Source organism: Schistocerca americana, chromosome 5 (genome assembly GCF_021461395.2).
Source record: "Schistocerca americana isolate TAMUIC-IGC-003095 chromosome 5, iqSchAmer2.1, whole genome shotgun sequence".
NCBI lineage: Eukaryota > Metazoa > Arthropoda > Insecta > Orthoptera > Acrididae > Schistocerca > Schistocerca americana.
In genome coordinates this window covers 157,536,053-157,680,231 of record NC_060123.1, presented here as the reverse complement: position 1 = coordinate 157,680,231, position 144,179 = coordinate 157,536,053, and positions in this window count along the sequence as shown.

Here is a 144,179-nt window from a genome sequence, read left to right as displayed (position 1 = left end):
ATCCACTGCGCGGTTGTAGTACAGCGGTACGTTGACGATACTGTACGCCTCGTTTTGTTGCGCTTCATGGACAGCCACCTGGGCTTGTATTTCAGCAAGATTATGCCCTTCCGCACACGGCGATAATTTCTACTGCTTGTCCTCGTGCTTGCTAAGCCCAATCTTTGCCAGCAAGGTTGCCAGATCCCTCCCCAATTGAGAACGCTTGGAGCATTATGGGCAGGACCCTCCAACCAACTTGGGATTTTGACGATCTAACGAGCCACATGGGCAGAATTTGGCACGGTGTCCCTCAGGAGGATATACAACAATTCTGTCAGTTAATGCCACGCCAAATGATTGCTCGAAAAGGGACAGACGTGGACCAAAGCGTGAAACTCTTTCCCTCGAATGAATCATACAATTTTTCTGAAACTGTAATCATTTATTTGTCTGCGCATATACATCACATCTACCAGTTTTCATCCGGTTCGGATAATTTCTTTGCAACATTACTCTTAAACATTTGGCTTTATACAGTGAAGACTCCCCTGAGAATTTTGAAATTATCTCTTTTCGTATGGTATGCGCTTCAAAAGCCGTCCGCCATCATGATAGCTTTATTGTTGTCCTTTACGACATTAGTTATAGGTATGTCTGTGAGTCACATTAGTTGCACTTACAAGTGCACCAAGCAACTGCCACTGAAAGCTCTTCACCTCTTACGAACTGTGCAACTGAATGATAGTAAACAGCTACGATTACCGAAGTAATGTACTCGTGCTATTAATAACCAGTGACAACCAAGTATCTTACGACACCGAATGTCTTCGGCTTTTTGGAGTTCACTAACACCCTGTAGAGAAAAATCTGGGCATCTGATCGCATACGTAGCCCTTCCTCATAGGCCTACCCCCAGTAAATATTTCATCGATGATCAAGCATGCAACGCGACTGTAAAGTTGCGTGGCACCGCTTTGTTGAAAGAGCAATTTCTACCTGACAAGGGAGAAGCCTCAGACAGGAACAACCGATTCGGCTTATATTTGGCAGGTAGCTTGTGTACAGCCTAAAATGAAAGACTAATGTATTTTGGCTCACCAACACCCTTTTTTAAGGAAATTACCCATGAAGTTCACGACGCGCAATCGACTCAGAACTGACGGGACCGAGAGATAATTGAGAACTGAACATTTTTCATCAACCTGTGTCGGATCTGCAAACGCATATTTTTCTAGATATGAAAGAAAGAAACTTTTTTGACCGCCGCTTATGTATCTGTGAGGTAACAGTTGTGAAATGAAATCACTGCTGTTGTATCGACCAACACGAGTGGCTGCGTAGCGGAGAAACTGTGTTCGATTCCCAGCTCCATTCTTGCAAGCTGTTTTTGTATTTTTTTCCTTTCTAAACTGGTAGGCTTAGGAGGGTTAATAAGGTAAGTAAAAAGGGAATAATAACAAGAAAGGCACATTCATTTCTCACATGGCGTGGATCAACAAAGAATTAGAAAGTTAATCCTGGTCGACTTTCTCTCTTTCAATCACTCTGTTACATGTCCTCAAGTTTCTTCGAACAACTAGATGGTATCTGTCATATAAAGATTCGAAGCAAATATACTCACGCCACCAAGAAGATATAACGAATGCGATCTTCGCGCAACTACATCGTTCAAAAAATGGTTCAAATGGCTCTAAGCACTATGGGACATAACATCTGAGGTCATCAGTCCCCTAGAACTTAGAACTACTTAAACCTAACTAAGCAGAGTGTGGTGTCACCGCCAGACACCACACTTGCTAGGTGGTAGCCTTTAAATCGGCCGCGGTCCGTTAGCATACGTCGGACCCGCGTGTCGCCACTATCAGTGATTGCAGACCGAGCGCCGCCACACGGCACGTCTAGAGAGACTTCCTAGCACTCGCCCCAGTTGGACAGCCGACTTTGCTAGCGATAGTTCACTGACAAATTACGCTCTCATTTGCCGAGACGATAGTTAGCATAGCCTTCATCTACGTCATTTGCTACGACCTAGCAAAGCGCCATTACCAGTTACTATTGATGCTGTAAAACATGTACCGTCAAGAGCGATGTTCACCATTTACGGATTAAAGTTAAGTATTCCAGCAGCTACGTACGTTTTTTGTTAGTCTCATTTCCTTGACCTGTTACAGACCTCACGCCAGCCTGCGTGAGCTAAAACGCGTGCCTTTCGGCTTCCTCCCATAGTGGGTTGGCTGTCCCAACACTAAGGACATCACACACATCCATGCCCGAGGCAGGATTCGAACCTGCGATCGTAGCAGTCGCGCGATTCCGGACTGAAGCGCCTAGAACCGAACTACATCGTTCCTTCCGAAAATTAGGAGGGAAAAAAAACTCGGCTTACATTTTAAAATATTTGTTTTTAGAGGATTAATTTTGATGAATACCGCGCATATGGAGACAATGCCTGAAAAATCGGCGCTGAAAGTTAATCACGAATATGTTGTGAATCATTACTGCATCTACTAGGTTATAAAATTCCCGCTGAATTTCGAGCAACATACTGTAATTTTGGAGCCTTGAAATGAAGTTTATAATTTAGCGATAAAAATAAGAATCACATGGCTGGCACAGAGATGTGCTGTTCGGTGGTATTATTTCTACCAAGCAAGTCGCTTTACCCTCGTCAGCTATAAACATGCTATATATATGACGGTGTTAGTTTTTCAACCCCAGGAATCAAACGATAAGAGGTGTTATCAGCAACGTATTGTTTTAAAATATTCTCTTGATATATATTGTAAATCAAATTCCTATACTTCCTCGATTTGAAGCAAGTAAAGTAAACATTTTTCAACGAGTCGGTTAAACGTTTGACCTCTTCTGTATTCGAATAACTAAATTAATCACTATTTTCTTTACAGAGCGGAAAACCTTTAGGCAAAAATTTTCCTGACGCTGTGATGGGACACTGCCTCGTATACGAACGCATTATTTTATGTAACTACCAACTGCGACAAGTGTTAGTTTTACTCCCTTATGCGGTAACGTCCGCCGAATGCTTGTCTTCGCAGCAGCAATCTCGGAAATGTTTTAGGACACTAAGGCTTAAATTTTAATTCTTTACTATTCCATGTCGTTTCAGAAATTTATTTGCCTACTCTGTTATTATTCCTTATTGATTTACTTATCTTAATAACTCTCCCATTCCTATTAGTTTTGATGTGGAAAAAAATTCAGATGAAAAAAAGGTTGCAGAATGCAACTGGCAATCGAATACAGGTTCTCTCCTTTCGAGCCAGATGATCGTTGAGCCAGCGGCGTTTTCGGTTAACAGTGCCTACCTTACATGAACCTAAGTAGAATCAGAAAAAGTTTCTTTCCTCGATTTCTAAGAAAATATACGTTTTCTGGCCGCACATGTTGATGAAGAACGCTCAGTTTTCAATTATCTATTGATCCCGTCAATTGTGAGCGATTCAGCGTCATAAACTTTAGAGACAGTATTCTCAAATACCAGCGGGAAAGGCTGTATACAAGTGACTTGCCAAATATGAGCCGAATCGGTTGATCGTGTCTGAGACTTTCCACTGTAATGTTCCTAAAAATCGGGAAAGAAATGAATCGAAGCGTTTGGATGTGGTTTTACAGAAGGATGCTAAATATTAAATGGACTGATAAGATATGAGGCGGTTCTCTGCAGAATCGGCACGAAATGAATATGTAGGAAAGCCCTGAGCACTATGGGACTCCGCATCTGAGGTCATCAGTCCCCTAGAACTTAGAACTACTTAAACCTAACTAACCAAAGGACATCACACGCATCCATGCCCGAGGCAGGATTCGAACCTGCGACCGTAGCAGTCGCGCGGTTCCGGGCTGAAGCGCCTAGAACCGCTCGGCCAGGAAACACCAATAAGAATAAGAAACAGACTGACACGGCATGTGTTAAGTTACAAGGGAATAATGTCCGTAGTACTAGTGGGAGTAAAATTGAAGGGAAAAGTCAGATCTCTGAATATATGCAACACACAACTGACGTTGTTGCGTAGAGCCAGTATGAGAGGAAGATGTACGGCTTGCAGGTCCTATTTTCTTCGGGGAACAATGGCTCCCAATTCTTCGGGTAGATGTATCACACTTTCAACTGCCTACATGCTGTCGCAGAATGTGAGGAGTTTTATTGGCCCAATAAAATCATCTGACGAAACTGACAGTGCCACTTGGTATAAAAGTTGTCTGATCCGATGAAACAATCCAACGAGAAACGTGTTTCGTTGTCATTGCTTCATAACCAATTCAAAAAATTAGAACACCAGTTGTTCTACAATGCGCTGGTCAATGCGCTTGCTACATCGACCGTAACTTCTCGGGGGAAATACGTGAAAAGCTACAAGCTACCTTTAATTCCCTTAGGCCTCTTTCACATGATCCGCTGCTAGCCGTAATGCTGTAACTATTAAACACGGTAGTAGTACAGCACTGTGTTCTACCACAATCATTTCTGTATCTCAATTATTTTCGCACTATCCAATAACAAAACAAAATATATCTGCGTCAACCGAATGAAAAGTTATTTACTTTATCAATCATGTGGTTCCTACCGTTATTTTTTATAACTAGTTATTTGTGCTCTCCGGTACTAACTTGTTTCCATAAATCGAGTCCATACGTTATCGGACTCATTAACAGAGACCCAACGTGGCATTTTGTTCCAGTTAAGTTCAATACATTCGCTCACTGTAAATGATAGCGGTTGTCGTAACATACACTCTGGTGAATTTATCATTCGGCTTTGAGTTCAGCTAACAAATATCAAGATAATATAACATGTAATTTGTATGTAATGGGATTCATTAACGTTTATTCCGTCAAGTGCCCACTTTTTTTCTGAGCATAAACAATAAATGACCGCGTGCACTCAATATTGCGTTACTAATGAAGATATTACTGACAAAGGATGACGTAAAGGGTTTCGTAGTGTTTCAGTTTTCATTCAGCCAAAATCGTATGTATTTCAGCATACCTACCAAATCATTACATATAATCATTACATATCATAAAGTGACTGTTAATGATTATTTCCAGGTAACCAGTAAAGTTCTAAACCCGAAGGCAATAACGGATGTTTAATAAGAGGCAATTCAATTTCGCTGCATAGAGATTAATTTTCAGAAGTGAATGTTTGCGGTTTCCCTGTTATCATCATCTCGGTGTACAAACGAACTGATAGTTGGTCTTGGACTATTTAAAACTAATCTTCTTGAGTTGTATGCAACTAAGCAGAAAGATGTCTAATGGTGCGTATTGTTTGACCACTCATCTTTTATTGTACTCCTTTGTTTTAAAGCTGTCACAACAGAGGTCGCAATATTATCGCCGCCATCCTTATTCGATGAGTTTCATCGCACGATAGAACACTGTTCCCGTAAAGATCACTTGTGACTTAATTTTATGTTTCGTGTGGTATTTAGCTATTAATTCCTTGAAAGAGGGAATGAAATAACTTCAAAAGTCATTTTTATTTCTGCACCTTTACAATTTTCATATGATTTCAAATATAATGTTGCTTCTTAGGAATATGAAAGAAGGAAATTTAAGTTACAAGTCTTCACGAATGAGTCGTAACAACAATTAATTATAACTAAATGGTGAAACATGGCCAAACCAGGACCTAAGAAGTTGCTGTTTCCGTGCAGGGCTTATGCAAATTGCACAAATAATGCGATTATTAACCGTTACATAGACAAAATGGTGGAAAAACTTTTGAAGCAAGAGAACACAATGATTTTGTGGTCCAGAGACGCCACGTTAGCCAATGCAAGTCTGATAATTTTTAAATGCAGTCTATGTCCTCTAACAATATTTGATGTAAAATAACTTCCTAAGAAAGTGTTTTGTCTAAAGTGCCCACTAACTCTTCTTTTCATTTAACACTATTGGTGGAGATGGCGCCAGCATGTAATGGACTCTGTCATCGTAGGTTTCCCATGATTTTATTTTTGTGACCTTTCTATCACTGACTGTCAACTAAGCTCAAGACAAAAGAGGTACGTCTAATACACTATCTGTATCCGACTCGTCACGTTTTTGTCTGTGTGTTTTCGTATTTTAGGTCCTCGTCCGTTGTATTTGTGTGGTAGATGGGATCACAAATGTTTTTAATGCTCTCCCTTTGACGTAAAAATCTTACTCTAGCCTTTTTAAATGCAACATCTGAGTGCCGCACTTGATGAGAAACACGTCGTACACCGTTTTTCCCCGGCGAGTTGAACGAATGTAGAATTCTCAGGATCCCTGCCGGGTGAATTCATGGAAAGGACGCGCCAAATCTACGAATGTTACACTTGCGGCGACATGTATACAACAATCTTTAAAAATATTTTAAAGTATGTTCTGAGAGACCGGATTCAGGCTCCCTTATATACAAGGACCGTCCGGTGGTTATCAGCTTACGCAGTCACCAGGCTATATAGATATTAGATATCGGTTCACACGAACACCGCACTTTGCACAAAACTGGCCTAACCGTGAGTACCCCAACACCAGGACTAGCAGCAAACCTTTGATCTTGTCTTGGCTGCCTCCTGCAGCATGGCAGTAATGTATGCTGTAGGAGTGTAGCAATTAAGCTAAAGATAACTAACAGATTTTTTACACAACTTTTTGAAAAAGTAAATTACTATCTTAAATAACATAATCGACATAAGGGTATCGAACAAGTCTTTAATGAAAAGAGAGTATGTAATAACAAGATGCAATTGGTTCAAATGGCTCTGAGAACTATGGGACTCAAGTGCTGAGGTCATTAGTCCCGTAGAACTTAGAACTAGTTAAACCTAACTAACCTAAGGACGTCACTCACATCCATGCCCGAGGCAGAATTCGAACCTGCGACCGTAGCGGTCTTGCGGTTCCAGACTGCAGCGCCAGAACCGCGCGACCACTTCGGCCGGCAAGATGCAATTGCAAGTACTTTCATTCAGAAATCTTTTCTAAGCTGAAGATAACATTTAAACCTTGCAGGAAACGCACTTCATTTTCACAATCTGGTTCTGGATGAATATTTCCCTTTCTTTGTTCTATTGTCAGTTTCTGATGAGGAATCAGAGGCGACACTATTCATCCGAATGTAACAGTCTGTTTGTATTTTTACCAAATTACTTACAAAAATTTACGAGTAAATGTTAGGGTGAGTTGATTCAAATCATGAGTTAACGAGGATGAAAACTCTCGTACGAATTTGTCATTCTCCAGAACACAGGGGGCTCGTTTTCCCAAATGTGATGTACATTCTCCGAAGGGCCAAATACCGATTTCAGGTCCAGGGGTTACTGGACCATTCCTAGGTCTTTTTTGTACTACTGCCTTCGTGTCCGCTCTCATATGGCAGTCGTACCTGTCGTGATTGGTCAGGATTCTCGAACGTGAGTCTCCAGAATCCAGTTCCTGAGCGATATAAAATTTTCCTCAAATTACTGCTTTATCTACCTACCTTAACTGCAAACACTGCAGACGCTATGCTGCTGTTGTTATTGTTGTTTGTGTTGTGCTGTTCAGCAGAAAGACTGGTTTGATGCCGCTCTCCATGCCACTCTCTGTCACGTACAAGCCTCTTCATTTCCGAATAACCGCTGCAACCTATATCAGTGTGTATACTTTGACAAAGAAAAAAAATCCCGGATTTTTCCCGGATTTCCCGGAAAATACACGTTCTCCCAGGTGAAAATACACTTTTTCCGTGTTAAGTGACAGTATACTCTTCCTCGGTATTGCAAAACTCATCAATCCTTTGAATGTTTATGGTTTTATATACCGTCGTAGAATTTCCCAGGACTTTAGGAAACGAAACTCCCGGGAGGGGGTGGGGAGGCATGTACACTGCATATTTTCGTACTACGAAAGTATAAATTTGAATTCCACCAAACACCGCATGTCACTTTCCGAAGCATTGAAATCGAGATTGCGATGCGCTTTTGTAAGGCAGTGATAGTTCATGTCACTAGATCTCGCCAGATGATGACAGCATAGGACACGTGATGTAGTCAGCCAATAGCAAGATCACTCTTAAGTTGCGCGAACACACAAATAAGAAAAGTTCATGGTTTAAATTAAGATACATCACACAAATGAGCCAATAAAAATTTTAATAACGACGTAAATGTCTGATCTGGGCTAGAAATTCTTCTAAATGGTCGTCCTCAAAGAGTTAATTTTTAAATGGAGTCAAGCGCTTTGTGATTTAAGAAATTCATCGTATATTCTCGCACATAGTTCATCTTGCACAAACGGAAATTTGCTTTGAATGTAATGCTTCTCAAACCACCATTCGCAATATTTTCCCGCGACCTATTAGAAATAGGTTCGTTTCATCAGTAGCAAGAGAGCGCCAGATAACAGGCGTCACCTTGCTTGCAGGAAGCCAATATGTTCGTACGTGTAAAACATTAACAGATCTTACATTATGTCATAAAAGCACACTAAAATGCATAATTAGGATTAAAGTGCACATTCGTATGTCCTTATTTGGGTGTAAATTTTCTTGGAGTACCAGTGCTGTATTATCTCATGTTTGGTTCTTTATTATGGTACAATGCCATACACGCACTTGAAATACAGCGAACAGTTGAAACCAGCCAAGAGTGTGAAATTAAACAATTAAACACTTCGTTTCAAATAAATTGGCTGCCTCAGCAGAAAAGATTAATAAAAGTCAAATCTCTTTAGCAAACCGACAAAAATAACTTCATTGTTCTGCAAGGCGATTAATGCTTGACTGTCAGAAAAGTGCAAATAAAATCTGAAACTAATAACATATTATAACAGTTGTCACGTCACGGTCATCGGAGGTAATTTGTTGTTACAAAGCATTGCATAGTCTTCATAAGCCTTCGACACACTGTGCTGTTGGCAGACGCTTGTATGAGCACTGTGTTTGTTGTATACGGCGCATTTCCTTTGCAACTTTAGTTTCATTTTCGGGTTTTCTTTCTCTCGTTCATGTTTTGTTGCTGCAGTATTATTCTGCAGTAGCGGGATACAGTAATATCCTTTGTTAGAGTATTGGTTCTTACCAGTCAAAATCACAAAAATTTAACTGCAAACCAAAACAATGAACAATTCCCGGGTTTTTCCCGGATGAAAAAATTCCCGGGTTTTTTCCGGATATCCCGGTTGTCCCGGGTCGTATACACCCTGTATATGCGTCTGAATCAGCTTACTGTATGCATCTCTTGGTCTCCCTCTACAACTTTTACCCTCACAATTCCCTCCAGTACCAAAATTGGTGATCCCTTGATGTTTCAGAATGTATTCCTATGAGCTGATTCCTTCCATTAATCAAGCTGTGCCACAAATTTATTTTCTCTTGAGTTGTATTCAGTACCATCTCACTAGTTACGCGATGTACCGTTCTAATATTTAACATTCTTGTGTAGCACCACATTTAAAAAGCTTCTATTCTCTTCTGTTTGAAGTCCATGTTTCACTTCCATACATACTTACACTCCACACAAATAACTTCAGAAAGGATTTACTAACACTTAAATCTATATTCCGTGTCAGCAAATTTCTCTTATTCAGAAATGTTCTTCTTGCAATCGCCAGTATACGTTTTCTATCCTCCCTACTTCGACCATCAGCCGTTATTTTGCTGCCAAACAGCAAAACTTATCTACCGCTTTTAACTGTCCGCCCCCGGTAGCTGTGAGTGGTCAGCGCGACAGACTGTCAAGCCTACGGGCCCGGTTTCGATTCCCGGCTGGGTCGGAGACTTTCTCCGCTCAGGGAGTGGGTGTTGCGTTGTGCTAATCATCATCATTTCATCCCCATCGACGCGCAAGTCGCCGAAGTGGCGTCAAATCGAAAGACTTGCACCCGGCGAGCGGTCTACCCGACGGGAGGCCCTAGTCACACGACATTTATTTACCACTTTTAACTATCTCATTTCGGAATCTAATTACCTCAGTATCACCTGAGTTAAATCTACCAAATTCCATTATCCTTGTTTTACTTTTATTTATGTTCCTCTTATATCCTCCTTTCAAGGCACGGTCCGTTCCGTTCAGCTGCTCTTCCAAGTAGTCTGGTGTCTATGAACAGTTGTTGTTTCTTCTCCCTGGACTTTAATTCAAAGTCCAAATTTTTCTTTTGTTTCCTTTACTGGCTGTTCAACGTACAGCCTGAGTAACATCGGGGATAGGCTAAAACCCTCACTCCGTCCCCTCTCAATCGCTGCTTCCCTTTCATGCCCCTCGACACTTAGAACTGCGGTCTGATTTGTGTACAAGTTGTAAATGACCTTTCGCCTCTGCTACCTTCAGAATTCCAAAGAGAGTATTCCAGTCAATATGGTCAAAAGATTTCTCTAAGTCTGCAAATGCTAGAAACGTAGGTTGCCTTTCCTTAACCTATATTCTAAAATAAGTCGTAGAATCAGTATTGCCTCGCGTGTTCCTAAATTTCTCCTAAATCCAAAATGATCTCCCCAGAGGTAGGCTTCTACAAATTTTTCCATTCGTGTATTATGTTACAAATGTCAAAGAAACGTGGTGCCGTATGTGGTACGTCGGTTACAGCGGTAGTGTCCTAGTGGCGCCGGTCCGCCTCAGCCGCCTTTTCTCGGGTTTCCTGAGACTGGTTTATCTGAAGGAGGCAGCCGTAGCGCAGCGCAGTGCAGAGCGCAGCAGGGGGCGCCGCGGCCGCCTCAGAGGCGGTGTCCGGTCGCCCTGTAGCTGCCTAGCCTGCGGCCGCTCTCGTTCCGTATTCAGGGGGCGGCGGCGCGCGCGCCGCGGAATTCCAATCGTGGATTATCGGCGGCGGACGAAAATGTAAAACAAGTAATGCTCCGAGGACAAATACGTCTGGCCGCAGCTATTCAGCGCGCCACTCACTTTTTGCCCTATTGAACTTAAAGGCCACAGCGCAGCAATCGAGCCGTGTGGGTGACGTGCTCTGTATAAATAAGCAGGCGCGGACGACCGCGATACACAGTAGCAGGCGTCGGTTGGAGCGCACTCTGCGTGTGTGTAACGACACACAATTTCCGGGTGCTAAGACGGAGACGTTTGGAATTTGTGTCGCAAAAGTTGGTCAGATCCTTCAATTACTGCGTGCAAACATCTGCAGAGTAATTTATAACAATAGGAGGTCCTACGGCAGAGAGCCAAGTACACACAACTAGCGGAAAATAAAAAAGATCTAACTATCAAACAGTAAAATATGGCATTAGAGATACTTGAATGCAATAATAAAACCTTGTAAACAGCGCAATTATTTGGTCGTTGCTGTATCTAAAAAATGTAGGAATCTTCACATTCAATATTTGCCAAACCAATCACTATACTTTCGTAACGAAAACACACCAATGCTCTTTCTATTGTTTACGTAGCACATAGTTATACAGGAAACACACAAATACTGGAATATGCAAATTCTGTTGAAACGTCATATGGAATAATACAGTGGAACCATTTGTCGCTTTACATGGTCATCACTTTTAACCATGTGCAATACCTTAATGCGTTGTAGTCAAGTGGACGGAGAAAATCAGTTTCGATGAGGAAAGAAAGGTAAGGCTTTGACTGCTATGGAGTAGACGTCACTAGGGACAGAAAAAGAGCTAGGTTGAGGAAAGATGGAAAAAGAAATAGGCCGTCTCCTTTCTAAAGGAACCATCCCGAAATTTTCTTTTAGGCTTCCGAGGATACCACGGAAAAGACACATTTGGGTGGCGTAGGGCGGGTATCTGAAATGCACCTCCCCACTGATCGAATCCAGATGTCCAAAAGCAGTCAAATCAGTACCCCTGTCGAAAGCAACCCCTATTCCGACAAAACAAAAAAGGCAAAGTGAGGCCTCTCAATATTTCTGTTCAATCATCACTATACAGCGTTTGTGAAAGGTACATTTTACTTGAAGTCAATCAAGTCGTAGTACGTAAGTACAATTTACGAAATTGTGCTTGATAAGCTTCAAGCCATTCCCAGCCTGACACTTTTCATTTTTTTTTTTACACGAAAATCACATCTGGCATCTATTAAAGTGATGTGTAGGCCGAAAAACTCATTTTTTTTTATTCAAATGACGAGGATTACAGTAATGCTCGTGTGGATCGAGCCACCCTCATCAATATCCTTTCCATCTGGTAACTGGGAATAGATGCACGTACGCAGAATATTCGCTCGCAGATCGAAGCCTTGAACAGCTAGCGCTAACAGAGCGAGAGGAAGCGAGCCACATCCAGCCGTGCCGCTCCCACGGGAGTCTGCACGAAACTTAAAGGCGGGACGCTGACTGAAGGCGGAGGCGCTCCTGGTCGCTCACAGGGCAGGTGCTCTGGCAATGTACTGTTCTGCTGGAGTCGCGTTGATCGGCACAGCAGTCGACTACCGAGGGATTTGGAAGGTGAAGAACTGCTCGTGGTCCCGGCGAACACGCCCGCAGCGACTCGTGTCCCGCATGGTGGACGTTTTGCAATAGGTCCCTCCGTGCAGCATGCTTTCTACAGGGACTGGCCGTCGAGTTCCTTGAGGGCAAGTGGAGTGAGAGAAAGCTTTTCCATACAAGTCGTGAAAGGTATGACATGGTTGTTCTGAAAATGACAGTTAAGAAACGGAGGTCACTGACCGCTTTCCAAATTTTTTTGAGAGGAGGTCCGGAATGGTGTTCCGTGATTCTCGGAAGGGTACGGGCGGGAGAGTGGGCGATTGGAGGACGATTTTTAGGCAGTCCATGTTCGAAGAATTTAACAACACAAAAAATTACACGACTGGCTAGTCCCAAGAGCACATCCGCTCATTGGTGGACAATGTGGTTTCGAGAGAGACTCTGAACAAAGCAAGCAAGGAGAGGTACGTTCTCATTTATTCGAGTAGCAATCTGGCCTTCACCCTAGTAGCATTCTGGCATTCATTCTTGTAGCATTCACTTTCGGAGCAGTCTCGTGGAAATTGTCATGTGAGCAGCAGTTTTCTCTCTCCGGCGGCGGACGTCAACTCTGGCAGCAGACAGCTCTTGGATGGCAGACTTAGAAATAGAGAGACGAAGTCTATTTACAGAGCAGAATGAGGCAAGAAATCTATCTGCAACATTCAGTATACACGTCCACATGCACATGATGGTGAGGATATGTAGCTGCAAAGGCTGGTTACCTTGAAACGGAGTTAAATATTTGTTAATATTTCAGTAAATTCAAGCCGGTTTTCAATGAACAGGCGGATAAGTAATTTGCACGTAATGTCATGTTCTCTTTCCGGCATGACTACACAAACACTGGTTTCATTTGGTAGTTGTGTTTTACGGTATTAACAAGTGAGCAGTTTGACTTGCACGAACTCCTTTTCCCTGTCAAATTGTCTTTGCCAACCACACCACTGCTTATTGTAACATTCTTTCCTGTCTCATTTTTGATGTTTTTCCTGTCTGTTCCGTTAGAAACCTTGTAATGTCAATTGTAAATTGGTGCACGAAAAGAATTGTAATAAATGCTGGGATTTACCCGGAACAAGCTTTTGCTTTGTAATCAGTAAATCCTTTTGATGAAGTTAGTGAACAGCAAATTACGGGACTACAGTAACCAGGAAGGGCTACCCTTTCCCCGTTGACTGCGTCAGTCAGATCCGCTGCGTAGCTTTTATCAGGCGCTGAGTTTCGGGGGCGACCTAAATCTCTGTAGGCCCACACTGATTCAGCTAAACTGAAAACTTACACCAGTGTATCGCGTGCTTTGATTATTAAAAACAACAACATTATAAAGCTTTACACTTTTGCGTCCAACTATTTAACAGAGGCCTATAACATTGAATAGAAAAGTAATCATATTCTGCGGATTTTCAGGAGCACTGGGATGGAGGCTGCTCGTAAGACCCCTGTTTACGTCCTGCAACGAATATAGCTCAAGAAATTCTCACAGTTACCAAATATTTCCAAGGCAGAACAACGAGGAAACAGAGACAATGGCTGTAGCTATAGCTATGCCAAACCACTATTAAGAATTTCGTTACGTGGACCGGCACTGTATGAAACCACAGCCATGCTTCACAGAAAAGTGCAGCACAATCACGTTCACTGTTGGAGTTTTTCAACCAAGTACGATATCATTACAGTAAAACGTAAAACCGTATTTAAGAGAATTAGTACGTACATTCTTTACCGATCAATCAATATCTACTCTGATAAGCCAAAACATTATGACCACAGCCGACCGCGACTTTGAAGTCTCCTGGTGGCGTTTAGGGCACGAGATGCGTTAACAAAAGTATGTAAGCGGAGGAGACACGGACGGTGGATCAGCCTAGCGAGGATATGTGCTGCAAATGGGGAAATCCACCGAGATAAGCGACTCTGACAAAGGGCAGATTATTATGACGCAGAACCTGTGAACGAGTATTCGAAAACGGCGAAGCTGGTCGAATGTTCACGTGCTACTGTCTTGAGTACGTACACAAAGAGGTAGGACAGTGGAACTACCACCAGGCGCCAAATGGCTGGACGTCTACGACCCTTCACAAAACGTGGGGTTCGGAGGCTTGTCTGCGCTGCAAAGTAGGATAGATGGTGATCTGTGACTTCTTTCCCGAAAGAGCACAGTACTTGTGCACGCACGAGTGTTTCGGAGCACACCGTTCATCGTACATTATTGAACATGGAGCTCCGCAGCAGACCGCCCATACGTGTTCACATGTTGACCCAACGACATCGTCATTTACGATAGCAGTGGTGGACACTGGACCATCGTGATTCGACCGTAGACCAATGGAGCCAGAACCGTGCTACAATGGTTTTAGGAGCATATAGCGAACTCACATTGTTGTCTCGGCGACTAAATTCCCCTGATATATATCCTTCGAAAACCATATGGGTTGCTATCGGGCGCCATCACCGCGTACGTAAATCAGCGGACGTTATTTACGCGAATTACATGGCAGTAGACATCTAATGCCACATACCTCCACAAAACTAGCGACAAACTGTCGGATCTCTGATACAATCATTGATGTACGTCGTTCCAAAGACGGACAAACAAGCAATTAAGCAGTTGCTAACAACGTTTTGGCTCATCAGTGTATATTAACGACGTACAGACCAGGAGGAGTTAGAAAGTAAATTTAATCTACTTGAATAGTGATAACAAAGGACATTGAACTTTCCACAAAACTCTATATAGTCGCTGATTTTTTACTTTGGAGATACTGCCACTCCATAAAACTGAATACAGCTGCTTAGATATGACGTTTCCTTTCCTTCTTTACTTATTTACGTCTTGGTTATCCCTTCTATCTTACCGGCCGCGCGGTATTAGCCGAGCGGTCTTGGACGCTGCAGTCACGGACTGTGCGGATGGTTCCGGCGGAGGTTCGAGTCCTCCCTCGGGCATGGGTGTGTGTGTTTGTCCTTAGGATAATTTAGGTTAAGTAGTGTGAGTTTCGGAACTGATGCCCTTCGCAGTTAAGTCCCATAAGATTTCACACACATTTGAACATCTTTCTATCCTACCGAGCCAAATGGCGGCAGTGGTTAGCAACTGGCCTCACATTCGGGACGACGACAGTTTAAACCCGCTTCCGGCCATCCCGATTTACGTTTCCCGTGATTTCCCTAAATCGCTTCAGGCAGATGCTGTGATGGTTCCTTTGAAAGGGCAAGGCCGACTTCCTTCCCCATCCCTCCCCTATCCGATGCGATCGATAACCTCGCTGTTTGGTCCCCTCCCCCAAATTAAGCAACCAACCTTCTATCTGCTGTCTCTGTGCCAGCGATATACTTACATAAAGATGTATTGATAGTAATGCCTTTCTCGGTTTTACGTTACGCCCTTCCTCTTGTATAAGCGTACATTGAGTTATTACAACATTTATCTCCATACACCACTTATCGCATTCCTCCACTAATTTTCTAAATTAGTCATCTTCGGCTGCAGTAACTCAGTCATTCAAAACAGTAGACCGTATACTTTCATTTACTACTCGTAGACCCGTATTTCAATATTTTCTTCTTCACTTTCTATATTTTTAGCAACGTGAGAGAGATACAACAGTGCCTCAATCACGTGTTAACCCTGAATTTTACAGGTAGACTTTTATCTGTACCGTTAATTGAATTTTCCGTCGGCGAATGGCGGAACATAATAATATTAAATAGGAAACACTTCCTTGTGTTCTGAATTTGCAGAACAATAGGAAGTGTTTCCTATTTAATGTAATTTTGTTTTTACGACGAACTGCTCCATTCTACCGTAAGCCTTAATTTATTGTATTCCAGCGCAATTTTGTAAGGAAGATAAACATGTTTTATATGCTGTCATGAACTTCGCATGACAGTATAGAAAAGATGTAATACAAATAAAATGACTATTTATGGAAATTTCGTGACAGAAGACCTCCTACTTATATTACTGAAGTGCGTATTCAGGCTGAATGAACATCAAACTGATGACCGATAATTCATTTCATGTGATGTATCTGGAGGTAATGACTCACTGCGCACTTCCGTCGACAATAATCCAAGCCAGGGATTCAGACAAATACAAACGGTGTACATACAAAGACCAATAATATTCGTTAATGTTGGTATGGCAATTCATCCCTAGCCAGAGAATTGCTGGCTAACACACCACTTCACAAGATGGTGGCCGCCTTTATTCTGAACCTTATTGAGTGGGTAGCAGACATATCCACAAATCATAGACGGAAGCCTGCATCCGTGACCATAAACGTCGAACCTGCCTTCAAAGCACTTACGCCCATTGACATCGGTGACAAGTTAATGCTGTGTGCCGTAGCGAAATATTAACTCTGATGGCTTTCACCGACAGTACGCTACCAATTACGCAATCCGGAGGCGCCTCAAGGACGAACTTGAAGCTTCCTCTCCAAATGTTCCAACTTCAGTTTTAATTTTTCTCGTGTCTCTGTCGTACCATATACTCGATTGAAGAGTAAAAATACATGGTGTATAAAAAAGAATCATCTGATTTGGCACCTCTATATTTCTGAAACTAATAAACATATACAATGAAACTACCCTTTCATAGGTGTCCAATACGCCCCTCTTGAGATGGATGACGTATGTCAATGTAGTGACCATGTGTTGAATTACAGCTTTCACAGCTGCAGTTATGTGATATCTCAGTTCATTCATTGTTGTTGGTAACGGAGACACATAAACAGAGTCTTTTATAAGCCCCACAAGAAATAATCAAAAAATGTTCAAATGTGTGTGAAATCTTATGGGACTTAACTGCTAAGGTCATCAGTCCCTAAGCTTACACACTACTTAACCTAAATTATCCTAAGGGCAAACACACACACCCATGCCCCAGGGAGAACTCGAACCTCCGCCGGGATCAGCAGCACAGTCCAGAACTGCAGCGCCTTAGACCGCTCAGCTAATCCCGCGCGGCCAAGAATTAATCACATACGGTAGGTACGGTGGCCTGGGAGGCCATTTGGTCCAGTGCGACCGATCCATCGTTTATCGTTCCGTAATCCTTTGATTTAAAAATTCCCGCACTTCCAGATGCCGGTGTGGCGGTGCTCCATCCTGTTCGTAAATGAAGTCGTTCGAATTAGTCTCCAACTGTGGGAAGAGAAAGTTCTGAAGCATATCGAGGTATGTGCTTCCTGTAACAATGACGGATGTGTTCGACGGTTTGCCTTTACACAAATAACCTACGATTGGAGATCTAATAATAGTTATCAGCTAAAGGATAACCTATATATTATGTCTTCCTCTGAATAATATGTGAAGTAGTAATACGATGGTTTAGTAGCAATGTAACGCCCCCTCCCCCCCCCCCCCCCCCGCCCACCTTTAGTGTTCTAGGATAATTAAACTGTGTCCACTCATCGAAAAAGTTTTCTTCGGAAAGGTTAGATACAAATGAAATACAGAAAGTGCAGAAAAATGACGACTGAGAGCGGGTGTTAATTGTGTAAATAGTAAGACAACCGCCTGAGAAATTGCGAACAACTACGGAGAGCGCAGTTGTGACAGTGTCTTCCGTTAAAGAAACATTTAGCTTTAATTCTGCCCAAATTCGCGGCTAACGCGGTAAACCAGCATGACGAGAAGTAAATTATTTTGACACCGCAAAGTGAACTGGTGTCGGTGCGGAACTTCGCGTACTAACGTTAACGTAGCCCTGCTCGCTGGTTAACGATGTTAGGACGGCATAAATGCAACGTGTTGTCGCGGAGCGGCGCCTTTTGTACGGCTTGTTCACAGATGGTGGCTGACATGTTTACGTCGCTTGTCGCGACGGGCACGGCCAGCACCCGTGTGAATTATTTCAGCTTATCCACTAACTTACAACTCTCAGCGGTACGATCAAATTTTCGGTGTCTTTCGTTCTTTTGAAGCTGCTCCATGCCATGGGCAAAACTGATGATCCAGTTTGCAAGTACATCATTAATATTATGTGTATTAATAACAAAACATGTGTCTGTCAATCTGTCTGAACATGCTAATCTCCAAAAGAACTGGGTGAATTTTCGTGAGATTTTCACAGGTAACTTTGGCGTTGCGACGCAAAATATAGGTTTTATTTTATCAAAATCGGAACACGTCGAGAAAAGTTTGGTAACTTAAAACTTTATCTAAAATCGTCAACTCAGCTTAATAGTTCAGATGTTTAATCATCACGGCGTAGTACATTAAAGATACAACAGATCGTGCTGTTAGTTTCATAATACACCAAAGAATCCATAGATGGCGGTGTTAGTACCTTTATTTTTTTTTTTTTAACTCAGTGACAGATGTATTTGCGAAAGTTCCAGTCAGTGATAAAATTAAACGCTGCAGTTTTACCTTTACGAATACAAATTAACACCGAATTTAACTTAATGAGATTGCTTTGCTTCTTTCGAGAGGTTTTATTTATATTCTTTGCTAGGAAAATGGATTTCTAGAGCTTGCTTTGTGATTTGGGTGGCCCCCTCGTTCCATTTTTACTTCTTTTTGTTTTCGAATAAGAATGCCTAGAAAACGGTGGAGTCTTTCTGCATACACCAGAACGGCTGAAAGGCTGAGTGAGGGCTGCGCAGTCTCGAGAATCCAATGAAGATCGTGAGGCGAGGCTTGCTGCAGCTCGAGAACATCAGACTTTAACTCGCTCTTTGGAAACTCCTTCCGAAAGTGAGGTGCGATGTAACTCGGATCGAGAATTCCATGCATTATCTTACTCCTTGGAGCCCTTCACTCATAGAGGCTTAACGTCACACTGCACCACAACATCATAGGAGTGGGAATCTTTACGGGAAGTGGCGCACGCGAGCAAGTTTTTATACCGCGAATCCCATTTATTCCTAACAATTCACCATTTCGCTTTATACGTGTTCAATTCCCGGTTCTTTTATGTTATGCCATGACCGTAAACAAGGCCCTACGCCAGATGCTGTGTTTTGCGGGCGTGGACCATAGTGCAAGTGGTTTTTCGCACGGTCAACACTACGGGGCTCTCCCCCATCTCACTGAAGCAAACAAGCTCTTCGCTCATGTCTTCAATCACACTACTTCAAACATTGTATACGATGCTTAAGTCTGCAATAATGAGTGCTACTTATTGGGCGACATACACTGACACAGTAGAGGCACTCAGTAATACAATAAACTGTAAGTTTGGTGTTACACAAATAGAAGATAGCCGGGCAATATCGAAATGCACGCATCGTCCGGAAACAAAGCAAATGTCGTCAACGGGCAGCGGCCCGTGGAGTGAAAGTCCCATCAAGAGACCACGCAAGAGGCGCAGGCGCGCGGTTGTCGCTGGTGGGCGGTCACGGGGTCCCACCCTGGGGAAGCGGCCGCTTCCCAGAGCACCGCTTGAAGAGACAGCTCGTAGATCGCGGCGCCACCGGTGGAGAAGGCTGCCGCTATGGATCGATCTCCGACAGCTGGGTCCGCCTGCTTAGCTGAGAGGTAACGTGCTTGCATACCATACATACAACATATCACTTCCCTCTATATTTTACAAATTATTCTTAACCACGCTCGCCGGCCGAAGTGGCCGTGCGGTTAAAGGCGCTGCAGTCTGGAACCGCAAGACCGCTACGGTCGCAGGTTCGAATCCTGCCTCGGGCATGGATGTTTGTGATGTCCTTAGGTTAGTTAGGTTTAACTAGTTATAAGTTCTAGGGGACTAATGACCTCAGCAGTTGAGTCCCATAGTGCTCAGAGCCATTTGAACCATCTTAACCACGCTCATTGTGTTACAGTTTCTTTTTATTATTTTTCTTTGGCATTTGCATTGTATAAATTATATTTTCAGCAACTATGTAGTAACAAATTATATGGAACCATTTTAACAACTGTTAAGCATTCAATTCGCTGTAACCTCAGAGAAATCTTTATATATTATGTTGTTGTTGTTGTTGTTGTTGCCTTCAGTCCTGAGACTGGTTTGATGCAGCTCTCCATGCTACCCTATCCTGTGCAAGCTTCTCCATCTCCCAGTACTTACTGCAACCTACATCCTTCTGAATCTGCTTAGTGTATTCATCTCTTGGTCTCCCTCTACGATTTTTACCCTCCACGCTGCCCTCCAATGCTAAATTTGTGATCCCTTGATGCCTCAGAACATGTCCTACCAACCGATCCCTTCTTCTTGTCAAGTTGTGCTACAAACTCCTCTTCTCCCCAATTCTATTCAATACTTCATCATTAGTTATGTGATCTACCCATCTAATCTTCAGCTTTCTTCTGTAGCACCACATTTCGAAAGCTTCTATTCTCTTCTTGTCCAAACTATTTATCGTCCATGTTTCACTTCCATACATGGCTACACTCCATACAAATACTTTCAGAAATGGCCGGCCGCGGTGGTCTCGCGGTTCTAGGCGCGCAGTCCGGAACCGTGCGACTATTACGGTCGCAGGTTCGAATCCTGCCTCGGGCATGGATGTGTGTGATGTCCTTAGGTTAGTTAGGTTTAAGTAGTTCTAAGTTCTAGGGGACTGATGACCACAGCAGTTGAGTCCCATAGTGCTCAGAGCCATTTTTGAACTTTCAGAAATGACTTCCTTACACTTAAATCAATACTGGATGTTAACAAATTTCTCTTCTTCAGAAACGCTTTCCTTGCCATTGCCAGTCTACATTTTATATCTTCTCTACTTCGACCATCATCAGTTATTTTGCTCCACAAATAGCAAAACTCCTTTACTACTTTAAGTGTCTCATTTCCTAATCTAATTCCCTCAGCATCACCCGAATTAATTCGACCACATTCCATTATCCTCGTTTTGCTTTTCTTGATGTTCATCTTATATCCTCCTTTCAAGACACTGTCCATTCCGTCAAACTGCTCTTCCAAGTCCTTTGCTGTCTCTGATAGAATTACAATGTCATCGGCGAACCTCAAAGTTTTTATTTCTTCTCCATGGATTTTAATACCTACTCCGAATTTTTCTTTTGTTTCCTTTACTGCTTGCTCAATATACAGATTGAATAACATCGGGGAGAGGCTACAACCCTGTCTCACTCCCTTCCCAACCACTGCTTCCCTTTCATGCCCCTCGACTCTTTATATTATTTAAAAAAAAACATTAACAACTGTACAGCAATAAGACTGTAACAATGAGAAGTCTTTGATATTAGATTCAGATGCATACGACCCACCTTACAGTTCAAGCCAGTGGGTTACTCAATTTAAAAAAACACCATGCAGCGGGCCCGGGTTCGATTCCCGGCCGGGTTGGCGATTTCTCTGCGCTCGTTGACTGTGTGTTGTGTTGTCATCATCATCCATTGTGTTGTCATTATCATCCACGATCACCGACACGCAAGTCGCCCAATATGGGGTCACCTGAAATCAGACTTGCCACTCGGCGGCCGAACTTCCCCGGATGGGGCCTACCGGCCATCAATGCCACACCATCATTTCATCTCTGACAGCTGTGACAGCTCCACGTCGCTGTCGCAGTTTGTTACTGCATACACAGCTTTATAAGTCAAAAATAAAATCCAAGCGTACGACGTCTCGGACACGGCTATAAACACCGGGCAACGCTAGGTTTGTCAGTTACTTATAATGACGGGAATAGTAATGCCTCCGAATATTTTAAGTGAAAACTCTTAAAGCTTTTTAAATAAAACAAATGTTATTAACATTTCACGTCTTTATTCTTCATGTCTAGATATTTGCAGCCCTCTGCCGCCAGAGGGCTCCGAATTGTAGCGGGTAACGTTCACTATGTTGGTGTGCGAGAGACCCTCAGAAAACTGGGAGTACAAACTGGAAAAGTTCGTCCACACATGGAGAAGCCTCTCCTGCAGCAAGACAACGCCAGACCACACGTACGAGCGCTGCGACATATGCAGCAATCCGACGCCTTGGGTCCACTCTCATCGACCATCCTTCGTACAGCCCCATCCGTTTCCAAAACTTAAAGAACGCCTTCACTTTAATATTGACGAAGCGGCGCAAGCAAAGCTGAGGTCGTAGCTCACGTTCTACTGTGACACTATCAACTTGCTGTTCATTGCCAGGGTGACTATATTAAGAAATATTCGTAAATACGTAGATATCAAGCATAAAGATGTAGAACGTTGATAATATTTGTTTTATTTGAGAAGCTTTATGAGTTTTCACATAAAATATTAGGAGGCATTACTTTTCAACACGCCCTCCTAATATTCCAGAATGAGATTTTCACTCTGCAGCGGAGTGTGTGCTGATATGAAACTTCCTGGCAGATTAAAACTGTGTGCCGGACCAAGACTCGAACTCGGGACCTTTGCTTTTCTTGGTCCGGCACACAGTTTTAATCTGCCAGGAAGTTTCCTCCTAATATTAACAAAAAATTATTACACTCATGACACATACAAGTTGCAATACTAGTAAATAGATATTGAAACTACGTCTCAATACGGCCAGCTTCTTTCCATGCTCCATATAACAATGATGCCTAAATTATGTAATCAACTAATTGCTAGAATTAAGTTAATTTCCTGTCATTTCACCGAGAATTTCTTAAAATGGCTCATGGCATAAAGTGGTGGCTCAGTAGCTGGGAAGAATTGAATTTAGAATCACGAAACACGAAATAAGTTAGAAAACTGCACTAGGAACAAATAAACAAAAAAACACGTACGTTGATACAATACATTTATCATTTCAGCAGGACCTGATTTTGAATGAATGCCTTGTACTGGATAGTGTAGATACATCCGAAGAAACAAGATACTACCCGCGTATCTCATAAATACTCTTATCCTGTAAGAGGGAATATAATTTACATGAAATTTATTTTCAACTGCGAATATGGACAACCATCAACCGTATAATGGAATGACGACAATGAAAATTTGTGCCGGACCGGGACCCGAACCCGAATTTCCCGCTTATTGCGATCGGTCGCCTTACCATTACACTATCCGAGCACGACTCACGGTCAGACCCAACCATGTGTCTACGACCTGGACTCGGACATCCATTATGCATATTCCCATACAGGTGAGATATTTAACTTGCGAGTCGCTTGCCCGGTGTCGGCGGATAAATACGATACTGCAGTGCCTGTGTTAGTCCGAATTACGATGCAATGTTGCTTTGGCCATAAATGCGTGTCCACAGGGACATTGCACAGTAATTCGAAATAACACAGGCACTGCAATTTCGAAAACATGATTTGTTGTTTGCGAAAATTTCGTCGACATTTTATTAGACAAATAACCTTACAGCAAACTAAATTACTTTACGATCTATCACAGCTGTCGCACATGACATCGAATTTGGATGGTGTTGTACTATATTTAAACATGGAAACTATAGACAGCCTGACATTTACTACAGGAATATAGCTCGTACAATTAAATTTTACTACTACAACCAAAGGAACTATGACCATAAACTTTAGAGCTGTCAGTCTGACAAGGGCTTTCTCTTCTGATTTATTCCTATGTTAGTACAACTAGACAGTAAAACTAAATATCTTACTGTTGAGCAGCACTTTCGCTGAGGTTTTTGATTTCAGTACCGGAAAACTAAAACTCTGAATCGATTCAATGATTATATTCATGTTATTTTCTCTTCTCCTCCTCAACAAATTTTCGAGTATAATATGAAGAATATAACGTGTTCCGAGAGAGGTATTTACTAAAGCGTCCAGGTCACAAGACAGCGAAAATTTGTATGCCATAACAGCCCAATGGAAGTAAAAGTCGTCAGTACAAGTCTTCAGAATCTAGCGACTGAAATGGATCGTGTAACAAACTAATCGTAACCCGTGACTGAAGTACACAGGCACTACATGAAATTACGTCATCAAATGGCAAACGGAATATGACATATATCCTTACCAATGTTACAGACTGACGTAGACGCGCAGTCTGAGGCGCCTTGTCACGGTCCGTGCGGCTCCCCCCGTTCGAGGATCGAGTTCTCCCACGGGCATGTGCGTGTGTGCTGTCCATAGCGTAAGTTAGTTCAAGTAGTGTGTAGGCTTAGGGACCGGTGAACTAAGTACTTTGGGCCCATAAGACCTTACCATAAAGAAACAAACAAACAGACTGACTGACGTAATAATGCAGTAAGGTAACAAGCACCCGGACACAACAGTAAATTTCTAACAAAGTTTGTTCGCAAATATAAACCTTTTACAAGGCTATAGTACGTGTCTTGATCACTATTTACATTTATAACACCCCCCCCCCTCTCTCTCTCTCTCTCTCTCTCTCTCTCTCTCTCTCTCTCTCTCTCGGGGCAACTTCTGCTGGTAAATTAGAAGATTATGCGGATACTGAGCATTTTAGGCAGCACAGGATATTTGAGATTCGGTTGGGAGACGATATTCGATGACTTGCAGTAAATATTCTTTTCAATTCCAGTCAGCTCTCTGGATCAGCAGAGCTGCGGTCCCCAGAGACGGCACATTGTGGTGGTGTTGGTGGATGCACTCACATATCAAACCCTCATTCCCGGACTGTGTAAGCATCTCAGTAATTTTGTGCCCCTTTGTGGTCCCAGCACACAGACAAGAACAAGAGACACATGCCTTCCCCGCTAGAATCAAGCGATACCCAACTTTAAATTTCGTCAATTACGTACGCACAGAGACGACGTGCAGTGGCTTTTTTCCATGCCTTCCGACGCCACTTTATCGTTTAACAGTGCTTCGTCTGAAAACAAACAAGTTCATTCTGGAACAAAGCATCTTTGAGAGATGTGAATTGTAATTTACGCGACACTTACAGTTTTAGAAATGAGTGTCCGGTGCAGCTTCGATCTCAGTCACTGTTGGTGAAAGTAAGTTATACTCTGCATGACCGACAACATAATATTCCTCCTGAAACTATTCAAGACTAGCGTGATACCCACGACTACGAAACAGGCGAATTGTGCCAGCTCTCCAATAGCGTTTGATGCAGGGAGTCGTTGAAAATTATATTGCAGTGGACAATTAATTCCCGCCTATGTATTTTGTAAACTGCGAGAAAAATACACAATTTTCGTGAAGAGGGGTGAAATAAACTTGTTTCACAGCAACGCAAATAAAGTAATCAGATGGCAAGCTAGCGGTCCAAGTCTGACACAATTGCGAGGGCCAGGTCCGAATGACACAGCTCTGCGGCGAAGTCTCTGGACACGACACAACTGGTGTTTACCAAACGACTGCCTACGCCACTGGGATCGCACGCATTTGTTTGCTTCCACTTGACGCCTCGGTTTACTTGAGACGTACATGAAACATTTAAATCTTATGGTTACCAGAAATTATGAGGAAAGGATTCAGTATAAGTTTTACTAAAATTTGGGCACCAGTAACAAGCATGAGACTGTTGCACCAAATGAATTTCTTTATAATCGTTAAACCGCATGACTATTAATTGTATCAGGACGGCAGGTGGTCCACAATGCAACTTCTTCTGGAAAAGCCAACGTCTCGTTCCAACTGTCAACCCTCCACTATCCTCCACGTTCGTCACTCAGGTTCTTCTCAAACAGAAACAAATGCAGACGGTTGCGACAATTGTGCATCAGTCACCTAGATCCCATGGTCCGTCTATCAAGGAGCACTTACAAATTGTTTGGTACCCAGAGCAACTGATACCAATCTGGGTAGTCACTTGCATCGAAACGTAAACAAGAATGTACAACAATGTTGCAAAAATCACTTGACTACGTGACCGAGTTTTTCAGCTTGACGAGGAGAAGTAAATCATTACTCATCGTGCCTACTGTCCTTCAGCAATGTGCTCGATTATAATAAGCGCTCTCTTTATATACCTTGATGAATGTAGGTACAGGTTCTACGTTCAGTCGCCTCAGATTATGAAGATTTCGGAACTACGTATGTAGAACTGCAAGTCAAATGCCTTATCACTGTCGTAATAAAAACAGTTTGGTGGTAATGTAAAGGCTCGATTCTGCCAAACTGTATCAAAACACCCCGCGACTGTACTTTTGTCTGACGGACGCATCCAGATGTGGTCTCGAAGACACCTCCGCTTCGGCACTGCAGATAATGACGATCTCACATGCATAGCAGAAAACGTGCTGGTGGCTTACCATTTCTCGATCAAAAACAAATTAATTAGGTAAATACAACTCGTAATGATTATTTAAAAACTTTAGTGACTTATACATCTTTATTGCCCACAGCACAAGTAGGCTGCTTGGTACTCAGCAGTTGATTAGTGCTTTAACCGACACATACGAGCTTACATGAAACTCGTATTATCCGTCACGAAAGAGAAGGCTGTCGTAAATAGTTCAGTAGCTTTGCAGATGGTGTTGATCTGACATAATTAATGATGATTTTTTTTTAAACTTTATCTGCAACGCCAAATACCCAACCTTCCTCATCGGCCGACTTCAATGGACCGATTTAGAAAATTTGTGTGTGCACGGGAGGATACTTTGTAAATAAAAATTTTAGTACCGAGAAGTAACTAGGCTACACCATTTAATACACTGTCATGCGATAGAAATAAGTACACATACAGATGGCGGAAGTAATGCGCTCATACGGTAAAAAGGGGCAATGCGTTGGCGTAGCTGTCATCTGTACTCAGGTGATTCATTTGAAAAGGTTTCCGACGTGATTATGGCTGCTCGACGGGAATTTAACAGACGTTTTTCGCGGAATAGTAATTGTCTAGAATCTTGGGACATTCCATTTCGGAATTCGTTAGGAAGTTCCGGGGTGCCGCGAGTATGCGGAGAACAGCACAGTTAGGGCATTACCTCTCAGAGCGAACAATGCTGTGGCCGACGGCCTTCACTTAACGACCGAGAGTAGCGGGGTTTAGTGTAGATTTGTCAGTGCTACCAGACAGACAACACTGCGTGAAATAACCGCAGAAATCAATGTGGAACGTACGACGGACGTATCCGGTAGGACAGTGCGGCGAAATCTGGCGCTAACGGTGTGTGGCAGCAGACGACCGACGCCGCCTGCAGCGCCTCTCTTGGGCTCGTGACCGTATAGGTCGAACCCTAGACGACTGTGAAACCGTGGCCAGGTCATATGAGTCCCCATTTCAATTGGTAAGAGGTAATGGCAGAGTTAGTGTGGTGCAGACCCCACGAAGCCATAGACCTCAGCTGTCGACAAGCCACTGTGCAAGGTGGTGGTGGCTCCATAATGGTGTGGGCTGTGTTTAGATGGAGGCGTCCGCTAGTCCAACTAAACCGATCACTGACTGAAAATGGTTATGTTCGGCTACTTGGAGGCCTATTTACTGTTCATGTTACCAAAAACGAATGGAATTTTTATGGATGACAATGTGCCATGCGATTGGTGTGAAGAACATTCTGAATAATTCTAGCGAAAGATTTGGCCACCCAGATCCACCGACACGAATCCCATTTATGGGAGATAATCAAGAGGTCAGTTTGTGCACAAAATCCTGCACAGGCAACACTTTCGCAGTTATGTACCGCTACAGAGGCAGCATAGCTCAATATTTTTGCAGGGGACTTCCAACGACTTGTTGAGTCCATGCGACATCGAGTTGCTGCATTACGCCGGCCAACAGGAGGTCCGACAGACTATTAGGTGGTACCGCATGACTTTTGTCACCTCAGTGTATGTTTCGTAGCTTCCAGTTTTTGAGAAACAGCAACGATACCTCTGGTAACTTTGCACGAGTTGGGAATCGATGAAAGCTAACATAAGGGATTTGTGTACGACTCTATTACCTTATGGAATCTTTGTCTCTAAAAGGAAACGTCGAAGCGGTCGATGCAGTCTTTTGGGGCGTACCAGGTTCCGTTCCGTACCAGGTTCCGTTGGAACACCTTACCCTGCCCTGCAAGCCGGACTAGTATTGTGTATTGTTCCAGAGAGAGAGAGAGAGAGAGAGAGAGAGAGAGAGAGAGAGAGAGAGGGCGGGGGTGGGAGAGAGCGAGGGAAGGGGCGAGGGAGGTGATGGGGAGGAAGGAAGGGTGGGAGCGATGTGTGTGTGGAGGGGTGATAGCTAGGTGTGCAGGTAGAACAAGCACTGAGGAGGCAAATAGAGCAGGCGAAGCAGTGAGACAGACGGACAGGCAGACCGACGGGGGCAGGAGCGGCCTGGAGGCGCGTGCCCGGGATGGCGGAGCGGCCGCAGCTCGGCGGCGATTCCGAGCATGTCGCGGTGGCGGCGCGGCGCGGTCGCGGGCCGGCTTATCGACTGCGGCCCGATGTGCAAGGTGGCTGCGCCCGCGGCGGCGGCGGCGGCGGCGGCGGCGGAGGTGGAGGCGGCAGGCATTGTTCTCGGGCTGCAGCGCCGGCGCCGGCCCCTGGCTGCTCATTTATTCCGGGCCACATCCGCCGCCTGCGCCCGCTAACAGCCGGCGGGAAGGCCTACATACTGACGAGACCGACCGCGCCGGAGACGCGGCCGTCTGCCACGCGATGACTGCGCAGCCCGATTGACATTGGCTTCCAAACTGTTGGCAAGCGAACGCATTACACTTTCACACCAGTAGCTACGTTTATGGTACCATATCGACCGGGGTGGCAAGTTCTTTGGGGAGTCGGACTTTTTGTTGCAAACTGTCGTCTCGACAGCGCGAAATTTTCGAACTGAGCGCGCGTGCGTTTCTAAGTAGCCAGTACGACTAGGTAGGTAGGAGCCGAGGGTCGAGTACTGAACCGTGGCGCGATGGAACGCAGAAAGAATATTGAGTGAAACCAGGTGGATTAAAGCAGTCATTATCAAAATTTAGGTAAATGTAGACGGAAGGTGTAAGACGCCTTTTCCCGGCCACGCAGACGTCTGTTGACTGAGCTGATTTCGATGGAAAGAGGGTTTCTCCAGCCCGGAGATAAGGACTAGTTTTTCCTTTGTCTCGTGACTAGTACAGATCGCTTCTCGATCTTTTATCGGTTCAGTTACAGTTTACTACATATACAAAGCGGGCATTGCCGACTGATGGGTGGTGGCTGAAAGATTCTCAAGCGAAGTTGCGGATTCCGGAATTTCCCGTGAATACTGTGGAGTTTGCTCAAGTCACATGACAGTGCCGCGGTGGTTTCCAAGGCCTCCTACGCATGTTTTGGAGTTGCAATTAATACTTGACAGCAGTGCCTCAGACACCAAGTGCCCACTAGAGATGTAGCAAGTATATATTCATCAGCATGGATGTAATAAGAATCCTGGCTTCAAGTTAATGTGATTGCTGTTCCGTCAGTCCTGTGTGTGGTCTCCCTTCTAGACACTGCGTACGCTTCGTCAACCACTAGTAAAACACTGGTATAGTTCGAATTTGGTAGCAACTCAGAAATTGTCTATGCATATTTGTATGTTATACCAGGGAAAATTTTGCAACGTTCCCCTCTATTTTCAGACTTCGAGGCAGATGTACATTCGTCACAATGGCTGCACAGTTGATGCCAAACCCTCCAAAGAGAGTTTAGGCTGAATACAGAGAACTCGGCATTTTTGTCATTCGTTTCTGGGAAGTTGTTTCGTGATGACTACCATTCGCTACCTGGCACTCGGATGATTAGAGTTCTCGCATTTGTCCCTTGCTGACGCTGCAGTCTGAACAGGTAAGCGTCGTGTTTCGTTATAGCATGAGGTGTTAGTTGCATTCTTCACAGTTCGCACTCTGAGCAGGTAGCAATTTAACTGATTCTGTGTGCATCGAGGATGGGAAGTTCACTTTTTTTTTTCTTCTCTTGTTTATTCGAAAATGCGAGTTCTGCAGATGAGTAACTATGACTTGGACCTTCTTTCAGTCTTCTTTACAATATAAATCGAAGTCCCACGTAATCAAGTTCAGTATTTTACGTTAATTTTCTGGTTGGTTCTTTCTTTCCTTTCCCTTTAGGGGTCACAGAGCAATACGTTTCCATGTTGGTTTTGAATTTGAGGAAATTTTTGGTGTTATCCCACCGATTTCATTTACGAACCCTACTTCCTACAGCTTCTTCCACTGTTAAGCGACCCTCATTTAACAAATACAGTATAATAACGAGTACATTTTTAAGTGGTGTTTCGTTGTGATGGTGTTTCCATTTCATGTAGTGGCCAAATTATAAATGGAATGTTCTATAACCTTCGAAATTGTTTATTTGCGCCGACGAGTAAGGGTTCGCAGTCTTTTATTTCGTAGCTCTAGCAGTTACCAATGTACATTAGTTTCACTTACCTTTAACCCTCCTAAATGTGTTGCGTTGGAGGCTTAAGGGGCCGGCTCAAGGGCGACTGATTCTCCCCGGACGGCGCATGTTTCCAGCCGCCTGTTCGCACTAGACTTTTGGAAAGTTGCAGTAGAGAGCAATATTTTACAGCGGATTTGCGCGAGCCGAAAATGGCCACTGAAATTGCCTGCACGTGGCTATTGAGTCCGTCTGGGCGAAAAGTAAGGATCTTAAATAATTTCGTCCAGCTGTCTGGACCCGTAAGATCGAGATGTCGCCAATCGTTAGACATCCGTGTGTTGAAATCACTGGCGCTATGGATGTTCTGAATGGAGATTATCACTGATTTCTGTATTCGGAGATAATGCTCCACGAAGTATTTCTTCCAGTACGAAAAGGAGAGAGAAAAGGCCAGAGCGTTTTGCGTGCGTGGATGTGGTGTATCCAAAGGTTTTGGTAGGAGCGTGTTGTCGTTCAGCGAGTAAGCATATGCTGAGTTGGGAGACCTCAAACCAACTTTCGGAGGCAAGTAGCTAGTTGGCCAATCGATGTTTCAGTGAAGTTTGAAAAAAGGCACTAATTTATATTTCTTTCCGTTTTAGTGTGGTGTTTATGTGTGACTTCTTCCTTTTGATTTTAAACTGCATTCCTGTTTTGCTGTAGCGGAAATTATCGGTACATGTTGCTGGCGTACAGATACAGGCGGTTTATTGAACTGTTGGCGATGAACGTATTCCAGTCCAGTGGTGTGGTATCGGAATATTTTTGAAAGTGGTTGGATCATTTTAGGGTTATTAATTACTCACTTTGGACTAGTGAGAAGTTTAAACTTGTCTTCCGGGTCAAAGCGAGGCTGGTGACACATACAGAAACTGTTTGGATACTACAGGAGTACAGAGGGTTATCCGCATCCGCCAGTAAAAGCTTCTGATTAAATCTACCGAGCAGTCCGTCGCAAAATCAGTACTGGACGCGTGACTCCTGACCGCTACGCTACGGAAATTCCGAAACACGAAAGAAAATCTTCTAAAACTGCCCAGGTCGACTGCTGGTCACGTGGCTGACGTGCACACGCGGAGGAACAACCACGAAGATCAGTCAGACCTCATGCAGGGCCTCCTAATGAACAGAGAACGCTGATCATTGAGGACGGGCGCTCTACGTCGACATCTACATGACTGGAAGCGTGAGTTCAGAAGTGCTACCAGCAGTCCATCTAAAACAATGAGCGTGCACAGTAAGTGGCACAATGGTGGAGCAGCTCCTCACGAGCCACACATTTCTGCAGTCAGTGCTAAGCGGCGCTTGAGGTGGTGTAAAGAGGGACGCCACTGGATGGCGGGTGACTGGAAACGTGGGAATTGGGTTGATAAATCACGCTATACCGTGTGGCAGTGCGGTGGAAGAGTTTGGGTTCTGGCGAATGCCTGGGAAACGTTACCTGCCATTGTGTGTAGTGCTGACAGTGAAGTACAGAGGAGGTGCTGCTTCGGTACGGGCGTGTTTTTGTAGTTGGGGTGTGGTCTCCTTACTGTGCTTAGGAAAATGCTACATGCGGAACGATATGAACATATTTTATACCACTGTGTAATGTAGAGGAACTATTAGGAGACGATGACTGCATCAACACGGCAATGCACACTGACATAAAACAGCATACTTAATGCAATGGTTTGTGGTAAACAACCTACCTGAAATGGATTAGCCTGACCAGAGGCCCGACCTGAAGCCCAGGGAACAGCTCTGTGATGATTCAGAATGTCGACTTCGCTCCACACCCCAGCGTTTTACATCAATACCTTCTCGAACTAAGCTGCCATTCCTCCGCAGACATTCAGACACCGCACTGAATGTGTTCCGAGTAGACTTCAGTCACTCATTAAGGCGAAGTGTAGACACCAGCTATATTATTAGCGTCCTACAAAAAGAAACGAGCCGAGGGCCGTAAAATGAAAACGGCTGAAGGAAATCTTGATAACACTCCCTACGGAAGAGGGTGTGGCCCCAGAAAGAGTGCTGAGGTCCCGAACTCTCTGCCGGCGGGACACGGGCGCACAGCCACGTGATGACAGAGCGAGCACGTACACGCGTCGATCGTTCATTGCAATCAGTCGTGCTAAAAATGGAGGAATGGAGATTCAAAAGATGACCGAAGCGGTGTAGTGCCTTTCCTTACAGCGGAAGGATTGCAGGGAACAAAAATTCATCGACGAATGGCACAACTGCGCAGAGAGCGCTGAATTTAAGTTGCGATTCCGATACTCAATTAGACCTCTGGGCAATGGCTGTCACTGAAACTCGCCAGTCGTCAATAATGAGGGCATCCACCTGCTACACAAACGGTAATGCGGTGTGACGTTCCAAATCGTGTGTCATCGGCCAATGACGTCTGTTTCTCCTCGAACTGCTTGTGCCACGTCTTGACCCTTGTAACGGACTTGCAGTGCTCATCCTGCACTTGTGCCGTTCTTTTCTTGTACAGTAACCCTGATGCCACGTGAACTAATACATTCTCGAGGTTACTGTTCGGCACAGACGGTAAAAGAACCAAGTCTGACGTAGACTGTGTCACAATCAGAATCTAGAGCAAGTAACGAGTGCCAATATTGCAAGAACAGGGCAACGATCGTAACTCACTGCCACACCGTGAACAGAGTCGCAGAAAGGAGCGCAAACGGTTCAGTACAACAATTTCCAGAACGTCGTTCTGCAAACTCTACAATACGGAGTAATAACATGCAACATTCCACCTCCGCCACTCCGTGGCGTTCTAGTGCTGAAGAGAAATCCAAAGGCAGAGAAACCGTTCGTAATTGAGACACCACGGTGCGGACAGATCGACTGACACCTCTGGTTAAACGAGGGCAAACGGCCACCTAATCTGCTACAACTACGCGGTGTCTGGTTTTAAATAGCAGTTTGACACATCTCGTCCTCAGTGTCTAGTCATTCCACCTGCATCACCAATCTCTACGGAATGACAGTCTCGCTAGTTACCGGTTAATTCTGGTGGCGAACAGTTATGTGCTGCCTGCTGCCGGTTTGAAGAATTCTTCAATGATACTGCAGCCCGCATCTCGTGGTCGTGCGGTAGCGTTCTCGCTTCCCACGCCCGGGTTCCCGGGTTCGATTCCCGGCGGGGTCGGGGATTTTCTCTGCCTCGTGATGGCTGGGTGTTGTGTGCTGTCCTTAGGTTAGTTAGGTTTAAGTAGTTCTAAGCTCTAGGGGACTGATGACCACAGATGTTAAGTCCCATAGTGCTCAGAGCCATTTGAGACTGCACCCTTCTGGCTGTGGATGGACTTCCATCGGTCCACGCTGCCGCTACCGATAGGTCACGGACGTGATATAGAAGAAGACGCGGACCTACTGAGCCTTCAATTTTCTGGTGAAGAGCCAAACCGATTGGCTGCAAGCTGCCGTCTTCTGCTTGCTGGGTGGCCACCTGAGCGCTGCGTCCTAGGCTGCACGTGCACCGGCTACCTGGCTGTACGCTGCGTATACCTTCACGACGTCCGCCATTCAGAAGATGCTGTGCATACAGACGTAAGCACGAGTCCATCTGTGAGTGCGCTGAGGCCCATTGTATCCACAGAAGTGCGTCCGCGGTCCTCCTCGCCGGCTGCCACTTCTGCACACGGCGGCGCCCCGTCGTCAAGCAGTGCGCCTGAACTGCCGCGAGCTACGTGCCGGAGTGCCGTCTCTAGGCTGCATTTCTCGCCGTCGCTTGAGAAAGCAAGCCCGCCCGTTCCCAGAGCGCCAAAGAAGACAAAGTTAATTGTAACAGCTACGTTAATAAAATGTTGTAACAGGCACGTTGTTTCATTGGCGCCTTCAGGCATAAGACTGAGACACTCGCCGGCCCTATAGCTCGAGCTCCGACACTTGTAACGTCACCGCCTCGACTCCCACCGACCTCCTCAACTGAGGGTGACAGTTACACTCAGATGAATTTCTCTTCCCTGTATTGTTTCCGCTGCCAGGAAAAGCACTGCAACTATTTGCTGTTGTTTTGAAGCCTGAATTCCCCTGTTTTAAGCGAGTGCATTGGATGGACGATGCGTGCATACGCTCGCTCTGTCATCAGCCGGGCGTGCGCGCATGCCTCTCTGGTGGCGAGATTGGGGTCTCGCAGCTCTTACAGGAATCACAACCTCTTCCGTGGGCAATGACATTACGATCTATACGCAATTAACCCCACAGGGCTCTGGTACTGCATTGGTACATTTACGTAGTGAGGCTATGGAACGAGAACTCATTAGCCTTCCCTTATTTCCACATCAATGATAAGATGTAATACAACTTATTATATAAAAATACGTTTATTCCGTAATACTTTACAAAGTGCTCGCGAGTTGCGGGCCCCGGCTTATCGAGGCAAACTTCTACGAGCTGCAGAGTGTCCGCGCTACGTCTTATTCTAAAACGTAACAAGATAAAATGCCTTGCGCTCAGTGTGGTACATGCCTCGCTTAGACATCTTTCCGTTCACATTGGAGGCTCCGAGTTAACTCTTATTCTAACGTATGGCGAAATACAAAGTATTCCGGTCACCGTGGTGCATGCCTGGCAGAGAATCGTCTGCTCGCTTCAGATTTTGCCCGGTAACTAACTTGTCCGCTCACTGCAGCCCCTCAGCAATATCTGCCTACCCTTAAGCAAGCTCACAAGTGTAGTTGCAGGGTTCTCGACCGGGAGCAGCTTATACTGGGCAAGCTGGCCTGTCGAACTTGCAAGACGCCACTAAATGTCATTAAAAATGGCAGAAGTCAGTGAAAGAACTCAGCACCATCCCTTCAGCGGTTTTCGTTTTACAGTCTTCAGCTCGTTTCTTTCTGAACGGAATATGTGTTGGAATACTTTTGATTCGAGAATGGAGGTCTCACCTCAAATACTATTGACCTCCGAATAATGACAGAGAATGATATGTGTCATTACTTCACTGCGATAACTTTTTAACATGCTCAAAAATGCAGCAATATATACCGCAGTACGAACGTAGCGCTACGATTATCATTGTTACCTTTTGGAAGAAACATGGTTCAGTATAGCGATGTAACACTTGGGTGGAACAGAAGACATGAAACGCGGCAAGAGCGAAATTTTCGCTGCCGCCTTATGCGGTTGCATTAACACCGCTGCTCGACGACTGACACTCTCGCATGGGATTCAGCTTGCCGGTAAAGCTTTGAAACTGTATTTGTAGAAAAGTAGACCATCGTTTGTTACATTTAAGTATGGAGTACAATCGCACAAAAGACGAGCGAAATCGAGGAGCTGCTTGGTTACACCGACCCTGTCGGCGGATCCTGATTAACTGAGTTGCTAAATGAACTGGTGGGGTGGGGGCTGTCTTCCACCAAACTATAAATCAGTTCTGTGATCAACGTCTGCCACAGATAAAGAGAACGTAGGCAAGTGATTCTTAAGTTTTTAGCAGATATGGTCGATGTAACTATCGAAGTGATGTGAATACAACGACAGGTACACAGTGCAGAGTAATAAGTTGCGGGGCTTGAAGTGATGTCGTTCTGACTGTTGTTAAACATTGCATCCGTGGCTATCATTCGCCATGTACGGGTTAACTGGGGAGTATATTTACAGAAGTAAACCATCTGTGGCTTAGAAACCGAGTATTAACCGGAAGGGGGTCAGTCAGCTGAGCAAGTACCTTGAATACTACTCTTCACTGACGGTGGAGGTGGTAGTAGTAGTCTCGTCAGGTAAGAACCTACAAAAGATATATACAGCTGAGTTGTTGACTACAAAATAAGAAACGGGTAGTACGTTACTCTCATTGAATGGAGTACTGTAATCCGGACACTTACGATGTAATCTTGATTGGCCTCAGTCAGCTAGAAAATTTCCGCTGCCGTCGATAAAGGACTACTTCAAGTATTTAATTTATCAATTGACTGCGCCACTGTATTTTCGTTCCTCTATCACCGTGGTACTACGGCACGAGTATTCCGAAGCGTGCCAGGAGTGCAAACAGACACACAGTTTATTACGTAGCGTTATTTGATCGAGGTAACAATTAAAACTACTACTCGTAAAACAGAAAAAGAACTGAAGAGCCTATTACCTGTTGGAAGATCATTGTCTAGTACAGTAATATTGGAAACAGCTTCCGGAAAAAAGGAAGCGTGCAACTATTCTACTCGCTTTCCTGTGAATTAATCACAGTCGCAGTTCTACCGACATATAGTGCCCATTTCAGTTTCCATTTCATATTGTCGCAGTCGGCTCATTTCTAGCACGAAGACTGAAAGTAATATGGTGCGTGAGTTACATTTTTTGAGGAATGGCCGTCCTCTTACGAGCGGAGTGTGTCAGCGTCCAGTTGGCACCGGAGTGCAGCAACGGTGATGACACGGCAGTCGACGGGCGGCGAAGTGCCACGGGGGCGGGGCAGGGCGGCGCACGTGTGGCGCGGGATTCATAATTCAAGAGCGGCGCTGCGATGTCGGCGGCCAGGAAGGAAGCAGGCAGCAGCTCTGCATTGCAGTAAATCGTGACGCGGCGCGCTAGGCTGCCTGGCTGGCTGGCGACGCAGCGGCACGTACAGACAGCGCAGCAGCCCAGCCTAGCCCAGCCCAGCGTCTTACGCACCACGCCGCTGCCGACCCAAGGGACGGCGCCTCGTACAGCCACGCCTCCCTGTCTGCCTGCCTCTCTTTCCTGAACGCCACTACGTCCGTGTGTCCGTCTCACAACGGACCTTGCGGACTAGTTCTCTTCGATTATCTTCATCCTTATGAAAATTTACGGTCAAATTCGGGACATCAATTAGTGCAGAAGTAAAACGCACACCTCAAAAACACTGGGAAGCAAAAGACATAGAAGATTTTAAGATCCGAGCGCTGTTACGTTCAAAATATTTGGAGCTTCTTCATTTAACACGGACGCTTGTGTGCCTAGTACTCTAGTCTTGCATTCGTGACGTCACTTGTTTGATTCTCGCTAGATACATTCTTTTTACTCTTCTTTGAATTTTATATTCATGATCATACTGAAATGTTAAATAACAAAAACTGAAACACTATTTACCAAACACAATAACGTACTTTAATTTTTAACAATTATAGCGTGAGATTACTAATATTTATATTAAACTGTTATTCGCTAAAAACATGCGAAATGTCTCATTGTCAAATTACCTCAGCAACACTGCTTTTAATACTACGTTTGTACTTATTCGCACTCTCTAGAAACAAAAAGGGTATTGTATTTTCTATTTGATGTTTCGAATTTTCATTTGATTAGTAATAAAAAATAAAAAGTGCTTTTTATCAAATGTTTCAAACGGCTCTAAGCACTATGGGACTTAACATCTGAGGTCATCAGTCCCCTAGAACTTAAAACTACTTAAACCTAACTAACCTAAGGCCTTGGAATCACATGGAACCCCTGATGTCGCTGCGTCTTCCGGCAGTGAGCATCTTACCGGTCAGCCATCACTCCAGGGTGAATGGCGGACAGTGGTGGGCTCGCGCGTGCCTGGCCGAAAGGCGAAGGTGGGATCTGGCCGCGTGGCGGCTGCCTTACCCCTTTCCAACAGGTACGGGGTGCTTCCTAGTGGTGATGACATCGTTTCCGAGCCACCACAGGGTGCCTCGCCTGTTGGGCCAGTGGCCGATTCTCCGGCAAGGTCCCGACAGTCACAGAGGGCGGGCCTATTAGTTATAGGGAGCTCCAACGTTAGGCGGGTTATGGAGCCCCTCAGGAAAATAGCGGGTAGGTCGGGGAAGAATACCAGTGTGCACTCGGTGTGCTTGCCGGGGGGTCTCGTCCGTAATGTGGAGGAGGCCCTTCCGGCAGCTATTGAACGCACTGGGTGTGACCGGCTGCAGATAGTAGCACATGTCGGAACGAATGACGCCTGCCGCTTGGGTTCTGAGGCCATCCTTGGTTCCTTCCGGCGGCTGGCTGATTTGGTGAAGACAACCAGCATCGCACGCGGAGTGCAAGCTGAGCTTAATATCTGCAGCATAGTGCCCAGAGTCGATCGCGGTCCTCTGGTTTGGAGTCGTGTGGAGGGTCTAAACCAGAGGCTCAGACGACTCTGCGACTATAATGGTTGCAAATTCATCGACCTCCGTTATTGGGTGGAGAACTGTAGGGCCCCCCTAGACAGGTCAGGCGTGCACTACACACCGGAAGCAGCTACTAGGGTAGCAGAGTACGTGTGGCGTGCACACGGGGGTTTTTTAGGTTAGAGGGACCCCCCCTTGGGCGAAACGATAAAATACCTGACGGCTTACCAGAGAGGGCATTATCATTATCATCGTTGATAAAGAATGTCCGTCCTCGGAGACCAAAAACGGGAAAAGTAAACGTAATATTGGTAAACTGCAGGAGTATCCAGGGCAAGGTTCCTGAATTAGTATCTCTTATTGAAGGAAATAGTGCGCATATAGTATTAGGAACGGAAAGTTGGTTAAAACCGGAAGTGAACAGTAACGAAATCCTAGACACAGAATGGAATATATACCGCAAGGATAGGATAAACGCCAATGGTGGAGGAGTATTTATAGCAGTAAAGAATTCAATAATATCCAGTGAAGTTATTAGCGAATGCGAATGTGAAATAATCTGGGTTAAGTTAAGTATCAAAGGTGGGTCAAATATGATAGTCGGATGCTTCTATAGACCACCTGCATCAGCAACCGTAGTAGTTGAGCGCCTCAGAGAGAACCTGCAGAACGTCGTGAAGAAGTTTCGTGATCATACTATTGTAATAGGGGGAGACTTCAATCTACCAGGTATAGAATGGGATAGTCACACAATCAGAACTGGAGCCAGGGAGAGAGACTCTTGTGACATTATCCTGACTGCCTTGTCCGAGAATTACTTCGAGCAAATAGTTAGAGAACCAACTCGTGAAGCTAACGTTTTAGACCTCATAGCAACAAATAGACCGGAACTTTTCGACTCCGTGAATGTAGAAGAGGGTATCAGTGATCATAAGTCAGTGGTTGCATCAATGACTACAAGTGTAATAAGAAATGCCAAGAAAGGAAGGAAAATATATTTGCTTAACAAGAGTGATAGGGCACAAATCGCAGAATATCTGAGTGACCACCATCAAACGTTCATTTCTGAGGAAGAGGATGTGGAACAAAAATGGAAAAAATTCAGAAACATCGTCCAGTACGCCTTAGATAAGTTCGTACCGACTAAGGTCCAAAGCGAGGGGAAAGATCCACCGTGGTATAACAATCATGTACGAAAGGTACTACGGAAACAAAGAAAGCTTCATCATAGGTTTAAGAGTAGTCGAATCATAGCTGATAAGGAAAAGCTGAACGAAGCGAAAAAGAGCGTAAAGAGAGCAATGAGAGAAGCATTCAACGAATTCGAACATAAAACATTGGCAAACAATCTAAACAAGAACCCTAAAAAGTTTTGGTCATATGTAAAATCGGTAAGCGGATCTAAATCCCCTATTCAGTCACTCGTTGACCACGATGGCACCGAAACAGAGGACGACCGAAGAAAGGCAGAAATACTGAATTCAGTGTTCCGAAACTGTTTCACTGCGGAAAATCGTAACACGGTCCCTGACTTCAGCCGTCGCACGGACGCCAAAATGGAAAATATTGAAATAAACGATATCGGAATTGAAAAACAACTGCTATCACTTAGTAGCGGAAAAGCATCCGGACCAGACGAGATACCCTTAAGATTCTACAGTGATTATGCTAAAGAACTTGCCCCCTTTCTATCAGCAATTTATCATAGATCGCTGGAAGAACGTAAAGTACCTAGCGACTGGAAGAAAGCGCAGGTCGTTCCCATTTTCAAGAAGGGTCATAAATCAGATGCGAATAATTATAGGCCTATTTCGCTTACGTCAATCTGTTGTAGAATAATGGAACATGTTTTGTGTTCTCGTATTATGACGTTCTTAGATAATACAAATCTCCTTCATCATAACCAACATGGATTCCGCAAACAGAGATCATGTGAAACTCAGCTCGCCCTATTTGCCCAAGAAATTCACAGTGCCGTAGACACTGGCGAGCAGATTGATGCCGTATTCCTGGACTTCAGGAAGGCATTTGATACGGTTCCGCACTTACGTTTAGTGAAAAAAATACGAGCTTACGGAATATCGGACCAGGTTTGTGATTGGATTCAGGATTTCCTAGAAGAAAGAACACAACATGTCATTCTTAACGGTTCAAAATCTGCAGATGTAGAGGTAATTTCGGGAGTACCGCAGGGAAGCGTGATAGGACCTTTATTGTTTACAATATACATAAATGACTTAGTTGACAACATCGGTAGCTCCGTGAGGCTATTTGCAGATGACACGGTTGTCTACAAGAAAGTAGCAACATCAGAAGACTCGTACGTACTCCAGGAGGACCTGCAGAGGATTAATGCATGGTGCGAAAGCTGGCAGCTTTCCCTAAACGTAGATAAATGTAATATAATGCGCATACATAGGGGCAGAAATCCATTCCAGTACGATTATGCCATAGGTGGTAAATCATTGGAAGCGGTAACGACCGTAAAATACTTAGGAGTTACTATCCGGAGCGATCTGAAGTGGAATGACCACATAAAACAAATAGTGGGAAAAGCAGGCGCCAGGTTGAGATTCATAGGAAGAATTCTAAGAAAATGTGACTCATCGACGAAAGAAGTAGCTTACAAAACGCTTGTTCGTCCGATTCTTGAGTATTGCTCATCAGTATGGGACCCTTACCAGGTTGGATTAATAGAAGAGATAGACATGATCCAGCGAAAAGCAGCGCGATTCGTCATGGGGACATTTAGTCAGCGCGAGAGCGTTACGGAGATGCTGAACAAGCTCCAGTGGCAGACACTTCAAGAAAGGCGTTACGCAATACGGAGAGGTTTATTATCGAAATTACGAGAGAGCACATTCCGGGAAGAGATGGGCAACATATTACTACCGCCCACATATATCTCGCGTAATGATCACAACGAAAAGATCCGAGAAATTAGAGCAAATACGGAGACTTACAAGCAGTCGTTCTTTCCACGCACAATTCGTGAATGGAACAGGGAAGGGGGGATCAGATAGTGGTACAATAAGTACCCTCCGCCACACACCGTAAGGTGGCTCGCGGAGTATAGATGTAGATCACACACATCCATGCCAGAGGCAGGATTCGAACCTGCGACTGTAGCAGCCCCGCGGTTCCGGACTGAAGCGCCTCGAACCGCTCGGCCACAGCGGCCGGTGTCGTTTTATCAAAAATTGTGATCCAATATCGGATAATTAAAATCAGTAAACACACAGACAATTCAAGTAAAAGTTAAAAAAAAAAGTGTCCATCGAGAATTGAGCTGGTAACCTCGTGATTACAAGACTAAATCGATACGTACACAGCCATATTTTTTTCAGGAAGGTTTTATTGTTCTAAATTCCATGTGCTACAACGCAGTACTAATGTTGATACTAAGCTTTACCATTACCAACATATCCTTCAAATTATTTACACTAAGCAAAGAATTTTTATGACGGCGACAACAGTGACACTCAAGATGATGATGAGGAAGATGAGGAATAAGAAGATGACACTGGGCAGTAAATAAGGCGCCTAGAGTTATTAAGCAGATATAACATGCCAAAAAGCAATGGCAAATTGCACATATCAGTCAAATAACAGTTAAGGATAGCGAATACTACAGTAAATGTGCCGTAAAGTGTTAGGAGACTAGCCAAGAAAGCGCGCAATGTTGTACATGAATCAACCTAATCTTAATGCATAGGACTAGCAATACCATTTCTCTACTATTAACTATAAACAGTTTTGTTGTGGCTGACGGTCAACGGCTCGAAGAAACCATTCACAGGTATTCACAGCCAGCCACATCCGGTGATGGGACAAATCTCTCCTCTATGGTGTCATATCTTTACATTCTTCTAAAAACAACCAAATTTTATTTATATTTGAATTATTTGTTATTTTAAACTAGAATTTATTGTGTGTTAAATGTTGCAGATTAAAAACAAACAAAAAAGATGAAGAACGAAAACTGTAATATGTACGATCTGATTTCCTATATCAAGTAACATGTCTTTAAATTTGCAATAAATGAATCACAAATAAATAAAACTGACCATCTTGTCTCACAGTGGAATAAATGTATTAACAGTTGTGGCGACTGCTGTTGAAACAATAAAGCTTTTACTTACTTTTTCTCATCTGTCCCGTGGAGGTGGATGGAACAACTGCTATACTGTCTGATGCTGTAGTACTAAGAGGTGCGATAGCGAAAAAACCACGCAGTTTCTCGTTCGCTTACAGTATCAAACTGAGTGAGTCTTATCAGTAGGAAATGATGCCAAATTTAAATTTGTTCTTTAATACGGATTTTAGTGTAACAAATTGTCAAAGTTATTGAAAATTCATCACGAAATTTGTGAGGACTAGCAAAAGAGAATATAGGCGTCTAAGAAATAAGACTGATAGAAAGTGAAAAATGGCATAGGAGTGCCTAGAGGATAAATGGAAAGCTGCAGAATTACGCGTGACTATGGAATGGAGACATGCCGCCTACAGGAAAACTGAAGAGACCAAAAAAATGGTTCAAATGGATCTGAGCACTATGGGACTTAACTCCTGAGCTCATCAGTCACCTAGAACTTAGAACTACTTAAACCTAACTAACCTAAGGACATCACACACATCCATGCCCGAGGCAGGATTCGAACCTGTGACCGTAGCGGTCGCGCAGTTCCAGACTGTAGCGCCTAGAACCGCTCGGCCACCCCAGCCGGCCTGAAGAGACCTTTTGCAAAATGAGACTGGCGAAATAACCTCGCACTTGAAGGACAATGCAACTGTTTTACTTTCACAGAAGGCAGCATCTCACATGTAGGAATGTTACAAAATCAGCAGCTCAATAAGTGTCGTTTACAAAATACCACCAATAATTAATACGCGGGGCAATACTGACCCTACGACTTACCTTGGAGCCGGCCCCTGTGACCCAGCGGTTCTAGGCGCTTCAGTTTGAACAGCGCGACCGCTACGGTCGGAGGTCCGAATCCTGCCTCGGGCATGGATGTGTGTGATGTCCTTAGGTTAATTAGGTTTAAGTAGTTGTACGTTCTAGATGACTGATGACGTCAGATGTTAAGTTCCATAGTGCTCAGAGCCATTTGACCCATTTGAACTTAGCTTAGAAAGTACTCTGAACAAAGAAAACTCTACATTTATAGAACTCATAGATTGGAGAAAGATTTTGACAGTGTTGACTGGATACATTCTTCGAAGTTATGAAGGTAGTGGGGCTAAAATAAAAGGCAACGAAAGTTTATCTACAACTTGTACAAAAACTGACGATGACCGAGGTAGGATCTGGTTAAGAGACGGGATCGGTATGAACGTGCTTACTGTACTCACGCCGTGGTCTCGCTCTACAATCAGGGCACCACAAGGTTGGTGTTTCTCAAAAATATAAAGCTCGACGTTGTCTACTTCTTCTTCAGACCCTTTTTGGTTACGATGCGGAAGAAGACTGTCTACTGAACAAAAGCGCGACTGTTGACGAGACATGAGTTCCCTATGCCACCGCGAGAACGAAACAGAATTCACTGGCGTGTGGTCATCACGCCTCGCCCGAAGTACCAACACAAGCTCCGCTCTCATCCACAGATAATAGTTACAGCGTTTTTTTCGGGGGAAGGGGAGGAGGGGGGGTTAGACATTATTTTATGTAACCTGGAAGGATAATCAGTTCTCAAACCAACTGTGAGAAATTAAACAAACTGAAAAGACTCAGTTAAAACAAGTAACGCACTCTTTTTGACTACCGTTGCCTTGTTTTGTGCTACAATGCTAGGACACACTCTGTCTGACAAATATACACATCAAAAAAGTACTGCATCACCCCGGTTCCTAGAGTCCCGGTACCTGTTCAGAAAATTGTAATAGAGATCAACACAAACATCATTTCCGCCCTTTTTATTGCTTAAGAAAATCACACATTGTATGTTGTACCACCATGCAGCGAGACCTTCAGTGGTGGTGGTCCAGACTGCTGTACACACCGGTACCTCTAATACCCAATAGCACGTCCTTTGCAATGATGTATGCCTGTATTCGTCGTGGCATACTATCTATAAGTACATCAAGGCACTGTTGGTCCAGATTGTCCCACTCCTCAACGGCGATTCGGCGTAGATCACTCAGACTGGTTGGTTGGTCACGTCGTCCATTAACAGCCCATTTGAATCTATCCCATGCATGTTCGTTAGGGTTCATGCCTGAAGAACATGCTGGCCACTCTAGTCGAGCGATGTCGTTATCCTGAAGGAAGTCATTCACAAGATGTGCATGATGGGGGCGCGAATTGTCGTGCAGGAAGACGAATGCCTCGTCAATATGCTGCCGATATGGTTCCAATATCGGTCGGAGGATGACGTTCACGAATACGTAGCTACAAGGCGAAGTTTAAATATTTTTCTAATAAAGATGTAAAGCCCGCCTACAGCTTAAACCACTACGCACACACTGCTTCGTCCGAAGAAGTTATTTAGTAACTGCTATTTCACAGGAACCCAAGTACTAATTCGGTCATCTCCAATACGTTTCGTTACTATCACGTTTTTCGATACGAGTCCGATTTGGGCCGTGTCGTCATGTCGAAACCGTTACTCCGATTTGCCTACTTGCTTCTACAAACATTTAGCCAGCTCAGCCAGCTGGAATGGCCGTGCGGTTCTAGGCGCTACAGTCTAGAGCCGAGCGACGCTCCGGTCGCAGGTTCGAATCCTGCCTCGGGCATGGATGTGTGTGATGTCCTTAGGTTAGTTAGGTTTAAGTAGTTCTAAGTTCTAGGCGACTGATGACCTCAGAAGTTAAGTCGCATAGTGCTCAGAGCCATTTGAACCATTTTTGTTTAGCCAGCTCATGAAATGCAATTATGATCGTTATCTGGCGTGTGCAGAGAGAAATCTTACTTCGCAGCGTACCAGTTGTTATATGTCGATATGGATGCATATTATCATGAAGTAAATGAAGAAAAGTAAGGTCTGGAATGTTTTCAGTGAAGCGTCAGAGTGACAGCTTTTCGTGCTATTGGCAATCAGAACTTTATATCCTCTTTATTCGGCCATATCCAGTTAAACTGTTGGCAAATACCAAGACTCATCCACTAAATTTACTCTCCCATTTCATAATCTAATTCGCAAGAATCGCTTGATTTATACGATTACATTCGATTATTTTTGTTTCGCTTTTGTACATGTTCACCTTATACCCTGTTTTCAAGATACTATCCGTTACATTCAAATGCTCTTCCAAGTCATTTCCTATCTGACAAAACTACACTTTCATCTGCAAACCTCAAAACTTTTATTTCTTCTCTCAGAACTCAGATTCCCTTTACAATTTTCTCCTTGGTTTCCTTCACAGTTTGCTCACTGTAGTGACTGAATAACATTGGGGACACGCTACAAACCCATCTCACTCCCTTCGCAACCACTGTTTTGTCCTCATGTCCTACGACTCTTATAAAAGCACTCTGATTTCTGTACAAGTTGTCAATAACCTTCCGGTCCCTGTATGCTACCGTGTTCCAGTGACCACTGTCAAAAGCCTGCTCTAAACCTACAAATGCCTAAACATAGCTTTGCGTTTCTTCAACCTATCTTCTGAGACGTTGAATGATCACGATTGCCTCCCATGTTCCTAAATTTCTCCGGAACACAAAAAGATATTCTCTGAGGTCGATTTGTACCAGCTTTACCATAATTCGTGACAATATATCACAAATATGGCTTATTGAACTGATAGCTCGGCAGTATTCACACACGTCAGCACGTGCCATTTTCGGAACTGGAATATATAACATGTGTGCCACGTTTTACTTCTCCAAACCAGATACACATTAAGACGTCAATCCTAACGCTCAAAAGGTCTACAATTGCCAATAATAGGCAATCGGACTGATGGTGGGTAGAATTAAATTAAGAAGCTGCAGGTAGTATGGCGTAACGAAATCAATATTTATGTAAATTTACACCCAACAAAATAATGACAAACTACCTGCGATAGCGTGATTAAAATTTTCATTGGCAACAATGCACAACACAATTTCAATGTCACTGCTGGTGGGAACACCACATGTCCGAGTGACGCTGTGAAATCACTTCTAGTTTAGTACCATTTTCACGAAATAGAACTGACACGGTAACGAAACAGGACTCATGCGCTAACGCTTTTGTAACACCACAGTTAGACCTCATTGTTAATCATAAACATACAGAAATTAGAAACATCAACGTAATATTAAGAACTTCAGCAATCAGCAATTACAGTGCAATGTTGAAGTTAGAGTCTCTCCCTTAATATTTTCTCAGTGCAATGCAGCGCAAAGTATCTTCAGCAAGCTTTTACTAGTGTATCCGGTATGCCCTTTCTAGCAGTTTTTAATGGGTGAATCTCTGTACTCGGACACAAATTTTTCTTTCGTAAACTGAGTTTTTTTCTGATTCGGAAGCCGCAGTTACAGAAGAAATAAATTAACTGCAGACATACTCTGACTTAATTGTGATAATCACATCAACACTCGAAATAGTACAGGCACGAGAAGCGGAAATCAAACGGACGGAGACGTTCAGATATCTAGGTGAGTGGATAGAACGAAAAACGCCTGAGAAAGAAGACTCTACAATACGCATCAGAAAAATGAAAACAGAGTATCAACTACCCAAAAGGTCTATAAAAAGAAATCATTGGCTATTAATGCGAAGTTATGATATACGAGTCGACGTTCTATAAGGCAAACAATGCCTTGTTAGGAATCGAAAATGTCTGATCGAGAAATTAGAAATAAGAGAAACGCAGAATCCTAGGCGCAGTCAAAGTGGTGAATTCAGCAGACGATATAACCATGAACTCTTTACACACGTAGCTAAGACGACAGGCCCCGTTCAAAGGCGGAAGACTGTTTCTCTATGGGCACACTGTCCGTATTAGTCCTACAAGGTTGGCAATCGGTTTTGCAAGAAGTGAGGGTAACACTGGAGGTCATCCGTAAACGCATTCCGCTCAAGAACAAACTCCAAGAACAACTCGGTTTCAAGAAAATCAGTAAGTAAAAACTGGCGAAACATGGACTGAAGCGGGGAAGGAGCTGCACAGGAAACGAATGTAGGACCACTGGGCAAAAGTTAACTCCCTGGTCCCAGGAAATGCGAAAGTGCAGCTGAAATACGTGTGGTGCGGAGATAGCGAATACGAAAGGAAGACCTCGTATATTACTTTTACTCTCTATAAACGAATATGTGACCAAGCTTATAATCAAAAAATCTAATCAGGGTCCCGGAAACTGTACCGAGGCAATGCATTACCACAAACACTGCAACGATGAAGTACGTCCGCTTATCTGCATCTCCCGCCTCAATTTGGTGGAACCACTCGTCGGACAGGTGAGCATGTGATGTGCCCATCGCAGGTTCTGCTCGCGCCATGTTCCAGGACGGCCACGGGCGACAGCGACCACGCCGCCTCTTCACCATAGGCGCACGGCACAGCTCAGCGTCTCACCAGTGGACACTCTCTCTTGCGCATTAACAATGAATGACGGTTCAAAGCGACAATTTTGACCCCTACTACCCGTACTATAGATTCATGGAGAGTTTCCTCTGTCTTATTACACTTCAAAATATCAAAATTTGTAAAAACGTTATTGACAGTACCTCCTCCGCAAATAACAATTTATTTACAAACTGAAATTTTATTTATTAAATAATAAAAGGTATGAGAAACACTATACGAAGGTAAAGTATGATACATTTAGATAACCAACTCAAATATAATATTAAGAAAAAAACTAATTGAAGTCTGAAGGTTTTGTTTTACAGGCTGTTTACATATTTATTCGATTTTGACTATGAATTCGGATTATAAGTGATGGTTATCTGTTTGCGCTTAGCAAGTATTTCAATGTCGACAACTAGCGCTTCGTATTTTACCAGTCAAACATTCTGCAGATTCTGCAATTCCGAAATCTTCGGCAAATTACGACTGTGTTTCGTACAATTGTCGGTTAGTGTCAATAAACGTGCGAAGTCTGGCGCACAAAAATATTTTTACTTTGCATTTAAGCTGCAGAGCGTTGTACACAGAGGAGCCAAAACATTGTGACCACCGCCCACCGCGGGAGTGAATGCTGCTGAACGTTGCGGGCGCGTGACGCTCTAAGTGAGGAATACAAGAGGAGCAGAGGCGAATGGCCGGTCATTCTACCGACGATACTGGCCGTAAATTGGGAAATCCACTGACGGCAAACGGCGACTGCTCGCAGCCCCTGCGACTGGAGAAGCTGGTAGGCTGTCCGCGCACTGTTGCCTTGAGCATCTGCGTGGAAAGTGGTTAAAAGGACGATGGAACCCCTAGTAGGCGGTGGTCAGCCGCGCCACATCACAGAACGAGGAATTGGGAGGCTTGCCTGCTCTGTACAGCAGGACACGCGGCACATCTGACGACGGATGGCGCATGCGCAAGTGTTTTAAGGCACACATTCTTCACCGCAGATTTTTGATGGTTCAAATGGCTCTGAGCACTATGCGACTTAACTTCTGAGGTCATCAGTCGCCTAGAACTTAGAACTAATTAAACCTAACTAACCTAAGGACATCACACACATCCATGCCCGAGGCAGGATTCGAACCTGCGACCGTAGCAGTCGCGCGGAGTAGATTTTTGAGGACCCCCTACATGTTCAGATGTTGATCCAACGACATCGCCAACTAGGATTGCAGTGGGCGCGAGGCCATGTGAATCAGTGGGAATATGGTCGCCTGGCCGGATGGATCGCATCTCTTCCTACAATGGATCGGCATCTTGTACGGATAAGCAGTCATCCTGGCGAACGGCACCGCGCTACGGACGCAGGCCTGTGGGGGCACTATTACGCTACAGGGGACGTACACCCGGGCCTCCATGGGACCTATGGTAGTAATCGACGGCACTACGACAGCTGTGGAGTATGTGAACGTTATTGGTATCACTTTCTACGCCCCCCCCCCCTCCTCCCCTCCCCTTACCGATGTCACTTCCCAACAGAATAACGGTCCATGTCAAAAACCTAGATTCGTGGTATAGTGATTTGAAAAGGATGGTGGTGAACTCACTTCTCGTACTAGCGACCAAATTCGACTGATCTGGACCTGATGGAACACATCTGGGACGTTATCGGACGCCAGCTTCCCGCCCACGAACCAACGATCCGTAATTTACGGCAAATGCGTGAACTGTGAGTAGATACCTAGTGCCGCTGAAGTGCGGAAAGCTACCGAGGACTTGTAAAATCCATGCTTCCCAGAAACGCTGCTACACTGCGTTGCAAATGTGGAGCAACACGCTATTAAGCAGGTGACTCATCACTGCAGATTGTTATTGTTCTTTATTTGCCACCCGCCAACCCTATTTTTCGATACCGTAGATTAATGAATATTTTTCTACGTACTGTCTCATATTTTTCACTCTATTCAAATTTGGTTTCATTTTTGTATGTATGTACGTCGATATTTTGAGATGTTGAAATCAATATAATATCTAATGTGAATATCTTTGTACTTACTGAAACTTCCTGGCAGATTAAAACTGTATGCCAGACCGAGATTCGAACTGGGGAGCTTTGCCTTTCGCGGGCAAGTGCTCTACCAACTGAACTACCCAATCACGACTCACGCCCCGCCCTCACAGGTACTACTTTGTAATTATTGTTATCTTTGAGGCGGGCTTGTTTCTTTTAACACGGAAGCGTACAGAGAAGTAAGTTTTTGTGTTGCATTTGAACAGTCTTAACTTTGTGTTAGAAATGAAAAGATGAGTCTGAGTTGTGGAGAATGAAAAATGTTGTGAGTTTTATTACGAGCAGTAACGGCTAAGAAATTGTATGATGAACTAATGTTTTGAACATGCGAAAGTATAAAAAGTTTAATAAATGTGAATTATTGTGAAAAAGTGAGTGTCAAGAATTATTTCCAAGTGACCAATTTTTAAAAAAGTATGAAGCACATTGCAATGAAAAACATAAATCATCAGATTAATCCTGAAAGATTGTCTTCGTAAGTTCTTCAGGTCGGCGGCATTAACATCCGAGTGCCTTTCGCACCAACAGCGATAGTCATGCTACCTAGACAACATTTTTAATTACGAGCCAAAGCCACAGCGAGACCGTCGTTCGATTGCAAATACAAGATAGGTGATATTATTGTTAATTTTCTTCAGCGACTGTAATCAATTGATGTAGCAATACCTGCCACGTTAAAGATCTTTTAGTTGCGCAATAAAAAGATCATACTTTGAGTGCGCGACGTGATAATTTTTGAACTAATTAACTGTTAGTTGACGTATTGTTATAAGATGCATATTGTTTTTGTAAGACGTACCTATAAACTTTGATCGCTTATTTGATTGCTGATTTGTACGTTCTAGTGGTGCAGAGAGAATATAGACCGCGCAAAAAATAGTAAAAAAAGCGGAGCACTGGGAGGGAACGTTTGCACAACGAATGTCGGGTTTCGAGTAACCCAGCGGCTGTAGGTACACTCGCAGGAGCTGCACTAGTCGTCTGATATCGTGTAGCCAGGCGTCCGCGTGGGCTGCGCTCTTTCGACTTTAAAACACGAGATCACAGTTTCGGATTAAAACAGGGAACGGCAACGTACATCAAATTTACGAAAGACCAGAGCTCTTACCACCTTTGGAGGGGTGAAAAAAAAGGGGGGGGGGAAATAGAGTTGGGTGTTTTGGGCCCTAGACCGTCGAAAACGCGAGGCGCGTGTTCGCCGGCGCAGAAATTTGCCAAGTTGCCGGCCTGCCTGCTGATTGTAAATGAGATTAGCGGCTCGGGCGCGGGTCGGCGGTCTTAACGAAGAAGAGCCGGGGCCGAGGCGAGCGCGCCACTACGTGACGGCGGAGGCCGCGCCGCGAGCGAGCCGAGCCGCCGGGCACAGACAGCCTCGCGCCTCCGCACCTGCTGCAGCGGCACCAGAAAAGTCTCTTTCTGTGGTCTTATATCCAAATGTACAAGTAGCTCTGTTTCAGTCGCTGCAATACTGATCCCAGTTCACGCGACTTCAAATATTCTGGCTACTGACGTACTTACGAGTGAAAGCAGAAATAATGTTAAATCTGCATCATCTTTCCGGAACGTAATATTCTTGGCGTTTCAGCACGCCCATGGCAAACTTAACAGACCTCCAACGGAGAGCTGGGACGGCACGATGAAAGTAAAATGGTTCAAATGGCTCTGAGCACTATGGGACGCAACTGCTGAGGTCATTAGTCCCCTAGAACTTAGAACTAGTTAAACCAAACTAACCTAAGGACATCACAAACATCCATGCCCGAGGCAGGATTCGAACCTGCGACCGTAGCGGTCTTGCGGTTCCAGACTGTAGCGCCTTTAACCGCACGGCCACTTCGGCCGGCCGATGAAAGTAAAGAATGAAACAATGTTCACTTACGAAAACCAGCAATACTTTGCAATCTTCGTTCACTGACGTCAGAGAACAAATGTGTAACACCATTCTCTACTTTAATTTTATACATAGGTATTATCGCCGGATGGTGTGGCCGTGAGCGGTTCTAGGCGCTACAGTCTGGAACCACGCGACCGCTACCGTCGCATGTTCGAATCCTGCCTCGGGCATGGGTGTGCGATGTCCTTAGGTTAGATAGGTTTAAGTAGTTCTAAGTTCTAGGGGACTGATGACCTCAGATGTTAGGTCACATAATGCTCAGAGCCATTTGAACCATAGGTATTATCTGTAAGTGTGACTACACTGCAAACAAAAGTAAACGTGAACAAAATTATTTTTACGAACCACTGGCTCTTCACACACAGTAACTGTCAAGTTTTTCATACAAACTCAGCAAATTAATAAAATAAAATATCACATCTATTACAGAAAACACAAAGAAAATGTTATTTTAGCATTACAGATAAAAAGCCGATACACAAAATCGGTACCTGATGAAGAACAAAAAAAAAAAAAAAAAGCAATGTACGTACACAATTTTCCTCCAATAACATATTGCTCTATTTACTTTCCCAGTGTATAAAAACACAGGAAAAAAGCTGGTAAAAGTGGAGTATATCTCGTAAAACATCTCTACCTAGTTATCCTGCCTGCTGTACTGGAAACAGAGACCCAATTTTCCATAGGCGTTTTCAATAACATACGAATATTTACAGTTTAAATGATTACGGAAAATGAGAAACTGCGAAACAAATGTACTACACGAAATACGTTATTCATTATACATAATGCAATCTGACAATATTAAATACTTAACAAATATTGTAGACCTGCCGCTGCATAAAATCAAATTACCTTGATGGTGCTATTTTAAGGGTCTGTTGCAATGTCGTAAAACTTTAATACAAAACACGAGAAATAACATCGACCACAACAAACTTTATCTTTGCGTAATCCTTAATGTACCAAACTGTAAGTAGGCTGTTTAGGTTTTCTTATTGGTAACGCCACGTAGCGCTCTGTATGAAAATCACTGGCTGTGCTGTGTGCAGTCTGTGGCTGGTTAGCATTGTTGTAATATTCGCCATTGTAGTGTTGGGCAGTTGGCTGTTAACAGCGCGTAGCGTTGCGCAGTTGGAGGTGAGCCGCCAGCAGTGGTGAATGTGGGGAAGTGAGATGGAGGATTTTTGAGAATGGATAATTTGGAGGTGTGTCCATCAGAAACAGTACATTTGTAAGAAAGGATGTCATGAACTGCTATATATATTATGACTATTAAGGTAAATACATTGTTTGTTCTCTATTAAAATCTTTCACTTGCTAACTATGCCTATCAGTAGTTAGTGCCTTCCGTAGTTTGAACCTTTAATTTAGCTGGCAGTAGTGGCGCTCGCTGTGTTGCAGTAGTTCGAGTAACGAAGATTTTTGTGAGGTAAGTGATTTGTGAAAGGTATAGGTTAATGTTAGTCAGGGCCATTCTTTTGTAGGGACTATTGAAAGTCAGATTGCGTTGCGCCAAAAAAAAATATTGTGTGTCAGTTTAAGCACAGTCATGTATAATTTTTCTAAGGGGACGTTTCAAAACCAATCAACTATTTTAGCTCTGCTTATAAACATGTGCACCCTGAGTGAAATGTAATACTGTGGTGACTGCTCGATACTATCCGATATTAAAGCTGAAAAACGCATTTCCTATCTTTTCCCTTGCGTTATTCTCGGAGTTTTCCCATTTTCCTTCTGTGATCTATGATTTGCATTTTTCAGAAAGGTAACATATAAAATCTTTGTAACAGGAAGATATCACTGCAGGAGTTCAGCTCGCTTGACAGAAAAATAAGCTATAAAATATACAAATTACACTTGAAAATGTTTCCAGTTTGTTTGACTATAAAAAATCTTGCAATCGAGCTAGAAGACCATAGTCAGAAATTTCCATTGTCTCTCAGATAAAGCAAACTAATTTTTGTTATCTTTTTCAGGTTAGTGTTATGTTTTATATTACGGCAAGAACGAGTCAGAACTTACTCCCAGCAACTGTAAATTTTCGTGAAGTTCAGTAATAAGACCCACTTTCCAACAGAAAAAATAAAAAATAAAATACGAATAGCAGCAATATTAGCTGGAAAAGTACTTGCAGCTGAGGCACCGACATCGCCTTGCCGTGACGGCCAGATATACCTGTGCGCTTTGCATTATCGAATAAAGAGGGAATGGGAACATAATAAGGAGGCGACGTAGTCGTAATGGAACTAAACCACGCGAGAAACGGCCATCAACCAAAATTATCATCTACGGAAAAGTTTTATTATTCACTAAGGGCTCGTGATTGTCCAAAATTTATTTGTGTGTTAGAAAAAGCGCAACATGTTTTTCACTAACGTTCATAGCTGAACAATTGCTTATCGTTTGATGTTTAGATGGCTATAAATCATAAAACGGAAGAGAACGAGTTTTATTCGACTAGAGATGTCCATTACTTTTTATTCAATTATGGTTTTGTGTGCGTGTGTGTGTGTGTGTGTGTGTGTGTGTGTGAGAGAGAGAGAGAGAGAGAGAGAGAGAGAGAGGGGGGGGGGGGGTGGGGGGGGGATGAATCACTTCTTCAAACATCTTTCACTGAATTACTAGTTATATATCTGTGCATCCCTTTCAGAAAGCGAGATCTTGCTGAGATTTATGATGGCCTTTTTGGAAGCTGCGCTATTAGCTGCTCGTGAATTTCGATCTACAAGTTCATCATCAGGCCACAAAGTATCACCTTAGCATATCTTTATTACTAAGCAACTATCCCGGAAACCGGATCCGCATACAAGCTGGGTGTAGCATGTCTAACGGCTTGGAGGGGCATCGAAGATTTGATTTTCAGTATTTCGCGCAATTATTGACCGAATATAAAAATTAAAAATGCTGTCATAATCTAAGCATTAAGAGGTATAATCTTACGTTAAAAGTTTATCACAATAAGATAAGACAGAATTCGTGTTTGTCTTCAGTCTACCTAATTGGCGGCGCAATAAACCTCTGATATTCATTCACGACACGCTTCGCAATTTCCAAACAACTTTCAACATGATTTTAAATCTTTTCTAAGCTTTTTCTCGCTTGCATGCTTAATGTCAAATATTGTACACACTAATTCATTTGTAAGTAATCAGAGGATTGAAACTGTTTTATATATGGGTGTTCGAGTCTTTAAAGAATCGGAGGTTTACTAGTGGTTGTAGAATCGATTAGGATTTTGTTCATGACAATTCTGTTTAAAATGTGGAAAGTCAATTCTACTTCTGAATTTCTATCATTAAAATGTGAGGAATGAACAGAAGTTGAGCGTATGTGTAGTATATGTCGGCTTAATTAGAAAAGCCATTACCCACTCTAACACTTCCATATTCTAACCACATGCTAGAAACACTTTTGTCAACGAAATCATGACTGATTAGACACAACTTTCCTAACGCGATTTTTGATGGCCTTACAACGATTTTGTACATCGAAACTAGAACACAATAGAGGGTTCACTTACCGGCTGTTGGTGTGCTTTCCAGCATGACTTTCAAAAAATACGTTACAGCTGTGGCGCACTGGCTATAGATATATCATTCTTAGTCTCGCATTCGGGCCGCGAAAGCAGTAAAACAACCTGTGGTCTGTGACCTGCTGAGAATACTTCGGAAACAACACTTCCTTAACGTACGTTCAACCGTGTGGGTTAGTACAAAGGCTTCTTAAGGCACAAAACACATCAAGATGAAGTGTGATAGGGACACCAACAACCCAACGGAGGTAACACGAAACAACCTAATGGTTGACATTAAATGTCTTTATTGTTAGTATCTATAGGAGACAGCACTGAAAAACTGCTGACGCAGCAGTGTGATAAAGTGTAGACGACATAACTAAATATTCCAATACCTGTCTCTCGTCCTTTCGTCTCTAAGTAGTAAAACAAACTGGCAAAAGTTAGGGCGAACTTACGCAGAAGTGCACGTTAGGCGCGGATACGGCGCCAAGTTTCATCTCTCGTTGCATCCCGGTGTTCGCAATTTTAATTAACCCAATAAGAAACGAGGTGCTTACAAAGGAGAATCTACGTCGCGAGGCGGTTAACTAAATAGTAACGATAAGTAATCAAGCTCTGTTTGCACTTCACGCAAATTCAAGCGCAAACAGAAGAGTTGCTTCAACTGTCAGAGGACGCAGCCAATTAGTAAGAAAGCCCGCGTAGTGGAGAGTAGTTTCAATATTGAAGCACCATCAGCTGCAAGCAGATGTAAATAGCGCATGCCCGCCTGCAGCTAACGGCCATATAATCCAGTTTGCGAGCTTCTCAGACTGCTTAATTCCGCACATATTCTCCATAAATCAAGTTGATGCACAGCATTCTCCAGGGATTTACATATCTATGGTGTGTCCAGCAAATGTGGCGTCCGGACGGAAACTGGGACGTTCCCTTTCGTCGACCGTAATTCACTTAGTATGGAGTTTGCGCGACACATTCATACCAAACACACACACACACACACACACACACACACACACACACACACACACACGCACACACAAAATCACTACTACTACTGTGCGAAGAGGAACTGGAATTCTACACCTAGTTTAAGTATTAATAAAAGAAAACAAGCGATAATTGCCTGTCCAGCTATGAAGAAGAAAATGTATTCAATGCTGCAAAACGGATTTTTGTTGCAGCCCTTTTTATGCTCTGATACAAACGTTTTATATGTACCACCAGATTGGTAAACATCGATTTTCGTATTAGTATTCGAGCAAAGGAACCACATATATATAATGATTTTTTTTATAATTCGCTTCCTGTCTACTCGACCTTACTGCTAACAACATATTTATTTGATATCCAGCTCTTATTACGCACATTATATTTACTTATCGTTTCTGTTAATTCTCACTTTTCATTTTCATTCTACAGTACATCCCACCGAAGCTATAATCCAATATTATGATTTATATTCTTAGAGAACCAAGGTATGAACTGCGCTTTCAAAAGTCTGTTAGTTAGTTAGTTACATGTTCCATAGATCATTTGACCGATTCGTTTATTGAAATGATGTGGCAATTAATAAACTTCAAACTAACTACCTAAGGATAGTACTTAGAGGCTACATGAAATCGAACGAATGCGTGAATTCACTAGTTGTAAAACTGAATGGAAGGCTTTGGTTTCTTTGGATTAAAGTGCGGCGGATCTACTAAGGAACCAATACATAAGAGATAACAGTGACTAATCCTATGACAGTTTTCTAATGTTCGGATGTCTTATCAAGTAGATATGGCAGTAGACTTCGACAAATCCAGAGGCAGATCGGAACAGCCCATACAAAAATGGAACAAAGATGCTCTGGGATCTTGTCTAGGAACATTTGGAAGAAACAACATTGGGAAATTTAGAAAACGAGTATTTGAGTAACACTGTAAGAGATATATTGCTTTCTCCTTATATCCCGCGCACGGATCTTGAAAATAAGGCGAGTTAATTATGGCGTTCACAGGGGAGTGCAGCAGCCATGTTCGCCTCGCTCCACACGCGAACAACACAGGAAACTACAGACGAAGAACCTCCCGGTATGGTCATGCCGTAGCTTTTAGGAGTGTGTACAAGATGCAGATATAAACTCAGAATGACTAAAACTTACAAAGAAGTCGTATACTGTAAATGGTGCTCGCTGCAATTACGTGCAAATAAATTCGAGGTGTCAATAATTACAGCCAAGTACACCCCAGTAGCGCAGAGGAACACTGAGACACAAAAATGAAAATGACCGAGTGGGCTCTACATTAGAATCTTACGAGATCAGTTCTTGTCAGTCGAAGAATACTAAATGCATTGTCAAAATGACGACTCAAAGTTACGGCAAAATGTAATGCACCTGTAAACGAAATCGCACACAAGAAGCTAGTGCGACCAGTTGTTGAGTACTAATCCAGTGTTTGGAATCCTTATAAAGTAGGCACGGCAGTGTGCCGACATCGAACGAATTCATAGACGTAACAGATCGATATAGCCCACACGAAAAAAGTGCCCTGGTCAGTTAAATGGGCAGCCTTCGCAGAAAGATTACTTGTCGCAAATTCTACTGGATAAATTTCGACCACCTGCATTGGAAAAACACTGAGCGGCCAGTATCGATTATTTCGCGTAATAATCGTGAGAATAATAGAGATTACGGTGAGTACAGAGGCTTTCGCTAAAACAGCGAATGGGATAGGAAGGATGCACTGAAGAGTGACTTGCGGAGTATACTGGGTGTCCCACGAGGAATGGCCACTATTCAGGGATATGACAGCAACGATCATTCAAAGCAAGAAACTCTAGTACACAAGAGTTCTAAAATACATACTTTCAGATCTACGAGCACTTGTTCGTTTTCGCTACTGTGCACACATCAAATGCTCATAGCTGTTAAGGTATGTATTTCAGAGCCCATGTTTACTTGACTTTTTTTCTTCGAATGATCGTTCCTGTCTTATTTCTGAATACTGACCACTATACCAGGGACACACTATACGTGTAGATGTAGATGAAGACCATCTTATTCACATAAAAAGTGGTTTGAATCCCTGTTACCAAATTTACAGCCACGCTTGGCAGCGGAACGTAATAATCGCATATTTGCTGGAACATTTTGAAATGCGTGGAAGCTAATAGAGAAGCCCGCTGAACGAACGCTCGTAATCGGGCCAGACAAAAAGAAGTCAACTGCTCACGTAGCGTGGCGAGATGAATTGCAGCTCTTATCAGAGGCGATAGCGGAGTCGGAATCGGAAGAAAGCGGAGCAATCAAACGCGCAGCAGCCGTGAATCATGAACGGCGCCGACAGCGCTCGCCGGGCCATACATCGCAATCAGCGCGCCGACTACAATGGCGGCCGTGATGGATCCCGCCATCGGCTGTCGCTGCCCGCCCGTAAATTACGTCAGTCACGGCGGCGCCGCCCGCGCCTCCACGACCTAATGACGCAACGCAGCGGTCCGCTCCAAGTCACCTGGCACGCGCACTGCAACACTCCACCAGTCTACGAATTAGCAGGGAACGTTTCGTGATTAGAGACCAGCGCAGCGGGTATTTAATAGCGCCAAATTCGTCACAATTGTGCGGAAACTACAGTTGTTTCCTCTACGTCCAAATACACAGCATTTATCACAATTAATAGCGAAAACTGACAGGGGTGAGAGTATACGATGGTGGATGCGGAAACGTTGCAGTCAAAGCGGCGCCGTAGAACGAGGCGGTTTCGAGGTAATTGGGAACGTGTCCCTGCGAGCCGCAAATAACTTCAGTACGAAATATTGTCCTAATTAGAACAAATGAACTTGAAATGTAAACTCTCCAATTAAATAATGTGAAAAAGGAAAACTCTTCCTCATGTTCTGCAAAATTATATTTATTTGGTCACGAACCAGCTTTCGGCTTCTCAGGCGACAACTGAATGTCGCAAACAGAGATAAACATGATGTGAAACTTACACAGATGGCTCTGAGCACTATGCGACTTAACTTCTGAGGTCAAAACTTACACAGATAATAATATTTGTACAGAAGATACAAAAATGACGAAGTGTTTACACAGAAAAATATTACAATAATTTCATTAACTAAAAAAGAGTAAACAAAACTTTTATGTGGAGATACATATGACAAATGATGAGAAATAAAATGAATTTACAGTTTGAATCCAGTATTTGTAACGGAAACTTAAATTAACAGGGAGGAAAATGGAAACCGAGTCTGATCATTTAATACTAGGCTGGCATTCTGCATCATGTGTTCGTTGATTTTCATTATTTCCAGTACGGTCATCTTTCTGCTTTTTTTTTGACGGAGCGTAAAACTTCACATTCTGTATCATATCGATGCTAAAAGATGATCTAAAGGTCGAATCTCCCTTCCTTAATCGCCAGTTTCTCTCATGTTCACGTAGCCTAATTGCCACAGCTCTGCCTCACTGACCAATATGCACTTTTCCACATTGCTTGCAAGTGATTTTATATACACCACTCTGTGCCGAGGGTTGTATTATGTCTTTACTATAGAGTAAAAGTGTTGAAATGTTAGTGGTATTATAAAATGCAAGTCTGTAGTTGCGATACTTAAACTTTCTTGCAAAACTGTCTGAAACGTTGCGAGTATATGGAATTTTGCACCAGGCTTTGAAACTGACGAGTGATGGCCGTTGGCCAGAACACATATTTTTCGCAGAATATAATCAACCAGGGCAGATCTATGGCCATTGCTGGATGGGATTTGCTTCATGGTTTGTAATTCTGTTTGAAAGGCTGATTGGATAATGGAAAAGATATGAGACGATGCACCATGACTGTGTAACTGTCTGGATGCTGGGAGCTTGCAGGGATTACTGTATCAGCAGCTACGTTTTTCCTGTAAATACTAAATACTTGTTTTCTTGTACTAATATCTGTACTAAGTCCAAGAAATCTACAGAAGAGCCTCCCGGCTCCGTTGTAAACTGAATGTTCTTATGTTGCGAGTTTAACTGCTGTAGTAATGTACGTAACTGTCTTGTGGTACCGGTTCACAAACATAGCACATCATTGACATATCTGAACCAGTACTTCATTTTACAATTCAGTGACTCTTCCTGTGCAAAATTTTGATCGAAATTGAATCCAAAGACTGACTATAACACTTGTTCTGAAACTGGAAGTAATTCCGTTTTATACGCATTTTTGAGTAGCATCAGTTATCTCACCCTAATTCAACTGCATTAAATAATCAGTTAAACACTCACCTAACCGGACTCAAATTTTCCCGTGGTCCACGGTTGGCGAATGTGGTACATGCATGATGCGGCCACCGGCCCATTCTGGTGCTGGTGTGCGACGACTGTTAACGCGCCAGTATGGTCCAAATAGACAGGTCGGTCAGGGTGTGTAGCTTGGCGGCCATAATCACCTGATCCCTGCCCTGCGGACCTTTTCTATCTGGGGTCACTTCCAAATGAGAAGTGTACGACACTCTCTCTGATACGGTTGAGGAACTGGAATACTGAACTGTACAATCTCGCCAAGATTTCCTAAATGATCAGTAGGTGTTTGAAAGATTTCGTAACTCACTGCACAGATGAGTGAAGCATATTGTGCAGATAAGAGGTCGACTCGTGGAACACGTCTTTCAGCATGTGCGAGAGTGCTGAAGTAGAATTTCTTGCAATAGGTCACGAGGGAAATCTGATCCTAACCTCAAATTCAAATGCATCTGAGCTAACTAGGGAAATACTTGAGACTCAAATCTGTGGTGCCTCGTAACCAAACAACACATTCAGTATTATCTCGAAAACAGCTCCTTTTGAGACCCACGTTTACTACAACGTTCTTGCTTCTACTGTACTTTCACCCATGTCTGTTTTCACAACATTAATTATGATATTCTGTATAAAATATAGAAATATAAGCACATTTTCAATATTTTTCATTCCCTAGAAATTATTCCTTCACATCGATCTCACTGACTAGATGGTACTTAACATTTATAATACCGATTAAACTAGCGTCGCATCGAGCCTCCCCCTCGTCAAAAAAGTTACTAGTAACATTTTTTCAGTATCGTATAGTTCCTGAAAGGAAGGTACAGCTAGCTGGAAAAATCTCTTTAAGACAAAAGAAGTTCAGACTCTGTTAGAAGTACTTTATACTGATATAAAAAATTATACCATAAGTATACTATCCTATCCGAAAATTAGGGACTGAACGCACGAACGAACACACACACACACACACACACACACACACACACACACACACACGCACACGCACACGAAAATATTACTCATTGATAGTGTCTTGAAAAGAGGTTGTACAACGAATATGAAAATAAGTAAAACAAAAGTAATGGAAGTTAGTTAAGTTAAATCATGCGGTGCTCACTGAGATTAGATTATGAAATCAGACACTAGAATCAGTAAACGCGTATTGTTATTCTGACAGGTAAATAACTATCGATAGCCGAAACAAAGAGAATACAAAACGCAGACTTGCAACAACACGGAAATCATTCCTGAATAAGAGAAATTTGTTAACATCAAAAATAAATTTAAGTGTTAGGGAGTATTCTATGAAGAAGGCATTAAACTGGTACGTAGTCTTGTATGGAAGTGAAACGTGAGCAGTAACATTCTTTGGGAACAATAAGTAAACAATTAGAATCTGACAAAATTATTCACGTGTGAACGGTCGGACGTCAGTGTCCAACGGGCACAACATTTCGACAGGAGACGACGTTGCCATCATCAGGTGCAACCGATGAACTGACTGATTTACGGCTGTCACAGACGGCAGACAGAGCAGCAGGTGGAAGGAAGTGGAGGGGGGATAAGAGATGAAAGTGCTGCGCCGAACCCTAATCAGTATGTTCATGAGCGCACCTGAAGACGGCAAGGCGGTTGCTTGCCGGGATACTGGTGCCGCTTGGACACTGACATCCGGCTGTCATTCAGTGAACTGTGCCGTCATGATGGGAGAAGCCGAAGAAGCACAAGCAGAATCCGTACTGGGCAGTATGTAATGCTATAGATATATATTTTTAATAAATGTGAAAAGCTTGTGCTCTACTGACATGGTGCACACTACGAAGTTTACGACGGATGTTATCGATCAAACGCATAACTAGACAGGACACAAAAAATGAGCATAAGGTGAAAGACAATGAAAATAACTTTGAGGAATTGATTAAACTTCTTCACACGCCAGTTCCTCTTAAATAGAAACAATGATCTTTGACTTCTGAGAAACATTGTGTAATGAAAAAAATAAACGCTCAGTGAAAAATAAGTAAGAAACAAAAAGGTAAAATTTACAAACATCTATCGACTAGTGGCATCGGAGGGAAGTTCTCATGGACCGCTCTTTCTCAAATAAAAGACGGAATGCAGTGTACTGAGAGGCGCCTCGTTCTCGCAAAGACGCCCTCGGCGCTGGTATTAACTGCAGTCCGGAGGCGCCACTGGACGGGGAACATCGTCGTCCCCGAGGCTGGCCGTCGCTTCTGACGCCTCAATTCCCTCCTAACGCAATTCAATTAAATTTCGCTAAATGCTCGGGCGTCAGCGACACTGGCAAAAGAAAGGCGGAAAATGGGGATCTGACGTATCTGGTAAAATGTCAACGCCAAAGTGTAAAAATTACGCCGTCCTGCTTTCGCATTCCGCAAAAAGTTCCGACTGCCAGCTGCGCGCTGCGCACAACCGAATTAGAAAGACGCCGCTTTTCCCGCTTTTAAAGCGTGTCTCTCGTGTACCCGTTTAGGGCGACAACGCAACCCACCATCAAGAGTCTGATGACATGAAACGACTCTCACTGTAGCTGGAGGTTGCGCAGCAGTTTTCTTATGGGAGTATGAGTTAGCACTATGAGAAACAACATCTGAACATGTTTCGAAGCACGCCGATTACTCTATCGTAGACACTGCATCAAAAGAAACTTAATGTCGTAGTTTCTGTTATGATAAAAAAGTTTTAGGTAGATAGTCGTCAGCAATTTGTGTCCTGAGTCCCTTAAAGCGGTCTGACTACCACTTGTGGCTCTGAAAAAAACATAATGCGAGGAGAACACAGGCTTTACGTTGGTCATCCAGATTTTATGGTGCGAGAACCTCTGAGAAGAAATTGTGCGGTTAAACATCACACATTTAGCACAGCTGGTGAGGAGCATTTATCATACTCGCAAAGGTAGGAGAACTTTTACCAAAAGTTAGTTGATTTTTGGACTCAGCTTGAGAGAGACGAATACCTATTTTTACATCCACATAACATCTACATGATTACTTTGAAATTCACACTGAAGTGTTACGCCCGTGAGTAGCACGTGGAAAAATGAACTTTTAAATCTCTCCGTGGGAACTCTAATTTCTCTTACTTTATGAAACGTAAGCACCACTCACGAATTAGACCTCAGGTCCATTCCGAATGGCTGATTGCTGCCTGCAAGGCAGTGCGACGTTCTACGATCGTGGGACATCTGATCACTGTGTCGCCAATCCCTCCAGCCTTTATTGCTAGTAGATCAATTCTCGTGATGTTGTTGCGTCTTTATTCATGGAGCTCCTCATTGCGCTTTATGAGGCTAAGTAAACTCCATTCCATTCCCCCTAACTTACAAGAATCTGAGGAGGTACAGGGAATAGAGCCCGGGTCCTTCCCCATGTATCCATCCTGGGATCTCCTTGACTAGAGCCGAATTGTCTTCAGTGATGAGTCCCACTTCAGATTCTGCCCAGACAATCAGCAAAGACGGGTTTGGAAATGCCCAGGACAGTAGTGAGATACCAACTTGTTGCCGCCCGCCATATGGCCCGACAGCCATCAGTGATGGTCTGGAGTGCCACTTCATTTCATAGCAGGATCCTTTCGTTGTCATCTAATGGCTCTGAGCACTATGGGACTTAATATCTGAGGTCATCAGTCCCCTAGAACTTAGAACTACTTAAACCTAACTAACCTAAGAACATCACACACATCCATGCCCGAGGCAGGATTCGAACCTGCGACCGTAGCGGGTCGCGCGGTTCCAGACTGAAGCGCCTAGAACCGCTCGGCCACTCTGGCCGGCCCGTTGTCATCTGCAGCACCCTTACAGCACAGCGGTGCGTCGAGATACTCTACGGTCAATTTTGTTGCCCTTCATGACAAGCCATCCTGGGCTTACATGTCAGCACCATAATACCTGCCCGTACGCGGCTAGAGTTTCTACTGCTTGTCTTCGTACTTGCCAAATCATACCTTAGCCATCAAGGTCGCCGGATCACTCTTCAATTGGCAATGTTTGGAGCTTTATTGTTAGGAACCTCCAACCAGCTCGGGTTTTTGATGATCTGACGCGCCAGCTGGACAGAATCTGGTACGATTTCCCTCCCGAGGACATCTACATCTACGTGATTACTCTGCAGTTCACATTTAAGTGCTTGGCAGAGGGTTCATCGAACCACAATCATACTATCTCTCTACCATTCCACTCCCGAACATCCAACAACTCAATCAATGCCGAGTGAGATAACTGCTTGGATCAAGTGCCAGAGGAGGACCAATGTGTTATTGGCTTACTCAGTTTGTGAAGCTCTTTCTCTTGGATAAATTGTCCAATTTTTCTGAAACTGTAATCATTTGCTTATCTGTACATGTACGTTACATCTACCGATTTCCTTCCCATCCCGATAATTCTTTCGTGGTGCGTCTTTTTGACTTAGAGTGTACCTCCATGAATTGTTGACTGAATAGAGAGCTGACTTATTGAGAGAAACCATGTCAAAAGTAAAAGCAGAAGAGAGAATAAAAGATATATGACGCATATCGAAGGAAGGAATATTTGAAATTTTTGGATCTACCACTAAATAGTGAGATATACCACGAATCGTGGTAAAATGTGGATTATGGTAACATGTAAGGAGGTAAGGTAAAGAATCACCGTAGTTTAAAGACGTAGAAAATAAAAGGAACTGGTGTGGAGTGAATTCCACATATGTCGAGAGTCAAAATACGCTTGAGCTTTTTGATATAGTTTTGCGGTCTATAATTTTAAGAGAACCCGCAATATGAGTAGCTGATGAGTTGACATGATGCGTGAACAGACGATTCAAACTAAGAGACGTAATAATGAATTGAAATATCAAGAAATAGTAAGAAATTTGGTAACTGAATTGTGGCCGCAGAGATAACTGCGTGAATAAGAAATAACTAACGTAACCTCACCTGAGCTCCCAACCAAAACAATTTTGTGCAGTGTTTTAAAAACTTTCTATGAGCCAATGAATTGTTGATACGTGCAAATGCTAAACGTCAGGATTCAGTAAGAAGGCAATTTAATCTTGTAAAAGTAAAGTAGTAAAACGACATGAGTTAATACATATTTAGTTTTACAAATGGACTTTAAATTAGTGTTTGAGTAAACTCACTCAAAGTCACAGTGACATAACTTTATGTAAAATTAAATTAATATTTGAAAAAATCTGTGTAACGTATTAGTTATATATTGATGTAAAGTCATTCTAAAAATTATTGGAAAATGCACGTACAAACAGATTGTATTCGTATTTACGTGAATTGTATTGTTAATGAATATCTTAAAAAATTGTTTGAAGTCACGACATTCACACGAGTGATGGAGGTACGAGACAAATGCAGACGGGAGGTGGAACGAGAGATGGATGGATGCTGAACCGCAGCCAAACAGCCTACACCCGCCCGCTCACACACATACACACACACACACACACACACACACACACACACACACACACACACCATATAACACTGGGTTAGCAAGCTGGATAGCTGAGGCGCGTGGCTTACTTCAATGCCCGCCTGCTTCCTGCAGCGTCCACGCGTCAAGGACTTACCTGTCGACAAGTGAAGGGGAGGCTCATGATGCAAGCTGCCACGCCAAGGTGCTGCCAGAACCCCACCGCTTTGGCGGCTACACTGCACTGTGTTCCGCAGCCTCACTACTACAAAATCGGGCAAGCGCCAGCAGCGCTATTTGGATACGCACTGTTTATGACGCTAAGGGAAACTTCACTTAGCCTGTCAACAAACTGCTGCGTATTACGCAGACAATCCAAGACTGTGTTCCCGTGCTTAAGGATCAACGAGACTGTGATTTCATGCCAAATGAACATATAAACTGTGTTGTGCAACAGTAGATGTCCGACCACTTCCTTACACTAACAAGCTTCAGTCGGGAACCGCGCGACTGCAACGGTCGCAGGTTCGAATCCAGCTTCGGGCATGGAAGTGTGTGATGTCCTTAGGTTAGTTAGGTTTAAGTAGTTCTAAGTTCTAGGGGACTGTTGACCTCGGATGTTAAGCCCCATAGTGCTCAGAGCCATTTTTTCACATCCCGTTTGTGTGTGTGTGTGTGCGCTCGCAACAAAGATAGTAAGAAAAAACACTACAGTGTGGACGAAGTTGCATCGTAGTCAGTGTGCCTTTTGTCAAACTATGGCCACTCTGCGACAATGAAATAAGTGTACTTCCAAGGAAGGTGATCACAGACATTAGGTATGTACCGCTCATACTAAGTATGTGACACTGCAGTTCACGTCTGAGAAACTTGTTGCGCCTCGATTCGACATTAGTATTTGTGTGATTCTTTTTCAGGTACTATACTTCTGTATTTTCTGTATTTTATATATATATTTTTTGTAGAACAAAAACTGACTTGTAGGTCTTACGAACGAACATTATGAATTCTGAACTTTTGTTCTGTTTGTCTTATGTAATCATGATTTTATATAGAGAACCGACTCGTGGCAATACTCAACTAAACTAGACTATAAATTAACACTGAACGTTCCAGTTGAAATCTTGTTTATAGACTTGTATTTCATTTCACACACAGTGACACATGTGTAGTTCGTATACTTCCACAGAGATACGAATTTCATAGCTCAGTTTGAACTGATAATATTTACTGTGAGCTTGTTATTCTATGTTTCTGCTTTATTTCAATCCTGTATCATGTACTTGTTTGAATTTTAAATTATTTTATGTTTTGACTTGAGTGTATTTTATTCTCCATCTTATTATGTGCTGATATAAAATTTTAGAGTTCTGTCGTGCTTCTATATCTTACATGTTTTACGAGAGTTTGGCTGAGGTCAATACCAAAAACTGTTCAGAGTAAAATGAGAACCAATCACGGTTTAAAACATGGAACGGATGACTGTGTTCAAGCCACCAATATGTGAATCAGCAATCAACCTAATTTCAAACTGTTTATAAAGTCTTTAAGTATGAACATGCGTTAACAATATATAATTTGTAATGCCAGTTTTACTGAAGAGTGGATGAGTGTAAACTGACACAGTAATGTCCTACAATGTCTAATAAAAAACAAGTTAAACTTACCTCAGCACAGTAGAAAAATAACGGTCTGATGGCTTGGTAGATTAATTAGGAACCTAATAAAAAATGTAATAAGTGTAGCCCTGCCAATATCCAAATATGATACAGTATTTCAACTGAGCAAGTAATCTCAATGCCACGTAGGCCCTAAATTTCTTTCATGCATTTGTGCCTTAACAAATCTTGAGCACTACTGCATCAGCACAAATTTGAAAATATTGCACGAAAAGGTAACGTTATGTAACCTTTTTTCGAAAACTGTCTCATAAGTGATATAAAATCAGATTATAAAGACTCACTTGACTGGAATAATTAATCCACACCAAGAAACGAAATGCGTATTAGTAGTAGTGATTGTTGGTAGTTAATTATTTTAATTTAGATTTTAATTGACATTTATTTGCAGGGGCACCACCGCATGGGGCATTCTCAGAAGGATGTGCGGAATGGATCGCACTGCCACTTGCTTCACCAGACTTTCCTTTAAATATATTTTGACTAAAATTCAGTCTTGATCACATCATGTATGCTTTAATGATATAGATAACCGGCTTCGGTTCTTTCTACAAAACCATCATCAGACCTGTGGATAAATTTTAAGAAATACTAGATACCAATCTTTAAATAAAATGAAAGTGCCTAATGATGTCAAAATTTAACAAGATAAAATAAAATTAATTATACCCATGGCTCCCTTAGGATGGTAGGCGGAGCTCTCCTCGCTGCTACGCAGTCAACTGGTGGTTATGAGTGCTGAGCACGAGCTTAAATATGCAGAGGCTCCGCCTACTTCCTGTCACACTACTTCACAACTGCCAATCAGCGTTCATAATATGACGCCATCGTCAAAGTATAAAAGTAGGAAATACACTAATAACGTAAAATTGATTCATTTAAATGTCTGATTAACAGATAGTTAGTATGTCTACAGCTTATTTATATTTTCCTTTAAATTGCTGCAACTAAACGCCGGCACCCCACAGGCAACATAGATACGATCTCCACTGGTATAAGGCCTCCAGGAGCGACTGTTTTTACAAATCGAAGTTCGAAAGATGAGATATCCTATTTTTAGCAACGTCCAAGACACACGCTGTTTTGAACAATATGTAGACAGCTGTGATTCTTTGCCACAAGCTGGACGCACAAATAAATAAAATCTAGAAAAATAAGTGACAGCCCATAGTTTGGGACGTCTTTTTAAGTGTGGGACACTGACAAATGTTGGATCCACAAAAACTAAATTTTTACGCAATATAAGAACTCCCATGATCGACTGATGTAAATAAACTGGAACTGTGCTGCCGAGGTCCCACTTCATTCGCCACAGAAAGAGACAAAGAGAGTGAGAAGCCTTTTTTTCGGCACTAAATGGCAGAACGCGTGTCACTGGTCAACCACCTGAAGGATCAAGGATGTACACCATTTCTCTTTCAAGGAATCTTTTTACTGACTGGCACTTGAGATACCTGTAGCCCAGCCAATCCGTGCAACGTAAAGGACGCGAAACACAGAAATACGTGTTTTCCTTTTTAACAATCAGCGCGTACAGTTTCATTCGAGACTTCGACTACTTCTTTGCTTGACCACCAGGAGCCATGTCCCTCACCAACCATATTCACCACTAGGGTCCATCTCTGAGCAAATGAACTGTGGGATTCACAGGGGAAACTCCGCATCGCAGCCCCTTCAGGTTTAGTGGTAAGAGGGCCCAGTGGACAGCCCGCCAAAAACCGAACACAGATCAAGCATGAAAATAACAAGAAGGTGTACTGAATTGGAAAAAAAGGCAAATCCAAGCTTAATACGTGCAACATTGAGCGAATAAAAGAAGCGGCGGCGTCGTGGTTAAATGATCACTGTGTTCGACTACAAAACGGGCGAACCGTGTTCAAAGCTCTATCGTGGCCTTTCTTTAAAATTTTTTTTCGATGTTCGTTGTATTCAAATTTGTATCTGTGTCATCGTGTAATGTCCGTCTGCAACAGCGAGGTGTAAGGAAGAGACGTATAAGTTGATTCCGCACAACTACTCTACTGGCAGCAGAAAGGAAGTGACTTTCGAATGGAAACCACAAAACTTTGATGACAAGTCACCCTAACCCTCCAACGGGAAACATGTCTGGCGTGTCACACATGGCATCAGTGACAGTACGTTTGTCATATAACAGAAACTTATTTGTACGCGTGGTATATGAGTGAGACATGTTTCCTTGCCCGATTTAAATGTTTGTATGAATGTGAATGTGATCATTCAAGAAAATCATGAAAACATAATAGTTTGTCATATAAGCTGCAACAAAAGAACGCAACAGTTTCATAAGCACAAAGTTCCTCTGTGTTCTGTCGAAACAAAAGTTTTTAACGTTTTTGAAGTTGTGTTCCGTTTTGAAAGTTTTTACTCTTGAATTCCTCTGTTGTAAAATAGTCCACATCCCTTTATTTGTTGTTTTCATTTCTGTGAGACGTCTATGTGGTATCTCGAGTGCTCTCACTATTCATCACATTTACTTGCGACGGTAATATATTTTTACCGTATGACTCGTATTCTGTAACCACTGTATAATAAAACTGCCAAGACTACAAAAAGATAACAAACATTTCAATGACCGGATGGACAGTTCATAAACTAGTGAAAAAAATAATAACAAAAATAAAATGGGACGAACGGGTTTCAAACCCAGCTCGTCCGCTTCCCAGTTCAACACTGTGACTACTAAGCCTCAACACCATGACTTTTACACTTGTTAACATAGGAGTACTTGTTAAGATTGGGCAGTTCACTGTTCCTCTTTTTTTCACAGTTCATTACACCTTCTTCATGTTTTCATGCTTGATCTGAGTTCAGTTTCCGACGGATTGACCACTGGGCCACCTTACCGCTAAATCTGACGGGGTGCGATGGGGAGGTTCCCTTGTTAGAAGGATATCGAGGTGACTCGAACTTAGCCGCAAGCACGGATTGTCGGAGTGACAGCAATGACTGAATCTGCAGCCCCTTCCACCTCCGCCTACAGATAAACATGGTAAGATCGAGCCGCGACAGTGAGATGATTCGTAGGGACATTGAGAAGACATGGTTTCCGATTCCAATGAGCGATTTGCATCCAACTCCAGCCACAGATACAATGTATTCCCTTCTCTAGTACTATTCTGCCTTTCACACTAACATCCGGCAGTAACGGAACAAATTTGCAACTGCAACTGTTTCACTTTTACACGCGATTATTAGAATCTTACTTTGGAGCCTTTAGCCAAACGTGGCAAGGTTTTACTTTAGAATTATCGATGCTTGTCAGATGTTTAGTGAGTTACTTTAACGTGAAAAATGGAATTCATTGTGTCTCTTGCTTCATTTAGAAGACATTGAATTCCGATTTCACTATTCAGGAGGGTTTGTAACTAATTCAAGTTATATAACAGGACTAATTAGAATACATTCAGACTAGACAACCCGACTGTTCCCCTACACCTTCCCGGCAACATTTTCTATGGGATGATTCCAATTTAAGTTGTTTGTAATCGTAATAGTAAGGTTTAAATTTGTGTGATATACCATGTAACTGAAAATTAAGGGATTTCTTTAGCACTCATGTGGAAGAATTCACATTTTTTATTGTTTAGGGCCAGTTGCCACTTTCAGCATCATGCAGATATTTAATGTAATTCTGATTTTTATGAATTTGACGAAGTTAGTAACAGTGTAGTCTTGTCCCGTAGTGGATGAAGACTACTAATAAAATAAAATGTAGTGTGTAATCAACAGTAATGGGATTATTAGTTGGTTATTTGTAAATGGTGTTAAAGCGAAAAAACCCGAATATTTTATAGGAAACAATCATGTCTTTTTAACAGCAGCAGAAGACAGCACTAAGAAGACAATGACAAGATTGTTTTTATTTTATTTCTAGCGAATCCAGAAATGCTTCGCAATCGCTTAACATTTATATGAGAATTGGATATTCGTCCTAAACTCCCAGCCCCCTTCTCTCTGCCCCCCTCCTCCCCCCCCTCCTCTAAGTCCATTTCATCCTTTCTCCTTCTGTCCTCTAACTCGTCTCTCTGATATTGAGCCTGTTTGTTGTTATTGCAGACGAGATGTTGACTGGGAATTGAAGTCGATTAAAACGAATGGGTAAATCGATTGGGATCATCAGTAACGGGCTATGCAACACACCTCTCCTGTCGCTGCATGTGTGAGGATTGTATCCTCAATAATAGAATTTCGGATAGTTTTAATCGGTGAAAAAGTTTCGGAAAATTCAGATTTGCTAACAGTATTCTAATCATAAGCGGATAAGCCATAAATACAAATTTGTGTAAAACTGCCCGGAAGGAAGAAAACTAAACAGCACTTTGTTGTGCATATATTTTTGTTCGAAAATATGTATAAGGAGAAATAATATAAATGGAAGAGACAATGTGTCTTATTGTTTATTTGTCCTCCTATCTGACTGCGAGGTAGGGAAGGAACCCGCTTATTTTCAGATCAAAGCAGAGCGAAGCATTTTCTTTATGGCAGTCGGTTTTAAAAGAAAATCTGAAATTGTTGTTACAAAAAATATACGCCCACATCCGATGGAATGTTCAGTCAAGTACTTGAAATTTTTAGCATCAAAGTTAAACAACGACTTGTCTTTATACAGGTTGAATCATCTACAACTTGCACCGCGAATATTGCGAAATGGGAACTGCTACTGATGTGCAGTTTTTACAGAGTGGGTTGGTAGTCAGGGACTCTTACTGTCAGTCAATAAACAGGCTATAATAATAGTTGGAAAGTGTATTTTTTATGCAAACATGTACTTTTTGAATGGAACGATTCATACTGACATTTGCAAACTAAAAATAGAGTAAACTACAATGCCAGTGGTGTCTGTTCCAGGATCCTACTGCGAGTCGTTTACGACTTACTGTATTTTGAAAAGTTTCCACAGACACTTGTCTGTACCATTCGACTTGCATAGTTGCTAGGTACGATTTCGTTTTGTTTGCTTACAGTGTGCATTGCGACTTACCAGTCGCTTAGTGTATGACAGTTCAAGCAGTAGGTCGACAATGGACGAAGGGATTTACCCATGAAGAAAGAGCCGATACATTGTGTATGGAAAATGTAGGAAGAGCACAGTTCGCAAGTCGCACTGCACTCAAGGAACACACAAGCACACTGTAACGAAACATGAGAACATCGCACCTAGCAACTGCGTAGGCTGAATGGCACAAACACGTGTCGGTGCGGAAACTTTTCAAAATGTGATATCTCATAAACACTAGCAACTATAATCCTGCAACAAATGTCATTGACATTCTGATTTATTATACTTTTAGTCTCTAAATGCCAATCGGTATTGTTCGATTTACAAAAGTGTATGTTTGCACAAGAAACGTACTTTCTAAGTATTATTATAATCTGTTGACTGGCTAACAAAACGAGCCTCTGACTACCAATCCATTCTGTGAAATCCGCGTATCAATAGCACTTCCCATTTCCACAATATCTGTTGTGCAAGTTTCAAGTGTTTCACACGGTATAGTAGTACAGATTCGGACTCATTAGTTTCATTGTGTAAGGTACTTGCAGTGGATTGCGGGGAAATGCTAGTGCCACAGTTACGTTACGTGACAGTTCATTTAAAAGCTCAGATTTGAACTGAATACAGAGTTTACCCAGCGGCTGGGAGAGCAAGGTGACGGGTGGCGTGGCCAGGCAGGGCAGGTGAGCCGGCAGTGTGCGGCGGCTCCCGCCCACCGTGACCCGGCTAATGGGATTCACCTCCACTCCAGGTCTGCGGCCCTTTAACCGATATCGGCAAGTCCTGCCGTGTCCTTAATTGGTTTAATTTTACGACCGTGTCCTCGTTGCTGAAGACCATACACGTTCAGCGGGTTACGCCCGGACTGCACTGATCCTGACAACTTAATTAAACGCGTACTTTAGCCGGCTGCGTGCTAAACTATACATTTTACTACAACAGCACTTCAGGATGCAGCGTCAAATAACACCACCAAGTTCCGATCAGCGACTGTTTACTACAGCAAAAAACATATACTCTTCTCCCAGCACAGAAACAACACAGAATTTTGTGCAACACCGCTATTGATGTTATAATACAATGTCAATTAACATGTGCACATGCCGAAAGCAAAAAAACTATGTAATACACACTTCTAGAGGAGGAAAAGGATGACAGGTATTCAAGGGTCGACAAAAAAAAAAGTTGAAATGGCTCTGAGCACTATGGGACTTAACGTCTGAGGTCATCAGTCCCCTAGAACTTAGAACTACTTAAACCTAACTAACCTAAGGACATCACACACATCCATGCCCGAGGCAGGATTCGAACCTGCGACCGTAGCGGTCTCGCGGTTCCAGACTGAAGCGCCTAGAACCGCTCGGCCACACCGGCCGGCAAACAAAACAAAATACGCAAACTGCCTGTCTCTCTCACACACACATAACACATACACACAAAGGTAGGCACAACCACGGAAGTGAATACCAGCGACGAACAGCTTTACCCTGTCTGCATCACGTACTCTAGAAACTGCGGATCGCAATCCGATGTATACAAGGGGTGGACAAAAATATGGAGACACCAATAACATAACACATTAACATGCGTAATACGGCGTAGGAGCCGGCCGGTGTGGCCGAGCGGTTCTAGGCGCTACAGTTTGGAACCGCGCGACCGCTACGGTCGCAGGTTCGAATCCTGCCTCGGGCATGGATGTGTGTGATGTCCTTAGGTTGGTAAGGTTTAAGTAGTTCTAAGTTCTAGGGGACTCATGACCTCATAAGTTAAGTCCCATAGTGCTCAGAGCCACGGCGTAGGAAAACGGCTAGCATTCAGAACAACTAGGAGTGGATAAATACGCATATGTTTTGCACAGTTTGAACGGAATATCATACCATCCTTCCTGCACGATTGTGGCAAGTTCAGATATCGATGTTCGAGGTGGACAGAGATCACGCAGACTTCTCTCCAAGGCCGGCCGCGGTGGTCTAGCGGTTCTAGGCGCTCAGTCCGGAACCGCGCGACTGCTACGGTCGCAGGTTCGAATCCTGCCTCGGGCATGGATGTGTGTGATGTCCTTAGGTTAGTTAGGTTTAAGTAGTTCTAAGTTCTAGGGGACTGATGACCACAGACGTTAAGTCCCATAGTGCTCAGAACCATTTTTGAACTTCTCTCCAAAGCAGGCTACAAAACCTCAATAATGTTGAGATCTGGTGATTGTGGTGGCCAGGGAAGGTGCGACAATTCATCTTCGTGCTCAAACAACCAGTCCTGGAGGATACGAGTTGTGTGCACAGGGGTCCCGTCGCCTTGGATCACAGCATCGCCAATAGGGAGCAAACACTGTACCGCGGGAGGCACCTGAGCAGCCAAATGGTCACATAATCTTTGGCAGTAATGCGACCTTGCAGAGTAACCACGGGGGCTGTGGAAAATCACGACATTGTTGCCGAAATTATCACCGAGCACCCGCCATCTTTCACTCTTTGGACGGAAACACATCCCACCGAATGACTTTCTTCCACTATTCTGTAGCCCAGGTTTTATTGCTTCGGCACAACGTTCTCCTCTCACAGGCATTTGTATCTCGTTATCTCGGTTTGGAATTCCAGTTCACTCTGCAGTTCCCAACTTATCTAGCTCTTTAAGTGTTGTTTTCGTGCTGACCCAGACTGACACTTGCAACGAACTGAGGGCGTTGCACAAACGTTGTACAGGTAAAATACAACAGCGCAACCTGCAGACTTAGCTATCATCTGTATTTATTTTCCTTCGTGCATTTCCAGCGGTGTTTCAGTATTTTTGTCCAACTGCTGTTAAGTTTCTGCCAGGAAACGTTAATATAGATATCCGAGGCGTAGGGGTACTAACAACGTTTTAATTATCAGCTCGAAAAAAATAAAGTTACGTAATTAACGTTTTGTTTGTTTGCAAGTACATGTCTGGATTCTCGGTAACACAGAAGCTCCGCCACACAGTATCGCACCACGCTGCTAGAGCGGCTAAGCCAAAATGGAAAATTCCATTGATACAGTGGCGTCTTGTGTGGGAATTCCTTTTATAAATTTGACGGGAAACAACACTGCAACAATTCATGCTGTTACTGTAGTCAACATAAGCGTCTTGTGAGTTCAGCAGCTGTATAGACATTTAAGATATTCTGATTTATCGTTCCGTCTCAGTTGCAGATTGTTAATTGGATTACACGTTTCGATCACTCTGGATCATCTTCAGATACAGGCTGATACTTACATAAATTGTTCATTAATAGTTCGTTCCTGTTAGGCAGACGATCAATAAAGAGAACTGCGATTTTCTAAGACATTCGAGGGAGGACATGAGGAGGAAAGTCCACCAAAATGGTGTACAAACGATTAGATATTTCATGCACGACTGCACAGGGCTCATATTACTCAGAAATAGTCTCCCTGAAGAAAAAAGAAAGTTTGTCCCATCCACCGTACTCGCCAAACGTAGCTCAGTGCGACTTCTTCATCAAAAAATGTTCAAATGCGTGTGAAATCTTATGGGACTTAACTGCTAAGGTAATCAGTCCTTAAGCGTACACACGACTTAACCTAAATTATCCTAAGGAAAAACACACACACCCATGCCCGAGGGAGGACTTGAACGTCCGCCGGGACCAGCCGCACAGCCCATGACTGCAGCGCCTGAGACCGCTCGGCTAACCCCGCGCGGCCTTCCTCATCCCCAAATCGAAATTCTAGTTGGAGGGGCGACAAATGGAAACACTCGAGGGGATTCAAGCGGAATTCAAAAGTCTACTTAACATGCTAACAATGTAATTCCCAGGATGCATTTTATAAGTGGCAGAATTTTTGGATCGATGTATTCGCTCTCAGAGGGACTAACTCGCATGTTGTGGTGCAGAATAACATCTCTTCAAGACGTAATAATTCTAATTAATACACTCTGGGAACTTTTGGATACCACGTCAAAATTTCAGCCTTTATACTATAATTTCATCGTTACCAAATATCGACAAATAATTAGCCAAGTACGTGAGAGGATTTCGTGTAGCACGAATAAGATATTTGCGAAGTCTGGAAACTTGGAAAAATTTGAGCGACCTGCTGGTAAGAACAGCAGACAAATTTACTGGCAGCATTGTCGCGCCTGCACCTGCTGCAGACAGCTGCTCCGGGAAGAGCCGGCCGCTTGCCGCCGCCCCCGCCGCCGGATGAGCTGAACTCACAAATTGCGGGAGCTAAAAGGCGCTTGTTAGTCGGCCGAGGGCGCGTCATCGCCGGCGCCTAACTTTAAAATTGGTATGCTAATTGCTTGCTCGCCGTCACGTTAACTTCGGGTGCGGCGCTAGAATTTAATAATCAACGCTTGAAGGCCAGAAGATATGACAACACGTGAAAAGTTCCGACCAACAATATACAAAACCGCTCTTCATTCTGTTAAGTTCTCTAGCAGCAGATCGCAACGTAACATCTCAAAAAGACGTCATTTCGGAGTCAAACTCATCTGAGAATGGATTACAATGAAATAGAAAAAAAAAAACACGGAAAGGAAAAATTAAAAACAGAGGCATAACATGTGATCTGAAAGTTATCTCTGATCTGCGTCAACGGAAAAATGCAGAGCAAGGAGTGTGAAGAGAATATATCGTACAAAATTCCGTGATAGGTGCGCAGTGTGCAATTTATTTTGGAAATGGAAGTGGGCCTGGAAAAGCTGGACATGGTAACTGTTATTTGGCCTTTGATTTTCTGTGTCCGTTAAGGAGTATCCTGAATCATCCGGTGAATAAGTGACAAAGTAAATAGAACTCATTCAATTCGAATACACTACGTCCTTTCGCGAGAGGAGGCACGCGTACGGCGGCTGGTCCCGGCGGAGGTTCGAGTCCTCCCTCGGGCATGGGTGTGCGTGTTCGTCCTTAGGATAATTTAAGTTAAGTAGTGTATAAGCTTAGGGACTGATGACCTTGGCAGTTAAGTCCCATACGATTTCACACACATTTCATTTGCACGCGTACGTGTCACTATGGCCACTTTAAATAGCGATCCCTAAGGCCACGTTAAATAATGATGATACGTTGCATATTGTCACGCTCGGTAACAAAAGCTATGGGGACTACTATGAAACCTTTTGGGTACTCAAATTTATTATGTTTCCTGAACAGCGTCTTCGACACACCCGTTATATATGACATTTAATACGATGCAACAATCGAAAAGCTTTTATGATAAACCAACACAACGACCACTATGGTGCTGGGATCCAGGTGGCTGCTTGGGGTGGAGGTGCTTTAGCAAGCGTGTGTGCACTTCTGGAAGATCGGTAAATTTGGAATAAAACCGAATGTCACTACGATTCTGGCAAGGAATCTTAAATTTCGAACGGAAACTATACTGTAAAAATAGAAAGGTGGCGACATATTTATTTCCGATAAAAAAATCAATAACGTGTAATGGCTTAATGAATTAAATATGGGATCAGGATGAGAGAGAATCTAGACTAACATAAAAATTCGAATGTTGTATCTATATCCAACATTCCGATGTATCTGAACCAAGTTTCGGTGTGGTGGAATGCTTCGTGTAATAGTTTTATCCACCCGTTATGCCGTGATAACACAGGAGATTTCGATATGACAGCTGCAGACGGAGAAATGCAAGGGTGTACAACCGGAGCAGTAACATGTGCTCATGTCAATGAACTATATGTGTTTTCGATTAAATTATCTTGAACTGTGAGGGCGTACAAGATACTCGCATGGGAAACGTGTCGAATGCGCCATGCCTGAAAGAAACGTAGCCGATGGTTTCGATTCAGACGAAATAAACGTAACCGAAGATTTCGATTCGGTAAACGTAGAAACAGAAACCAGCGGCCTGACGGCACTTCGAAGAACGAGAAGTTCAGTCAAGCGAAGTCAAATCTGTATGGAGAAACGAAATGTAAATCAAAGCAAGCGGAAGGGTAGTTATGAGAGACACGTTCAGTGAATTGTAAATCATGATTTGACATGCTGCTTTGCCAAAGCACACTAAAAATTTCTGATCCTACGTAAAATAATTCAAGGCGAGATGTCTACGGACCTTTGTTGGTTAAGACCGCACTGAAATGAAAGCTAAAATGTGTCTTCCGAAATCGCTTTACCAAAGAAGATCAATACGCGCCTCTTACTGAACAACGAGGGTCGCACGTGACTGGAAAAAAAGGGAAGATTGTAGCTTGTAATACGGGGCACAGTACGAAAGAACAATCTCACTGACGTCAGTCTGTTTTAGAAATACGGAATACATTTTATGCTCGCGTACGACGGCTGATTCCGCATGCAACGCCAGTCTGGAAGCTGGCTCTGCTCGACGATCCAGTTAGCTGCGGTGTTCCCCGAGTTCTGAAAACTGTTAGATACAGCCTACACCTTTAACTAGTGTACAAAATGCGTTCTTACAGAATGTAAGGAGATTGGAACGAATATCTGCTAGAAAACAGAAACCAGTGCGTCGTTCTTACTGGACAGATGCGAAAACAGCGATTTGTGCGAGTTAAGGAAGTGTGGTAGAATCACCCGCGTTTAGACTATAAACCTGATCGATACATCAAACAATGGTGTTCGCACTCTGTTCACAGAAGGAGAAGTGGTAAATAGAAAATACGCGACGATACAAAATTGTTATAAAATGCCTTAAATCTGAAGACGACCACTATTTGATGCGAAGTCTAGCTGCTGAACATACTTGTACATAAACAGGTGCCCAATCAATCATACTCGCCAATATATATGAGTTCCTTTACGGGGCGAGGAGGAAGGATCTCACAACTCTCGGTATGGCGAAGGCAGAGTTGTGACTGAAATTTTCAGAAAAATGACAAGGGACTGCAATCGTCCCATCACAGCAATAATCTGAACTCTACAGAGAGGTACCGAAAATTTTTCTTTCTTCGTGTCATCCATGAATGGAACAAAAAAAAATGGAATGAGTGTTGAGTAGACCATGAGCCCTGTAACGATATAGATTCATACGTAGATAAATGTTTGTCCAACATATCGTGATAGTCACATAGTATGCGTGTGTGCTAAGCGCATAAGACACTGTATCAAGAGTAGCTGCAATAAGGATTTTTCTTTCTTTTTGGAGGAGCCAAAGGCTATATCGAATTGCGGCTGTAAGTGTGAAAGCACAGGCGAAACGAAAACAGCGAAATGAGACTGGAACTGAGCCGCCAGTACGTCGAATAATTACCTGTATCCGAAAAAAATTTAAAGCCGACGGCACTGCTCATGATGCCCATGAGCAAAGAGCTGGGCGACCACGAATAACATGCAGTGCAATGTTACAACACCACCGCAAATCTCTGTGGATCAGCGCTCAAGCGAAAAGTAGGGTAAGCCGATTAGGTACATGGCGAATTCCGACGGCAGCTAAATGCGAAACGTTCATTCCAAAACGCTAAAAAAGACGACGACGCTGATTGTATTGAGTACGCATAGTGCTTTGGAGGCAGGGTTAACGAGTGTGACGAATACGCAAAAAACGAAGTCTCGTCTGAAAACCGCAAATCAAACTGATGAAAACTATAAACTACCACAATAATGTTCAATGACGGCCTTTTCAGTCATCACTTTTACGTAAACAAAGAAATTACTCTTATCTGGTTGAGGTGTGGTGGACTTTTCCTATCTTTCGAGAGCTATTTGGAGATAAAAGATTTTAAACCGAGCGAGGTGGCGCAGTGGTTAGCACACTGGACTCGCATTCGGGAGGACGACGGTTCAATCCCGTCTCCGGCCATCCAGATTTAGGTTTTCCGTGATTTCCCTAAATCGTTTCAGGCAAATGCCGGGATGGTTCCTTTGAAAGGGCACGGCCGATTTCCTTCCCAATCCTTCCCTAACCCGAGCTTGCGCTCCGTCTCTAATGACCTCGTTGTCGACGGGACGTTAAACACTAACCACCACCACCAGATAAAAGATTTTACCAGTAATACGGCGGTGCTCTATCTAAATAACACTGAGACGTCGGTTTGTACCATGATGACACGCTTACCTGGTCAGTGAACAAAAAAAAAAAAAAAAAAAAAAAAATGGCTCTTAGCACTATGGGACTTAACATCTGAGGTTATCATTCCCCTAGAACTTAGAACTACTTAAAGTCAATGGACAGATCGAAGAACTTCCACTGATTACCTACCACAGTTCTCTCGATTTTCGCTTGTGGAGGGAAGTTTATCGGTACAGACCAATGAAAGTAAAGGCGCTGCAGTTTGCTCAGCAATTCGGCAGCCGTTAGCTGTTGATGCAGACCACTTCGATTACATACAATGAACCCACAATAAAGAAAGATTGGTAACTACATTTATTTTGTACTAACCACATCTTAATTTCCAAAGAGTGAGTAGATATATTCAACTCCCTTATTTGTATACGGCATTTTGAGGTGACATTCCCATTCTAAAACAATGGTTGTGGATTTATAAAAAAAATAATTTAAAAAGGTAGACGATAATTTTACGTGGTGGAAACCCGGTTGCAGGCCGCCACATCGCACCGTACGTCAAACTCTTCAAAGTGAGCACACATGGTGTCGTGAAAAGAATCGAACATCTGTGCCCCAGGAAAAAAAAAAAATGTTGCGTGAAATTCTTCTAAACGTTTGTAAAACATTCGTTGTGCGATATGGAGTTTGACAGTGGCAGCTTGGAGTGGACCCTTGAGGAGCGCTGAGACAGTGTGCTCAGTAGCTCTGTACCAGCGGAAGGTAGGCTTCCGGGTGCGAGGCCCATGCGGCCACAAACATTCACCACTCATGCGCCTGAAGCAGTCACTTCATGCTGCAATTACGGAAGTTAGCGGTAAGTATTATTAGGTCACCTAAAATGTATTCGCCAGTTCAAATGACCAAATAAAGCGAGGCAAAATGGATGACGGCCTTGCAACAAAAGCAACGTCTGAAACAACGTTCAGCGGGAACAGCTCTATCCAACGTTGCCAGTGTGTCACATGTGTCGAGAGCAACAATGTCAGATTCGATGGCGGCACAGACATCATCACTCGGGTGGAACAACGGACGGAAACCAGTCGTCAGTGTTCGGGCTCAAAAATGGTTCAAATGGCTCTGAGCACTATGGGACTTAACTTCTGAGGTCATCAGTCACCTAGAACTTAGAACTAATTAAACCTAACTAACCTAAGGACATCACACACATCCATGCCCGAGGCAGGATTCGAACCTGCGACCGTAGCGGTCGCTCGGCTCCAGATTGTAGCGCCTAGAACCGCACGGCCACTCCGGCCGGCTGTTCGGGCTCGCCGAACGAGGTTTGTTGTAAGAAACTGTACAGCAGAGGCCACTGGAGCGACTTCACAGCTCCACCACCGTTTCCAATTTATTGTTTCCACAGTCGCACTTCGACACCAGAAGGAGAACACAATTTCGTAACTGCGTCAAAAAATTCCTTGCCAGACAGAGGAATGCATTCACGTAACGTAAGATGTATAAAAACGATGCAACATTAGCTTATCATGAAGAAAGTAAAACAGTTCAGAGTCTTCACTTATTTACAGTACATTGGGTTTCGATGGACCGGACGAGAAAATGTATGCCTTGGACTATGTATTTCCCGCTTTGAAATCTGGCTGTTGTTATTATTAGGAACAAAGGTTTCGTGACATTTCACGCACCTTGTCGTTGTTTATCAATAAAGGATTATAGCCTCTTATTTTACAGTCGTCTTTATGTGTAAGGTGCTCACGGTGGTAGAGATGTCGTGCTGCAATAAAGGCCGCGTTTCCTGTAATGACAAGAGTGTCCCATTGCACTACTAACTCTGTTCGGTCGCGGTTTGATTTCTCTCCTACTTCACCCGAAACTCCGTTTTGACAGCACTGGAAATCTATGCTCTGTTTTAGAGCAACAAGCAACTGCATCACAGACATTCTCCGCCAACAATGCAGGTATTATATAAGCACCGAAATGTAGAAAAGACTAGTGAGGCATTCGGCTTCACCAACGTGCGTGCTGTAAATGCGGAAACGTGAATTATGACAACATTATTGTCATACGCGCCCAAATAGGACCAACATGCTGTTTCCTTTTCTTGGCTGCCGAAGGCCAAACACCGGGTAGACATCCGCCGGACAGTGAAGAATGCGTATGGGGCAGCATGTCTGTCGAAAACCACCGTTGTGGAATGGTGCGCCAGGTTCCGTGCTGGCCGCAATTCGACACAAGACGCCGGTCGATCTGGTAGGCCACCTCACGCAGGAAGTACACCAACTCAAGTGGTAGACACCCGAGCACCCACCCTAGACTTCTGCTTTCACACCTTCGGTCACTTATAACGGGCCTTGTAGGGCCGACAATTGCTGTTGGACGAGACTGTGCAGCAGCCAGTGAAGAACTTCTTCACGCAGCAGCACATGATAATTTACCAAATGGGTATCTTCAACCTGGTGCCTCTCTACGACGATTGCCTCAATGCTCAAGACGATTTTGCCTTGTTGGACTACCTATTGTGGTCTGCACGGACTTCGAACGGAACCTTTTCGATCGCCCCTTATAAAATGAAAACAATACATGCTCATCAAACGATGCCTAAATGTAAACACCAGTAGACTCAGATTATTACTTACATTTCTAGACAATAATATAGCTTTAAGTGTTCCCACAGCAGAGATTTATGCTATCATTATGTCAAATATTCTAAAACTTATGTCAAATTATCAGTATCTCCCAGAAATACATATGATAACTTGATAGGCTGTGCATCTTCCTTTTTCCTTGGGGAAACCAGTTGTCAAAGAGACTTTTCCTGTAGGATTGGGGGTCGGGGGTTTGCATGTTACAGTGAAATCGTCGGCTATCCCAACAGTAACAGAACTACCAGTAAGGTAGCACAAGCACAACAGGCCTCGATGGCAGAGCTAGACGAAGTGCGGCCCACATCTTGGGGCATGGAGGGTTCTAGAATGATGGTGACGCCAACTTATTTAGGTCAAAAACCCAACAACAAACCCTGCTGGCCCGGAGACCCCACTACTGGGTCTACCCTGTACACCATCCATGACAGGGCATACGTCAATCACCAACAGTTTGCCACCAAGCCATGGAATGAAATGATCAACTACAGGACGAAAAATGCAACTAACTGATCTATGGTTTCAGAGCTACAGAGATATGGAGTTGATGTCACTGCTATTCATGGCTGGAATGGCTAGGAACTAGTTATAGACACTCGATCTCTAATATTGCGTGGAAGATGTATGGAGAATGACAAACACGAATTTGGAAAGGGCATTGTACCCAGAGACCGAATTCTGACAAGTGAAGCAATTGTGTGTAATCAACAAATAGATCTCGTGTCTTACCAAAGTGCAAAAATATTGAGATATTCACACTTGTGAATGTATAGTCTTAGACATAAAATCTGACCGCCGGACGACCGCCACACAGACTAAGTCCGAGTCGTTCAGTTGAGGTGGTCAATAAAACCGACCGCTCCTGACAACGCTAAGTCCAGCCATCTGCACAATCTGGCAACACTGTAGGATGCGGAAGTGTCAAGAGGAAGTGTTGTCTACTTCCGAGATGTTGTGTGGTGTGAGCCCGTGGTCTATTGGTAATCGTCGTGCCTTCTTAACTTACAGTTACGTGTTCGCGTCCAACCGTATTTATTTATTTGCCATATCTCGGCCATCGTCTAAAGTTACGACTCTGCTAGATCATCGAAGATAATTCGTTTCACATTCTACCCACCAGTAATAACAAATACTTCCAGAAAAAATACCACAGGACAGCTCGAGGCTGCATCGCGATCAGAACAGCTTACGCTCGAGCGTTTCCTTGCACTGCAGCGGCTACCGGCCACCGGCTGGACGCCAACCACCGCCTAAAGTCGGACATCGCACAGGTGAACGAGGCTTCACGCTGTCAGTGTATGTATCAACTGTCGTTTTCGAATTTGAAGTTCTAGTTATCACCTTGCAGTTAAGTACTGGATTTGGCGTACTTGGAAATCATGAGCTAAGGTCAAGCGCTGCAAAATTGGGCCGCAAGTGGAAAAAGGTGTAGCATCGGCAACACAATATTTACTTTTAATATAATAGAGGGATGAATGCAGAGGAGGCAGCTCGAAAGATTTGAACTGCGTGTAGAGCGAGTGCTTTTGGGAAAAAATACGCTAGAAAAGATATTCTTGTTTCAACAAAGATCGTTCAGGCAGGAACGATTTTCCACATTAAGGAAGTCTCGACTACTGATACATGTGAAGGATTACCATTTAAGCATCATGCGACATTTGCAGTCAACAGGCAAGGCTCAGAACTCTGCTGTAGGAGTACTGCATGCTCTAATTCGAAACAACAAAAATCAATGGAGTGACTGTTATTGAAGTATTGCTTGAACATCATCAGGTGGCTCGTTGAGCATTCCTATGCAATACTGTTACTGGTGACGAGTTATAGTCTGTGTGGCGGGCGGTCTGCCGAAGTCAGTGACGAGTATGAGACGAAAGATTTTTAATGAAGAGCTAGAGAAGTCTATGAAATACAGCAGCAGCATGGCATGACACTTTATTTCGACGAGTTAAAACGGAACGCTGGGATGGAGATTGAGAAATATTTTCAGTTAATCAATTTTGCAGCAAGCCAGAATAATATTTTAGCTAACTCAGCGATGTTCCTGTACAAATGTATCTACATCTACATGACTACTCTGCAATTCACATTTAAGTGCTTGGCAGAGGGTTAATCGAACCACAATCATACTATCTCTCTACCATTCCACTCCCGAACAGCGCGCGGGAAAAACGAACATCTAAACCTTTCTGTTCGAGCTCTGATTTCTCTTATTTTATTTTGATGATCATTCCTACCTATGTAGGTTGGACTCAACAAAATATTTTCGCATTCGCAAGAGAAAGTTGGTGACTGAAATTTCGTAAATAGATCTCGCCGCGACGAAAAACGTCTTTGCTTTAATGACTTCCATCCCAACTCGCGTATCATATCTGCCACACTCTCTCCCCTATTACGTGATAATACAAAAGGAGCTGCCCTTTTTTGCACCCTTTCGATGTCCTCCGTCAATCACACCTGGTAAGGATCCCACACCGCGCAGCAATATTCTAACAGAGGACGAACGATTGTAGTGTAAGCTGTCTCTTTAGTGGACTTGTTGCATCTTCTAAGTGTCCTGCCAATGAAACGCAACCTTTGGCTCGCCTTCCCCACAATGTTATCTATGTGGTCTATCCAACTGAAGTTGTTCTTGATTTTAACATCCAGGTACTTAGTTGAATTGACAGCCTTGAGAATTGCACTATTTATCGAGTAATCGAATTGCAACGGATTTCTTTTGGAACTCATGTGGATCACCTCACACTTTTCGTTATTTAGCGTGAACTGCCACCTGCCACACCATATAGCAATCTTTTATAAATCGCTTTGCAACTGATACTGGTCTTCGGATGACCTTACTAGACGGTAAATTACAGCATCATCTGCGAACAACCGAAGAGAACTGCTCAGATTGTCACCCAGGTTATTTATATAGATCAGGAACAGCAGAGGTCCCAGGACGCTTCCCTGGGGAACACCTGATATCACTTCAGATTTACTCGATGATTTGCCGTCTATTACTACGAACTGCGACAGGAAATCACGAATCCAATCGCACAACTGAGACGATACTCCATAGGCCCGCAGCTTGATTAGAAGTCACTTGTGAGGAACGGTGTCAAAAGCTTTCCGGAAATCCAGAAATACGGAATCAACCTGAGATCCCCTGTCGATAGCGGCCATTACTTCGTGCGAATAAAGAGCTAGCTGCGTTGCACAAGAGCGATGTTTTCTGAAACCATGCTGATTACGTATCAATAGATAGTTCCCTTCGAGGTGATTCATAATGTTTGAATACAGTATATGCTCCAAAACCCTACTGCAAATCGACGTCAATGATATAGGTCTGTAGTTCGATGTATTGATCCTACTACCCTGCTTAAATACTGGTGCGACCTGCGCAATTTCCCAGTCTGTAGGTACAGATCTATCGGTGAGCGAGCGGTTGTATATGATTCCTGAGTAGGGAGCTATTGTATCAGCGTAATCTGAAAGGAACCTAATCGGTATACAATCTGGACCTGAAGACTTGCCCGTATCAAGCTATTTGAGTTGCTTCGCAACCCCTAAGGTATCTACTTCTAAGAAACTCATGCTAGCAGCTGTTCGTGTTTCAAATTCTGGAATATTCCATTCGTCTTCCCTGGTGAAGGAATTTCGGAAAACTGCGTTCAATACCTCCGCTTTAGCGGCACAATCGTCGGTTACAGTACCATCGGCACTGCGCAGCGAAGGTGTTGACTGCGTCTTGTCGCTTGTGTACTTTACATACGACCAGAATTTCTTCGGATTTTCTACCAAATTTCGAGACAATGTTTCGTTGTGGAACCTATTGAAGGCATCTCGCATTGAAGTCCGTGCCAAATTTCGCGCGTCTGTAAATTTTAGCCAATTTTCGCGATTTCGCGTTCTTCTGAACTTCGCATGCTTTTTCCGTTGCCTCTGCAACAGCGTTCGGATCTGTTTTGTGTACCACGGGGGATCAGTTCCATCTCTTACCAATTTATGAGGTATGAATCTCTCAATTGCTGTTGCTACTATATCTTTGAATTTGAGCCACATCTCGTCTACATTTGCATAGTCAGTTCGGAAGGAATGGAGATTGTCTCTTAGGAAGGCTTCTAGTGACACTTTATCCGCTTTTTTAAATAAAATTATTTTGCGTTTGTTTCTGGTGGATTTGGAAGAAACGGTCTTGAGCCTAGCTACAACGACCTTGTGATCACTAATCCCTGTATCAGTCAAGATGCTGTCTATTAGCTCTGGATTGTTTGTGGCTAAGAGGTCAAGTGTGTTTTCGCAACCATTTACAATTCGCTTGGGTTCGTGGACTAACTGCTCGAAATAATTTTCGGAGAAAGCATTTAGGAGAATCTCGGAAGATATTTCCTGCCTACCACCGGTTTTGAACAAGTATTTTTGCCAACATATCGAGGGAAGGTTGAAGTCCCCACCAACTATAACCGTATGAGTGGGGTATTTATTTGTTACGAGACTCAAATTTTCTCTGAACTGTTCAGCAACTATATCACCGGAGTCTGGGGGTCGGTAGAAGGAGCCAATTATTAACTTAGTTCGGCTGTTAAGTATAACCTCCACCCATACCAATTCGCACTGAGTATCTACTTCGACTTCACTACAAGATAAACCACGACTGACAGACACAAACATTCCACCACCAATTCTGCCTAATCTACCTTTCCTGAACATCGTCTGAGACTTCGTAAAAATTTCTGCAGAACTTATTTCAGGCTTTAGCCAGCTTACTGTACCTATAACGATTTCAGCTTCTGTGCTTTCTATTAGCGCTTGTAGCTTAGGGACTTTCCCAGCACGACTACAACATTTTACAACTACAATTCCGACTGTTCCTTGATCCATGCACGTCCTGTATTTGCCATGCACCCTTTGAGATTGCAGCCCACCCCGTTATTTCCTGAGGCCTTCTAACCTAAAAAACCGCCCAGTGCACGCCACACAGCCTCCGCTACCCGTGTAGCCGCCAGTTGAGTGTAGTGAACTCCTGACCTATTCAGCGGAACCCGAAACCCCACCACCCTATGGCGCAAGTCAAGGAATCTGCAGCCAACACGGTCGCAAAACCGTCTGAGCCTCTGATTCAGACCCTCCACCCAGCTCTGCACCAAAGGTCCGCAGTCGGTTCTGTCAACGATGCTGCAGATGGTGAGCTCTGCCTTCATCTCTACACTGACGGAAAAAATATCGCACTACCAAAAACACACATTTGTCTAGGTAACACTTTAACTGATTAACATTGCAAGATCACAGGTTAATCTACGTGCGAGATAAGCCATTGCATTATGCAAAATTCTGGTACATTAATAACCAGTTTAACCGCCAGAATGTTGAAAGCAAGATGCACTGTGTTATACAGGTGCCGAATGCCAGTTAGTGGGATGGAGTTCCTTGCCTTTTGCACTTGGTCGGTCAATACAAGAACAGTTACTGCTGTCTGTGGATGATGCTGGAGTTTTCGTCCGATGATGGTCTATATGTACCCGATTGGAGACAGATTTGGTGATGGAGCAGGCCAAGGCAACATGTCGACACCCCACAGAACATGTTGGGTTACAGCAGCGGTATGAAGCGGGCGTTATACTGCCGGAAAACATCCCCTGTAACGCTGTTAATGAATGGCAACACAACAGGTCGATTCACCAGACTGACGTACAGTTTTGGAGTCAGGGTGCGTGGAATAACCAGGAGAGTGCTCCTGCCGTCAAACTAAATCGCAACCCAGACCATAACTCCAGGAGTAGGTCCAGTGTATCTAGCATGCGGACTGGTTGGTTGCATGCCCTCACCTGGCCTCCTCCTAAAACAATAAACGGCCATCACTGGCACCGAAGTAGAACAAGTTTTCATCAGAAAACATAACAGACCTCCACCCTGACCGCCAATGAGCTTTTGCTTGACAACACGGATATCGCATATTGCGGTTGTTTGGGGTCGGTGGGATGCTCGCTAAAGGGGCTCTAGGTGGAGCTGTCGTTGAAGTAACCGATTTGTAACAGTTCGTTTTGTTACTGTGGTTCCAACTACTGCTCGAATTGCTGCTGCACCAGAGCCATACGCCGAACACGATGGTCTTCCTTCTCAGTAGTGCAACGTGACCAACCGGAGGTCGGTCTCCTTGCGACCGTACATTCTCGTGACCACTGCTGGCAGCAATCACGGTCAGTGACTACATTGCTGCCAAGTCTTTCTCCAATATCGTAGAAGGAACATCCAGGTTCTCGTAGCCCTATTACACGTTCTCGTTTAAGCTCAGTGAGGTACTGATAATGGCGTCTTTGTCCCGTTAAAGTCATTCTTGACTAACATTAAGTCAATACGTCCAATCTCAAACGTAACTAACGTTCACGACCGTCACAGTGTGTATGTAAAACAAATCTGATTTACATCCTCATAGAGACGATACTAGCGCCACTATTATGGGACGGGCGCAAAATTTTAATAGGCGTCATCTCTCAGATGTAGAAAAGCGCCTACCAACTTTCGTTTATGCCGCACAGCTCCTAATTGGCGTTGCGCTTTTTTCCCGCCAGTGCACAAACGAAATCATCTAACGGCTTCACGACCAGCCAAACAGCTGATATATTGACAGATGAGAGGCACAAAGAAGACATTACAGATGTAATTCCATTCAGAGGATTGATGCTGACACAGACATCTCCTGATTAATAACATGATGTAGCCTAAAATGAGCTTCAGAAGACTGAAAAATCAAAGACGTAAAGGCAATCCATACTCGAAGGCTACAAATCCAGAAATGAACCAACAATCCAGTGGCAGTAGTACGAAAAGTTTCGAAGATCTTACACAAGATTTAAAGGAAAGGAAGAAGAACGTTAACGACAAATTGTCAGATAGAGTAGCAGCTCTGGTCGGGGCAGCACAAGAAATAAAACAAGACCAAAGAAGAAATAGTTCACAGAGATAAGAAGGCTGTGAAATCCAAAAGAAAAGAAAGACATAATACGCAAACCAATCACAGTAATAGCAAAAAAGGATGATTTCAAAAATTAAAAGTAAGCAGCTTGAGTTGTACACACTGAAAGAAGGAACTTCAATTTGGGTATAGTACAGAAAATGAGAGGACGTCCATGGAGAATAACAGAACACACGGAACGTATCCGTCCGGTTTGAGGCGTCTTGTCAGGGTTCAGGCGGCTCCCCCCGTCGGAGGTTCGAGTTCTCCCTCGGGCATGTGTGTGTGTGTGTGTGTGTGTGTGTGTGTGTGTGTGTGTGTGTGTGTTGTCCCTAGCGTAAGTTAGATTAAGTACTGCGTAAGCCTAGGGACCGATGACCTCAGCAGTTTGGTCCCATAGTCCTCACCACAAATTTCCAATTTTTACATTGAACAAAAAACTCATAATTACTAACAAAGAGACGAACAGATGCTCACAAGCAAGGAGATAATATTCGACACGTGGAATAAATATTTGCAGCAGTTCGTGAGGTCAGAGGGCCCACATAAAAGTTTCCCAGATATGGAGCACGGAAGCGCACAATAATGTAAGGGCAGAGATTGGGTTCAAATGGCTCTGACAACTATGGAACTTAACGTCTGAGGTCAGGGAGGGTGAGTGATGCACTTCACGTTAATTTTTGCAAAATGGTTCAAATGGCTCTGAGCACTGCGCGACTCAACTTCTGAGGTCATCAGTCGCCTAGAACTTAGAATTAGTTAAACCTAACTAACCTAAGGACATCACACACATCCTTGCCCGAGGCAGGATTGGAACCTGCGACCGTTGCGGTCTCGAGGTTCCAGACGGAAGCGCCTAGAACCGCTCGGCCAACGTGGCCGGCCAGAGATTGGGAAACTGAAAATCAGAAAGGTCACCACTGCGCACAAAATAACTGCAGAGATGTTGAAGACAAGAGCAAAACGCTGCAGAGAAAACTGTATATGTTGGGAAACCATCTGTACTTACTGCTACTCATAGTATTAGCAAAATGACAGTAATAATGAAATTTCACAACAATTTCTTTCGGAAACCCAGTTGGATAATTTGATGCTGTTGATTGAGAAGGTGGTTATCAGACACAGTTTTGTACGGGAATATCAACAACAGATCAAACATTTACCGCGAGGAAAATCTGGGAAAAGTACTGCGAGTTCAACAGGCCCATTCTGGCATCAGATACAGATTACTTCAAGGCATATATGGCGTCCAAGTGCTGAACATGTGCGACATCCTGAGGGAATGTGGTGTGCCGAAGAATTTCGTGTACATAACCAGCGCATGCACAGAAGAATAGAAACAAGTGTAAGGGCGAAATACCAGGGAGAAACGTCCCGGTTTGCGACAATACGATCCTCTCTCGCGCATAATGCTTAATATTAGACTCTAGAAAATCATTTGAGGAACAGACACCGACCACAAAGGCGCCGACCTGAATGGAGGAACATATTTGTTACAACATGCTGACGACATTACAGCCCTTGCACAGTGGGAAGGCGGTAGGGTGGAGACAGTGAGGAACATATCATAAAATGCAACAAAAAAAAAAGTCTGTCTGAAAATCAACGCTGAGAAGCGGCAGCTACGGTACTATTCAAAGCAGCAGTGAAGAAAATCTCATTGCAAGCTAGTGATATAACAGCTAACTATTAATGCAGCCAGAACATGCCTATGGGTAAACACATCTGACATCACACGTGCTCTCTAGTAAACTCACATTAAAGGATTACAATGCAAAAATAGTGCCAGTGGCGTTATATAGAACAGAGACTTCGAGTGATGAGAAACTGTTAGTAGTTAAGGGAAAATGTTGACGCTGGTCTTTGGCCCAATGCGAGATGCGGATGGCTTAAACAGATGGAAGGGCCAGTAATTATAGTAATCGACACAGCAGCCAAACATCGTCTATGAAATAAAGGTGGGAGGACTTATACAGGCCCGCATGCCTCAGTACAGCCAAAGACTTCAAGAAACATGTCCGGTAGGCTGACCCACGCAGCGATGGGTGGACAAAATCGTGGTAAGACCTATGACAGCTGGAAGTTTAATCGAACCTGATGCACACAATCCAAGAGCGCACTCACCAGATTAAGAATGTGTGGTCGAGCACGGTCTTCGAGATCGGTAAACGACTGAGAAGTAAGGGAAAGCATGTGCTTTCACAGAAAGCGCATCTACATTAGACCTGAGAGACAATATTTGCTGAGGCGCAGTCCGCGGTCTCTGCAGTGAGACTGGCGCCGCGGTGTTGTGCCCGTAATGCGAGATTCTCAGCATCTCTCTTTTAAGAACTAGTCTACGGCAGTAGCCGGGTATATGTACTTCGCTTATCTCAAAGTGGTCAGAATCACATGACAATGACCAGAGAAACGGCTGCCCATTTGTTTGGAAATTGAACATTTTTACAAGCAGTCATTTAGCAGTAATTAGGAGAACATGAACTAAATTTATATCCAAAGAATCCTACCATCTGAAGATACAGTTATATACTTTTGCTCCTAACGGCGTGTACAAACGAAATTCTGTCCTAATCTGTCAACAAGAAATCAGAGTGACAGGCCCTGATGTCGAATTGAAGTTATGTTCTAGCAACCATGAAAACGCGTCACTAAATTTACCAGATTAGTGGTGGCAAACTGGAACTCTTTCAAGATGATAAATGAATGGAATACTGACTCTTCATCGTGAGTTATTGAACATGAAGTTCTGTAACTCCTAGAATACGCATACTTCCTCATAAAAGCACAAATGGTATCAGAGAAGTTTCTATGAAGTTACATTACAGATCAATTTTTGCAATAAGACTATCGGAAAACGCATCCTTTAAAAACATCACTGCAACTTAACACAGCTCAAATGAAATTACAAAATAAAGCAACTGCCAAGAAAACAAATGTATCTTATATACTTACCTCACTGGAGAGTGATTCAGAACATGAGTAAAATGCATACGGCAAAAATACTGCCGTTAAATGCACAGAAGAGACCTCCAAATTATTTACTTACCTGTAACAAAAGAAAGAAACAAACATATGATTCTGCAGCAAACAAGTAAAGTCAATGTCCTACGATGTAATTTCTTAATTTTACCAGACAAAAATTACGAACCTGTACAACACATGAAAGATCTAATACAACGTGCACAGAACTCGTAAAATGTGGCTCGTATGTAGTGGTATGCATATAAGATGGACTATCCACTTACGTTAAGTAGCTACCATACGCTTTTGGGTGCATACGTGACAGTTCACACGTTTTATGTGGTGCTCTCAGAATGGAATAATTTCTTTTCCTCCTGTTAAGCTAATTGTTACTTTCCTAGTGGCCAGTTAACTTCAATTCGATTCTTTGCCTTACAGAGATGACTTCCACCTGACTACACAACAAAACGAGAACAAAAATTGCTGAAGTCTGTCAACAGCGAACAACTTAAACATACGACATGTGCCATGAGCAGAAGGAAGAGGGATAAACGCAGTTATTTAGTACACGCACCTGAGAAATGCCTTACATGAGCTTTTTCAAATTTTTGAGGGGAGAGAAAATAAAAGACATACTATAAATTACGCAACGGTTTATTGTCCAGTTCTTCATTGCAAAACTAAGAGTGAGAAATGGACAAATCGGGTATGAAATTGATCAACGTATGGTCTTGTTTTGCACAAAGATATTTAACTGTTTGAAATTAATCACGCTAATTAAGTAAAATTTAACTAGTGATTTGAGTAAAAACTGAAATATTTCACGGAAAGATGCAGCTAGCTACTTAAATGAGGTGTCAAAAAGTTCAGCTCTTCAAGACCTGCCTATTTTGCACACCAAATGTTACAGTGGTGTGATATTTAACTGTCGTGATGGATTCGTTCAAATCTAGTACTGAATTCAGGACTTTGAACAGAAAACTATAGGAAAGCAAATTTGGTGACAATAAGATGGGGCTTTCTGAACAAAATATGAAAATAAAAAAATATTGAATAATTAGCCAGATGTTTTGTGAAATGATTCGTCTAAAAGTAAGAAATAAAAGAGACTAGCAAAATACTTGACCTGACTTCGAATGACGGTCGAAATCATATACAGCAAATGAAGTATATTAAATGTTTCTGGACTTTATTTTATTTATTCCATTTGGACAAATCGTTTCACAAAACATTTGATCATTTTTTTCTTATTCCATCTTTTTCGTTGAAATTATCCATTTTTCAAACTAAATATTTTGGCCTCTATCTGTTTCACAGTGCGCAAGTGCACCCACATGAAAGTGTGCTGTAAAGAAATAACAGTTCTAGTTCATTTTACGAAAGGGAAGCACCTATTGAGGAATCTCTTAATGAAACGAAATTTTTCATCAAATATTATTATCCGAGAGATAAGAAAGAGGAAGTAATAGGCCTCCACTGCTTGACTCTGGTTGGGACGCTGATATTCTGAACACTGAGAACAGAGCCTTCCTTGTATAGTATGCCACAGGAGTTTGTCGAGGATTTCTGAGACGTTCTCGCGAGGTCACTAAATGCTTGACGAAGTGAGTAGCTCTTTTTTATATCTCCTCTGTATGTCACGATAATCTAACTTTGTTCGAAGCAAGTATTCAAGAAATGGTCGCGAGGAGAACGCCAATGGACTCTTTCGTCGAAGGATCACACTTTCTCAGGAGTCCTCGGACAAATTTGAATCCACCAACTGTCTTCCCCATCTCTAGATTTAAATGTTCCATCAATTTCAAATTGCTGGCGACACGCAATTCGTGACAGTTATAGTGACTGATCTCCGATGTTACGGTAATACGGCGTCATATATATTTACGCACAATTCATTATATTTATTTACGTCTTAACCACGAAGCGATGAAATCCTAACACTTTTCTAACGACATGACCTTGTTTACAACTGTGTCGTCTCGAAAAGCCTCAGGCTCTGAGAAATATAAAATTTGTCTGTCAAATAGTTTGTACGTATCGTAAACAATGAAGGTTCTGCCATCCTTTCTTGAGGTACGCTGAATGCTGTTTTCGCTTCTAACGGATCACCTCATTACACAGTTCATTTTATAACACTACAACACAGTACTTCACATTTTTTGTCATATTTCGCAGTTTTCATAGTAATATCAAATTTTAATTGTATATATTGCGTCATTTCACTGTCAATATTAATTATTTGGAATACAGCAACGCGAATTTACTGTAAAGTGTTTAAAAACAATATGGCAAAGAAATGCAGTAGACACGTTGACAAAGTCAGGGTTTTTGCTATGTATTGCAAGAATCTGTACCGAAAGATAATTTCGGCACGGCACTAACATCGGTATGCAGGAACGCAGACGGCTTAGCTGCAAGTTGACAGTGAGCGGGGCCGGCCATGAGTAACTGCGAGAGTGCGCGTAAAACTTCACGTGTGAACTTGCTGGTGACAATACGTTGGGTGAGGCAATGTGAAGATAACGAGCAACAATATGGGACACAGTACAACAATTATGTGAAAAGAGTTAGAGAGAATTAATGAAAGAAATATGGCTACTGAAAATCAACTTCAAAGTAAGACTGTGCCATTACGGGAATTTAGAAATGTAAAAGATTTGAAAGCGTATTAGGATCAGAAATCTAAATTTTGCCAGCGTTAATTATTGTCCCAAGTCATCACTACCGACTGTAGGATCCTGTTCTTATCACTGTAATAATCGACTGCCGCATAACTGAAAAGACTTCCATCTGAAATTCATGATAGAGACCGAGAGTAAATCTTAAATTTTATTAGTTCAGAAAAATGGTAAACTTAACAATTTAAGTGACAATGTTGCTTTATTTTGCAAATTATGCTAGGAAAAGACTTTTGTGAGACTTTTGGTAACAACGTTAAACAACGACTTGTCTTGATATTTACCTAGTAGTATATGTTAAAACTAGAATCTATTGTGCATTATTTCAGTTTATTTGTAATGTAACTAACACAAAAATTGAAAATAAAAATAAAACATATTTCTGCACAGAGACTCGAGCCTACGACTCTCGGTTTGGCGTTCTGCACCATTTCCGCTACGCCAGCCGCTGCCTGGAAAGTATGATAACATAAATGGCCCCACCCGCGCTAATTATCGTATTTTTTCTGTACGTTTGGTCACATGAAGCACTTGTTTCACTTTCGTTTCTGGCCAGTCCTTCATATACCACAAATCTGAACAAAATCGATGATGACGAATAGATGGGGTTCCCTTGTGAGTAAATCACGAAATGACATCAGTAACGTTTCAGTGAGAAGGAAATCGTATCATCCTAATGTGAAAGACACTGAACGAAGTAGTGCGTAGTCTAGAGAAAAAGAAGGAAGCGCTGTTAAGTCCAAGCTCGGATTGGGGAATGATAGGGAAGGAGTTTCGGCGTGTCCTTTTCGAACAAAATATTCCGGTATATTTGCCATCAGGTATTAGCAAAACCACAAAATACATAAATCTCGATATCCAGACGAGTAACTGACCCTGGTCCTTGCGATTGCAAGACCAATATCTCAACCACTGCCCTACCTCGCAGGTTAGAGTTGACCCGTAATCGATGAAAGATACGTCCGTCTCTGGCGTATAACACAATCTAAGACGAACCTTGGTCAACGTAGAAAATACATCTATGTGCCGAGAGACATCTTGCAGTGCACGGAGGAGTGTCCTTCACGCTGCACCGTAATGCAGCCTTTCCCTGCTCCATCCGCAAATGGTACGCAGGAAAAACCATTGTTGTAGGCCTCCGTATGAGCCTGAGTTTCTCCTGTTTATTATTATCCTTATTTCGCAAGGTAGTTCAAAAATGTTCAAATGTATGTGAATTTCTAAGAGAGCAAACTGCTGAGGTCATTGGTCCCTAGACTTGCACACTACTTAAACTAACTTATGCTAACGAGGGAGGACCCGAACGTCCGGCAGGAAGGGCCGCACTGTCCGTGACATGGCGCCTCTAACCACGCGGCCACTCCGCGCGGTGATAGAAGCACATTGTTTGACGTTTCTTGGAATATAGGTTTTCTGAAAAATAACCATAAAATCCTCCGTGATGTCTAAAGCCTATGCTGCAGCGTCTGACACTGGAGTTTCATGAACGTCTCCTTGAGCTCTCGCACTTCACCGACACAGGGCTCTTATTCGGGACGACTGTGGTACGAATCCCTACCCGGCCACCCAGTTTTAGGTTTCCCACTACCTCCTTAAATGGCTTAAGTTGAATGCCGAGATGGTTCCTTCGAAATGGTGCGGTCGATTTCCTCCATCATCCTTACCCTATTCGTTCTTGTCTGTCTCTAAATGTTCTCGTCGTCGAAGGGACGCTAAATGCTAATACCCCTTTGTTCCTTTCCAATAAATTTGTCCAGCATCTGCTTCATCTGCAACTCGGTTTATGTAATCTTTAGGTCGCTTCGGGTGCACACTGTTAAACATTTTTCTATTGCTGCTGTTTCAAGTGATTTACGTGCAGTACTTTACACGTCCGTGTTTTGAGGGTCAACAGCCAGTTCTTGCAGGAAGCGTTGAGCGTCACCAAGTCTTTGAGTATTTCGTACTATTCCTGTGTATTTCAAAAAATGTTCAAATGTGTGTGAAATCTTATGGGACTTAACTGCTAAGGTCCTCAGTCCCTATGCTTACCTCCCCTGGGACCAACCGCACAGTCCATGACTGCAGCGCCCTAGACCGCTCGGCTAATTTCGCACGGCCTGTGTATTTCGAAACAGCCCTAAGCACTCTGTGGTACGGGCGATAGTCATCTTCGAATTTACGATAGACGTCATCTGATCTCGGTAGTAAAAAAATAGCAATAGAATAGCACTGCTAATTACAGTGTCATAGTTGCTGTGTTCAAAAATCCACTTCTGCTGTACATTATTCGATGGGGATTATGTGTATGTACGGCAACCAGTCATAATATTTAAAGATTATTGATTTTATAATAAAAATTAACTGGCTATGCGTCTAGAGTCCCTGTTGTCGCTGATGGTTGACTGCATGCACGTCCATTGTTTTCAGTCTCGTTTCACTTTGCACTGTCTTTTTAATGTACAAATATCACAATATAGAGAGAAGATGGTCATCATATAAAATCTAATTGTTCGGAAAATGTTTTAACACTTTGGTAGAGATGTTTTACTTAATTAGCACTGAGGAGAGATATTTTAACGAAATAATTTGTAGCATATTATTCCTTATTTCTGAGCAGGAACGCACAAATTTATCTGCTTTTGATACTTTTAACAAAATTCAATGAAAAGTTCGAATGTAAATGCTGCGAGTACGTGGCGAAAAACTTGTTCGACGTCAGAGATGAAATAAAACTCGAGCTTCGAGGGCGATGTGTAAAACTACCTAATACACGTTTTACTTCGAGTACCATACATTATCTTTTTAGTCTCTAGAATTTAGTAACTTGTTCCCGGTTGTCAGCGATCAGCATGATATCGAAATAACAGAAGTGTTGTCTATTTTACAGCAAGTGTACAAATGCAATGCTGTGTAGATCTCGTCAAGATTACATTTGTTGTTCACAGGAGAAACCATTTCCACCTTAAAACTGTTCCACCTCAATACTCTTCGGTAACTGTTTCGTGTTCTGTAAGGGATGTTTAGCACTTAATCTCTAATGCTGAGCGCCTGCGTGCAGGAGAAGGCCTTGCCTCTGACGGCACCGTTGTTGAAACATTTATTTATCTTTAAACCTGTCCTATGATCTTGATTGCCATAATACACGGTGTTTCAAAATGAATTATTCTATTTCGCAAGACTATGCTTTCTATATGAATAGATATACAAATTTGGGGTAAGTTTTAATTTATGCTTACGAGTATGAAGCTTTATTTTCAGAAGAACCGTCCGATTTTAAGAGGATATGTGTTTTACAGGCACTGACATATGTTTTCCACAATTACATTTGGGATCAATGTTCTAAAAAAAATGGTTCAAATGGCTCTGAGCACTATGGGGCCTAACTTCTGAGGTCATCAGTCCCCTAGAACTACTTAAACCTAACTAACCTAAGGACATCACACACATCCATGCCCGAGGGAGGATTCGAAACTGCGACCGTAGCGGTCGCGCGGTTCCAGACTGTAGCGCCTAGAACCGCTCGGCCACAACGGCCGGCTCAAAGTTCTCATTTACCTTTCACAAATGTCCAGTGTGCCCTCCACCGAGCTCACGACAAACATCCAGAATGTAGTAACACTTGTGCCATACTTCTGCGAACATGTCTGAGTTGCTGCATTCACTGGCGATAGTATGCAGCATCGTACTTCACCCAAGCTTGTTGGAAGGGAAGGCACACAGGCCGAGTCTCTCACAAACATCGACAGAAAAAGGAAAAAAATTCCACGCCGTGAGATGACGCGACTTGAAGGCCACTGGCACAACGCCAGATCAGCACGAACAATGCCGACCCACCATTGCAGTGCCGTAACACGTGCTACCGATGAAAATCACGCCGCACAGCAGTAATGAAATTGGAGCTACTTGTTGTGGTGTTGTTACCTCGACTTGGCGCACACTGGGGTATGGACGGGCGAGCGAGCGCGCTAGCTGCACCAGGAAGGTCGCTACCATCAACGACACGCGGCGGAGCTTACAACTGGCGCTACGGTAAACCTTCCGTTTCGATGTGAAAGTGACTCATTTCCTGAGTGAGGTGCTACATTTCCCTGAAGTGGAAAAAAAAACAGTAGCGTTAAAGTCACTTAACACCCAGCTTCACCTCGTACGGCTGACGCAGTGGTGAGGGATAGCTCATTCTGAGCGGCCCACTGTGCTGTACACTAAGCCACGAATCCACAGCGCGGGGGAAGGCTGACGATCGAGAACGATCGAGCCAGCGCGCCAGCCAGCATAGCGCAGCATAGCACAGCACAGCTCGGTGCGGCCTGTAACTGCGGCGCGGTCGTGTATCCGTCAGCGCGGCCGTAATTAATTGCATTAGCAGAATGTGACCGGGCCGCGCAGCCCACGCCACTATTCCGTTTAATGCATTCTGCGCCATGAATGCGCCTTGCTTAAAAGAGAGCCTGGAATTTTGGCGGGCTGTGTGCCGGCCGGTCCCATTGTGCCATCGCTGGGCCAGCGGCCGCGGTTATTCCGCGGCTGCGCGCCGGCAGATCTAATATTTAAATGAAGCGCCGGGCGCGCCAGCGGCAGCGATGCACAGTCGCAGGTGGCGCGACACGGATAACCCCTCCCCTCCCCCCCCCCCCCTGGCTTTCCTCTTCCCCTTCTCGTTCCCCCTACCTCCCCCGCCCCTCCCCTCTCCTCTCCAGTCCTCCTCTGGCCACCTTGTTTGTCTGTTTGTGTACTCGGCCAGAAACAGCGCTCGAGCCGACAGATTGGATAAAAATCCAATGAAAAATTGATAACCCCGGTATGTAAATTTGCTGCGTGATTAATGGCAGCCTGTTAGGGAGAGAGACAGAGACGGGGAGGTCCCGCCCGGATACTGGGGCACGGTCGCGACGCCTGTTTCCGGCGCCTCATTAGCGCAGGACGCTGAGGTGGGCCGTTATCGGCTCTGCTAGTCGCTTATCTGCTGACAGCGTCCACCTCGTTTCTGGCGCCTCTGCCGGCGGTGACGTCAGCCGTGCCGCCCTCCCGCCCGCAGCGACTGTGGCGGCGGACTGCAGCTGCCATCTGCTGTGCTACTCTGCACAATGAGTTTGTCGGAGCAGACGGAATCGATGGCGGAAGTTGAGAGCTAAATGTGCCATTGCCTCGAAAATAAAAGCTCTAGAGTAGTTTCGCTTCAAATATGACGTTTTTGTCTTTAAAAATAATGTTCTAACAAGGAACCCTCGAGGGCGAGGTCGCAAAAGGCCAATGATGCTTACGGCATTCGACGCCCCACATACTGTACACCACGCAACCGCAATATTGGCTGCTAATGACAACAGGAGGCGGGACTGGAGGTATCCAATGGTGAGTGAGCACAGCGTGAACTGTTTAGTCGACGAGTAACTTACAACAGTGCTGCAGAGCTAGTGGTGTTGATACAAAACGGAGCAATGGCAACGTTAAACAAAGGAAACACTGCGTTTTATCTACAACAGTGCCTGAAGTTGAAACTTCATCAGAAAGGAACCCAAGGAATTTAAAAAGGTGAGACGCCAGATAATATTAGCGTCCCTGCAAGATAACTGTGGTGTGCGTACTGTAAGACCTTCGGTACACACACCATCAGATTATTTGACTTGTCGCTCTAACGAAGTAGGCGAGTGTCAGCAATATGTCTCGTGGTCTTATCGTGGCGTGTTTATATCGTGGCGTGTTTCAAAAAAATGGTTCAAATGGCTCTGAGCACTATGGGACTTAACTGCTACGGTCATCAGTCCCCTAGAACTTAGAACTACTTAAACCTAACTAACCTAAGGACAGCACACAACACCCAGCCATCACGAGGCAGAGAAAATCCCTGACCCCGCCGGGAATCGAACCCGGGAACCCGGGCGTGGGAAGCGAGAACGCTACCGCACGACCACGAGATGCGGGCGTGGCGTGTTTATCTTCTGCCGTTAGGCCAGACGATAGAAATGCCACCTGAACGCTTAGGGTAGCAGATTGACGGTGACCAACTTTAAACAGAACTTGATTAATTTTCACACACATTTATTAAAATAATAAAAAGCATAGACATTACGTAACTTGCTTCTGGATGCTGTTTACAATTGACAATCTGAAGCTCCTTTGGTCTTGGTACGTTAATCTTATTCTCACATATCTCTGATACTTGACAAAGTGTCTATACATTTCTCTTCATGGCTATGTACAGGAATATGATAATCTTATTAGGCGCAGACTGAAACTTGACTACAGACAAAAGCAGACTAATGCAGACTGACTAATCGGAGGTCTGTACACTCGTTGTAATACCTCGAGCGTTCAGGTATCACTGCGCGAGTGTGATCCGCGAGGAGAAAAGGTTCTACGTTAGCAGCAATCTCATTGGCTGCGAGACATATTAATACGCGGATCGGCGGAAGCAGAATTTGGTCCGTCTCTACAACAGCGACATCTCGTAGTGCGGAGACGGACGAGCGCTGCACCTGCGCTGTTGTGCTTAGCGGGGCGCGCTCTAGTGGGAAAGTTGTGTACGCGCTGACTACGCGGAACTATGTACACAACAATAACTCAGTGGAATGTGTGGTGTCACGTGCGTTCGACTATGCGGCCAAAATACATGAGCAGTAAAATGATAACAATTCGCGGTTAATAAGTGAAAGTGATACTAAAACAGATGTCGAGCCATGTAGTTCATCATCCTTGTCGGACAGAGAGCCACAAATCCCGTCTCTAGTGAAACGTAGTAAAGGACAACCGTTGTCCAAGGAAGGGGTACTAAACATAATTACGTACATGGAAGATCATCCACCGCATAGTAAAAAAATAGCAATGAACAGATTCTTTTAAGTCCGCAGCAATATAACCGTGTAGTTCATAAGAAAAACTACGTATATTCACGGGAGAACAAGGCGCACTTTTTACAAAAACTGGCGTCTGCGCGTTTCAAGGGCGTCTATACAATTTATAAGATGTGCATGACAGTGAACTAGAACGTCATGTACGTTAGACTGGGTGCGACACAGCGATTTCGAGGGAAGTTGTGGTTGGCTGCATAACCTCAGACAGTGCTGCAAAATTGGAAGACGTAAAATAACGAAATTTCAAGCAAAGCCTCAACTTGACGATGCACAGCAAACTGAGGAATCGGCCAGAAAATCTTCAGATGAGAAACAAATTTATCCCGCCGTTCAGTACGGAATTTGTCTGCAACTCATGCATATGAAAGGAACCCTGGAAATCAGAGATAGCAAGAGAGTTTTATCAAGACCAACTAACATCAATACCTTAATGCATTAGTATACAATTATGCTGGCCGTTAATCTGGATGGTAACCTGGCAGGAAAGTTATTTAGTGTGCTGCGAAAAGTCTGTATTGCTCGGCCTCCTACGATTCTTTCTCGTGTGTGTTTTCTTGCAAGGGCAGTAGGGAATATTTATGTCACAGCAAGCAACAGTCGTAAAATAGGCGTACGAGAACTACAACTATGGTATGAGGACTGCTTTTGGCCAATAGCTGGTCAAAATAACTTGCTTATGCTTGATGCCTGGTGTGCGAATAAAAATCATATTCCTTTAGAATAAACTATCCCTCTTGAAAAGCGTTTGACATTGCAAGTTATACAACCTGGAACGACTGGACAAACTCAGCCTCCGGATGTTTGTTTTGTCAGTGCCTATAAAACATATTACCGCATTACCTGTAGCTACGCCTTAAAGCATAACAAGTTTCACGATAAGCTCCACAACAGACTGTTTCGCATTCGATTGCACGCCATCACGTTCCATCAGTTCGCATCTCCCCGTTACACCATTATGATTTCACAAGCTTTCTTTAAGAGTGGATACCTAGGTGAACGTCTCGTACGGTTTGCAACTCCCAAGGAGTTCAATCTTGACGGTCCGAACCTTTGTGATCATTGTGCAGCGCCATTTTCATTCTGTGCAATTTAACGGTTTGTTTTGAACATTTCTTGAATGTCGACGACGTCCATTTTGCGAAGTGTAATACATACATCCCAGAGAAGTTTGGTTTCTGCACCCTGCACCCATTTTGTTGCCCTCCATGGCGAGCCACCATGGGCTTACGTTTCAGCAAGGTAATGCACGCCCGCACACGGCGTTCCTCCTGCTTGTCTTCATACTTGCCAAACCATATGATGGCCAGCAAGTTCGCTGGATCTCTCCACAGCAGTCCAAGTTCGCTGCATTATGGGAAGGGCCCTCCAACCATCTCGGGTTTTTCACGATATAACGAGCCAGTTGGACAGAATTTGGCACTATATCTCTCAGGAGGGCATTCAACAAATCCATCTACAAATTCTAAGCCGAATAACTGCTTGCATAAGGGCTAGGCGTGGACCAACGCATCACTGTCTTGCTAAAATTGTAAAGTTCTTTCTCTTGAATAACTCATCAATTCTTTCTGGAACTGTAATTATTTGTTAGTCTGTACATACACATGACATCTTCTGATTTCCGCCCTTTTCGAGTGGGTCCTTTCTTTTGAGTGTACAAAGGGAAAATGTTGTTACAAAAAAATCTCGAAGAGTTTTTGACGGATTTACTTCCAATTTTTTGCACCATACTTTACCGAACATTGGGATGGACGTAGACTGAACATTTCTTTTAATATTTTCTATACTAATAATAAATCTGTAAGACCGTCGTGTCTGTCTGTCTGTCTTTGAACACGCTGATCTTCAAAACTACTAGACGGATTTTTATGGGGCTTTCACTGCTGGCTTCAGCGTAGCCAGGGGCACCGTTTGGGCTATATTCCATCAAAATCGAACCACGTAAAAATATATATTCATACATATTATAAAAATGTGCATATGTATGTTCAACATCTCCTCCGAAATGTCTGGACAGATTTCAACCAAACTTGGTGCACATATCACCACCGCCTGGAAGGAATCGCTGTTGGGGTAAGAACTACCTACCTAACGAAGAGATAAGGATGGCGATGAAAAACAAGTGCAGGCAACGACTCGCGAATATCTTAATTTTTTCCTTCAGTATTGAGATAAGAGAACTGACTGACTTGCAAAAAGTTTTACACATAATTTCAAACATCTACAAAATTTTTTTCGCTGACACGCCCCACATAATGATGAAAGCGAAAAAGTTCCTCAACTACTACATTTTCGGTGTCCATGCAGTAAACCTGCCGCTGAAACATGACGTTTTAATTTATTACTTCTTTATTACTAACTGGATTCACGGCATATTTTGTAAACAATGTTCACATAAACGGTGATTTTTTCCACCGAGTGCAAACACAAGGGATTGATCGATGAAAAGATACGGAACAAAGAAGGTCTCATGAAAATGTCCGGAAATACATGGTTTTTCATGCTAGAGACAATTTATTCAATTACACTTTGTTACACAGACTGCGGTCTAATATGCGCTGTACCGCAGCCACAGTTACAGTATGCATGGTTTCCTCCTAGAGGGTGGTACTGTTCCTTATATGTCATGTCCTAGCGCCCTCTCCTGCCATAGTAATGCGTATTTTTGTGTACGATTCACTTCTCTCGCTGACTCACCTTGTAGTGGATGTGATACAGAGTTGTACACAACGGTTCCGTGACCGAATCGAGAGCTTGCCGAAGTGGTTTTTACTTGCGTAAAGGTAAATGGCAACGGCCGGCGGGTAGCAGTGTTGAAACAGGAGACCTACTCCCGCCGACAACCACAGCATTCAGTGTTTGCAGTAGTGTTTCGCCGTTTGTCTGAGACAGGGTCGTTACAGGAAGCAGGAAATCGACGTACCCGAAATTTTTGGACGCCAGACTTGGAGGAAAGTGTGATTACCACTGTGGAAGGCGACCACCGTGTCAGTATCAGTTAGTTGGCCCGCTTTACAGGGTAAGCCAGACGTGTGTGTGAAGCATTCTCCATGACAATTGTTACTACTCTTATCACTTACAGCATGTGCAGGGCTTACTAGCGAGACTTTCCATTTCGGGAGCCGTGTCTGGTGTCTTCATCAGGCAACCACGATTCAGGCACCTGTGTCATTCATCCTGTTCACAGATGAGGCCACCTTAACGCGGAGAGATATCTTCAACTTTCATACCAGTCATATGTGGGATAGTATACAGAATCCCCGTGGTATGGTGACAGCAAATCATCAGCATTGGTGCAGCCAGAATATTTGGGCCGGCTTAATTGGCGTCTGTATCTTGGGACCAGTCTTCCTTCCACGTTGCCTAACAGGACGGAACTATCGGAGTTTCTTGGGGGTGACGTTGCCTCCCCCGCTGGAAGAAGTGCCGCTGATGGTGCTCCAGCCCACTTCGCTGTTAACGTCCGGACGCATTTCAGTCGTGTCTGCATATCAGTCGTGTCTTCCCTGGTCGATTTATCGGACGAGGGGGTCCAGTTTCATGGTCTGTTCATTCGCCGGATCTCAACCCATGCGATTTATGGTTATGAGTCCATCTCAAAAGTATCGTGTATTCAGAGCCCATTCCAGATGTGCAGACACTGGAGCAGCTTATTTATGCTCTCTTTACACTGTTCAGATGCAGTCCGGCCGATGTGAACGTGTGAGACAGAATACGCTATGGCGCTTATATACATGTGTTGAGGCACATGGATACCATAACTGTGGCTGCAACGTACAGTGCAATCTCTGTAACAATATATGATTGAATAAATGGTCTCCGTGGTTAGACACTGGACTCGCATTCGGGAGGACGACGGTTCAATCCCGCGTCCGGCCATCCTGATTTAGGTTTTCCGTGATTTCCCTGAATCGCTTCAGGCAAATGTCGGGATGAAAGGGCACGTCCGACTTCCTTCCCCATCCTTCCCTAATCCGATGCGACCGATGACCTCGCTGTCTGGTCCCCTTCCCCAAACAACCCTACCCAACCCAATAAATGGTCTCTAGCATGGTAACCATGCCTTTCCGGACATACGTTCATTAGGCCCTTTTTGTTCCGTATCCTCTCTTCGATCAGTCCCTAGAGTTTGTACACGGTGGAAAAAAATCACCTTGTATAGCACTCCTGGTATAGCACTGAATATACGTGCAAAATTGTATTATTTTGCGGCACATAGTTCAGAAGATATGACGTCATAAACACTGGGATGAGTGTAAATCTGCCGCTTCGTGTATAGCGTTCGAATTTATTACTTCTGTGATACTAACTCTATTCGCAACACATTTAACACACAATATCTAGTATATGCCGCTGAATGTACCTACAAAATTACGTCACTGCACGGCATAGAAAGATGGGGGGGGGGGGGGGGGAGGAGATAGATGGGAGAGAGGGAAGAATAGAAGATGGACACGGACGGTGGGGAAGAGGAAATGGACATAGGAAGGTAAGAGCAGGAGATGGAGAGAGAGGGAGGGTGTGGGGCGGGGGGGGGGGGGGGCGGCAGCAGGAGGAGGAGGAGGAGGAGGAGGAGGAGGAGGAGGAGGAGGAGATGGACAGGGAGAGGGCTAAGGTGAAAACTGGCCAACAGAACTGAAATAACTATATACGGGGGGAACGCAGGGTACTCAGCTAGTACTTTCATAAAACCATGAAAAGGAAAAATAAATGATAGTGTGAGTTTGCAAATAAACTCCCAGGAAGGGAATGTACGGCGTTTATGAGAACTACTTACATAAAATTAGACACTTTTATTGTTTTGCAGTTGACGGTACACAAGTGCTGGGCTATAGCCACCGCGAAAGCAGGGGAGCAGAAATTTTCTCGGCCACTCACACACGATACAAACTCCGCATTTTTACAATCACAAAGCCGCTTTAATGTTTCTACAGATAAACAAACTAGGTTTACATTCGTAAAAAGCTGCCTGTCATCGCACAGTTTGGCAGCAAAGCACACGTAAAGCATTATTTAGCCAGATATTGGCGAGGGTAGCTACTCTTCTCTAGATGTGTTTTTTTTTTCGATGACGTAAAAGCTGTTTTGAAACTTTTTATCAAATTCTTTACCTAACTACAGACATCGCAGGATTGCAATAGCGGAGTGCACTTGGTGAGGAATCGCTTTAATACTGCACAATTACAATCCTCCTCCATCTTGAAAAATCTCTTCGTATTATTGTGGATTTAAGAATTTTTAACATTGTGCAGCCCTGTCAACAACTGTGATAATTGAACATGTAACACGCCAGCCTCAGTTGCAAATAGAAACCAATCTTTACCCAGGTTTCAGCCAAAATAATTTGGCCTTCTTCAGAAGCCAGTAACACTAAACTATAGCATGCCAAAGTTTGGCCATGTCAAGTATAAAATTGTAGCACCGTAGTAACCTGTCATAAATCTCATAAATCTACATTACTTGGCCTGAAGAGAAACAGCAGGCCCCACTGCGCGGACGAGGTCGGTAGGCCGCGAGAGCTGCCTAGTAGTTCCTGGGTAAAGATTGGTTTCTATTTGCAACTGAGGCTGGCGTGTTACATGTATTATAGATTTGTTTGTCTTCCCCACGAGTCACGTAAAAGGAAAAATTGGTTCTCCTGCGCCTAGGGCTTCATCACATCAGTCAAAACGTTTTTGTATAAGGCTGTTGTAAGTTTCCCAGATTCCGGAGAGGTAATGACCACATTCCTATACTTTGACGCCTTCTCATCCACCGTTTTCTGAATACTCCATCAAATTAAACCAGCACTCTCTACTAGGAACACTTAGACAGTTGGAAATAATTTTCCAGAAGTATTGTAGCGTACTGCGCTGTATACGAGTGAATTACTTCGTTCATATCTAGTCGATTCATGAGAAATACTATTGCTCATCGACGGTCCATGGTTCGGTTATAACTCGACTGATATTCGCACCTGGAAATCCAAAAGATGTGTGTAAATATTTTATTGTATGTGAAGTGATAATATTTACAATTATATGACGAATGAGTTTGTCAACTTACTTAATTTGATCGGACACTTTAATGCAAGTCCCGTCTTGGAATGTTATTTGCAGAGTCCTCGTGGACGCTGTAAGTACAATCCTAAGTAAAGTAAAAATGAAAAATGTTTCCGAATAAGAACTCGACCCCACGACCCGACAGCCATTCTATATTCTTTCAGCTGAGCCAACCGCTGCCTGCAAAACTTCGCTAACATAAATGGCTCCTGCCTCGCTCGAATCGCACTTATTTTCTCTAAACGACTGGCCAATCAGTAGCTCCCACTTACGTCAGTTTCATTTCTGGTCAGGTCCAGCATATACCATGAACTTATACGATATCGGTGATGACGAATAGGCGCGGTCTCCTTGTCAGTTATAGACTCAAAATAATACCGGGCTACTGGGCAGGTGACGCGATGGTTTCTAAGAAGACGTACGGGGCTCATATTGAAAGTCATAGGTAAACCACTGTAAAGAACACTACGTTTTATTTGTTAGACGAAACACCTAGTTCACCTTTGTCTAAAGACTTTTCTGTCAGTTTTCAATATCTTCTCCACTCCTGCATACGTTTTCCCATCGTTGCGATGAAAGTGTGTCTGTTTCAGTTGCCAGAACAGAGTGAGACATCGCTTTACGGGTTGTCCTCCAGCGCCTCGCTCCTGTTCTGTTACACAACTGATGAGTCGGTATTCGGAGGGTGCCAAGCCTCCAAATGTCTCAATTTTCTCCAAACTGACACAAGAAGTGTAAGGCCGCGTGTATTGTCATAGCAGGATTATCTTATTTTCAGAGCTTTTAGCGTGCAACGAAAGATGGAGCTTAAGAAGTGTATAGAGGTAGAGGACAGCGTTTGCGGTCTGTACTGATTGGAAAAATCGACAAGACTTTATCCCTCTGGATCCCAGACGACTCTGTCGGACAAACGTTCCCAAAACATAGCGATGACCTTGCTCTCTCTTTGATGGTGTATCCAAACGGTGTCTTGCATTACTCTGGCGTTTGCTTCAGACACACAATGACGGAACCAGCGATTATCACCTGCCACAGTATACATTAAAAAAATCGTCTTCTTCATTTCGGAATATCTGCAAAAGGCTACGAAAGGAGATTACTTTCTGAGTAGCGTCGTCTGCGGTCAGCGAACGTGGAACGGGCACAAATTTTCTGATAACCCAAGCTATAAATCACTTGGAAAAAATGGAAATGAAGTCCCATGCTTCTTTACAGAGCGTAGGGGAACGATGCGGGAGACCCGCACCGCCTTACTAGGCAAGGTCCTAATGGAGGTGGTTTGCCGTTGCCTTCCTCCGACCGTAACGGGGATGAATGATGATGATGAAGACGACACAACAACACCCAGTCATCTCGAGGCAGGAAAAATCCCTGACCCCGCCGGGAATCGAACCCGGGACCCCGTGCTCGGGAAGCTGTCGCAGACCTGCTCTGCAGGTACTACGTCAACAGCTTAGGCACCCTACCGCAACGGAGCGCACTGGCAGCCCATTTTCTTCCGACTTGATTTAGAATTATCGCCACCGCTACTGCTTTGATTACCTAAATTAGCTAAATGTATACTGAAACATAGACAATGAATATATGTGTGAATCGCAAAAAGGAACTTGTAAATCGCATAAGCGAACAGAATATCAAAGAAAAGAAAAAAAGTCAGAATAATAATTTCAGGCTGAAACTCAAAACCACAAGAGTGACATTGCATTGCCAAAATCTGGCAAATGTAATAATACCCATGAAAATACATCTGTTGTCAGAATATGCAGATTTTGGCGAGACAATTTCGTATTGCGTCCCGGAAAGCACTTGTGTGAATCTGAGGATAGAGTGGCGATCGTACCGTGTCTATTAGTAACATATAACGTCTAAAATGCATGAAATAAAACTTAAAAATTTAAAAAACCTGACACAAATCTCTACAAAGGTCCCTTGACATTTAATAAAATTAGTATTATTTTGATACATCGAAATGACATTAAGAAAGTTAGTAACCATTAAATGTATCAAGAAACACATTTTATGATAATGCGTACGTTTTTATCACAGTGTTGGGATTAGTTGTAAGAAATGGCAGCTAAAGAATTTCAGTACAACGCGCGGACATGAACTGCGACGTATCATCCGAAACAGAGTAGCAAGCTCATTGTGGCTTACACCTAAAGGTAGGGGCGGTAGCACTGACAATGAAGATCAGACAATACAGAGTAGCAAACTGAATAGCTTATTAACAAACTTCAAAATATACCGCGTTTCGTGCCAAAGTCCTCTTCCACACATTCTGTAAGTGCCTAACGCCTCATTGTCCTTACTATCGTGATTTCAACTATAAGGAAAGCTCAGTTACTTTACGAAATATTACCGGTCTATAGCCTTCAAAGGGTGACAAAATTTTGTGATTTTGTGTACTGCTACTTACGGCTGTCTGCAAGGGGTGATACAAAAAATTCACTCTAAGAGAAAGCCAAGCAAATCCTTACAATAAATTTAAAGTTTCCGGAAACGTTTTAGCTTTTGCAGTTCCACTCTATGAGCCCCAGCAGGGGTCCCAATGAAAGTCCATAAAATTTGAATAGTGATTAGTGCGCATAATAAAACAGCCCAGGGGCATTCATTGGCCTTTAAGGGGGACACGCGGAAGTGTAGCGGCGAGAGAACAAAGAAAGCTGAGGAAGCGGAGCGCTGAATGATTAAAGTCCGCGCCCTGGGGCAGGCCGGCGACCGCTCCGTCTCAAGTCAAACGCCGCGCCTGCGCTCTGCTTTCTTGCCGACTCTTCTTTTCTGGGGACGTGGTTTTTCTCTACGTTCCTTACATGCGGTGCTTAAAATGCTACGGAACTACTACTGCTTTCTAATATATTATTCAATGAAATTCATCACAAACAACATACCTCCTTGTCAAGCCAACGCAAGGAATCGACACTTGAAATAAGAATAATCTACATACAAGCTTAAAATCACTTAACATGGCTCAGAACGGTTTCTATTATTCAGGAAGACACATTTTCGGTATCTTACTAGCAGCCATAAAACGTTTAACTGACAGGAAAATTCAGTTTAAGAGGAGCCTAAGCGATTTTTTGTTGGTCAGATTCTTCTATTTCATTGGCGCATTTGTTAGTAGAACCGACTGATGTGAGTATATTTTTAACACCAACGTGTTTCATAAAATTTGACTTCTGCGTTTCTTCGGTGCAAATGCTTCAAATGACTCTAACCACTATCGCACTTAACATCTGAGGTTATCAGTCCCCTAGACTTAGAACTACTTAAAACCTAACTAACCTAAGGACATCACACACATTCATGCCCGAGGCAGGATTTGAACCTGCGAGCGTAACAGCAGCTCGGTCACAGCGGCCGGCTCTTCGGTGCATTTCAATGTAAATAAGTGTTGTAAACTGCTTTCTGTTTGATGCTTGCCTACAATAGCATGAGTATTATCATATACTGTATACTCAGTACATTTACATATTCAGAGAGAAATCTGTTATTACCTCTTAAAAGCAAAAATACATACAGGATGAACATTTAACTTACGATCTGTGGGGCAGGTATTAAAATGTCTCTTTTCTTTGTAAATATGAATTACGTGTTCTTTCTTACGGTATTTCCCTTGAGGATCTCCTCACAGCTGATCAATGTATAAAAAAGTATATCTAATCTAATATAGAGAGGGAAGATTAAATAATGCAGGCACCACACACTTAAACTTTCCAAAGTAGACATTAAAAATAATGATGACAGTTCACAATTATTTGAAAATTAGTCTAGTCGTTATGTCTTGTCCTCTTCAAACAAACAACCTGCTCATTCTTCTTCTACGTGTACGTCATCTCTGAAAAGTGTCTGCCAGACAGGGTGTGGTCCATAGAATAAACAACATAAGGAGGAAACCCGATACAATCTCAAACGCAGCAAAACAACAACATTTTCAGGTACATAATGGAAGTTAAAAACTCTTCATCTCACATTTGCTAAAATATTACGAACTATTGCGTCGTGTCAAACGTGTATCTACAGAATATCAACGTTTCACTCCAGTCTGTGGCGGAGATCATCAACAGGGCGTTGTTCGATTCCACGCACTGACTCGCTAATAACCGTAGAAAAATTAAATTTCTGTGCGTTCCCCCACAAAGACATGACATCTCAAGTTTTCAAAACTCCAGCGCAAACGGCCGTGTTGCCGCTTGCTCTCGTCCGCTGCTGCTACCGCATCGAAGTGGCAGACTGGCATGGGAATCTGGGTATCATTCACTTCGCACAGCCGGCCGGTGTGACCGAGCGGTTCTAGGCGCTTCAGTCTGGAACCGCGCGACCGCTACGGTCGCAGGTCTCAATCCTGTCTTGGGCGTGGATGTGTGTGATGTCCTTAGGTTAGTTAGGTTCAAGTAGTTGTAAGTTCTAGGGGACTGATGACCTCAGCTGTTAAGTCCCATAATGCTCAGAGCCATTTGAACTATTTTTTTCACTTTCGCACCCTCTCCCTTCCGATTGAAATAACTGGCCTGTTTAATCCAATTGCCCGGTGTTTCGAAATGAGAACAATATCTTTTAAGTTCGTGTTCATTTCAAGTCATATAATGGTAAATACCAATGCTGGTGAAATTTTAGCCATTTTGGAGGAAAATAAAAACTTTTCAGAGACAAATATATACACTGATCCTCTGGACGATGGGTGGGGGCTAATAATGGCTCTGAGCACTATGGGACTTAACCTATATGGTCATCAGTCCCCTAGAACTTAGAACTACTTAAACCTAACTAACCTAAGGACATCACACAACACCCAGTCATCACGAGGCAGAGAAAATCCCTGACCCCGCCGGGAATCGAACCCGGGAACCCGGGCGCGGGAAGCGAGAACGCTACCGCACGACCACGAGCTGCCATGGGTGGGGGAGAGAATAAGACAGCAGAGATGAAGAAACATGCCGTACTGCTGACAATTTGTCTAGTCGACAGCTTTCAGCAGTTGCTGAAGCAAAAGTCATCAGACGGTGCTGAACAGAGTATATGGGCAGAACTGCTTCATCTGAACCATAATCTCAGTATAACAAATATGAAAGTTGTCCTAAACGAAGCTCACGACATAGCTCATCTTATTATGACAGGGAGAAGTCTGAAATTACCTCCGAGTGCTTTGAACTATTTTTTGACGATGGCGCATTGCATCATCTTCGAGACATTTTTACGCTATATGCTTACCAGAAAGGTGAACGCCGTTTTGCAATTTCGTGTGACGAACTGAGATATTTCTCGACAGTCTCGATTCTATCAGGACACCTAACCGTTCCTAGATGGAGAATGCTGTGGAAAGTCGACACAAAGACATGCAATACATTTGTCACTTTAGCAATACGACGCAACAGATTTGAAACCATAAGACAATATGTGCACTGTGCTGGTAACTCCAAAATACCATCAGGTGACAGATTTGGAAAATTCTAACCCCTAAAAAAGCTTCTTCATGATCGCTTTTTGTCTCATGTTCAATTAGGTGAATAACTATGAATTGCCCAGAATATGGTACCACATTACAGGGGGCATGGAGCAAAGCAGTTCCTGACGGGTAAGCCCGTCAAATTTCGTTTCAAGATGTAGCGCCTCTGCGAGCCACTTGGATACTACGTACAATTTTTTTCTCTGCAGCGGAAAACATATTGATCTGATCAAAAACCTTAGCTTAGGTGAACATGTGGTTCTGAAAATACTCAAAGACTTGCTACCAGCTCCATATAAAATTTACGCAGATCGCTTTCTTTCCTCAATTTATTTGGCCAAAAAACTAAGAGAAAATGGAATGGTATTCGCATGTACAATAATGAGGAATAGAACACAGAAGGGTCCTATAAATGATCCAAACAAAATAGCGAAATCCCCTCGCGGTAGCTTCGACTACAGAAGAAAAAAACATTCTGGATCAAATGGTTTAAATGGCTCTAAGCACTATCGGATTTAACATCTGAGGATATCAATCCCCTAGACTTAGAACTACTTAAACCTAACTGACTTAAGGACATCACATACATCCATGCCCGAGGCAGGATTCGAACCTGCGACTGTAGCAGCAGCGCGGTTCCGGAATGAAGCGCCTAGAATCACTCGTCCACAGTGGCCGGCCCATTCTGGATCAGCTATTTGAAATTACAACCGACCAGTTCACGTTACATCAACGTGTGACCCTGTTCACCCCATCAGAGAAGCCTGTAGATGGTTCTAGGCTGAAAAGGAAAACATAGCAGTTCAGGAGACGAACATAGTCCAAGCACATAATCATTTATGGGCGGCGTAGATCGGAAGGACGAAGATACTTCATATTATCGGACACCTGTATGATAAAAGAAAATGGTGGTGGCTAATATTTATTTTCTGTATTGATGTGTCAATTCAAAGCGCCTGGAGACTTTACCAGGAAAATATAAATGATCAGAATCTTGACAGCCTCTCATTTAGAAGGAACATAGTACAAACATATTTCCAAAAACACGGTAGACCACCAATTTGATACCGAAGACATCAAAAGAATTACTAAAGAGGACTATAGAGACAATACGCTTTGAAAATATTGGCCACTGTATTTCAAATGCACCCAAGCCGAGAAGATGTGCTGTTTGAAAGAAAACAAAAAAGCCGGAAAGGCAAGCGAAACATGTAAAATAATTGTTCATGAGCATTGTTTCAAGGATTATCATTAACATTCTAAGAATTAACTATTGGGACGATATATGTCATAAATATTTGTACTAAAGCTTTTGTATTACTAAATAAATCAATGTTACTCAAAAAATTATGTTTTTTTTTTCTTTTTTACTTCTGCGACCCCTCCTGGTGTTCCCACTTAGGAAAAATGTATTTTGCCGAAAGTAATGGAGCAAAATCAAAAATTATAATAAGGATAGTTCAAACAAATTATTTTAATTACATTTTAAATGGCTGCACAAACTAAAGCAAAAAAAATTACTCGGGCAAAAGTGGGTTAATAATTTCGATCACCTCTCCAATATAGCCTAACGTAATACACGCCAGTGATGTGAAGATATTGCTAGGGCAATTTTTTTCTTCTTCTTCTTTTGCTTCTTTTTACGGCTTACAATATTTTTTCTTTTGTTTTATATTAGTAAATGTATATACTAGTAAATGTAACTATGTTTTGCTTTATTAATACCGCTACATGATTTTCCCATTAACTGAGTATGCAAATCTTCAATGTATCGGGGATCAATAAAGAATGATCATAATTTTGTTTTGACAACATACCTTTACTCATCCTCATAACTTTGACGGTCCTTCTCAAAGTAGTCTCCCATGAATGCGATGGACTTGTACCAGCGTTTTTGCCAGTCTTCAAATACATGCTGAAAACTATTTTTTGAGAGGTCCTTCCAAATCGCCTCTGCAGCCTTCACCACAGCTTCTGAATATTGATAATGCCTCCCACGAAGGCGTTTCGTCATGTTAGGGAATAGAAAAAAGTCATATGGGGCCAAATCCGGACTTTAGGGAGGGTGAGTGATCCACTTCACGTTAATTTTTGCAAAATGGTTCAAATGGCTCTGAGCACCATGCGACTTAACTTCTGAGGTCATCAGTCGCCTAGAACTTAGAACTAATTAAACCTAACTAACCAAAGGACATCACACACATCCATGCACGAGGCAAGATTCGAACCTGCGACCGTAGCGGTCACGTTGTTCCAGACTGGAGCGCCTAGAACCGCACGGCTACTCCGGCCGGCCTTAATTTTTGCAAGATATTCAGCAACAACATTGGCAATTGCGGCCGCCCATTGTCGTGGTGCAGCATCCAGCCTGTTTTACGGAAATGTGGTCTTTTGCGCCTGATACGGACTTGCAATGTTTTCAGCACATCCCTGTAGTATTTTCCAGTTTCTGACGTGTGTACAGGTACAAAATGCTGATAAACCATTCCATGATTATCAAAGAATGAGATGACCATAACTTTCCCAGTAGAAGCAACCCCTTTTGCATTTTTGAGGGTTGGTGATGAAGGTGATTTCCACACTGAGCTTTGCTGTTTGCTATCAGGATCAAAATGATGTCGCGAAACTTCATCGGCAGTGGTTACATTCCTCTAACATCAACTTTAACTGCATGCTGCACGGCAATGTCCTTTTGTTCGAGAATCAACAGTCTTGGAACCCATCGCGCACAAACACGTGTCATGTGTAAATGTTCTGTCACCACCGTGTGGGTGGCACCCAATGAAATGTTCAGTGTTTCAGAAAGTGATCTTACGGCAATTAGTCGGTCCTCTCTCACAATGACAGCAGCAATGTTGTTGTTACCTTCCGTAAGAGCAGTAACTGGAGTACCGGGTCCACTTCCTTTGAAATTGATTGTCTCCCCTCTTTAAACATTTTAAACCACCTTCGAGCTGTGCTGTAGGGAAGAACTGACTCTCCATAGGCCTCCTGTAACATTGTATAGGCATCAGCTAAAGATTTGTTGAGACGAAATCAGAATTTCAAATCCGCATATTGTTCCTCGCGTGTTACCTCCAATGCAGCGGTAGGCGATACTCAACATGTCTGACCGTGTCTGCCTCTCACAGGCGGGAAACAGGAGTCCAAACAAAGAAACTACTACGGTGTGTTCGTTGCACATTAAGCTAACAGAATATCATAAGATTAAATTTTAGCGCGAGAAACTATGACTATAAAAATTATGATAAGTTTTTATTGAACAGCCCTCGTATGTTTGATCTTCTTTGTAATGCTTTTGCGAAATGCACCATGTGAAACTAAATTTAATATGCAGCACTGTTGTATAAACTGTGACGCGCGAGAGATAACGATCATGGAAGTCGAACAGCGTCAGTCAGTTGTGTTCATGTGTGTACAGTGGCGGGGCGTACGTGTGTGCGCGTCGTGCAAACGTGGTAGACAGGAATGCACGTACATTTATGGCCGCCTCCTTATATTTAGCTCACGGTTTAAACTAAATTTCGACGTGGATGTTATGAAACAAAAGGTTAGAGCCTGTGAATACCATGAGTTCCATTGAGTACTGTTAAACAGCAGTGACAATGCTTAAGCGAATGGACTGTGACTATAGTGATTAGAGCCGAACTGCTTTATTCGTAACAGAATTGCACGAACTAATGTATATTGACCTTAGTATCTTGTGTGTAACTTAATCAGCTGTCGCTCGCGTTAAAACATTAACTGTAGCTGTGGAGAGTTTAAGTGCGTTTCTGTTTTCTGCCTGAACTGTGAATTCGAGATGGTGATCGCTTAAAGCGGATGGGCTGTAGTTTAGCGTTAGGCAAGTCAAAGTGAGTTTTACACTATTTTAAAAACTGCGTACGGGATGTTGATAACAGAATCGTGTGTGCAAGACACGTTCTTGCGTGCACACATGGAACAACGATTACGTGCGAATGGCTTGTGACACAAGGAATATCACGGAGAGTAATACTACTGTATCGTCTAGAGAATCATATTCCAAACAAGAGAACAAATTCGTTGTAATTTCAAAAACGATGAAGTTACAAGCCGCCGTCGACGTAACAACGTGCCGCCTACAAACAGATGAGTCCTCCTCCTGTAAAGCTTTGAAGCATTTCGTCTAGTTTCAAATGTAACGTCTTTTTCTATTGTGACAAGCTTTTCTCAATATTTGCTTTCCTTAGAAATAAATGTAATTTCTGTGAAGTGTGCTTGATATCTATGTCGACACTGTTCACCTACTATTAACAGTTGCTATTTACTGCCGGCCGTTGTGACCGATCGGTTGTAGGCACTTCAGGCCGGAACCGCGCGATTGCAACGGTCGCAGGTTCGAATCCTGCCTCGGGTATGGATGTGTGTGAAGTCCTTAGGTTAGTTAGGTTTAAGTAGTTCTAAGGTCTAGGGGACTGATAACCTCAGATGTTAAGTTCCACCCATAGTGCTCAGAGCCATTTGAACCATTTTGCTATTTACCACCGCTATGTTATTCATTTACTTTATTGTAGTTGTTATTGCATGTGTTTACTTATTATTTTGGAGGAATATATAAATGTGCAAGTTTTATCAGACGCAATTACGTGTTTCGTTTTCGTATGTGGTATTCCGCGTTAGCTGTGGTGTCCGCCACTAAATTCCAAACGCCGACCAATCACATCTAGGTGGCTCGTCCATCATTGATCCAAGGCACGCTATACGTGGGAATTTTGAATCTGACAGCTGTCAGCCATGTAAACTGTGTCTGTATTCAATACGACCACATATTATGGCAGACTCATGACCAAATACGTATTGATTTGGCTTTACAGTTAGGCTATAACAGCAAAAAAGTTTGATGTTTTATGTTGTTTTGGAGGCAAGGTAGACTTGGTTTAACGTCCCATCGACATCGAGATCATTAGAGACGAAGCACAAGTTGGGATTGTGTCCAGGATAGGGCAGGAAATCGGCCGTGCCCTTTCACTGGAACCATTCCGACATTTGCCCGGAGCGATTTAGGGAAATAACGAAAAAACTAAATCTGGATGGCCGGACGCGTCCTCCGGAATGCGGGTCCAGTGTGCTAACCAATGCGCCACCCCGCTCGATGTTGTTGCTGTAGAGTTAGTTATCGAAGCATGACTTTTAACAATTAACTTTGAAACCAAGCGGGTTCTTTCGACTTTAAATAATGAAAATTCAAGATCAAAATTACGCAAAGTAGATCTCTGAGAAACGTTTCCTTGAAAGTTACATCCAGTACCCGAATGTTATCACATTCGATCTGATTTGGTTTCCGACCATGAAAGTAAGAATTCAAGTGTTGTGCTGTAGTTTACATGCATTTTTTTGCATGAAACTACACTACAACCACCAACAAGTTTCTGTCGTACTGACATGAAAGTGACAGTCTTATAATACTCACAAAGCCCTGAAAATGGCGCTTGCTCCTAAATGTACATCCTGTCAAAATAAAATTAGCGTTTCTAAGGATTTTAGAAAGATTTTGTCAGTAATTTACAAAATATTCTAGTACCACAATTCCTATGACATTAACTGTACCACATCAATAATTCATAGTTGGTTTCCAAAATAATGCCTCTCACATTATTTGCAAAAACAATGAGAGAATTTCAGAAAATATCTTCCCTTAGTTCAATTACATAACATCGAAATCACGCACTATCAATGTACAAAACTCTTATAAGTTGAGCAAATACTTGTCATTCACATCTCGCCAGCTTCTCGTGATATTTATGTCCATGTAGCGCTCGTGCTCGTGTGTGTGTGTGTGTGTGTGTGTGTGTGTGTGTGTGTGTGTGTGAGAGAGAGAGAGAGAGAGAGAGAGAGAGAGAGAGGGGGGGGGGGATGGAGAAAGAGAGGAAGGGGGGGGGAGATCCTAAAAGTGAGTATTCTGCTTTATTTTTCCTAGCTGCCGGCCAGAGTGGCCGTGCGGTTCTAGGCGCTACAGTCTGGAACCGCGAGACCGCTACGGTCGCAGGTTCGAATCCTGCCTCTGGCATGGATGTGTGTGATGTCTTAGGTTAGTTAGGTTTAAGTAGTTCTAAGTTCTAGGGGACTGATGACCTCAGCAGTTGAGTCCCATAGTGCTCAGAGCCATTTGAACCATTTTTTTTTCCTAGCAATATGAAGCCTTCCACACGAAAATCAACCACAAAAAACAGAGACATGATTTTCAACGTACTCGCTGTTTGCCCTGAGACACTTCACAGTACTATGTCAGTACCACAAAATATATGGGAACATTGGAACACGTCTGTTTGAAACTATAAATGGCACTTTTTTTACAATAAATATGATAATTAATAATGGCAGCTGCTTCTTTCTACTTTCTATAAGAAGCCGAGCGTAATACTGAGAATGATCCTATGTCGACAAAAAAAATATGGAATCGGAGAGACTCACGAAGTGTGCCATAAGCCGGGTGTGCTGTGATGCGACATCTTGCTCATTAGGTGCTCCGTTGGTATGCACGCACATTAGACTAATGCTGTCACCCTAGATCGTATAAAATGATTGATTACCCCCATGAAGCTAAGAGGCTGCTTGAAAAATCAACTGCTGTGCACATGGAAAACGTTTTTTGTTAAGTTCTTCAAATCGTCAGGCCTCGCCCATTGCTTATGGTTGGAGGAGTTGGGCATTTCTATGTAATTTACTTTAATGGCTGCTGAATGATAGAGTTTGATCTGATGAAATAATATTTATTCAAACACTGTGTAAAAAATTACTCAGGACTCACAAACGTCGAGGTCATAAAACAATTTGAGAAAGAATTTACACAATTAAAATAGAACAATGATAAGAAAGGAATGATTATTAGGCTCGCCTCTGGCACGATGTTGCACAATTACGGTTGAGATAGTGCAACAAGACTAAGAACTTGTCTTCCGCCACTGCATCGCGGTTTTCGAAGTCTAGACTGCGCACTGTAGAAGCGGTCTTAACATGGCTGCCGTCGAGGACTCTGCGGACAAGTCGTGCTGCGCCGAAATGCCGGCCTCTGCTTATAACTATTGCTGGCTGAGCCATTGTGATCGCGGATCTTGTCATCCTTCTGATTACTCGTCGCGAATGAACGTAATTTTAAAGTGAAACTTCAAAGACTTGAGAGACGTCCGAATCAAGAAAAACACATACGAGCTAGGAAAGTAGAGTCACCAAGTAGGGGTTCGAATCAGAACACGAATATGAATCGAATACGAATGCTTCTCTGAATTTTGAAAGCCTTCCTTGAGACCTCGCAAATGCACCCCGCACAATCTTTTCTAGCCAATTCCAGAAAGGACCCAAGAGCTCCTCTAATCAGGAATCTGGGAACCCGTTCACTAGTTCCCACCATTAAGTTAAAATGCATCCGCCAATGAGACAAGTGTCTATGGAAACTGGAAATCAGTGTCACCTCATTGCCACACGTCCAAACGTGTGTGTGAAAAATTCTGGTAATTTTGTTGAGCCTTGCACATCGTTCCCATGGGAATGGCAAAGTTTGGAAATTTTGCAGACACACGAGTGGCTACACATTTTGCTCGAGGAAACGTATCTGGGAACCATACACAGCAGCACAGCGGAAAGTGGAGAGCTGAGAACATCATGCGATCTTTACCAGCGAAACATGTAACACTATTATGGATTATGAGTGGTTAGTACAGTGCAATTAAGTGTATATAACGGTGATGTGTTTACTCTTTACGCCTATGTTCTTTGCACTGTTGGAGGGATATGGAAAATTGTGATGCATAATTTGTTTTAACTTAACAGTGTGCTAAAATAATGAAAATTTATTAAATATGTCTGTTTTTGAGAACAAAATTGTATGTAGAAAACTGGTTCATACTTACTTGTGAAATAGAAAAGACGAAGGGAACCCCCTCCACTACGGAAGGGACTTGGCGCGCGAGAAAAGGTGGAAGTGGCGGTCAATTTTGGCGGCAACAGAGAGAGCATGTTAGGCAGTAAGTGGCCAACAGTCACGTAGTCAACACCGCAGGTGCCAAGTGAGGCGTTCTGAAACCAAATCTATGATGGAATGGCCTCAAATGTGGTTCCGGTTGTAAAATGGTGCTCTCACATTTGGAAAGGCTCTAAAAATGATGCATACGTCGCCAGGAAGAATTAAATGGAGCTTAAAACCGCCAGAAGGAGACCTGATAGCCACCACGTGCTTGCCACCTCTATAGCCCCACTGCTTCACCTACTTTGGAAAACAGATATGTATGCCAGTATGAACCAGTGTGCTTTTGTGTGCTTTTGCAACAATAATTCAAGTGTTGCAAAATTTGTGTTTGAACTCTGAAACTGTCCTCTTCATGATACCAAGCAGGGTCCTATCCTAAAAGTGCTAAAGACCGAGTATCCTATTTATGATGAAATGCAAAGTTGTTTCTATTTAAATGTGCCTAAGTGTCACTTTTAAAGTATATAAAAGATGCTAGTTAAATCATTTGTTTCATAGATAAAGAGAGAGGCAAATTATTTTAAACTTGTTAAAAAGCTTTATTTTGCTTTGAATTGCTACTACTTTGATTGTGCCAAAGTTTAGTGCTAAAGGGTATAAATTTTAATAGTTAAAACTACTTGCTTCATAAGTAGTAAAAGAAGCACATAATCTTGAACCTACTGAAAACTTAATTTGAACTTGAATTTATTTCCGAATCTAAATAAGAATATTGCTAGTATAAATTGTTATAAAGCATTGTGGGCTAAATAATCTTACGTGGGGTTGTAGTTCAGCTTTTATGTGATGGAAACTGTTTCTGAAATGCGTGCATAGTTGCGTATAAATGAAGGGATAGTTTAAGGGCCCCCACTTTAATCTTTGCTAGCAGGAGAAAGTTAATTTGAATATGGTTCTTGCTATTGAACTCTGGAACATTTCAGCAGTAGAGTGAACATGAAATATCTTAGTACAGTGTTCAATTATTGCATTTGTGATGTGTATGTGTTAGTCAAACTTCAACTCTTGTCCGGTGCCACCTAATCTTGTGAGGTTTTTGAGAATATTTTATGCTGAAATAATTACTGGTTGAGGTAGTAATTACAGTTAACAGGAGTAAAGTCTCTCTTACATTTCTGTGATTGCTAACCTATGATATTAATAGCTACTGCTATCCACTGTGCATTTCGCCTGGTAGTCGTGTGTGTTCATTGCACTTTACTAAGACAGAATTTATGAAAGTCCCTTTTGCAAGAGTATATTTAAATCCATTGAAAATAATGTTTTCACATTATTATGCCTAATTAGGCTGGCGACCGTTGATTGTTTCATTTAAGGGAACTTTATTGCTTACATTTCTTACAAAATTAAAGTATTTCTGCTTTCTACTAATTGCCACAGTAACGAAATTTATGTCCGACACCCTCTGTCAATTAGGTTAACACACGGTCAAACAATTCAGAATTCCTCACAGACGGTAACACTTAATGTATGTTAAGGTCATATTTGGCACAACGTACGTATAGGCGTTATAAGTAGAGTTCTGACCCTTCCAACAGTGGTTTCCGGTTCTGGTATAGAGGCCACCAGTATACTGTTCCCATGCTCACTGTCCGCGGAAGCTGAGCCAGGAGGAAAATCCCTGCAAAGGCTCGTCCGACAGTCCATGCGGCCCATTAGCCTGTAACCCTGGACCCTAAGTCATCGACAGCTCTTCCAGAACGTGCGAAAGTTGTCCCCGTTTCCTCCTCAGCGAAAAGGAGTTCTCCTGTGCAAGACGAGATGCATTTCACAGAAGAAACTACTACAAGAATGAAATGTTGGATTAGGTGCAGAGGGATGGGTTACCTATATTGGTACACACTACCCGTACCCACTCCGTTATCAGCACGTAGTATAGGTGAAAAGTCAACAAATTAAACTGGACTGGAAAGTAAATGAAGAAAGGGTGCCTCATAAGCAAATTCAGTACGCAAATAGGATAAACTCTGAGCTGAAAGGCCTGAAACAGGCCGCTGCCTCACAAGTGACATCTTCAAAATCAGAATAAATGGGCGATAAAATAAGAATATTATATAAACGAAATTAACGTGGTTTCTGTGCGGCACTTTTCCATTACACTCTGTGCTTCTAGAACAGGATATTACTGGAAATAAGCGAATGTAACAACTTCTGTTACGTATCTTTCAGTCAGATTATGTTACACATAACTATAGGCCTATGCTACTGAAGTCAGTTTGCACAAATATTATGGAATGTCATTCACATATATGATATACGAAGTTTTTGGAGAAGGAAAATCTGCTCATATGAATTACAGTACAGAGATTTTGAAACATAGCTGTCTCTTTGTCCATGAAATACAAAGCGCCATGGGTAAAGAAGCCCAGGTTAATGCCATGTTACTCGACTTCCAGAAGGCATTCGATACAGTTCTGTATTTTGGTTCAGTGAACAATATACGAGCTTCGCCAGTATTGGACCACACATGTGAATGGGTTCAGGACTTACTAGCAGATAGAACTCAACGCATTGTTCTGAACACGAGGAAATCGACAGATGTAAAGATAATAATGGAAGTACCCCAAGGTAGTGAGACGTGGCCCATTACTGTCCAGCATCTTCTCCTAAACCACTGGATCGGTTTCAACCAAATTTGATATACATATTGCTTACCATATGAGAATCAGCACTGCAGGGGTTACAACCTCCTAACTCCAACAGGAGCGAAGATACATGCAAGAAAGTGTGTACAACCCCTGACGTGGCTGGCCTGCACAACCTGCTTGTTGAGGGAGAGAGGGCGGAAGACGAGATACACAGAAAGAGCAGGTAGAAAGAGATGGACAGAGAAAGGGGGGGAGGAGGAATGTTGTATGTGTAGTATTGGCATGCCTTGCAGGGGCAACACATGTGGGTGGGCATGGTTAAGCAGTGGATTTGGGAGAGGAGATGGACAGTAAGAGAAGAGGGAGAATGAGATGGACAGAGAATGAGGGGAGCAGGAGATTGACAGACAGGGATGTGATTGAAAAGGAGAGGGAGAATGAGATGGAATGGGAGTGGGAGATGGACAGAGAGAGAAATGACCACGTTGAGAAAACCAAAGAGGCAGCTTATTGTCTGCCGTTCTTCCCAAGAACCATCTGCAAACGGAACTGGCAATATGGAAATCCCAAAAGTGCCCTCCGTCGCACACAGTAAGGTGGATACTAGAGTGGATTTGGATGTATATGGACAACTGCGGCCAAACCGAATTCCCTGTCCTGCTGACAGTGTCATGTTGAAATTTTTCGGTCCTGACAGCGAAATTGCTTCCACGTACAACACACATGGAAACATACATCACTCTGTTGACCTATTCCAGAGAAAATTACTACAGTTACGCCTCCTGTTGGGCCAACCCACGCCGATACGACTCTGCTGCTGTATTTCATGCTTTCTTTATCGATCTAACACTTGTGCAGCTTCCTGCTATGGGATGAACTACGTTTAAAACGAATAACACCGCTCGAGCCGAATATGGAAGAGAGAGCGAGAAAATGTTTTTAGTCTTTCGTGGAGTGCGCGGTGTGTTGCGTTTAATGTTTGTTCAACGCAGAGAGAGAGGAAAGAAGTGAGAAAACGAGCCTGCCAGCTAGCTCGCAGGGAAGACATACGCGGACCTTGCCCCACAAGTCACGGGCAGCGCCTAATCCCTTTCCCGGGCCTGGAACTCTGACTCGTGGATTACACATTCTCGCGCTGGTGTAACTCGGCTCGGCATTTCCCAGGGCGGCGCAGCGCGCCGAGTCGCCGCCGCAATGGAACAATAACTCGGGGCGGCATTCTGCGCGCAGCGTTTACAACAGAGTTAGCAGACCTGCGTTTTATTACGCAGGCACAGCGGCGGGCGGGCTGGCCTGGGGATAAGCAGCCCCGAAGTGGGGCCGCAGCTCCGCAGAAGCCACCCTCACGGTGCCGTCGGCGCGAGTTAACACTGTCCTGTGCTCGCCCCGCCAAGGGATTGCGATTGCTACACTCGGGCACTGGTGTATGCAGCAGCTACACTAAATCTACACCATCAGTCAGTATTTCATTAAATCGATAATATTTGCAGCCACGTTTTTAACCAAACATGTCTCACCAATTCTAAGTGTCCTCCATCAGTAATCCATAATATAATGAACATTACTGAATTAACAAATTTTATGAGATCTGTAGTATTTCCTGCCAGCACATTTAAATTACCAAACTATTTACAATTATAGCGTAGTGATTTATCAGCATGCATGCGACAGCATGCTTTCTGATAGATTCCAAAACACCGTGCATAAAACCGGGACTTTTCGGTACTCAATAGAAGGATCGCCTTAGGACCACTATCCTACAGTACAGGGTCAAAGTATGAATATTAGAGACTTCCTCCTGCTTACGCAAATGGAGCAAATCGGTTGGTTCTTTTTGCATTCGATGTGGTCGACGGTGAGCTTGATGGAAATTATAGAGGCACCATTAATTCATCGATGGTTCCAAGGAACCCCTCACCCGCCAAAAAAAGTTTTCTACTGTACTTTCATAATCACCAGCGGACCAAAACACAGACGAGGATTCCAAAAAGACCACGCGCAGCAAATGTCTGAGACTTTTACGATATATTCGTAAGATACCGATCTCGAATAATTTTGACAGTTTTATTGATCTCTTTATTCCTATACAGAGGTTCAACGTGATCCTACTCGTGCCAGTAAAATATGCACGTAATAATTAAATAGATTGACTAATCACGGGCATACGCGTGATAAACTCGTAATTTAATTCAACTGACGCGTATGCCCACGAATGAATGAATGAATGATGCATTTGCTTAAATCTATGTGCGGTTCCTAAGAAAAAATACAAAAAAAATTTCACCACATTTTTTTTCGCCGTCAGCAGCGGGCCAAACCTCAGTAGGGGATTCCAAGATAGCTATGCACAGCTAATGGCTGAAATGTTTATAATTTACATCTAAGATCCTAAACACAGGGTTTCAAGGTTACCCTACATATGCAGGTAAAATGCGGTGCGAGTCGAAAACGTAGTTTATAAAGTGACGTAGCACGGAGAAATATGATGTGAAGTGCCTTCGTTATCATCAGAAGGGTTTTGGGAACTCCACGTTATAGTACTGAAGCACATGCAAAATTTTTGTGCACGTAAAATACGGTCAGATGCGGAAAATTAGCTTTGCGTTCTTTCACATAAGTAAATTATCAAACTTTTATTGAATCATCATGTTCTTTTCATACGAGTGACATGCCCTGTTGTGGTACGGAAAAGAAGGGAACCAACGGAAAAATGCTCCTACAGCAGCACAGAAAAGGCCAATATGTTCCTCTTTATTAAAAGACTCTTACTGAAAAGACTGAAAAGTGGGGTACCAGTTCCTCATTCTACCTTTCTTACCACCACTTAAATTTTTTCAGAGAAATGTTGGCATGCGAACCTATTCGCGTGTTTTACGCTGAGGGAGAAGGAGACAGAGGTAAATACATGGAGAAATAATAAATACTGGAAGATAGTAGACAGTGGCTGTGGTATAGAAGGAGCGAAGGAGAAAATTGCAGTATGAGAAAAGAGAGGGACACAGTGGCAGCGGTACATAGTAGACAGTGAGAGAACAATGCTAAGAAAAGAGAAGACAGTGCCAGTGAAAGAGAAAAAAACAGATGGAGAAAGTGGAAGTGAGTGAGTGACAGTGCTAATGAGAGACAAAGTCTATGACAATGACGAGGGAGAGAGAGAGATAGTGACAGTGAGACGAGAGAGGAGCAGCAGTAGGGCATAACGAAGGAGTCTGTGGCTTTGAGACGGGAGACAGTGACAGTTCGAGACTTACAAAGAGATAATGACAATGAGCTGGGCCGAATGTGTGGGTAAGAGTAGGTAACTGGGGTGGATGGGCATGAGAGACTCACAGCGCTGGGCTACAGGGTGCGAGCGGGTTATAGATAGTGCAGCTTGTGGGAGTGAGGGGTGAACTGCATGTTAAAAAAGCGCGAATATTTTAGCGACAATTTTTAAAGAAGCTGAGGAAGGTGGAACGAGGCAGTTGGTACCCCCCTTTCTGTTAGAGTTCTTTAATAGAGAGGAGCATTTTCGCCTTTTTGTTCTCCGATAGAAGCATTTTTCCACTGGTCATTTGCTCTCATTTTTCTATTCTTTTCATACGTCCATTCATTCTTCTGCAGCCACTAAGATGAATACAGTACAAATTTTCAATTGATATATGTCGCACTATCGCATTTTGCTTCACAAAATCATTGCACACTGCACGTGGTCTTGCTCAGTTACTGTAGAGTATACTGAGAGGGTTGGAGTGGACTAGGATGCTGGGATGTGAAAGGACGAAGGGTAGGTCGTGGGAGGACTCTGTGTGTGTGTGTGTGTGTGTGTGTGTGTGTGTGTGTGTGTGTGTGTGTGTGTGTAGTTTCATTATGTTGACTATTTTTTAAAATTTTTTGTACGTTTTATTTGTATTAATTTTTCTTCTGTATAGTAATAAAAACGCAAAATAATTTAAAAAATAAATTATCATCAGATTCATATGTCTCATTAAACTAAAAAGCAAAACTAATAAAACTTGTAGCCAAATCTGTCACCGTCAGAATTTATAAAAACACGATAATACTGTCATCAACGCACATGAGCCGTAGTGTAGTGCCACTGTCAGTACTGTAAGGAAAGTACATAAGACTTTGCATTAAATACGGAATATCACATGTCACTTCAAAGTAACAAGGGTATAATGGGCTCAGGTTTCACCGAAATGAATTGCTTTCTCCGTTAACTTTCAGAATGGTCTCGCTGAAATAGCACACTCCTTTCATTTAAGTTGCACTACTTTCCTCTCGTAGCAAATTACAAATTGTCTAATCCAATCTGCAAGAAAAGCTACGAATTCCGTTATTTCCCCTCATAATATCTTTGAAACAGAGACTTCCAATGTGCCTTTCGGAATATCAGACCAGCTGTGTGGCTGGATTGAAGAGTTTTTAGCAAACAGAACACAGCATGTTGTTATCAATGGAGAGACGTCTACAGACGTTAAAGTAACCTCTGGCGTGCCACAGGGGAGTGTTATGGGACCATTGCTTTTCACAATATATATAAATGACTTAGTAGATAGTGTCGGAAGTTCCATGCGGCTTTTCGCGGATGATGCTGTAGTATACAGAGAAGTTGCTGCATTAGAAAATTGTAGCGAAATACAGGAAGATCTGCAGCGGATAGGCACTTGGTGCAGGGAGTGGCAACTGTCCCTTAACATAGACAAATGTAATGTATTGCGAATACATAGAAAGAAGGATCCTTTATTGTATGATTATATGATAGCGGAACAAACACTGGTAGCAGTTACTTCTGTAAAATATCTGGGAGTATGCGTACGGAACGATTTGAAGTGGAATGATCATATAAAACTAATTGTTGGTAAGGCGGGTACCAGGTTGAGATTCATTGGGAGAGTGCTTAGAAAATGTAGTCCATCAACAAAGGAGGTGGCTTACAAAACACTCGTTCGACCTATACTTGAGTATTGCTCATCAGTGTGGGATCCGTACCAGGTCGGGTTGACGGAGGAGATAGAGAAGATCCAAAGAAGAGCGGCGCGTTTCGTCACTGGGTTATTTGGTAACCGTGATAGCGTTACGGAGATGTTTGGCAAACTCAAGTGGCAGACTCTGCAAGAGAGGCGCTCTGCATCGCGGTGTAGCTTGCTCGCCAGGTTTCGAGAGGGTGCGTTTCTGGATGAGGTATCGAATATATTGCTTCCCCCTACTTATACTTCCCGAGGAGATCACGAATGTAAAATTAGAGAGATTAGAGCGCGCACGGAGGCTTTCAGACAGTCGTTCTTCCCGCGAACCATACGCGACTGGAACAGGAAAGGGAGGTAATGACAGTGGCACGTAAAGTGCCCTCCGCCACACACCGTTGGGTGGCTTGCGGAGTATCAATGTAGATGTAGATGTAGATGTAGATCCTCGACGCTTAACAGTCAAAACCTATCAATGGATTTGATACAAACATTCGAGAAGTAATTGTTGCTAGCATTATTGAAGTTTATGTGCGCAATTTTATTCAGCAGCTAATAACGCTCTGTAATGATTAATTTAGGTCTGGACGATCCACACTGCTTTCCGTGGGTAGGTGCATACGACGGAAGCCAAATTTCTGCCTTTCGCCTCACTGACTAGACCAGAAATTTCCTGGTGGAACAACGGTTATTTCTCGTACGGAGAGAACTGTAAATACACCTTTAATTGTCTAATCAGATAAATTTTATTTTGACACTGTTGCCATAGTTGACAGGGTTAAATAATTTTCGTTCGGTGTCAAGCTCCATAGTGGTTTACGTCCAAGTTAACATAGCGACTTACACAGTAATTACCTTTTGTTCTTTCTGACAATGTAACGATGAACAAATTTTATCCTGAAGTGATGTCTTCGTTGGGAAACTCTTCTCCCGTCTCTTTTACAGTCAGAGAGTAAGTGTGACACGGACGACGCCATGCCGCCCGCCTCGGGGGAAATTAAGACACTTGGACACATTTCTCTCCAGGAGTAACGTAACTGTCGGCGCCATGTTTCATCCCCTCTACAATGTCAAGTTCTGCAGCCGTCCACAGTAATGGGAACACAGGACTCCGGTTTAACAGAACTATCGTGGTCACCAGCAGTTTTCGAAACAGTTTAGCACAGCTTCCTAAGCTGAAGGAGTCGCACTGAGTGTACAGTATAGCAGATCGGATGGAACTGAGTCTGAGGAATCCTTTGCTCTACGGACATTTCTGAAGAGTACGTCTTTTTTGCTTTTCACGTTATAATTGCAACTCAGTTACTTATTGTAAGCTTTGCCACGAATGTTCAGCGATAGAGGTGACCTGTTATTCAGTGACATCTGCAGCTTTAACACTGTACTGTGTTGGACATACAATCTAAATCTGCATCTACAGCTACATAATTACTCTGCGATTCACAATTAAGTACCTCGCAAGTGGCTCATCGAAATACTTTCAATCCATTTCTCTACCGCTCCACTCTCGAAAAGCACGCGGGAAAAACGAACCCTTAAATCTTTCTGTGTGAGGTTTGATTTCGCTTACCTTATCATGATGATCGTTTCTCCCTATGTAGGTGGGCGCCAACAGCATATTTTCGTTATCGGAGGAGAAAGTTGGTGATTGAAAGTTCACGAGAAGATCCTGTCTCAACGGAAAACACGCCTTTGTTTTAACAACTGGCACCCCAATTCAAGTATCATCTGCGTGGTACTCTCTTCCCTATTTCGCAATCAAATACAAAACGACCTCCCCTTCTTTGAAGATCTTCGTTGTCCTCCGTCATTCCCGTCTGATTCGGGACCCCACACCGCACAGCAATATTCCGGAAGAGAGCGGAAAGGAGTGGCTTAAGCAGTCTCTCTAGCAGACCTGTTGTCTTCTGCTAAGAAATCACAGTCTTTGGTTTGCTTTCCCCATCACATTAAGTGATTCATAATTGTAATCCCTAAGAATTTAGCTGAATCTATAGCCTTTTAATTTGTGTTATTTAGCGTGTAGCCGAAATAAAGCGGATTCCTTTTAGTACTCATGTGGATGACTTCACACTTTTTATTATTAAGAGTCAATTGCCACTTTTTGCACCATACAGATATCTCGTCTAAACCATTTTGCAATTGGTTTTGATCATCTGATGACTTTACAAGATGGTAACCGACAGAATCATCTGCAAACAATCTAAGAGGGCTGCACAGATTGCGTCAGAGGAATGATGATACCTGTTTCATATTAAAAATAACGACTATCTTTACATCTCGTGTCTTTAATATGTGTACAGTAACAGATAAATATATTTAATCAAATTACACGGTTTTTGTCAGATCAGGTAAACGTCAGCCTAGCGATAAGAGCAGCACTGTGACGTGTCGCGATTCGGAGGAAAAGAGATGAAGCTATTGGGTACTTCTGATCAATAATTATGGCCTTTGGCTATTCGTTTTTGGTCGACTCTTCGGGTAACGAACACAGTAGAAAACGAATACAAATGCCCTTCAGAATTTTTGTCTCAGTTCCAAAATACACCTGCGTATCATGAACAGACGCGAAAAGTAGAACTGCTGGCCTTGCGCTGTTATGAATTAATAACGATTAGGGGACTGCGTCGGATATGCATTAGACTATTTTAATTAAAGTTTCAACTGATCACAAATCTAAACGTAGGGCTCTAAGGAAGGGCAATCTAAGTTCAGTTTTACATTTTAATTATTTATTTATTTTTTGTTTGGTTATTTCTCTTAAATCAGACCAGTGTTTAACACACAGAAAAAAACTTTTGGATTAAATTTTGGATCAGTAATAATAATTGTCACAATACAAATACAAATAATAATAATAATAGTACTCATAATTATAATAATTATAATTGTAATAAATAGTAACTGTAATATAAAAATATGACTTGATTCAGCTTGAAGTACACCTAAGACAGAGACACTTTCTGTTATAACAGAAACATTCGTGACTGTGAAGTAGTACTATTAACAAAAACTGGTCGGCGTTCCAGCAGACGGAGTGTGCGATGTTTCAGACATGTAACAGTAGTAAGGGCTAAAAGTAGTGCACATAGAGAGTAATTTTGTTGTTGTTGTTGTTAATGATGGCAGAGAAGAGACAGCGTGGAACCCGATCCGCTATACATTTTGTTCGCCTAGAATAGCACGAACAAGTCGTGCTGTTCAGCTTTTCCACCTAGGGAGTAATCAATCATCGGAGTCTTTAGCTCATTTTAGTTTTCCGTTCAATATTACTCCTACACTCCTAGGCTAAAAATGGAACAGATTGCACAAATTTATGCCCACTGACCATAAAATGACCAAGAAGTATCAGTCAGCATCAAATGCCGGTTCTCTAAATTTTCTTAATAGCGTTCCTCGAAAAGGACGTCCCCTTCCCTCCAGGGACACACATTTACCAAAGCCTTTCCGTACCACTTGCGTGTTGCTCGAACCTGTCGGTAACAAATCTAGCGGCCAGCCTCTGAATTTCTTCGATGTCTTACTTTAATCCGACCTGGTACGGAACCCGGAAACTGGAACACTACTCAAGAATAGGTCCCACTACTGTCCAATACGCAGTCTTCTTTACAGATGAACCAAACTTTCCCAAAATTCTCCCAATAAACCCAAGTCGACCATTTACCTTCCCTACACAATCCTCACACGCTCCTTCCATCTCACACTGCTTTGCAACGTTACACGCAGATACTGACACGACGTGACTGTGCCAAGCAGGACACCACCGCAGCATCAGCACAAACAATCGCAGATTCCTGCCCACATTGGCCGCCAAACCATTTATGTACATAGAGAACAACAGCAGTCCTATCACATTTTCTTGGGACAATCCTGACGATATCCTTGTCTCTGATGAATACTCGTCATGAGGGATAACGTACTGGGCTCTACTGCTTAAGAAGTCTCTGAGACACTCGCATATCTGGGAACTTCTTTCAAATGCTTGTAACTTCATTAACAGTCTGCATTGGAGCACCGTACAAGCGATTTTCGGAAATCTAGGAATATGAAATCTGCTTGTTGCCCTTCGTCGTTAGGCCGGAGTGTATCATGCGAGAAAAGGACAAACTGTATTTCGCACAAGCGATGCTTCCTCAAACTGATACTTTTAGCATATTAGTCTATAATTTTGAGGGTCCCTTCATTTACCTTTCTCATACACAGGAGTCGCCTGCGCTTTTTTCCAGTCGCTTGGGACTCTGCGCTGAGCAAGAGATTCGCGATAAATACAAGCTAAGTAAGGGATCGACGCTTCTTGTGAAACTGAAGTGGGATCCATCAAGACCTGGCGAGTTATTTTTTTCCAACTCTTTTAGTGTTTCTCTACGCCAAGGATACCTATTATTATGTCGTCCATACGGGAATCTGTGGAACGGTCAAACGACAGATTGTTTGTACGATTCTCCTGCGTAAACGATTTCTTAAAGGTAAAATTTAAAACTTCAGCTTTCCTTTTTGCTATCTTCTACTTCCAAACCAGACTGGTCAACGAGTGTCTGGATAGAAGTTTTAGAGCCAATTAGTGATTTAACTTAGGAGCAGCATTCTCTCGGGGTCTCAGCCAGATCTTCTGCTAAGAGACGACGGTGGTAGTTGTTTGCTTCGCGCGTAGATCTTTTTACAGTCGCAAGAATTCTACTAACATTTGCGTTCGTCATTTGCTTGTTCTCTTTTGAACCAAGAGTGCAACAGCTCCTCCTTCCTTAACATTTTCCGAACCTCGTTGTTGAAACACGGTGGGTCTTTTCTGTCCTTAACCCACCTACTAGACACACACTCGTACTTCTCCAGGACACGATTCATAATCTGTGTAAATCTTGCCCGTAATTCCTCTAAGTGCATCATACACTATGTGATCAAAAGAATCCGGACACTTTGCTGAAAATGACTTACAAGTTCGTGACGCCCTCCATCGGTAATGCTGAAATTCAGTATGGTGTTGGCTCACACTTAGCCTCAATGACAGCTTCCATTCTCGCAGGCATATGTTCAATCAGGTGCTGAAAGGTTTCTTGGGGAATGACAGCCCATTCTTCACGCAATGCTGCACTGAGGAGAGCTATCGACGTCGGTCGATGAGGCCTGGCACGAAGTCGGCGGTCCAAAACATCCCAAAGGTGTTCTGTAGGATTCAGGTCAGAACTCTGTGCAGGCCAGTCCATTACAGGGATGTTATTGTCGTGTAACCACTCCGCCACAGGCCGTGCGTTATGAACGAGAGCTCGATCGTATTGAAAGATGACTCGCCATCCCCGAATTGCTCTTCAACAGTGGGAAGCACGAAGGTGCTTAAAACATCAATGTAGTCCTGTGCTCTGATAGTGCCACGCAAAACAACAACGGGTGCAAGCTCCCTCCATGAAAAACACGACCACACCATAACACCACCGCCTCCGAATTTTACTGTTGGCACTACACACTTTGGCAGATGATGTTCACCAGGAATTCACCAAACCCACACAACGCCATATGATCGCCACATTGTGTACCGTGATTCGTCACTCCACACAACGTTTTTCCACTGTTCAGTCGTCCAATGTTTATGCTCCTTACACCAAGCGAGGAGTCGCTTGGCATATACCGCCGTGATGTGTGGCTTACGAGCAGCCGCTCGACCATGAAATCCAAGTTTTCTCACCTCCCGCCTTATTGCCATAGTACTTTCAGTGGATCCTGTGTGATGGTCTGGATAGATGCCTGCTGATTAACATTACGACCTTCAATTGTCGGCGGTTTCTATCAGTTAACAGACTAGGTCCATCTGTACGCTTTTGTGCTATACGTGTCCCTTCACGTTTTCACTTCACTATCACATCGGAAACAGTGAACCTAGGGGTGTTTAGGAGTGTGGAAATCTCGCGTACAGACGTATGACACAAGTGACACCCAATCGCCTGACCACGTTTGAAGTCCGTGAGTTCCGCGGACCGCTCCATTCTGTTCTCTCACGATGTGTACTGACTAGTGAGGTCGCTGATATGGAGTACCTGGAAGTAGGTGGCAGCACAATGCACCTAATAGGAAAAACGTATGTTTTTAGGGGTGTCCGGATACTTTTGATCACATAGTGTACTAGATCTAAATGATAGCAACTCAATGTCCGCCGAAGGTACAATATCTGAAATATTTCTATTGCGTGTGGGCTGCTGAACTAACTGCTCAAGATAGTTTTTGGAAAATGCGTTCAAAAGTACTTCGCAAGACTGTCTGTCTGTACCCTATCCAATGAATCCGTAGACATCCCAGTCTGTAGTCGGTACGTTAAAGCTTAGGAACTAAGGCAAAATGCATGCTATCAAATATATAGCTATTTTTATATTCACTTGTGTGTACAGAATACTGATTTCAACAGTCCAAAAATTAATTGATATTAATTTATTTGCCTTGTTATATTGTTTCCCCTAAGCTCTGTTGATAAATCAACGATAACTGATCTTTTTGACGTCCTTAATAAATACAAATTTGAAGACATAATAAATGAGGCTACCACTGAAATGAAAGGACACGATGGAAAGCACCAAATATTAAACAATGAGTTCGCTTCAAAATCAGTTCAAATTCAAAGCATTTACAATGTATGAATAAAACCAACCCAGTGTCGCTTTACAAGTACGTACTAGAATTTATTTTGCTTACGTTTTTACCAATTTGTTTTAGAATAGAAATGCTATACTACAAGCGACTGCTCGAAGGAGACCCAACATAGACGAGTAAGTATTTCGAACACTACGTAATTTTCATAAACTTTAATTTTCTCCTTATAGAATCATTATCAGTAAGTCTTGCTGTTAACCAGAACTGTAAGTAGACTATTGTTTGTACTTTTGCTGCAGTTTTGAAACATACATATTCACCTGGATTCCTTGAACTTATGGCAGCTCGTGGTCGTACGGTAAAGTTCTCGCTTCCCGCGCCCGGGTTCGATCCCCGGAGGGGTCAGGGATTTTCCCTGCCTCGTGATGACTGGGTGTTGTGTGATGGCCTTAGGTTAGTTAGGTTTAAGTAGTTCTAAGTTCTAGGGGACTGATGACCATAGATGTTAAGTCCCATAGCGCTCAGAGCCATTTGAACCATTTTGAACCTTGCACTCATTACATTTATGACAAAGGTGCTGAAAAATGAACTTTGACCGAACTTATAGAAATATTTTAACGGCAGCTTACGATGTTACATGAAGTAATTCCTAAACTCAAAGATGCAGATCGCAACCAACAGAAAATATTTCGGACACTTAATTCGTTTTTTACTGACGTCAAAAAATTAGTTTTTAAGTACGTGGGTTTGTCGTTCGCTTTCAGCGGCTTATGATTTACCAAATATATCGTCAGATGCAACAGGGAGTTCAGCACTAATTTGCATTTACGTACATTTTAGCTTGTTTCCTTGACTGGCGTTGCATGTTCTTTCACATCAGCGTACGCAATATCTAACCTAGTCTACTGGAAAACAACGTGTGAATTCTTTATACAAATAGTTAATAACACAATTAAACTTTACGGAAATAATCTTAACCTATGTCGAAAAATTATTGGTCAATTACCGACAACTGACAAAATCATGTTTTGCTATAACTGTCAACTTTTGATGCTGATAGTGGTCATGCAGCCAAAGTGCTGTGATCAGCCGGCCGGAGTGGCCGTGCGGTTCTAGGCGCTACAGTCTAGAACCGAGCAACCGCTACGGTCGCAGGTTCGAATCCTGCCTCGGGCATGGATGTGTGTGATGTCCTTAGGTTAGTTAGGTTTAATTAGTTCTTGTCCTTAGGTTAGTTAGGTTTAATTAGTTCTAAGTTCTAGGCGACTGATGACCTCAGAAGTTAAGTCGCATAGTGCTCAGAGCCATTTGAACCATTTCTTTTTTTTTTTGTTGTGATCATCTTTATCCGATTATAGGTCTTCATAGCTTTCAGCGCTGAAAAACTATCGACGCAACAGAGACGCTAATTAAAACCTCTTCGAATTTCCTGCCGGGTCTAGTTTGTATGGTAATTCAAGCTTTCAACGATGTCCTACACTAATTGATGCTTTGTAGGTATCATGCAATACCTTTCCACGGCAGCTTCATTTACGACCGTCAGCTTCTGAGATGAAGTCAGGGAAGAAGTCGGGAGTTGGAGTCATCACTCAATTCTGACGGTCCAAAAAATCTAGGAAGCGTCTCTCCAACCGAACAGCTAAGTCTAGAAAGTCGGCATTGCAGGGAAATGAGACATTTGAGGCACAAAGAAGACCCTGCACCGCATTACACAAATACTTCTTCAGCGCTGTGTGCGCGCTAGCTGTCCGTAAAAGAAGAGCGCGAAAAGTGCGGCGATTCGCAACTCTAAAAACTTTCAGATTTTTGGCAACGCTCTCCAATTTATTGCGTTCTTTCTGCGAACGAATTACAATTCTGGGCACGGAACGCGGCAGAGTGTGATTTCGCAACTGCTCGCGGTTCATAATCCATTTATCGGGTCGCAGCCGCCACTGGAGGAGTGGCCCCGGCTGGCTGAATACGGAGTTGCATCGATTGTAGCGGCGCTGCCGACAGCCCGGCCACGCTAATGAATGCAAATTAACGACCAGCCGAAAAAAAGCGGCACGCGAACGAATAAAAATAAGGAAGAAAATAGGCTTGCTCTTGACGACTTCTTACTCAGGAGAAAATCGAGACCATTCACACTGGTAACAGGAAGTGGCGACAGGTCGTACGGAAGGACAAAACGGCCTGGTTGCAAGTAAGAACAACATTCACACTATGGTATCCAAACTCTCGAGGCACTGAAAAAATATACGGCCACGACAGTTCAAAAATGGTTCAAATGGCTCTGAGCACTATGGGACTCAACATCTTAGGTCATAAGTCCCCTAGAACTTAGAACTACTGAAACCTAACTAACCTAAGGACATCACACATACCCATGCCCGAGGCAGGATTCGAACCTGCGACCGTAGCAGTCCCGCTGTTCCGGACTGCAGCGCCAGAACCGCACGGCCACCGCGGCCGGCGCCACAACAGTCACCGCACGCGATTTCGGCTGGTGGCTATCCAAACTGCAGTCGCGAAAATGATGGTAGTGGTCCCTCCAGTTACGGAGAGGGACGTACACAGTACAACGGTATACTCTGTGGCATAACGTTCAATGTTCACCGAGATCATGTAATCTCCTGATGTCAGCGTAACTGACGAAAATCTGTTGATCTCCAAACAACAGTTAGATAAACAAGGTGTTTCAAGGTCTTTGCGACACACGTCCATGGGTGACTGATCACGCAATGGGAAACAAATCTTGTTAAAGATAAAATGACAAAATGTTGCGCTTACACTTCTCAGCGACGTCAGGCGTTCTTTTTTTTAGTTTTCAGGCCCTGGGACAAGATTTTACCGCACTAGCAGTGTCTACTAACCAGGAGCGCTGCATCTGCATACTATCCACCCCAAAAGTTTACAGTGCGATTTTCAACAAGAAAACCTTGAGAACGTGTGTCTCTAGGTGGAGAAAGATATTTTAGAAGCGCGGCCTATCACCATGCACGCGGACCACGTGACTGGCCTACAGTCAACACAAATTACATACTAACGCCGCAGAGTGACTACGCTACGACGTCTCTCAGGGGCATAACCAGTTCTTAAAGACGCCTAACGTCGCCGGGATACGCCGGCGAACGTTTTGTCTCTAAAAAAAGTTGTTCCTCATGACGTTTTCTGTTACCCCTATACGTTTGTCATTAAGACTTTGAAACACCATGTCTATTCTTAACTTCATTTGTCCAGTAACCTCAAGATATTCTCTGTAACGATTCGCGCAAGGCTCTATTAGATATCACCTATAATTTTGTACTTCACTGACTCCATGACTGGAATCGCTAAATGCTGGAACCCTGGTTGACCTTATTCAGTCAGTGAATTTTTGGAGGTCAGGTTGTGCTCTAGGGCCCTGTGTTGACTGCTAAATCTCTACATGATTTTTTCAGCTAAGGCATGAAACATTATTGACAGAGGTTCGTTCAATCATCGGATGAGCGACGTGAAGCCCTGGGTGCTTTTTTTAGGAGGCAGACTATTTCCCAGCAACGAGTTTTCCCTCCTTTCTTAATTACTCAATAAAAGTTGTAAAAACGACTAGCAACTCAATGAGGGTCATTATTAACAATTTTAACAGAATATGTATCAGTTCATCTTGCTTAACCTTAGGAGCTTTCTTCTGTAAAATTCCTGGAATTACGCAATGGTCAGTGTGTTATTTCGACATACCATCAACATTACAGGAATATCACATGCTACAGAGACATAAATGGTACTGAATAAATTATTGATGGTGTATAGAAACTGGACAGAAATTTGTTTTATGTTACTTTATTCAAATACTACTGCTACAGGTTTCAGATATATACAATCCATCATCAGTCAGGTTTGATGCTTTCGTAAAACGTATGATGCGTTGTTTTACTGGTGAACTGCTCCAGGATAATCAACAATTAACAGTCATAAACGTGTAATAAAGATCGTTGCTCAACAGAATTACGTCAGAATGCAACTTGCGTGAAATTTCCGTCTGGAGCATTTGTTTTCACATTTTTCTTTGCACGAATCATACTCCTAATGATATTTGTATTTTCACACTCACATACATCGGTATGACTATTCAGACACTTTCGTTTGGTCACAAAGCATATTTCCAATGCGTACTACGAGTTTTGACTCACCCACAACGCGTCGAAACAAGTAAGGAGTATTTACAAATCACATGACTGTCCAAGATGCTGCGATACAATGATATATTACAAAGATATGGCATTTAGGAAAAGGAAGAGTATATTACTGTTACGTTAAACGGATAAAGTATTTTACATTTAATTTAGGACATTAAATACAGAAAGAATAATGGCGTTTTGTGAATTATAGAGTTACAAACTTATTTTACAAAATGGTATACAAGTAAATGTGGAGAAGAAAGTTGGTGAACTCCTTCTGTGCTATATGAACAGTGATGATGACAGTACATCAAAATTTGTTCATATTTAGTGCCATGAAAATTATTGACCGTGACAGATATATACAGTGCTATATAAGATTTGTTACTTGATCTTCAGATAGGTGTACAAATATTATTTATATTGGAATGTGGGAAGTACTACTTGAAAGGTTTTCAGGAAAGAAGTGTTAACCAAATGAGTCTGCTTATTAAGGACACTGTCTGGCGAGGTGTGTGTAATAGATTCACAGTCGCTCGTTTTCCTGCTAAACGTAATATTTTCATATTGTTCTCAATGTTCGCCACTGAATGATTTTCTTCGGCAATATGGGTTGAAAATGTAGATTTGTTCAAGTCGGTAAGTCTTATTTTTAAAGCATCAAGGTCTTCTTTGTATCTGGTCTCGTCTCAAAACTTCTGCCTGTATAACTAATGTAGAATTTTGCGCGTGACCATATGCTGATTTAGTGCAGAGGGCCTTGGAAGGATTTACATAATGGATTACGTTTAGTCGTAATTTACTATTTGCAGAGAAGCTGATTTTAATATTCTTTTTAAAGAAGTGTGTCATTTGGCATGGTAGTAAACCTATGTATAGGATAACGGTACGAGTATATTTGGGTTCGGCTTCTGTGGAAGAGTGATTTGTTTTGGGGCAGCCTAAATGTCGGGACACTGAACAAGCTCAGTATGAATTACTTCGATCCTTTGCTCTGCTAGATGGTAATGTTCAAGTGCCATAGACAATATATGTTGTGGGAGAAAGTATATGTCATATCTCTCATCTGAATCAATATTCTTATTTCGGCTACAAAACAGGGAAATTCATTTACGTAAACAGGACTTCCAGGGCCAGGGCACTATTTAACACTTGCGTCAGTCTCAGAGCTGTTACAGTGGTTCCTCACAGCACGAGTGCTAAACAGTCTCTCTGAGCTAAAAGAAGAAACAGAATCCCAAGACGTAATAGAAACGATTATTTCACCAACCACTTCACTTACATCAAGTCGAGTTGTTTCTTGTCCACTAACCGCCGGTATCATTACAGTCTGAACGTCCCAACCACGAAGCCCAGAATTATTTAATGCAGACGTTAATCAAGGGTTCCAGTTCCATTTAGGAAGCAATCGGTACAGTTTACTTTCGATTTCATAATACATATTTTTGACGTAAGATTCCACATACAATGTACACGTTGGTGGAGTCAAATTGATTTCTCAACAGTACAATATTGTTCATAACGACAAAAAATAATCTTGCATTCAACTTCCACCATTTGCTGGAGTTCTTCGAGTCTGCAGAGCAAAACGACCTACCTGATGCGGTAAAGTCAAAGAATGTCACATAAAAGATAACATCTGCAAAAGTTAGCAGTTGTATAAGGTTTACTATAGCGAGGATGAAGTCCGACAAAGCAGCGAGGCCATTAAACGAAACCACAGAGAGAAAAATATGTAAAAAAAACACCTTAGCCGCCGTTATATATAGCCTCATTAGACATATGTTTCCCCTCGCCTGTAACATTCTTTGCATCCTACCAAGCGACTTTTTCCGTATGGATCAAAGACAGACAATGGAACGAAACGAGAAAATTGTCCATGATTTTATTCCAAGCGTTACTCCAAACGCACGGTAGTGGCTCTCCCACAAAACGTTAAAGAGTCCAGGGACATTCAGATAAAATTCATCACCTGCTTGCGGATCTGTTTCTGCCCTGACATAGGCAACAAATAAATATCACTGTCGAACGGATGACATCACCAAGAAAGTTTATTTTCTCTCATGTTTATGACATGTGTTAGAAACCTGGAGGTAAGTACCATCGTCGCGTGCACTGCAGTACAAGCAGACAAGGAGAACGATTATACCAATTGAATTGCTCTTACTAGAAACAGTACATCACTGGCGTGAGTGTATGCACATAACCGCCCCTTGCATAATACATAAATTTGTATCTAATTGTGTGGCTAACATTGTGTTCCCATGAATATCTACATTCTATTGTCTGACCTTGAAAACTTACACTGCGACACTATTACTTAAGTGAAAGAAAACGACAATATTACGAAAAGGACAGATTGCTACCCACCATATAGCGAAGATGCTGAGTCACAGATACGCACAACACAAAGACGGACAAACAAGTAAACTTTCAGCCGGAAAGCCTACATCCGAATTACACACACACACACACACACACACACACACACACACACACCAAGGCCATGTTTGTGTGAATTGTGTTTGTATGTGCGCGCGTGTGGGTGTGTTTTGTCTAATTCGGGTGTAGGCTTTCCGGCCGAAAGCTTGCTTGTTTGGCCGTCTTTTTGTTGTGCGACTCAGCATCTCCACAAAATGGTGAATAGAAATCTATCCTTTTGATAATATTGTCATTATTCCATCATGGGTTTTCCAAAGCGAAAGATAAGTTAGTAGTTAGGTAATCTGAATCTCCGTGTAAGAAACGTAGAATTCAATAGTACCAACAGAAAATAAAAGCAAAAACGATACAAATATATGGGACGTCAGAATTCAGTGGTTGCCTCCCGAAACAGTATTCTGGCACCTGTGACTGGCCAAACAAGGGAAGCCAAAAGCAAACAAAAGGTGAGTGGCTCAACGCTTCCGCCGCAGCTGCGCGTGCGGGTGGGGGTAGTGCGTCTCCTCCGCCTGGAGAAATGCGGTAGCGACCAATAGTAAGGTGAGCAGGTGCGGAAACCGGTCGCGGACACTTGTGTATTGGACAGTGGCGTCATGGAGGGAGGCGGGGGCGTGCCCTGAAGAGCTACCTTGGCGGCTCAAAGGCTTCCAGAGGACTACCACCTGCTGTCACCGCCCACGGGGCGTGTAGCGGACATCTTCTCCTATCACGTGCACGGGGACAACGGCAGCCTCAGACGTCGTGTACTGGAGATAAAACAAACTGAAAGTTGGAGATTACGAAATATTATGCAAACTCTAATGGTTTTCTCGAAGGCACATGAAACTTCTTATGCTATTTGCGTAAATAATTTTTCTTTGTTGTTTCTTTTCCATGGAACAAGTCTCTGAACATATCACAGAATTGAAATGACAAAGAATTACGATGTTTAAGAACACAAAACATTTTGATATTAAAGGAACTACAGGAAAGAAACAGAAATTGGTGGCTCATCATCAGATGAAAGTATTACAGTCATGTTTTATCTACGACTAAGCGCAGCTAGACACTAGGTGCAAATAACGCAAAATTTGTGACA